The sequence below is a fragment of the Parambassis ranga genome, chromosome 14 (assembly GCF_900634625.1).
Source record: "Parambassis ranga chromosome 14, fParRan2.1, whole genome shotgun sequence".
Taxonomy (NCBI): domain Eukaryota; kingdom Metazoa; phylum Chordata; class Actinopteri; family Ambassidae; genus Parambassis; species Parambassis ranga.
In genome coordinates this window covers 12,183,771-12,305,666 of record NC_041034.1, presented here as the reverse complement: position 1 = coordinate 12,305,666, position 121,896 = coordinate 12,183,771, and the positions used below count along the sequence as shown (strand labels likewise).

General features: G+C 40.1%; 8 protein-coding genes and 1 long non-coding RNA gene across 12 annotated transcripts; 6 read left to right on the top strand and 3 right to left on the bottom strand.

The window, feature by feature from the left end:
* Positions 1-780: 780 nt before the first annotated feature.
* Positions 781-15,887, top strand: LOC114446320 (GDNF family receptor alpha-4-like). The gene is made up of 8 exons (XM_028421848.1): positions 781-1,324; positions 8,563-8,829; positions 8,903-8,995; positions 9,084-9,453; positions 10,022-10,131; positions 11,315-11,449; positions 12,967-13,103; positions 15,627-15,887. Exons 1-8 carry the CDS (start codon positions 1,270-1,272, stop codon positions 15,825-15,827), a joined length of 1,368 nt encoding a protein of 455 aa, XP_028277649.1. The 5' UTR covers positions 781-1,269; the 3' UTR covers positions 15,828-15,887.
* Positions 15,888-31,693: 15,806 nt separating this feature from the next.
* Positions 31,694-34,934, top strand: LOC114446694 (uncharacterized). The gene is made up of 3 exons (XR_003671773.1): positions 31,694-31,747; positions 32,415-32,471; positions 34,735-34,934. It is a non-coding gene; the product is annotated as an uncharacterized LOC114446694 (long non-coding RNA).
* A 9,645-nt stretch (positions 34,935-44,579) lies between these two features.
* On the top strand, positions 44,580-48,808 carry cdc23 (CDC23 (cell division cycle 23, yeast, homolog)). The gene is made up of 16 exons (XM_028421122.1): positions 44,580-44,702; positions 45,176-45,248; positions 45,614-45,751; positions 45,859-45,901; positions 45,987-46,092; positions 46,190-46,322; positions 46,453-46,630; positions 46,722-46,819; positions 46,914-46,995; positions 47,084-47,237; positions 47,343-47,462; positions 47,541-47,616; positions 47,710-47,771; positions 47,880-47,958; positions 48,185-48,304; positions 48,392-48,808. Exons 1-16 carry the CDS (start codon positions 44,590-44,592, stop codon positions 48,542-48,544), a joined length of 1,728 nt encoding a protein of 575 aa, XP_028276923.1. The 5' UTR covers positions 44,580-44,589; the 3' UTR covers positions 48,545-48,808.
* A 410-nt stretch (positions 48,809-49,218) lies between these two features.
* kif20a (kinesin family member 20A) lies at positions 49,219-54,953 on the bottom strand. Of its 4 annotated transcripts, none has more exons than XM_028421121.1 (18): positions 54,889-54,953; positions 53,940-54,113; positions 53,589-53,819; positions 53,358-53,496; positions 53,039-53,214; positions 52,825-52,924; positions 52,535-52,747; positions 52,320-52,431; positions 52,170-52,244; positions 51,931-52,074; positions 51,616-51,784; positions 51,340-51,513; positions 50,977-51,116; positions 50,729-50,831; positions 50,387-50,579; positions 50,218-50,306; positions 49,999-50,136; positions 49,219-49,581 (listed from the first exon to the last, which is right to left on the bottom strand). In XM_028421121.1, exons 2-18 carry the CDS (start codon positions 54,105-54,107, stop codon positions 49,225-49,227), a joined length of 2,721 nt encoding a protein of 906 aa, XP_028276922.1. In that variant the 5' UTR covers positions 54,108-54,113; positions 54,889-54,953; the 3' UTR covers positions 49,219-49,224. The 4 variants fall into 4 exon arrangements, with proteins under 4 accessions (XP_028276922.1, XP_028276921.1, XP_028276920.1 ...); XM_028421120.1 differs by having other exon boundaries at positions 54,729-54,937; XM_028421119.1 differs by having other exon boundaries at positions 49,999-50,306.
* Positions 54,954-55,673: 720 nt separating this feature from the next.
* Positions 55,674-59,007, bottom strand: LOC114446541 (cationic amino acid transporter 2). The gene is made up of 11 exons (XM_028422187.1): positions 58,638-59,007; positions 58,299-58,454; positions 57,716-57,872; positions 57,494-57,627; positions 57,191-57,413; positions 56,934-57,070; positions 56,712-56,814; positions 56,375-56,508; positions 56,125-56,291; positions 55,907-56,015; positions 55,674-55,816 (listed from the first exon to the last, which is right to left on the bottom strand). Exons 1-11 carry the CDS (start codon positions 59,005-59,007, stop codon positions 55,674-55,676), a joined length of 1,833 nt encoding a protein of 610 aa, XP_028277988.1.
* A 2,603-nt stretch (positions 59,008-61,610) lies between these two features.
* Positions 61,611-64,907, top strand: casr (calcium-sensing receptor). The gene is made up of 6 exons (XM_028421844.1): positions 61,611-61,801; positions 61,880-62,186; positions 62,275-63,114; positions 63,195-63,425; positions 63,565-63,688; positions 63,772-64,907. The coding sequence occupies exons 1-6, from the start codon at positions 61,617-61,619 to the stop codon at positions 64,905-64,907; spliced, it is 2,823 nt and encodes a 940-aa protein (XP_028277645.1). The 5' UTR covers positions 61,611-61,616.
* Positions 64,908-67,009: 2,102 nt separating this feature from the next.
* Positions 67,010-72,187, top strand: b4galt4 (UDP-Gal:betaGlcNAc beta 1,4- galactosyltransferase, polypeptide 4). The gene is made up of 7 exons (XM_028421113.1): positions 67,010-67,124; positions 68,053-68,507; positions 68,654-68,886; positions 69,345-69,532; positions 69,738-69,860; positions 69,958-70,062; positions 70,143-72,187. The coding sequence occupies exons 2-7, from the start codon at positions 68,246-68,248 to the stop codon at positions 70,276-70,278; spliced, it is 1,047 nt and encodes a 348-aa protein (XP_028276914.1). The 5' UTR covers positions 67,010-67,124; positions 68,053-68,245; the 3' UTR covers positions 70,279-72,187.
* Positions 72,188-74,790: 2,603 nt separating this feature from the next.
* On the top strand, positions 74,791-84,360 carry LOC114445848 (rho GTPase-activating protein 31-like). Its single transcript, XM_028421112.1, has 12 exons — positions 74,791-75,372; positions 77,901-78,003; positions 78,118-78,262; positions 79,420-79,502; positions 79,594-79,701; positions 79,796-79,938; positions 80,035-80,242; positions 80,329-80,450; positions 80,797-80,853; positions 81,015-81,653; positions 81,761-81,909; positions 82,135-84,360. Exons 1-12 carry the CDS (start codon positions 75,273-75,275, stop codon positions 84,118-84,120), a joined length of 3,843 nt encoding a protein of 1,280 aa, XP_028276913.1. The 5' UTR covers positions 74,791-75,272; the 3' UTR covers positions 84,121-84,360.
* A 6,134-nt stretch (positions 84,361-90,494) lies between these two features.
* gsx1 (GS homeobox 1) lies at positions 90,495-91,426 on the bottom strand. Its single transcript, XM_028422034.1, has 2 exons — positions 90,971-91,426; positions 90,495-90,847 (listed from the first exon to the last, which is right to left on the bottom strand). Exons 1-2 carry the CDS (start codon positions 91,347-91,349, stop codon positions 90,495-90,497), a joined length of 732 nt encoding a protein of 243 aa, XP_028277835.1. The 5' UTR covers positions 91,350-91,426.
* Between the last annotated feature and the right edge of the window lie 30,470 nt (positions 91,427-121,896).

Below are 121,896 nucleotides of genomic sequence, written 5' to 3'. Positions count from 1 at the left end.
AGCTGTTGGTTTGTAGTGCGCAGTATTTTATTTAACACTTTGTAGTAAACACCTTGTAATAAAAAATCAGTGCTGATTTTTTGTTTGTTACTTAAGTTTTCACTTAAGTCTCGAAACGTTTTGTGCACTGACAAAAATTGACAATAATTGTGGGAAGTGTTGCAGAGAGAACGGGACACCACACGGGTGACAGAATATTTTAGTATCTCTCACTGTCTGTCTTCCTCTCTGGACTCTCTCAACTTCTTTTTACCCACAGGTCAGCTACAGAACTGGAACAAGTGGAGATTTCACAGCCCCAGTCCTGCTGTAAGCTGATATGAAGGGAAAAGGCTGTGAGGCTGCAGACTGGTCTCACTGCACAGGAGGGGGGCACGTTTAATTTACCTTTTAAAGCTTACCTCAGCAGACATATTAGGGCACCTGTGGGGGAAAATAACAATGGAATTGTTGCAGAAATGGAAACAGAGGGAGAACTGAACTTATTCCATTCAAACACTGGATGTAATGAATGCAGCCTGATGTTTCTAAACCTATTACTGTGTGCTCACTTTCAAGGTCAAAGCCATTCATGTGCATTCAGTAGGGATTTGCTTTGAACACAGACAAACATTTAAATACCACAAAGTTAAAAGGAGTTTGGTTAATGAAGTACACACCGATTAATGTGTGTACATCCTACAAATAGTACATAACACGTCGTGGATTTGAATATAAGGCAGGTCTACACCTTCTGGAGTCCATCAAGTTGGTGACAACCCAGCTGTTCTCCCACAGGAGACATGTTAACATCCCAATGGGCACGTTCAGTCTGTGCAGGGGCCAATCACAGCGCGCCTTTAGCAGAGAGTTGCGCCATGCAGTCTCAACAGTCAGAACTCCGGCAGAGCAACTGTGGAGCTGCGCAAAGACGCACAAGTGCAAATGCGACACAGCTCGCGCGTGGAGACTATCTCAGGCTGATGGGAGCTGACTGGTGATCGCTGAAACTTTTATATCTGCTCGGATTTTTCAAATAAGTCTGCAAGAGTGCGTCCGAGATTCATATATCTAGGTAAAATTCATGGGACAACAAAAACCGCGAGAATTTGAGACGCCCCGGTCCAGTTTGACCAACTTTGTGTAGTCGAGCCTCCTGTCTGCCTCAGTCCGTGCGGGCGCAGCAGCAGCAGCAGCAGGAGAGGGAAGAGAAGGCGGCTGGATGTGGGAGCAGACGGGTCACTGAGCTGCAGCGAGCCGGGTGTGAGTTTCCCAGAGCCCAACTCTCCAATGTCACCAGACAGGATGATGATCATTGGACTTCTGCTCCATGCCTTCTCTCAGGGTAAGCAGCGCAGCTTTCATTTCGATCAGCGTCTGAGGGCTTCTCTCTCATTAAATATAACTTGGACAGGAACAGATAATTATATTCTAGATTATTCTGAATATAGCAGCATCAAACAAATATTACTGCTGGTGTTATGCAGATTTTAACTTTTTTTTTTTGCTCTATAAGCTAAAAATATGTTAGGACAAATACTCCTCTAGATTTGAGTTTAACATTTGAGACAGCCCCTTAAAAATGAAATGAAATGAAATCAGTTTTCTAACTATTAAACCAGGCTTATTGTGCAGATGACATCATGTGTTCTTATTTCTGCCTGGACCCCTTCCAAAGAGAGCTGATGTGTTCTCCCAAGTATTGATTGGACCGTCCCAGATCATAAAGAGATATATCATACCCAAACTGTTAAACTAAGAGGTGTTAGACATAAAAAGCACATGGGATATTGATAAATGAGGCATTTAGTCTGAAAGCTTTATATTGGAACAGTGTGTGATGTCAGTGCTTTAGAAGTCTGAGCTAGTGATAAAATAGAGGAAAGTCTCTTCTGTGGTTGGGTAAAGATTCCTCTCTCTCTCTCTCTCTCTCACACACACACACACACACACACACACACACACACACACACACACACACACACACACACACGCTTCCACCAGATGATTTATAGTCATTGCAGTCGATTGTGTGACTGTGGCTGGATAATCTTTCTCCCAGTGGAGCATGAAGTTGTTGGTTTGTGGTTATTGATACTGAATTGTATCACTTTAGATTACTTTGACGCATTGTTAACACGGATGAATTAAAATTAAAGTTCCTCCTGCATGCTCATTACAGCTGAAATAAAGGCAAAATCCATAATATAAAAGATGATGATGTCAGCACAGTACATGAGCTACAGGCTCTTCTACATCCAGAGAAACTCAGATAATGTCAAGTACGGCTGCCCATTAGAGATGAGCAGCATAAAATGACAAATTCTTTCTTGTGAATGTCAGACTGTTCTGGCACCCAGTATATCATGTGATGCGTCAGAAACCCACCTGCCAGCCGCTTATAGGTGGTATCACACCAGGAAAAGATTTTCATGTGCTAATTAATTGGGATCTGAATCATTGCACATGCAAATGTGACAGGCCGTCATGCGGTTCTGTCATTATACCTGATTGCAGAGAAAAATAACTGGATTTAAATGTTAACTGACATCATGAATGAAATGAGAAGAATCTGGGCAACAGTTATTATCTGAATTTGTCTGAATATCCTGTATAGCTGCTTTTTTCTACATTTGTAAGTAAAGTGACTATAGGTACTGTATAAATAGACTAACCCCTGTGAACTGTATTCAATTTCATGCATTGTTATTTTTACCTTGAAGTATATCTGGACTTGTACACCTTAACAATGGCAGGGGAACATTTATAGATGGACAGCCGGCCTCCTGAGACGCCTGTCAGGTAGAATAAAACAATCAAAATAAAAAATATTGAGCTGCATGTTTAGATCAGAGATTTTCTCTTCTTTAGAGGTAGCAAACTTCTGCCCTGTGCTTTATTGGTCCATTATTTCCATTGTGCAGTGTTAGCAGAATGTCTGCAGCACATTTAATAGTGAATATCTCTGTGAAGACAACAGTGTCATCATCAAGCTGTTGTTGTGTTTGTGAAATAAATTGCTGTAATGCTGATGAAAACAATAACCCTGACTGAATCTGCTGCCACGGCAACGCAGCTAGCTAACAATAGTTTGTATGTAATGTCGGGCTGTATGGGAATATCAGACTGCTTTAAAATTGCTGATGGCATCATTCCTAAAAAAAACTTTTAGCTGTTATTTCTGTTTGTTGTTTGCATGGATTGTTTCATTCCTCTTTCCCGAAATGAATGTCATAAAGAAATGACCACTGTGAATGTGATCCTGCAGCTGCCAACACATCCATATTAAGTTTTAGCCATTGTTGCTGACGTTTAACCTGACTTTGACCCTTTGCTGCCAGGCCCCCGTGGATTACTACTAAAGTCCCAGTACAGGCTGCAACTGTTCATTGAGTGCTGCTATTTTGGTGACGCATTTAGTGGATGTGATTGAGTTGTAACACAGGTGTCATGAATTTATTAGAGCTCCCTGGTCCTCAGTGGATCAGTATTCACGTTCTGTTTGACTTCTCTTCACACACACAGGTTCATCTGGCTCTTTCTTCTTTCCTGTTTTTCTCTTTACGCTGTATTATTGTCTTTGTGTACTCTGTGCTGTTATTTGGTTTTGTTTAGGATGACAGCACAAGGAAATTAAATTGGCTACATGCCCATTGAACATTACCCAAAAACCATAATGACTGATCACATCAAGGATATCAGCATTGAAGTGTATTTCTGAACCACACCTGATTACTCACTATCAGGCCTATTGCATTTTAAAAAAATACTTTTTTCTTGAATGTTAATTTCTATCATTTGTGTGTCACTGTCATATTCAATTTGCTTGTGTGTGCTCTGCATCCTGATTGTCACTTGCACACACTGGATGGCACAAACAGAAACTCACAGCCCGATGGAAACTGTCAGCGTGTTTGTGCGGGTGGCCAAGAAATTATTTGGCACATTGAAATTTAGGACTGCATTAGGCAGCAGAAGGCAGAATCCGGAAACATTCACATGAATCCAGACACACTGGCTGAATATGACAAGCTGATACGGCACCTGATGCATTTTTACTCGGAGTACGGTGGACCGATGTTTGCTGCGTGATGTGGCTGCACAATCCAACGGCACAGCTCATTAAATGAGATGTTATCCGTGTACTAGATGCACCGAGTGGCCGCTGATTCACAGCGTGAAATGATGGGTCTTGTACACGCTGGCAGAGCTGTCACCTTTGGATTCATGAGGTTTTACCACAGAACACCTCACAGCAGACTCTGCTCCACAGCCACTGTATCTGTTCTCACACCTTGACTTGCTTTTTCCTGCCGGCTGCATAGTAGCAGTTAACCCCAAGACTGGAGCCGCCTCCGAGGGGTGTGTGCATAAAAACCGATTAAAGCGTGTGTGACTGTGCAGCACTTTTTTAACTCCCCAGTCACACAATGATTCAAGCTGGATAGCTTCCGCAAACTAGGGTTTAATCCATGGTGTGCACACTGAGCAGGTTTGGTCAGTTTTGTTTCACAAGTTAAGTTTTGCTGAGAAGACGGAGCGAGAGTCATGATCTCTTACTGCTGTCCTCAGGCTGGTCCATGAGGGATCACACAATAGAGATGTCATATAAGCATGTAGGTGGGGGTTTCATTTGATTTGACAGCTAAGGTGTTATAGATTGTGTTAATAAATGTTGTGATAGCTGTAAACTGAAAAGTAATCTGACTCATATAGTTTAGTTTTATTTTGTTAGAGAAACAACTTTTCCCATTTCTATAAAAAGAATTGCTCGAATGAGGGCGCCCAGGGCAACTCATAGCATGGCGAATATGTGCAAACTGTTAAGCATATGTTTAATGTTAATAGAAAGTTTAGTTAAGCTGAGAGGTTGAATTTGCAAAAAAATTAGAGCTCAGCAGAAATGACTGTGTCAATAAGGAGCCACACAAGCCTTAATCAGCACTGATTAACCATCTGTGTCCTTCCCGAGGAAACACCTCCATCCACAGGCTGCAGAATGGGAAGTCTGTTCAAATTACACATTATGATCCAGTCAAAATCTGGACTATACAGAATAGGTACAATCAATACTAATGGATCAGTGCTCTTAGTTAATCCAGATTACTGATTTAATAAGCATTTTGTGAGATGAGGAGTCACTTGGAGATGCCTCTGAAACTTAACCCATAGCTTTAGTATAAAGAGCAGTTTTGAAGCTCATTGTGGTTAAAAATGAGCAGAGGTGGAGTGCAGATGGTGTTTTTTCTGTTGTTTGACCACAAACAGGGTTGTGAATGGTGTGGTGGTGGCAGATTTTGGCAGATTGTGCATCATCCGGTCTGTTTTGGCCTATTTGTTCTGTACTGTGGTTCAGCCCCAGCCTCATTTAGACCACTTACTTACGTTGGGTCATAAGTGATGATTGCAGTGTCACTATTTCTTGGAAATGGCGTCATGTCATAGCTTTTACACACAGACTATCGTACTCAGCGGTTCATTCTGCTGCTGGTTTGACGGCAGGTGTAGTAGTAACACTTAGTGTCGGTCATGAGTCTTTCTTACGTCTCTCTGCCTTGCTGCCATTTCCTCCTTGGGCCTGTAACATTCTTCCAAGAAGTCCCTTCTGTCACAATCCCTGAGCACATTTCACATCAGAGTCACACTCACAAGTCAAATTAGTGCCCAACGATCTGGAGGCTCCTCAACACCATCCCACGGATTTGAAAGGACAGATGAAAGATTTACCAAAGCAGTTTGTTCCCTGTGACTGTGGCTGTATGTGAGCTTTGCCGTTTTGGCCTTCATTAGCTCTGCCTTTGTGTGCATTATGGGTCACATATAGTAAGTCATCTCCCATCTCACTTTTTCTCTTTCTCCTGTGGAAACATAACCTCTTGTGCACAGAGCTTCTTTATCATGAAACAAAGTTATTAGGATGATTCTGACCTGTCTGCTGGACAAAGATGTAACGGAGCTCCGCTGTACTTAATGTTTGAGGTTTTCTGTGTGCTGTATGTGTGCGTTTGTGTATGAGCGCACACAGGGCTCTCAGAAACTAAAATTGCCGATGGGTCGTCTTTATCATTGTTAAACCTGCAGCAGCAAACATGGAGAAGGAATAATGAAGGAACTGCTCAAACAGGCGATTACGGTACATGAAGCCTGTTTAACTTGCTTGGATTTAATACTGTAATTATCAGAGTATCACAATACATATGTAGGCAGACAGATAGATAGACAGGTAATCATTACCTTTACACACCTTAGGGAGCTATAACTGAATATGACTCATTACTACTTTTTTCCCCCTTACCTCCCCCCATATGGAGTCCCTGCAGGAGCTTTGGAAGTTTCCCTGCAGCGGCGATGAAGCGTAGCTTCTGTTTATGATATGTCTCTTGCCAAAGCGAGATGTGGACCTCATGTGGCGCCTGAGATTGCAAAACATGCAGCAGCAGAATTGGATTGCAGCCGTGCTTTGTGCCGCCAGTCAGCAGGAGCTTAATCAAAGTGTGTGCGACGGGTCTAACACAAGGCTGTGCGTGTTTGTATATTGTGCGATGTATACGTTGTACTGAAGCATGAGTACATGTGAGGATTAAAAACAGAACAACAGGCACACAGGAAGTTCAAAGATTTATTCCTATATGTTTGCCTGTCTGCCAGCATGCTCTTTTTGTGCAGTTATAAAGTGACAGGATAAAACAAATTAATGAGATAATGTGTGCACATATTGCATAGGCAAGCTGGGTTCTTTGTAAGTCTGAATTCATTGTGTGTAAAGTGTAATTTGTGGGGACAATTATGTGTCACATTTGAGAAAATTAATTTCCTGAAATGCTCAATCAGAATACATTTTTTTAGAGTGCTTTCATTTGTTTCCCCCTCAGGCTGCTGCTGGCCTTCCTGCATTGTGTTTTTTACAGAGCAACAATCAGCATTATGCAGTGATTTTTTTTTCTTTTCAGCCATTCCAGACAGAACAATGCCAATCAGAACACGCTTAATACTTAATCACTATGGGCCAATATGACTTTTTTCTCCACTGAATAATATGTGTGCTGTTAAGAAAATGCGGTTGTGGAGATTTGACACATGTATTTGCACAACCATTTTTATGACATGAATGATTTTATTGGTGAGTGATGGAAGGAAATTTAATATGTATAGCTGTATGGAAGCACCTGGCAGATAAAAAAATGACTCAATCCCAGACTGAGAACTTTAGGGGGGGAACTCAGATACTGACTTTTCAGTCGAGTCACTGTCTGATTGTGATATCCAGATTGAATCTCTGTGTGAAAGCAATATTGGAAGCAGAAGCATTGGCTGTTTTGCTGAATAAATTGCTTTTGTCTCTGCTATTACATGTGGAAGGAAAAAAATGGCTGCTTCCAATTCCAAACAAGACATATCTGCAGATACAACAAAGCGCCTTTAAAAAAATATATTTTTTATATTGTTACTAATGATTTTCAATAGCAGATCATTTATTTTTTGGAATGAAGGCTTCATGTTTGCTTTGTTTTTTTAGTCAAAATGTTGTTATTGTCACACAGGAACAGGATTATTCCAGAAATGCTGTGTTGGTGTTGGTTCAAGTATTTGCAGACGCATCCAAAATATGAGAGCTGGCTGTTGAACAGCATCCTGTTTGATGCAGCAAATCCATTGGTTGTTTTTCAGACAGAGTGTCTTGCCTTGATTATGAATGCAGTGGCATTAGACAGCTAACTCTTACATCTCCGTTAGAACTGACTGTTTTTAAGTTTTATAAAAAAAAATATATGGTAGCTGAAAGGAACATCTGAGAAAACACTTTATTTTAAAAGCAGAAGACCAATCATATAAGGAGAGATGTCAGCAGTAGTAATGTTGCACTTAATAGGATAAATCATTGTGTAAAGCAGTAATTAATGAGATGACTTGTGGAAAACGTGTGTTCATTTTGTGTGTGTGAGGAACTTAAGTTACAGAAATGCTTCCCTGTTGCTCGCTTGTTGCACCAGCAATACAAATAAAACAGAATATCAGGAGAATGAAAAACAGAGAGAGGGTACAGTGAGAATGATAAGCTACGGTCTGACAGACAGGTTTGAAACCTGACAGAAAGCCACTGCAGAGCCAAAAAGTTTCTCTAAAAATGCATGTGTCAAGCAGCTCGCCTATCCAGGAGCTTTGTGGCGTGTGATAAGACAGACGAAACTGAACTCACTGTACCTGACTCCATTGTACCACACCATGAGGAAACTGACAGCTGGAGGATTTCCACACTGCACAAAATAATTCAAATACTGTAAGACTGCGTGCTTTTTATATGCAAGGAGTAAACTAGGATTAATTATAGTCACAATGTAGCCCTTTGGTGCTGTTAAATTATTCTCTGTAGAGCAGGGAGGGCTCGCCCACGCTGAGTCTCCATTACACTTATTGGTTATTATAGCAACCTGTAGCCCAGTGGACAGTCTATGGAGTGCACTCACTGTGCCTTAATGACTTAATTAAAGCCTGTTTAGCTAAAGAATTAATGCCTGTGGTGGGATCATAAACCCAAGAATGTTGGCAACAAATGGGTTTGTCCACTGTCGTCCTCTCCTGCAGGGAGTCTGCCAGTGTCTGCATCCTTAGACTGTCTGGTGGCAGAGCAGGGCTGCATCCAGGAGCAGTCCTGCATAGTCGTCTATCGACTTCTGGAGTACTGCGCTGCAGAGGAGGCCGTGGCCCCCCTGGGCCCAGATGCCCGCATGGAGTGCCTGGAGGCCCAGAACTCCTTGCAGCGCTATCGCCCCCTTCAGGTCTGCAAGTGTCAGCGGGGCTCTCGCCGGGAAGAACACTGCCTCAGGGTCTACTGGACTGTCAGATTTGCAGGTGACTATAATGATTTCTGGTATCTATCGGTCTGTATAAGACAGGTGGTCTTCAATGTGCTTGTTATTTTCAGCTTATGATGAGTATGAAGTGTCCCCATATGAGGAACTGCAGCTGAATCTGGTGAGAAACATTGAGATGTCCCGTATGGCCTCCATCATGGCAGGTAGAGAGTTAGCTTCCAAATAAAATGTAGATCAGAATTTTCCTCTCCTGGTTTACATTTTTCCATTTTCCTTCCTGAATTCCCACAGCTTCCTCTCTTTCTGTGGACGGGCAAAACCAGTGTCTGAAGGCAGCTCAGGACTGCGGCCTGTATGAAAAATGTGGCTCCCTGCGGTCAGAATATGTCGTGGCCTGCACCAAGCGAGCAACAGCCTCTGACAACAGCTGTAACCGCCAGAAATGCCACAAAGCCCTGCGGCGCTTCCTGGAGCGTGTGCCAGAGGAGTACAGCTTTGCTTTGCTCTTCTGTCCCTGCTCTGACACTCTGTGCGGGGAACGCCGGAGGAAAACCATCGTCCCATCGTGTTCCTATGAGGAGAGCACGAGGGGGGAGGAGAGGGTGGGCAAACCCAACTGCCTCAGCCTGCAGAACTACTGCTCCAGAGACGAGCTGTGTAGGTAAGATGTTTGAGTGGGTTCACCATAAAATGATTAAGATTAAGATTAAGATTTACTTTATTAATCCCTGTGGGGAAATTTAAATGACACAAACATGCATTTTCAATGTCCATTGTTTCACACACATGGCCAGCATGTGTCTGTACTACACACGTCATCTTCAGTTTTATATCATGGATTAAATAGATGGGTTTTTGATTAATGGTAAAATGCTGTGTGCATGTTTACTAGATTAACTAGATTCTTCATGAATGTGTTGAAATCAGCTGTTGCTCAGCACTCACGTATATTCACTGAACAGTATTTGTTGTTGTTTAGAAAGTTTCATGAGTTTACGTTGTCATGAGTGTGCAGCTGTGTCTTTCTGTGCCTTGTGTTGTGTGTTTTGTGTTCTGGCGCTGTGTTGATGCTTTTTTGTTGTTTTGATTTAGCATGGTCTCGAGTCCCAAAACGAAATTGTCAAAACACTTTAAAATGCACACTCTGCTTCTCTGTGCTGACCCAGGAACAACTGTTTCTGCATGTGGACATTTATGTGTGTGTGCGTGTGTGTTTGTGTGTGTGTCAGATCCCGGTTTGCTGATTTCCAACACAACTGCCAGCCGTCCACACTCTCTGCCTCTGGCTGTATGCGGGAGAGCAGAGCCATATGCCTGAAGGCCTACGCTGGACTCATAGGTGAGTCAGGACAACAACTGAAAGGTCGAAGAGTATGAAGTGTGAATACACTGTAAACTGTACAACGTCATTACTGCTAGATTTTCCTTTGAATGAGGTATGACATTTTCTCATGTGCAGCAACTTTAAAAACTGTTTAAATTAAAATGCAATCTGTCACAGCATAGTTCAGAAAAACAGATGATATTTGGAGACAAAAATAATCCCTCTCTATGAAAATGTCATTTTTTTCAAATAGGGCAAAGAGATTTAATTTGTGGATTTACTGTGGTCACAAAGATGTTCATTAATTTGAAGAAAGAAAATAGACATGGTTCCCCACAGTCAAACACGGTGGTGGCAGCATAATGCTGTAAGGATGCTCCAGTGAGTCTGTAACTTGGGAATCCTAAAAAAGACTATCTTAACATCATGGTAGAAAAAATAAAGCAAGTTGGTGTTGGCCATCGATTTCTCTTCCAACATGACAACAACCTCAAACAATACTGACTGGTCTGCACAAAGCCCCAACTTAAATCTCATTGAAAATCTGTGCAGTGCACTAAAGGCACCAGGGTACATGCTAGGAGACCATTAAATCTGGAGGAGCTTGATGGATTCAGCAAAGAAGAATGGGCTAGGATTCATCAGGAGACGTGCCTCAAACTTGTTAAAAACTGCACCCAGAGACTCCAGGCTGATCAAATAAAAAGGATACACAGCTGAATATAAGCACCAGAGGGTTCATCATTTTGGGCTTGTTATTTGGGGAAATTATTTTGTTTCTGTGTACAAGGTAAAATAATGTAAGCTTCCCAAATCAGTATAATATATATTTAGAGATGCTAACATTTCTTTAAATAATTTAAGTCTCCAAATGTATACTTTTCATGTAGTAATAACAGTAGTAATAAGTCTGCAGGGTTTACTCGCCTGTCAAAAGCTGCTGCTGTGGGAGTCCAGTCAATATCCCTTTAAAATTTGATTCAAAAATTACATTATCAGCAGCTCAACAAAAGGTGGCAACACTGTTTCCCGCACTCAAAAAGTCATTTTGAGTTTGAGCTGTAAAAGCAGCTACACTGGATCTGGAGGGCACCTAATATTGTTTGTCCACCAAGTTGTGTGCTGAAAATAAAAATCTTTAGTTCACAGAAAACATTGTGTTTTTAAATGTTGCAATATTACTTTTTTCTATAACCAGGAACCATCATGACTCCCAACTATGTGAGCAACAGCAGCACAGAGGTGTCCCAGTGGTGCACATGTGAAGGCAGCGGGAACGAGTGGCAGGGCTGCCAGCGCATCATGCATATATTCAACAACAACATATGTCTACGTGAGTACAACAGTCGTTATCAGTGACCAAATCACACAGTATGAAGTTATCCTGTCCTGAGGAACACACTCACAGTATGTTTTGACCACATTTCCTGTTCCAAATTTTCATTTTTAGCAAGCGGGAACGCCGTTGTTCCTCAGATTTCAGTGTCAGAGCCCACTGCAGTAGTTTGAGTGACAGAATGTTTCCAAGCTTCAGACACACCGCTCATCTTTATGCTAGGAAAGTCTCATCAGACAACTCTCCCTGTGTCAGCATAATGACAGAGGGGATGTTTACCTTTTAGTCTGTCAAATGTGAGCATTCTATAAATGAATGTTGATCTAACTGAGCATCACACAATGCGCATCAATACAGAATTCAAGTGAGGAAGGTCATAATTGATGACTAAAAGGGTGAACCATTATGTTTCCTTATAAATAAATAAATGAGGGTGGCAGACATTATTCCAATGCCATTGGCATTCATTGATCTGTTTCATTGTAAAGCTGACTCTTGTTGTCTCAACCAAAACATCAACAAAACCTCAGATGACCCTCAGTAATTAATTTATTACCCAGACAAGGTAAACTTCCAAGCTTGCTTGCTCTTAAAAGGGTGAACCAAGCAGTGGTAAGATAAATAGTAAATAGTCTGTACTTATATATATCTACCTGATGAAGTGCTTTGAGCACCCGAGTGGTGCTCAAAGCACTTCACACTACTTCACATTTACCCTTTTTGCACACAGACACACACACACACATTCATACACACATTCACACACCAGTGGTGCAACCACTGGGAGCAACTTAGCGTTAAGTGTCTTGCCCAAGGACACATTGGCCTGCAACCAGGGCAGGGGATTGAACCACCAACCTTCCAGTTGGTGGACAACCACTCTACTGCCTGAGCACTGTTATTGTCTATATCAGTGATCATAGCATTATTATGCTTTAATGAGACTGGCTCAATAGCATCACCTGCTGTCACAGAGTGCTACCTCTGTTCACTAGCTGCAACATTGACAGTAGCATTTAAAACTAAAAGTGCACGGCAAGATTTATCACCTGATCAGCTGGGGTGATACACCTTAGGATAGATTGAGATCCATTCATTGAAAGAACATCCACATCCATTGCTATCTAATTATTTTGTATGCAGAGCTAATGACTGCTGTTAAATGACCTAATGCTGCCGTCAGTTGCACAACTTTTTGTATTCCCTGATGCTCCCAGGGTAGAACAAAGTGTGTTTTTGTAATGTATTTGTAAACAAATGTGGAAGCCAACAGGAAATCTCTACAGTATTTGGTCAAAAGCAAAGTATTGTATAATTAATATTTTGACCTAATGGTTGTATTAGATGAAATCAGTTCGGACTTTAAAGTAGTTTTCTCACCAACACAAATATTGATTTGTTGTCCAATCATGCAGAGCTGATAGCTCTCACTGTGCTCAGAGAAGTCCCTGATAATATTTTGGTGATGCTTCGAAGAAGAATAATGATGTGAACCCCTGCTGGGTTTGTTTCAGGCAATGCCATCAACTCCATGGGAATCTCCGCACCTCCTCCTGTGGAAAACACTCCGGTGCCAGCTTCCCAGCCCTCCCCACGCATCCACCAGGAGAGGGTGCACGTCAGCGTTAACACCATCCCTGAATTCAACAGTGTAAGTACTTCTACACCATATGTTAGTGTTGGTGCCAGTTCAGCTGAAGAATGGTTGACTGTATATCAGGTGATAACACTAAGCATCAGTAGGGACTGTAGCAGTGAGCTGGGCCCAGGAGCTCCTTGTGTAACCTCAGATTATTTCTCTCCCCCTCCCCTCTCCCTTCCCGTACCTCTCATTGTGGCTGAGGATTAGCCGTAGGTGTTTGCTGCATAAGACTCAAGCCTTACTGTTAATATTCATGTATGCACACCCATCTGCTCCATATTCTCCATTCTCTCACCGTATTAATCCTCCTTATTCTGCATTTCCTCCTCGAACCCTCACTGCGCAGAAACCCTGACACTGCTGGATAGAACATCTAGATACACAGTTCATTTCAATGTGATGCACTTTCTAACTGAAATAACTAAAGCAGAGTCAGTGAACATTTACTGCAGTAATCCTTATGAAGGTATGACATTTTAATGGTTTTTGATACAACTGAAAATTAAAATGGATAATGGAAAAATAGATCACAATGCTACAACATAAAGGAGGAACAGCATGTCCTCTCCTTTGGTTTTGAAGCCTGTACAGCAGATTTATTAACTAAAACTTAAGCCAAGCTGTGAGATAATAGTGCATTGCATTCTTGTTTTGTCATAAGCAAACTGCACCCCTTTCTCTGTTTTCTATGGTCCTACAGAAGAGTTCAATATGGACAACAGCTTCATGCACTTCAGAGTTGTCAGTGTTGGATTTTACTGCATCAGACATAAAGCCCTAAACATACCAAAGAGCTGCAGTATCTTCAGTGACAAGAAGAACAAGGAGCCCTGTAACAGATGTTAGTGTGTGTCCTCAGAGCCTTGAACTCAGCTGGAGTCAGTCGAGGATGGACGCTTTTCCTCAGTAATTTTCAGCTGTTACAGTATAGGAAGCAAAAGGTGCAATTAATGGTGCTTCAGTTTCATTAAGTATGCCAGTGAATGGCCATCATAAATTCCAACTGATGATGATGATGATCACAAGTACCTGCCTGTAAAAAACGGGTTCTTTAAATGTGGCTTTCATTCATATTTATAATGAATATACTGCTGTTTTTGGAGTGACTCCTCTACATCTCTTGAGTTTTTAGAATCCTCATTTTAACATTTAAATGTAATTTTTGGAGTGTTACTAATCTCTCAGGGACTGCTGTCATGGACTTCATCATTCATGTTCGGTATAGGCAGGCTTAATAAGCCAAGAGTCCTGAGTCTTAAAGTGTTGAAAAAGCAGGAACCAGAAACAGATGGAAATTAAATAACAGTTCCAAGAAAAGGCAAAAAAAAAATCCAAGAAAGTAAAAAGCATTGATAGGCAACTTTCAGTTTACCAGGTTTAAGTGACTCATTTCTTTCTGGTCTGTATGGACAAACAAATCTGATTGTCAATCCCATTTTTTAAGCCGATTTAAGTCACTTCAGGATGTAGTCCTAAATCAGATCTGTGGCCCTTCAAGGTGAATGAGAGCCGAATCCATGCAGCTGACAGCCAAGTTCAGCTGTTTGCTGTAATCTGGAGTACTTCATCCTAAAATGCACTGCAGTCGCCACATTTGACAGGTCTTGAGTGGTCTCACATCATCATAACATCTCAAACTATAAAGGACACAATGGTAAAGGTGATAAAGACAAAGAGACAAGGAGAGCACACAGCCTAAATAGAGAAGATCTGATGGCTCTCGGGGGAAATCACAGCAGGCAATTAAAGAAGGCAGGAGAAGAACTAAGACAGGAAGTAGAATGGACACAGACACATGGAAGTATGTTTCAAAATAAAGTGACAAAAATCCAAAAGTCCTGCCAGGGGACACTAAATCTGTGACTTAATCAGCTCAAATAAAGGATCCTAAAATGTATTTGGAAATGTAGGGTCAATTCAGTATGACTGGGGCATAAGGTTGAATAGGACAGCTATAGAGGCTTTGTTTTCTTACCTGATAAACCTATTTATTAGTGTGAGGTGGGTGGTGCATGTATTATACAGGAAGCTGACCCTGCACCTTGTGAGTTTTAGATGGTAATAAATAAAAAGACCCTAACATTTGATTGAACTTACTTTAATACTCGATCAAAATTAGTAAAAACTTAATCCATCCATTTAGCAACAGTTTAGTGAGTTTAATATGTTTTCCTCTATCACTGTCAATGGCATTGATTTTTCAGAAAGTCATTTCTTAAAATGAAGTAGAGTTCTCTAATTGATTCAGTTCAATTGATCTGATGCTCTGTAAGAAAAGACTGTGTCTAATTGAAGTGACTAAATGTTGGATTGTGGTGTCACTGAGGGTCCGAACCATCATATCAGCTGGACACTTTCATACTTGATGAGCTTTTCCTAACAGCTTGTATATCCCTACAGAACTGCATGTATAACATCAGGACATTTCCATGTATAGTTGTAAATCCAGTGTTAATGTGGACTCCCTGATCCCTCCTCCACGCTTCACCACTCCTTTTAATTGGAACAATCACTCTTTCCCTGCTTTTACAGATGGAGGACAGTGAGGAAGAGGAGCAAGGAGAGGAAGAGGAGGCAAGAGAGAAATTCAACGTCATTCCTCCGTATTCTGAGAAAGACTCTAAAGTTGAATCTGGTGCTAGAGGGAGTCAGCGTGGAGCAGCGAGCCAAGCAGTACCCTTGTTGCCATTACTGCTGCTGCCTGCACACATGCTGGACTGCTGGTGCTACTGAAGCCTCCATCTCCTTCTTTGCTTATATTTACTGTACATTTGCTTCCACTGCACTCAACCAGAGGACAGCTGCAAAGAAGAACTGTAAATGCTTACGTTTCTTTGGTTCATTTTTTTATTTTGTAATTCTGTTTTTTTCCCTCTTGAGCCTCCTCATCCAGGAGCTGAAAGATACCAGTCGTCCTGCAGTATCCACCAAGTCTTTGTCTGCTGCCATAGGAAGGGAAGAGCGTGAGCAGATACATGAGTGCATGGGTGCAATGAGAAGTGCTGTCTGGGCAAATACTCTATCTAGAGCCTGCTTCACACTCAAAGTACATCCTCTTTTTTAACAAGAAGCACATGGCCCAAGGCTACAGAGCACTATACGTGCTCCAAAAAACCATAACCAGTCTACTCCACTGCAGCCGGGCATGAGCACGGCTTTTGATTTCTATTTCATGACTCATGTCACATCAGTCTCTTTGCTGCCCCTTCGGCTCCACTCCCTCCCTCATACTGTGGTTGAGTAAGATAATCCACTTTACAACAAGCCAATGAGAAGCTGCATCACACTTAAACCTGTTTGTACCATTAGAAAACACTTTAAAAAAATGCCTCATCTACAAAAATGATCAGGTGCGTGCTGAATGTTGTGTCACATTAAGCATTAGTCCTTCTGGCTTTGTGCACCAAAAACTCCGCTCTCCTTCTTTTGTTAACGTGCCACTTAGTATTATTCTTAACACAGTGAGCAGCTGAGAATGTAACCACGGGCAAAAGTAATGAGATCAAATTTTAGTGTAGAAATGACGAGGAGAGAAAAGCAACATAAGCAATTACAGCACAATTCAAATTGCTCAGCATTCAGGGGAAGTCTGGAGTAAGGCTCAGGGGAGGAAAAGCCAATTTACTGCTGTCATACCCTCTCACATTTTCTATCCTTGGGAGATGTGTTTTTAGTGCTCTTTCCCCATCATGTACTTTAGATGTTGTGAGAGCGAGATGCGGTGATAGCGACGGACACAGGAAGCTGTAGAGCCTGCTGGCTGCTCTGATCATTGAGCAGCACATTGAGCCATTCTCTCTGCCTGAAATATCTTTTGCTGATGTTAATGATTTTTTTCTTTTATGGTTCATTTTCCTGTGAAATTATGCAGCTGCAGGGATGTAGGTGAAGAGAAGTATAGTAAAGTTTTTTTTAAAGAGGGATAAACTTTTTGATGCCATTGATGATGAGTTTGCAAGAATATAACTCTGCAAGAAAAACTCTGCTTTATGTTGTCTCTAACCACACTACTATTCACTATACATACATCTAGTTTTTTTAAATCATTGTACATAATGAAATAGTTGCAGTTATATGTTTGTAGATACAAGCCGGACCCCTGAATCTATTAAAGACTTCCCTTCAGTGCCCTGAAAAGTTGTGTAATCCTGGAAAACACCTGGCGGAGCAGCTCACAGGTTAATTAGCAACAAGTGAGCAACATGGCTGGGTATAAAACATATAAAAGTGGCAGAGGCTGATACTTCTAGAGAGATGAACAGATTTCATCATGACTACATATGATCATATTCAGGGATGTAAGCATCAGCAGCAGAGTGTCTGTAGTAAAAGTGGCTCCAGAGGACACTCCTGAAAACTTTGTCTCTACAAAGAAAGTCAAAACTATCATACAAGATCCAGTAATGCAGCCACCTGTTACTGTGCCACAGCTCATTTAGGGTGGACTGAGATGATTAGAGGAGACCTGTCCTGTGGTCTGACCATCAACATTTGTCAGTGCTCATTTGTTAAACCAGATGGTATGGGGGTGCATAGTAGTAGTAGGGTGGCTGGTGTAGGTATGCTATGGGTAACTGGCACACCTGGAAAGGCACCAAACCACAGTCAGAGTAAAAGAGTGCAGATACTAGACTGTACCTGCCTGTGGTCCTGGCCTGTTACCCAGTAAAAACATTACGGAATATAATCAAATATTGTGCTTCTAAAGCACTAGGACTCCGCATAAATAGTGTTTCCAAAATAAAATGTGTAGCACAGCAGTATAAAACATGAAGTTCCAGATTTTTCAAAAAGTTCTATTTTCTCATTATGTTTTAATTTATGTCCTATTTTTTTTTAAATGAAGTTGTTGCTTGAAGGGTTTAAAGAGGGGTTTTTATACCCCCTCCTCTGGGCTGCATTACATTGACACGAGGACTGAACAAAGGCAGAAACACACTAGTTTTTGAGCTCTGTTTTTCAGAGTACAAGCCTATTTACGTTTTTGAAGGTAGAGCTGAACTTGTTGGATGTTGCAATGTTGGATCTGCAGTTACCCACTTCATAGCAAAATGACATCATGCAGGTTTTTGACCAAATTCTTGAGTGAAGCTGCAAAAATGGGTAAGGAAAAGGTTAGTTAGCATAGCTTTTGAAGTGCGACTGCACACATACTTGGACGGAATAATGTATAAAATATCTTATGTGGGACAGACATGACAATAAATGAATATGCTAATGAAATTTCCAGCTGCAGTGACTTCAAATGCATCCAGCGTCAGTAACAGCATCCGTTGCACTCTGGCCTTAATGACTTAATGTAAGTTTACATATCTTATCACATTTCAATAAGTCTGTTTATATTTGTAAACTATGTAAAGTAGAGCATACATAGCTTGTTTTTTTTCAAAGGAAAGGCTCACTCTCCATCCATAAATCAGAATCTTTAAGAAAATATGTGAATATTTCCCTAATCAGACAGTTTGTAGGTTGTACCATTGTACAGAACTGTTTCACATGCTAACCTTCTTGTATAAACATATCAAACATGCCAATGTGTAACTGTGTAATTTTGTGACATAGCGAAAAGTGTGCTGATTTGTTAAAAGAATAAAAGTCATATTGGAAGTTTCTGTGACTGAAAGAAAAAAATTCTTTTGAATGACGTGTCCAGGGTGCACCCCGCCTCTCACCCATAGATAGCTGGGATAGGCTCCAGTGACCCTGCACTGCAGGACGAAGCAGGACTGCTGTGTATAAATATGAACATGAACATTTTCTTCTTGTTTATTTCTTTTCACAGGTTACTGTTGTTGGCAGTTTTAATGTTTAATTTGAGTGCAAATCAGTGGGTTAATTAGACAAAGATTTAAGAAATACAGTGTCATGTGACTTAAATCTTTGGACCTTAAATGTTTGGACCAATACACCCCCCCCCCCCCCCAACCCCCTCGCTCATACATTGACGTTGGAGAAACTTGCTCAACTTCTGATTGACAGAGGTGATTACAGGGTCTTGCAGCTTCTACATTTAAAATGACACCACTGTGGCACAAACAAGTTCCAGTGAAATGATTTTGTTTTAGAAAAAATAAAAAAAATAAGGCTGCAGCAGAACCCTGCATCAGCCTGCACTTTAATTACAAAGGAGTACAGCATGAGGGCTCTGGGCTTTTGTTTTTTATGTCCAAACTCAGCCAACTGTCTACAAAGTTAAGTTATGCTTTATTACAGTAATCACCCCAAGGAAAAAAATATTGTCTGCATTTTTCCCATGTATCCTAATTATTTATGAGCTGTGTGCAACCACCAAGCTCTCCAGTTTGGAGTGATTTTTGCCCATTTAGTACAAATCATAAAAATCAATGTTAAACACATCTAAACATTTTATAAACAACTGTCAGCCCTGAGCTTTATTGCAGGACAGGCAGGAAAAGAAGAGCTGCAGTCCTCTTACATTTTTAAGACATCTCTTTTAAAAATAAATAATGGTAAAAGGGGGGAAAGCAGCAGAGCCTGTTTTTATTTTTATTTATTTATTTTTTTTATCCTGCCTTGATACTATTTTGAGTGTTGGATTTAACTGTAGCAGCACTCTCAGGAGAGGAAAAAAGAAGCCAACCTGGAACTGCATTTTCTCTCATGGCCACTTGAGGCCAATCCTTAAAAAAACAAATCCTGCAGTCCCGCATGTCAAAACTCCTACAGCAGAAATAAACACGGCGACAGCCTGCACACAAACAACCACTATATTCTCCCTTTTCATGAGAACTGTACAAACGATGAATTCATCATAATTTGCCATAATTGAAGGCACACTCTCTTTAAGTGACTGGTTGGTGCATCAGAGGGCCACTACATGCCTGGCACGAGCTGCATGTCCACTTCAGCACACTCATAGTGTACACCTGTCAGATATTTTCCAGTCACGGTTAAAAGAAGCCTTTTTGACCCATCCATCTACCCCATCTTCTTCTATATGTTGACTTTCTGACATGTCACATCATAATTTATCAGTGATAGTAGAACTATTAGTTTTTTGTCCTGGCCTGTGTGCACCTGATAAAGCCAGACAGATGTAATAGTGTGTGGCATGGATTTGCACATTGTGAGCAAAAAGTGATTTGTAGCATATGGTCACTTATGGGCAACTTCTAGCTCCCCATTTGTGATGTAAAGAAATAGCAGCAACTTGGGGATATAACTCAGAGTACAGCTCTATTTGGGTTCAAACTCAGGACCCTCTTACTGTAATCAGGACTGAGCCACTGTGCCGCCTCAGGAGACACTTGAGCTGCCTAATATTCCAGCACTGTGCTCATAACATATAAAAAAGATAAGCAGTTATGGTAATGTGGGTATTAATTAAGTAAAGCGGTGCATTCACTTGCAGGTAATCCTGTGTCAACATACAGTACTTGTCTTCATATTTTACACAGAATGTATTAATATGAACTCAGGCATGAACCTCAGAATCTTAAAGCACTAAGGAAAAGTAGGCTTTCTTATTAATATGATAATTTGTGCAGCATGAAACTCCACAGTCTAATCAGATCACCCACTTAGTTTTTCTCCTGTTTTTAATATCATGTGCTGTTCTTGTTTTTTAAGACAGTTTGGCCACAGACTCTGATACACACATGTACACAAACAAGAATGATTTGAATTTTATTCATGAGGCTGATGAGTAATAAAGTATAAAACACTGGATACAGCGATATATTACTCCCATCTGTACGTTCACAGCTGCATGAAGGGCTGAGTCACCTGTGAGCAGCAACGATGGAAGAAATGCTGATCACTTTTCACTGACTTTCACTGCGCAGTATCATTTTAAGGTATAAGGCTGTTCACATTCATCTGCAGATACAGAAAGTCACTCTGATCTCAATCTAAAACAAATGAAGGCCAGTCCTACTTCAAAAGTCAATTTACACAAGTGTGATACACCAAGCCGACACACACACTGAGAAAGGTCCCTCAATGAGGCAGGAGATATCATGTACCCAGCAGATAAGATGAAAAAAATATTTGCATAATAATGGAATCTGGATTTTTCAATAAGAGAGAGGAGGTGTAGATATCATTTGAAGAATTTCTAAACTTTTTACTTTTTTATTTTTTACAGAAAAATCTTACATTGGTCCACACTGCCAACACTTTCACAGCAGATGTAACTTGAGAGGCCTTTCTTTTCTGGAATGTTGTTGTTGCAAAACTTGTAATCTGGCAATCTTACCAAGCAGCAAATACATGCAGGACAAAAGTAGAGTGCAAATAATGATAAAGAATCTGATCCCATATTTAAATTTAAGACTCGTATACTGCTTTATACATCATGTGGTATTTCTTTATATGCTTTGCAGGAAGAAACTGAAACAATCTGCACTTTGTCTCTGTAGTAGGAGTGTAAATTATGGAAGAACAGAAATAATGTACCTCAGGCTCTAAATCACAAGAACAAACATTCCACAGGCAGCTCAGGAGCTGATTTTGGCCTCTTTTAGCTTTGTCCTCATGGAAAAGAGACTCACATCACAACTTCCCAGAAAGGATCTGTGTGAAGCTGATATGAAGCATCATTATCTGCCATCACCTCCTTTGGGTTGTTAGTCATGGAGCATTGCTGTGAACACCTCTGCGCTGTGTATGCATGGCAGGTGTGTGTCATTTGTTACATCATCATTAACAGTGGGAGCTAATATTTACATGGAGGTGCCTGTTTAATGTTACAGAGAGCAATGGCCTGCAGCAGTCTTTAAAATGACAGACCTAATTGTGCATAGACATGAATGCTGCACGTCTTTGGTTCAAACGTCTGCAGGCTGTTATCATCATAAAGCACAGATTCCACGGATTAGCACACCTTGGATGAGAAAGGGTAAACACATCAGTAAAAAACACTGCAGAGCTGATTTTATTGTTACAAAGAACCTTATTTTAGTATTTCTTTTCATGCAGGATCTTTTTTATCTGTGATAAAACAAACTGTGCTTTCAAAGTTGTGGGTGTTCTTTTGTGTGGAAGTTGGATATTTTCTGCTATGATGTGCTGCAAATGGACTCGGAGAGATAGCAGAGTGATGTTTGCTAAAGGGGAATGGAGTTACTCTACACTGAGGTGCATTTTGTGATTGTGGTCTGAGGCAGCAGCTGATGTTATTATTTGTTTTTTTTTTCTCATATCACCAGGTCATTTAAAGGAACAGTTCAACATTTTGGGGAAATGTGCTTGTGTTGCTGCTGTGAATTTGAATTTCTTCTGAGCTGCTCTGTTCCCTTAAGTTAAACCTTATGGTTTGGAATGGTATCTTGTGGGCATAGAATTAATGTTTTCAATGCAGCAGTCTCATTTACCTCCACAGCTCTCTGTCAGCACTGGAGAATAGTCTGGCATTATGCATCTGAACATGAGGCGATGAGCGCTGTCATTAAAATGGTTCATTTCCTGCAAAAGAAAAAACTTGCTTAAATGGCAAACATGATTTGCCATTGAGATGATGCCTGCTGATATTTAAAACCACAGTCTCATTAAAAATCCGCCTATTTGCCAGCTTCATTTTAAAATGAATACATGAGCTGACTTGTGAGCCAGAAGATCTCACATGAAACTTTATCCCCCACCAAACACAGAGCCAGTTCACCTGCTAAACCAGACTTCCACATGCAGGAAACAAAGTGGCTTCTATTACTCATCTATTGCACCTTGTATGTGTGAATCAGGAAAATTAACTCTCACATAATACAGTGTTCTTTTTTTGCCACCTACACTGTGAGATTACCTTCACAGGAACTTTAGATGCTGCATGGTGTTGGACTGCAGTCACCACACCTGCACCCACAGTGTACCTGTGGAGCAGATTTCCATCTGGTAAATAAAGAACTCTGACGCACATTCAGCTGCCTAATGGAGACTTGATTGTAATATGCTCTGACATTTTGCAAAGAAAATAGGCCTTGTACAGTTTGTGGTGATTGCATGTGAGAATGAATCCAGCAAGACGAGGTTTGTGAGGTGAAAAAACTCATCACTGTAACCTACTGACATAATACACACAGCAGCACAATACCTTTCTGCAGTCTGATAGAATTAAGCTATGTGTGTGTGTGTGTGTGTGTGTGTGCCCATTAGGGTGTTTGATGTTGTGTTGTGATCACGGTGATCATTTATTCCTCTAAAATGCAGCATGAGGGAGTATTCATCTGACTGCGTCACTATGTCTTCATGGGGGAGGGGAAGCTAATGGTTTTCCATGTAAAATTTGTTGTTTTGAATGTGTGTGTTTAAGGACAAACCATGATCTTAGCCAAATCCCTCCTCAGCTTTACCTCCCAACATGAATTTGTGGCTGTATTGGTCCTATGATCAGGTGCAATATGATCATATATTTCATTAACATTAACGTGTGCAGCAGCCGAGGCACCTGGGTTTTTGAGCCATGAACCTAAAATCTCTCGGTGAAGGTGCACCTTAATGATGTGGCTTAATCAGTATTGTATGAACTTGTTTGGCAGTGGTTTCTTCTGCCGGTTTTTTCTCTGCCATAGATGAACAAGAAAAATATCTACTTGTGACATTCCAACCAATCTAACATTTCAGCTCCATATTATTTTTCATTAGGTCGTCATCTTTGCCAATAAAATGTGTTCATCCCAGCCGTTCTGTTCATTATCCACACAGCTCCGAGGTCTGACTGAGCCGTTACAGAGGCCTTTATCTCATTACAGCACTGAATAAACCCTCAGAGGCTGCAGTGGAACAGCACTGGTGTGACAGCCATGTAATGTCCGAATTATTCATTAATGGCTTCGTGATTTTGGGCTGATGAGTTCAGTTAAATGTTGTTGAGCATTGACACATCATGCCTCCGTTTGTGGTATGTGTGTTAGCTTTTCCTTTTCAACCATGCATGGCTGTGGGTTTGTGGTATTGGTAACAATGTTGGGACACAAATACAGTGTGTTTAAATGTTCGCATTGTTGGGACCCTCGTCCTAAACTCTGCTGTCAATGGTTAACATTTCAAAGCTTGAGGTCAGAGATAAAATCTGCTTTATGCCTGGAACTAGCAGTGTAGGAACTAAAGTAAGTCCATACAGTGTCCTCACAAGCTGAGTAAATCAACATGTTTACAGTGCTGTAGAACTCAAATGTCATCGAGCTTGCTTTCCACCTGGCCTGACATTTCCCACTTCCCCTAATTTACAAAGTGGATGAATAACATTTCCAAAAGCTCAGGTTGTTGATGCCTTACTTTTTATAGTTAGTGTGAAAACTATTACTTTACATTATAAGCACATTTTGACATCCTAAAGCTCATTCACAGAAATGCTTTTGACGTTAAGTAGACGTACAGGTGGAGAAAAGCAGCACCACTCTTATGTTGGTGCGGTAAATATGAAGCTGGGGTTAGCAGCAGATTAGTTTACCCAGCATTCATGGCATCTACAGTCAGGGATTATACAAAGGAATAACAAACTCAAGTGTTAAATGACAAGGAAGGACACTTTCTAGGCTGCATTTCAAGGATACTACATCATCAGGATCAGGGTCAGGTCTCTTATTCTGTAGATTTTCAGAAGCTCAGTTTAACCTGGAGGTTAATGCCAGGAGGCATCCTTCATTTCAGGAAACAGCTGGGCAGTCTGGTCTCTTTGGTTTGTGGCCAGGTAATTTGCTGATGTGAAGGAGACTAATGTGAAGAGAGACTGCCCTCTGAACCCCTGTGACATGGTCTCCAAATACAGCCTTTTGAATGATGTGGCACCTGCTGCACACTAGTATCAGGTGCCATCACGTTTAAAGCTCACATTTAATTTGATATCATCCAAATGATCAAAATGTAAAAACAGCATTACTCTCAGAGAAGCCAGTGAGTTGACTGTAGCCAAATAAATGATCCCTGTTAATTTGAATAATTCATTTTTATTATTTTATTTATTCATTTTATTCTAAAAGTGACATTTGGATTTGACTTGCTCTGAAGGTCTGCCTCTTTATTTCTTTACTGAGATGGAATCTAGTTTTCTCTCAGTGAACACATTTTTTTGAATGCTGACAAACAATCTCTCCTTCGATGCACCTCAGACTGCTGAAGCCCTAAATGCTTTGTAAAACTGACAGATTACACTTTCTTCCAAACAGACTGTTGTAACAATAATCACGGTGACTATGCATATAAACTATTGCCCTGCGGTGATGCACATTCACTGCTAAGTACCCGCTCTGACAATGTAGCAGCTTCGGGCCTGTCAGGCTACAATACACTGATGCTAAAGTCCAAAACATTTTGTAAAATGAGTTTTCCTGAGAAATGCAGATTTTGTTATGCAGACACAAATTTATGTGAACATTGTGTTCATCTGCCATGGAGGGATTATGTGTCGGCACCAGTAAATTGGGACTTTGTGACAATCTGAGCCAAGAGCCAATCTGATTTTATTGACTATGTAGACTATAGCTGCAATGACACAGGTCTTGATTGTGTGCAGTGTTTTCAGTGATGTCAGCATGAAGTTGGCTGCTGCTGTGTGTGGAAATTTTGCCAAAGGATCCAGGCTGTTTTGCTACCTGTACATCAAAACAGAGTGACTCCGGAGAAGTATCAAACCTCTCTTGGTGACCTGAGGACGGGTTGTTTCAGTTCCATCCTGTCCTCATAGTGTCTGATTTTCTGCTGAAGAGCCTTGCTGTAGTTGTTCCATAACCATTTCTTTTCCCTGGTGGCCCTGTTGCCCATGCTGCACCTGCCCTACAATATCCCATCACGCCTGAGCCCCGACTGTGCCTGCTGGCTGCGTCTCCTCGGTTTCATTTGCATCCCGCTGCTCTGTTTGTTAAATCTTTAGGCTCTAGAAGCCGTCAGTTTCAGTTTACCTTCACACACTTAAACTTTTCAGTTAGTTTGGACAGGTTTATTTCCCCCAATCGATGCTGAGCCACGCCGGGAAGGCTTTAACTTGTAAATGTACTCTTTAGTAGATGAGGCTGCATTTTATAATCTCTCTAAACTCTTGCTGTGCTTCGGCAGCAATGAAACCCAAAAGCCTGATAGTAACTATCTAAATCCATTTAGACCAGCTCAGTGATAGAGACAGAACATGCAGGAAAACATTTGATTATATTTATTGACTTACAATTACTTTTCTTTGTACTGAATGTGTTCAGCTTTATCATAAGAAACCAAACTAACCACAAATACTGGAACACTTATCAGCAGAATGAATTATAAGTAGAATCCAGTGTTTGCTTCACATTATGGTTTCATGCTGTGTCATTGAGATAACGTATTGTTGTTAGCCGATCCTTAGATGGAGGGGTGGATGGTGGGGGTGGGGGCGCTCTGTGCTTCATTCTTATTAGATCGTTAGCTATAGGACTCTGCAGGAGAATAATGATGACACAACCTGTGACTGTGAGCAGAACATGTAGGATTCTGATCATATTCAACACAACAAATACATTTGTCTTTCTTCTGCTATTCTTCTACTTTAGAGCAGCTCTGTGTCTTTTTAGAAACACAGAGAGTAGTTTCTGTTGTCTCTGTGAGTCTGATGGCATGAGACCAGAGCAGGTCTGGATCGACAAGAGACAACGCAATCCACACTGACTTAATGGCAGCGCCCAGAAATCAGTGAAAAAAAAAAGCAGGATGGACTGGAGGGCAGGAGGAGCTGTGAGAAACCCGCCTGACCATCAGCAGGAGAAATATTAAACAAGGTTGGCCTCCAGTGAGTCCCCGGTCCTTCAGATTGAGGTGGACACTTTGTCCATCAGCTTTGCACATCAATGAAGTACACAGTCAGTCCGAGGAAGACAGAGATCCCTAACAACATCAGTTTGTATTTAAAGTGACTTCAGCAGAGCTTGTAGTCCTTGAAATTGTTTGCTTTTCCAAAAATTGCTAAACCACTAAAATGTCAGAGGCTGGAACCCAATAATTGAATAGATTCCTATTCTGATGAAACCTTAAACAGGTCCACATTCTGTTAAAATTTGATGTGAAAGAAGACTGGAGCCAAACAAAAAGTATGAAACAAAATTACAAAAGTTATATTTTGCTGTTGGCTGTAACACAGGAAATTAATGTTAAATTAGTGTGAACTGCTCCACTTTCTAACTAAGCAGCTGCTGGTTCAGCTAATTGTTTATAGAACTAATATGATGACTTGTTTCGCTGACTGCTGCTGAGGAAGAAAACAGAAGGGAAGGGAAGGTGTTGTGTTGTTCTTCTCCATGACACACACACTCATCTAATTGACAAGGTGCCAAAAAAGATGTTTTTTAATACTTAAAATAAGTAAAATTAAATTTTAAGATCTTTCCTCTTTTAATCTGTTCATATTTTCCATAATAGGTAATTTTGAACCTCAGTATTTATAAAATGTCGCCTACAGCCCTGATCATCTCATGTAAACCTGTAAACAAATGTACATTTTGTCCTCACAAGTCTTACAAGGACACACACTCCAACCTGAATGACCTGTTCACCAGATGAGGCCCTTTGTTCTCCTTTGTTGTTTACCTTGTGTGGAGAACATAAAACAGTGTATCGAATATAAGAGGCTTTTCTCTCAACCCTTCAGCTGCTTCAATACAAAGGCTTTACCACAAATACATGACCTTAAATGTAAGTACCGACTCGTTGCATTACCAACATGAAAACATCTGCATGAAGGAGCTAAGATCATAGAAAAGACCAAGGTATGCTCTGTAATATAGACAGAGAGCGAGAGAGAGAGAGGCAGAAAGTGGGAGATGCACCGTGGCCAAAACACAGCTGCTGGCTGAATAAGTAAAAGCACACAGAGGAGGAACAGAATGATGAGAGCAGGCGAGACGGAGAGGCAATTCCCACAGACTCAATCAGACTGAAAACACAGGCGTAAGGTGTGAGTTTTTTTCCTCCACAATCACAGACGGATCAAGTGCAGACTACAAGGGACATTTTGAGTCAAGAATATTACAGATCATGTTTGCAAAAAGAAGGAAGGGGCACAACTGAGTGAGTGTCAGCTTCTGGAAGGGGGGTGTTGGTGGAGGGTGGAGGGAATGTTTCTGTGAGAAAGCACATAGTGAGAGACACAAGGCAGCAGATGGAGGGAAGAGGCCCAGAGAGGCTGGCAGTGAGGGGGTGAAGCCCTGTGCCCGCTGAATAACCACCCAAACTTTATCAGGAGAAGCAATGACGTCTTTTCAGAATTATCTATTATATTTGAGTGTGATGCTGCAAAAAAACCCTGACAATTATGATTTAATAGTTATCAGTAAAAAAATGAGTGAAGGTTTTTCTGAAGAATCCACATTTCATAAGAATGTGAAGGCATGATGTGTCTGTTGTGAGAGGGTGGAAACAGACAGAGGAGGAGGAGGAGGCAGGAGGAAAATGAAGATGAAGTGTCTGATGTATGTCTTGAGAACAAGAGTGGCCTTAATGATAAAACATTGCCAGTGAATAAGTCTGCCAGTGGACAGGGCAGGCCTGTCAGCGTAAGCATAAAAGGTGATGAGTGAGAGCTTTGCACTGTTAAACCTTCATGCTCCAGGATGCACAGCGTTGAAGGCCTGTGAATATAAAACACAGCTGTAATTAAGCGCTGGCATAAAAGTAGCAGTGCCCACTCTGTTTAGAGACACATGAAGAAGAAGAAGAAGAAGAAGAAGAAGAAGAAGAAGAAGAAGAAGATGATGAAGAAGGATAAGAAGAAGATGTGCTGCTGAATATGAAACCACAATTTTAGTTAAGTGTTTGCAGCGTGCAGGTTGTGACCGGAATTAAAACAATGTCGACAATACCGGACAGGGAAGTCCATTGTTTTTAATCTGTTCATTATTTCACCACATTGTTTTGATGGAAAATACTTTGCAGAGAAAAAAATGATAATCTAGTACCTTAACTGAAGGTAGCAAAAACTGCATTTATGCTGTAATTTTAGGGGAAATGATTCAACACAATCTCTCCACATGCTTTTCTAATCATTTTTGGTGTGCATTGAATTGTGTTTTGCATTCAAACACTAAAGATGATGGCGAGTAAGTGATGAGTAACCATGCACCTTTTAATTTGCCTTAAAATTAGCAGCATCGCAAAGCTGCTAATGTCCTCTGATCTTGTTCGTGCATATTTCACCTTGAGATTACACCTTGAGAACTCACCGTCAAGTTTAAAGTGCTATTACAACATTATATTACACACACACAGAGACAGAATGTTAGTGTTATGACATTATAAATGCCAGGCAGAGTCTCGGATGATGTCAGTGCAGACGTCTGCAGACTGATGACAGCCCTTTTTTTCCTTCCTGACACACACTCATAGCATGACAGCATACAACAGTTTAAATAGCAATAGTAAATTAGATTAATTGCATTTTTTTGTTTTCAGAAGATTTTGATTTTCTCACTTTACATCAGTGAAAGTCATCTCAGGTCAGCTGATTCCTCATTGGCTTTTAGCCCTTTGAGTACAGCCGGGCCAGTGGTCAGACATTAAAAGCCTACAGTCTGGTAGGGTGAGGTTTACACAAAGGCACTTCCTCTCTATTGAAACATACACAATGGCAGAGGCCCTTTTGAGGCTTTTGCTTTGCGGGTAAATTATGCAACTTAATGGATTCATCTCTGGTTCTCTCTGGTGAAATAAAGTGGACGGAGGGAACGCAGCAAAATGGGATGAAAAAAGGGATGAAAGGATATAAAAAAAGGGAGGGAAGGAGAGAACAGGGGAACAGAGATGGGATATCTGAGAGGTGAAGATACAGCCATGGGCTTTAAGGCTATAAACCATCCTTTCTTGAAGAGATGTGGGGCTTTTTGTCTCTTTGCTCATACTCTCTTTCATTCCCACCTCCTTTACCCACCTTGATCACATAGACACAAACAGGGACACTACCTTAAATGCTAAAATGCACTATATCAACAACATCCACCTATTTATAGGGTTCAGCCTCAAGTATAAGGACAAAGGAAAATAATCTTTTACATTAGTGACAAGGGAAATGTTGACAGATGACTCTTTAATATTAGGGAATGTACATTTTAATTATCAATGCCTTCAAGCTCATTAATGAGTGACAATGTAAAGTTAAAATAATAATAGGATTTTTGGTATTAAAATGTAATATGTGACAATGATGGTGTTTGATTCTTAATGCAACATCTGACATCAGTCAGTCTGTCACATGTATGTATGTGACTGTGATGGAACATGTTAGGTGGTGGTCTGTTTCTAATGTTTTCAGCCCAAGGTTTTTTAGATGTTTCAGCACACAGCAGTTTTTGATTCGTGACTTCAATTATGTGGAACCTAACAGCATATTTCTGTTGATGAAGGTGTAGTCATATTTTTAGAATTTTTATTAAAGTAAAAACGTGGAGTTAAATCCTTGACTTTATTAATAATAATGATAATAAAATAAGGAAGCACCAGGTGCTTGGAAAGCTGCAGTGCTGCAGTGCAGAAACACTGTGTGATAATTAGCAGAATAATTCAGAATGATTTTATTTTTAAGTCTGTTGTTGGCAAGCAGAAGAATAAATATAACATTGATTTTACTTGTAGTCAATGTCTGAGCATCAGTTGTCTAAAGAAAATGTTTACAGACATTCATTTTTGTGTTGCAGGAAGTCAAATAATACAGGTTAAGTGTTTATTCCACCTTGCATCAACTTTGATGTGCTCTCCTTGCTTCATATATAAAGTACATCTTTTGGATGGAAGCTGGCAGCACCCCGCCAGCTTCACTGTCAGGACGATGAAATAAATCTTAGAAGAAACTATAGAAAATACAAACAGCTTGTGAATGTGTTCAATAAAGAAGTTGTGGGTTAAAGATTATAGATGTGAACAGAAAGTAAACATTTGACAACAAAGTCAGCTCACAGTGACATGAATAAAAAACAGGTGGGTAAAAGAAGTGTCATTAAGTGCACATTAAGAAAACAAGCTGCAAAATGCTGTGATGGATGAGTGATCAATCTGTCTCCTGTTTATTAAATGAAACTGACATTAAATCAAGGCACCGAGCATGGCGTGTGAGAGCAGATAGAAGGAGGAAAGTGTACAGATTAAGAGTGGTATTAATTCTGACCCATAATCTCTCTGCTTCTGTAATTGAGGTCGCACACCAGGGGAGGCTGAGTTTGGAGAGTGACTGGCTTTCTGCTTTACTAAGCTCTATGAAGGGAGCAAACAGACACAGAAATGAACTAAGGGGATACAATCCTCCACAGACCTAATGACTGCAGAGTTTGTGTTTGGACACAAAGTGAAAGGAGGACATCAGAGACGCACTGAGCATGACCTCAGCAAAGTCATGCAGTCTACTCAAATCCATGAAAGTTAAACACAGATGGGAGGTTCGGCCACAGTGAGCCTTAACTTTAGACCAGTTTATATGATTATCAGAAAACTTTTCATTCATATTCAGATGATTTTTCCTCAACAGCACTGAGAATAATCGTCTAGGGCATCTGTTAGATTAACAAACTAGAAAATATTAGTATCAAATGATTTGGTTATATTTATAAAGATTACGTGTTGTCTGTACCATATGCTACTGCGCATGCTCCGCCCTCACCGGAAAAGGAGGTTTTCCGGTTAGCGGGAGCGAGCCCTCTGATGCAGTGAACTGTCCGTGAACTCTGATCTCCTCCTCGGCCCTCTTTGATGTTAAAGTGAGTAAATCAAATATATACCTGCAGACATGTAGTTATTTATGTATAGTGGGTGATAGATCTCTAATATCGCGCAGTAAAAGGCATATTATGATCTATTTCTTAGTTCATTTACTCCGTTATGACATGTGTTGTTGTGCGAGGTTAGCTAACCCTTGCTATTGCTACATGTACTCCATAGACCGTATCGAAATTAGTTTGCAGAGTACGCTTTGGTGCACGTTAAAGCTTGTGTAATGTAACTGCATCACACAAACAAACCATAATGTGGAGTTTTTAGTGACGGTGGTGTAGCTACTGGAGGTGTGTGGGCGTTGTGCCAGTAAATAGTCATAGCCCAGGTAAATCATCGTTGCTTATTTTCCGGAACTGTAGCGCAACACTTAACACATGAAACGATCCTTGCGACCATTTTTGCATGGGTTAAGCCTAGTATTTTAACTTTTCACTTTTAGTTTTTTGAATATTTACTGTCTACATGTTTTCTCTCAGAGCTGTGGGATGTCTGATGTAGTGTGTGATTGTGATGGATGCATGCCTTTTATTAGGCGGAGGTATTTTACAGTAAACAAATAAAGATGCAAACCTATACGGATACTGTACCTCACATTTCGTGTATGTGTGATAATTACAAAACTCTGTTAAAACAAATTGTTTTCTTCACCAGAATCCCAGTTGAAGTTGACCCCACACTCAACAGGATTGAACCTCCTCAAATTTCACGGTAAGTTCAAGGTGTTCAAACCAAATACTCTTATTCTATGTAATTCTTCTAAATGGAAATTAGGTGGTGTGAAGAAATTACATTGTGATCATCAGACCAGATTTATGCAACAAAACTAGGATTAGAATTCATGAATTTATAAAGGGTTTGTCTTAACACCTCAAAATACATCATGTGTAACAGGGAACAGCTGAAAGGTCTCACTGTAACCCTTTCACAGAAATATCCAACTTGGCGTGCTTTTATCTGGCTCAACCCATCAATTTGCAATCTGCTTTTAGTTTTTTAGCCTCCAAAACTCCCTCCTATATTCACTCTGTTCTTCTGCATCTGTCTGAGATCAATATTGCAATAACTGGAGAGGGGGAAGTCTCATCATAATCAATAAGACCAATGTATAGCTAGGGAGAGTTAGACAGAGAGAAATCATTCTGCCCAACAGCAGAGCTGAATGTTTCTGACACCTCATTCATTACACTATTGAATAATCCATCGGCTTGTCACCGCCAGAGAAGAACAGATTAAGCTCTGGTGCGCGCACATCTGCAGACACTCACAGCAGGAAGAAGACCTACAGAGGACTTCATATTTCCTTTGATAACTCCAAAGATTCACATAAGAACATATTAATGTGTCCACAGGAGCACATGGCTGTCAGAGCAAAGTCTCCAGCCCCAGAGGGCAAGTCAAGTCACAAGTTTAAACTGGAAGCCTTTGGGTTCTGGAAGCTTCAAAAGTTTAAAATGTTATCATATTACAGTATATTAAACAACTCTGCAGATATGCATACTTCGTCTTTCACATTTCTTCTTACAGCTTGAGGTGAAGACGGCATGCAGGGATATCTAAGTTACAAAGTACAAGAGAACCATTTCATGAGATTATTCATTCACAGCAACGTCAGGCATGAGACATGAAAAGAGTCCTGCACCACAGTGGCTCATCACATGCCACCAAAACACTAAAACCTCATCCTGGTGGATCAGATCAGATCAAATTTATCCTCACTTTGGTCAGAGTTATTTACAGCAGTCACACACACACACACAGCTGACACACACCTCCAATGATATCATTACACCCCGAGCACAGATTCTGAGGTGGGAGGAGAAACACTCAAACGTAAGATGCAAAGTCATCAACTCAGATTCACACAATGAATGTCTGAGACAGAATGAAACACTTCTTAAGAATTTCTCTTGCAGGGCCTGTCGGTTGACTTTGGTGCGTTTTAAACTCAGGGCTAATAAGGATGTGCTGTTGGGAATTTGTGTGCATGACAGCTAAGCAGAAGGAAAGACTCTGATTATCCATGGGGCCTTTGTGAGGGGAATCTTTGCACATAGAACAGTCCTAAACCTGAAGGGGTGGAAAAAGGTTCAGGAAATACAAGCTGGTGTTTGAGTGACATTTTAAGATGACATGAGCAAACATTTGAGGGGTCAAAACTTGATAAAACAGTACGCCGATAAACAAGAAGCAAGAACAGTTCAGCTGACTATAAATCATTTTTATCAGCAGTGCAGTCGTGTCACACACTCCGCAGACCTTTGTGGCATTTCAGTCAATCACAACATGTGAAATCGATTAAGGATGTCACACTGTAGCGCAAAGAACAAGTGATTGTTATCTTCAGGGTAACAGGATCGGTGTATTCTTTAATCTGTAAACAAGCTTTGGCAGTAGAGAGGAGAACGTCGTGACACATGACTGAAAACATGGAGACTCCAAAGAAACCATGTCTTGATGTTATTTTCAGTCTATTTCACACTAAGAGGAACTCATTAGGATGGTTTGATTCATTTTGATTAGGAGGTGTAAAACATTATACTGTGACCTCTTTGCTAAACCTAAACGTCAGTTTCAAACAGAAGAATAACCCCAATCCAGTGAGGACATTATATTGATGAATAATTAATGGAAGTTTCCTGTCTCTTAAAGCTAAGTTATCATTTTAGAGCACCGTTATGAAATATGCATGTGTCTAAAAATATGTTTTTAGTCAGCATCATAGTTATGTTTTTGTCAGTTTCTTTGTTTTTGTATCCTCCTAGTTTGCCTAACAGCTGACAGTGGTGTAGCTGTTAGTTAATGCTAAAGGCCCTTCAATGTGTGAAATGACAGAACTAGCTCACTGACTGAACACAGTACAGAGTTTACCACAGAAACGAGCACCTTTCCTAATTTATTCACTGTCGATGTTAGCATGAGTCCTTGTGTTTAAATCATTTGGTCTTTTTAATAGTTTAGAACTCTCTAACAGGACCGGCCCCCTGGGAGACTGGCCTGCACCTTCCTCCAATCGTAGCAGAGAACACGATGGTCTTCGTCATTTCACACTCACTGCTCAGGGAGTGTGCAGCCCAGTGAGAAGAGCGTTGATGCAGCCTCTCCAGCTGTTTTAAGACTGCGTTTCACACTTAAGGTCAGCGGGTGACTGCAGTGAAAGACCCTGAAACATGATACACCATCAAGTACCTCCATAAAATAACTGTTACTCACAAAAAAACCAGATTTCATTGTCAGTTGACAATGTTAGCTATGTAGCAGCATTAGCATGCAGTGAAGTTTATTGTTTTGTGTGTGTGTTTGATAAAGATATTTTAGTTACACACTTACTGTTGTACTTGATTAAGTGTCCAGCATCTAAACTTAATAAATACATAACATAGACTATTTGCCCTCTTCTCCAGCAGCACATTATTGTGGCAGAAAACAAGTCTGATGTAAACATCCATTTATTAGTATTACAGAAACTTGAGATCAGAAGCTAGTGTTCACCCTATTATTCAGAGAGGGAATGAAAAAAATGAGAGAAAAAATTGGGAAGGAGAAATTTCAAAGGTCAGGTTCGTGTTTAAATCAATACTTTGCACCTTGTTAATTTCATTATTTTTCTTCTTCTTCACACCTGTGTCGATTATAGAAGAAAAAAAGTAATTTATTTTTTTTTTGTTATGGATCCATGCTCGCTTCACTTAAAAGCTCCTGACAGAGCAAGTGACAGGATGACAGCCTGGGGGAAGAAGTGGAGAGATTCTTCTGGACAGCTTCATATTACTTGTTATTCAGCTAATGCATAATGATTCTGAAGCTGTTTACTCCCTGAACTTTAATTGGTGCAGCTCATGTCGCTGTGCAATGATTTACAATATGGATCAGGAATGCAAATAAAGTAAAATGAGGACACGTTTCAAAAGCCACTGTGTTCCCCTGACTCCCCGTCACAGCTATGAATGCTGAAACTTCATTACTACTAAAAGCATAGCATGCAGTTTTGAGCTTCATGCCACTGCTTCTTTCACATGGCAGCAATGCGTAACTGGCTCTTTTGACATAGAAATATAATATTTTCAAGCAGCGTTCAATCAAAAATTCTTTCAAGCTGACGCCCTGCTGGCCCTAGGTCTATAACCTTAAAATTGGCACCAGAAAAACACACGGTCTTAAAAAGTCAGAGGAAAATTACAGAGAGCAGCTGTGATTTGTCCCCACAAAATTGTGAATAAATCTGCAAATAATGCATGAGTAGCCAGCCCAGCACACGCAGACAGATGGCAGCATCTCAAGGCAAAGCAAAATGAGAGGAAGAAATACGAGAACATGCACTCCAAAGAAAGATGATGCAATAAAGCTCTGACACTACAGAGAGATGGAAGTTGAAGAGAAAGATAGATGGATGGAGGGGAGTGAAATAAACTAAAAATCAGTGGGGAAAAAATGCTGGTTGGCAAGCAGCCGTTTATAACAGCGCGTTTACAGAAGATAGAGACACTGAGCAATAGAAGGGGAGAAGTAGAGGCGTAGAAATGGTGGGCGGGTGGCCATCAGTGCACAAGCCCGAAGCGATGAGAAACATTACACCAGGATAATGAAGATGGTTCTGCTCGGTCACACTCCACATTAGCCCAGAGTCAGGCCGACCCCAAAGTGTCAACAAGTTAATACAGTGGGTATCAGCGACTCTTTCTCACTGCTGCTCTCCACTGCAAACGCCAATAATTTACAGGGATTTTGTGGATAAATAAACATAGATACCTCTACATGGAGATTAATACCGTGGTCAGTCTGAGGGTGTAAGCATTAATAAGTATCGCCACAAGCATGTGTGTAGGCAAAACACAAAGATGGAGACCCGATGTCAGCTATTTAATAAGCCGTTTTAATTCAGATTTCTGATGATATACCCTTATTCTGGCTTGTATACTTTAGATGCCATGTAGCCAAGCACAACAGAGTTAAGAACTTAATGCTGAATGGCATATTTGTGAATCCTGTTAAGTGGTAGCATGTTCAAATTGTGTCATATGATGATGAAAAATTAAATCCTTCAGTGTCTGCAGAGTGTATCCTTAGTTTGTACAGAGAGCTCAATCTTTGTTTATTTTTATTCTACAGCAGTAAAGATTCCAAAGCAAGCATCTCGAGTTTTTATTTGAGGCAAATTAAATTGAGAGGGAGCTCTTGGAGACAATTTGCAGCCCTACATCTCAAGCAATTAGGTGAAGATAGGATTGACAGCAGCAAAGAGCAAGATGCTGAGATGTGACAGGCAGCCAGACGCTCTCCGGTGAGCTACACCCACTGCTCCAAATACTTTGGCTTGTAGATAACTTTCCAGATCAGCTATGATTATGTTGCTTATTAATTCAATCAGTCAGCTCCGGCTGGCTGCTCTTTTATTAGTGCAGTCTTACTCATTCACTTTACAAAGGCAGATGCGAGTGATGCAAGCAAAAGCAAAGGAACGAGAGGCAGAGGGAAGAGACAGAGGAGACCTTTGGCAAACTCTGCAGTAATTGCCTGAAGCCATTAAATAAAAAAAAAGCAGTTTTAAGAATGAAAAATTGATCCATAGATCTATTTAATCAAGAGCTGACTCAAGAGTTGTCCTTTAGAGTACCTCTGCATGCAGGCAGGACTGAAATGAAAAATGGGACGCTCCTTTTTAGATTTTGCACTTTTGACATTCAAAGCAGCGTCACATTAATTGACCATATCAGAGGCTTCTGCCTCTCGATTCTCCGCTTCTCTTCTCAGCTTTCAGCATCATGGAAAGCACGAGAAGTTGCTGAGTTGTCTTTTTTCACCATTAATTTGCATTTTTCAGGCATTAGAATACGAACCTGTGTAAAACCACACTGGAATGTATCCTACAGCTTAAATGATGTCATAATTACCTCACATGATCAAACCCCTATGAAGCTATAATGCTCAAGGCTTTTACAAATATCAATGTAGGGATGTATGTTTCTCTGTGTTATCATACATTTGCATTACATAATGGCATCATACATAACACTATATTATATTACAGCCCTGGCCTGTGTGACTGCAGCTCAAACACAAACCAATGACTATTAACTACATCATTTGGAAATATGGTGGTTTGGGTGCAGGGATGGGGCATGGAGACCCAAACTTACTCAAATTTTCAACATCAGTGTCATTGACCTAATCTATGATTGGTCAATTAACTCATTTGAATGGCAGGTTCTGTAAAAACAATGTTAAAATCAGATCCTTTCTCTTTATATTAACGCCTGGAAGTCATTAATGTTCAATAATTAAATTAGAATTTAAAACAAAACAGACCTCAAAAAACATATTACCTACCTCATAAAAGATGTCACTCAAAATTGGATTTTAATGTGATGTGCAGGGAAAAATCAAAAGCTTTCAGAAAATCAAAAACGAATGTGTCTCTTTTTGAAATCAGCAGCCGAGTCATTGTTCACATCAGTTTTTTAATTATTCTGCTAAGTTTTTAATTAAATTCTTTCAAGACCACCAGTTTGTTTAAGAGCATGAAACAAAGTTAACACAGAGACACAGAGTTCTTTTGGTTTCTAAATGAATGCGTCTTCCTCAGCTTTTAAAAGCTCAAAGTGTTTCACCATGTTCCAGCATGAGAAGCGTCGAAAGCAGTCTGAATCAGAGGATAAAATGGTGGCATAATGGGGCCTCAGTGATGTTTCTACTCTCTTTTAGCCTTGATGTGGTCTCCAGCATGCTGCTTCTTCTGGACCTTGATCTCAAAATAGACTTCACTTCTGTCAGTGATTGCAGTAACGTCCTCTTGTCACAGGGCCCATCAAAAGAACCCCAAGCTGGTGAACAGAACCCAGTTACTGCACTTTGAACAGTCCCTGAGAGGACGTGGTCAGCTCAGCCCTTGTCTGCCGAAGCAGCCGCTGTAAGCATGAATGTTTGACCTGAGTGTTTTGTCCACAGGGATGTGTCATCTGTTGCTTGTCATTGGGGAGCTCAAAGGCAGATCGGTGCGGGTAACATTACCAAACATGATCACAGCACTGAGCGTGGGAACCTTCAGTGGAGGACATGAGGTGAGCAAACATGGCTCACAACAATGAAAATGCACAAAGAAGGAAGAATGGATTCTGCATGAGCTGCTGGTCAGGTCAACAAAAAATGTAAAATGTTATGTGGACAGAGCAGCAGCAGTGCATAGCAATGGAGCAAATAACCTCACCTTTGAAATTAATGCTTTTTTTGGTTCACCTGTCAGCCTGACAAAAGGTTGGGCTTGGAGGGGGTCATTTCAGACCAGTATTTCATTATAAGTCTAAGTGGCGAACATGCAACACAATGAAACAAAGTTTAAGAGCTCAATCAAAATAGGATTATCACTTGTATCAATCAAAGAGATTTTCCAGCAGTGCACTTGTAGAAATGCAGTGAAACACTACTCAAATTGGCAGTTCTCACTTAAGAAGACACATTTATCCTGACCTCACAGGGAAGCAGTAGCCAGATGTCAAATGGCAGCTTCCATGAAGATGCACACTGTAAATGGTAAACCATCAACTACATATAGTTAACATTAGTCTCTCTCACCTAAAGCATTGCTGTAAACTAGTTCTACATCAAAATTAACCTTCAATATGTAAATGTGCTTCACCTGTTCTTAGTTCAGTTTAAACTGGATTTGAACTATGTTTGGCTGCATAGTACAGCAGCAGGTCGACACGGTTAAAGGGGTCAAAGAAGCAGAGCCAGCTGCTGAGGCTGGACATGTCTAACAGCAGTGTTCTGTCACAGATGTGCCTCTGCCTTTTATCACTACATAACTTGTAGACATGCTGATTGGCATCATCGGGTTCTGATCTAACTAAACAAATCTACCTTTTCATTTTTAATTTGCAGTTTTTAATCAGATTTCAATAAATAAAGGTGCATAACAGTAAGATACTTTGTTGATCCTGTTTATTAATTACCTGCGAGATCTGAAGCATTTGTTGGAGGGAACACAGAACGTGCAGCCCTCTCATAAATTAGTTATATTTCTTCAAGGTTTCATGGAGGAAACAGAATTGATATCAGAACTCATGTATAAAGTAATGAATCATAAAATATTAAATAATGTATTTACATAGCCTCCGGTGCAGCAACCCATCATCCCCATCCACATTCTCTGCTGCCATTTCTGACCTGAATTACATCTGCAGATAATTATATTTGAGTGGTTTATTATGTGTGTAGATTCATCTGTGCAGCATAACTCCTTACTGTTGGCCAGGGACAACTGAATATATACCTAGAGAAACACAAGGAATTATTCTTGTTTTTATGACAGTTAGAATATGATGTAGCGTTTGCTTCAAATCTATGGTGCAAATATAAAATGTGTTATGATCATCTGGCTGAATCAGTGCTACCAGCCAAAAGCCACGTTGCTCCAAGACTCCAATGGTATGAGCGGTATCGCATTACAGGATGCAATAACAGTGGTGTAAAAGCACATTGCTGACAGAGGTTTTCCATATGAATTAGTCAGTTACATGTTCCCAGTGTCCCGTGGAGTTGTAGAGTGGGGGCTGTGTGTAACATAAGAGTTATTGTGTCTGTTCCCGCTCCTCTCAGCACCTGTCCCAAAAGGCAAATTAATCCCGAGACCAAAACATATCCCTCTCTCTCTCCTTCTGTGCACAGACATGACACATCTGTCTCAGCCATTACCCACAGCCTGACACATTTCTGGTACACATCACACCCCACCTTGACACGGAGGATTGTAGTCACTGCAGAATTTGGCCTTGCTGACGAAGAGGAAAACTTGTATGTGATGCTTCTTCCCCCACCCACACACCCACACACTCATCCTTCTCCTATCTCTTCATATGACCTCAATCAAAGCACTTTCTTCATGGTGAAGAATGAAAAAATGTCTTTTCACTTTGAGGATGAAATAGGAGAGACTAAAGACCATGAAGTGGCATGATGTGAGTGTTTCATGAAGGTATAAACCAGAGCGTGACTTTGTCCCTGTGAAAGCAATGTGATGCAGTGCCCAGTGCTCAGGTGGTGGCTGCCCTGATGAGACATGGCCGTTGGCTGTTCTCAGACCGACTAAACAACATCATCAGTGGCCAATCAGAGGGTCCGGCGAAAGGCCCTGAAGATCAAAACCACAGGGACTGGGTATGTCTGTCCGTCCGCTTTCACGCTTACTTACACAAACGTAACAGATGTACAGGAATGGTTGGCTTTAAGGGGAAAATATTCCTGTTTTCCTGTTCTTTTTGCACTGAAATACATTTTCTTTTGCTGCCTGGACATTTTTGGACTGATATATTTTTATTTGTTACTATCACATAGTCATAACATTGGAGGCCAATGCTGCTTTGATATACAGCTGGAGCGAGAAAACAGTCCATCATACCTCCTGTTACCCTTTGAAGGTACACAACAGAGTATCTTTGTGGATTTTTACATCTGTAGAGTTTATTCTGGAGCGCAGATTTTCACAATAAAATATTTCCTGTCATAAAAAATGAAGAAAGAAAACAATAAGTTTCAGGATGCTTTGTGAGCAGCTTAATTTGAATATTTAACTCACCACCAATGAAGAATGTGTTCGCTTTTACTGCCAGTAGTCAAAGTCTGTGTGATTATCACCAGCTTCACATGAGTTATTAAACTACTTTGGTTTAAAAAGTGATTTAGTGATTTAAATGGACAACTTGTAAGATTGCCTCAAACTGAAAAACCAGTTGAGAAAGAAGGATTTGTGAATATGTGTCTTGTATGAAAATACTGCTTTTCTGGATCAGCTATGCTAGCTGCAGGGTTTGGTCCTGATGTCGGTGGACAGCTGGGGATCCGAGACTAAAAAAAACAAAATCCTTACCACCTGGTTTTCACAACAGCTTCCTTCGACTGACCAACAGACTGCGCAGCGGGGGTTTAGAGACTGATGCTATGTTTTCACAGAGATGTGGCTCAGTGAGTCCCTGATGCTGATATTCAAGCCACACAAATGTACACCTGAACAAAGAGACTTGTGCTGCACAGGTTTGTAGTTATTTTTTTTAAATTGTAAACCTGCTATTTTATACATCATGTCCAGCAGAAAACACAAGCACAAGCCCATCACATCACATCACATCATGACAAAAGTGACTTTAGGATTGCAGCAGCAACTCCTCCAAGAGGAAAATACTTCATCTTTATGACAAACATTTCACAAATGGTTCATTTGAATAAACAGAATTTCATGCATATTTGAAGATTAATAACATGTGGACTTTTACAAAGAGTCACAAGGTGAAGGAGTAGCTAGCACACACAAATATTTTCCCTTTCAATTACACAGTCTCAAAATTCTGTCTCAGCAGCTCCATCTTGCACTTCACTGCCCCATACCTGCAGGTGGGGTGTTTAAGTGAAGAGAAGCAAGTGTGTGTGTGTGTGTAGGCTGAACTGTGTAGCCTGTTTCTGCACCTTTTTTCAACCTGCTCAGTGAGCCATGGGCTCAGCCTTGTAAACTGCTGTGCTACTTGATTACTTTGTCAGTCTCTTTAAGTGGCTTTTGCTCTGTGGAGAAAATAGGGAGACTTGTCTGACAGAGGATGTCCAACAGAGAGGAGAAAGTGCGCGGAGATGAGTGGAGACACTGCATCCAGATGAAGGGAAATTATACTTGGCTGTCTTGTGAGTGAATAACTGAGTAGAGTAGGCTATCGTGTTTTTTCCCCCTGTTTTGATGTACTGGACATGTTCTATCAAACAACCACACCCTTTAGTATCGTGCAGCACTCTCAGAGCAGTTCTCTCTTTACTGCATTAAAACTCTTCTGTGTCATCCTCTCAACCCCTTTAAATCCTCGCTTGCCCTCAATGGGTCCTTGGAGACCACAGACAATTTATTTCTCATACCAAATCCCAGTTCTCCTCTTTGAATAAAATTCAAGCAATTAAGAAAGACGTTTTGAACACACAACTTTCAAGGATAGAGAGTGAAGGATGTGGACAGTCAACTGTATTTTCTGGTTTGTGAAAACCAACTAGATGATTTTGCTCAGAACTTTTGAAAGAAACAAATTAATATAATAAAAATATTTTTGCAGTAATGCAAAAGTTTTGCACTGTTGAAGCCAGTTGGACAGCACCACCCTATGGTAGAACCAGGAGCCCCTCATCCAGCTCATCAGCTTCAGAGGTCAGGCACCCAGGCATTGAAACAGAAGTCACAAACACGGCATGCATTATCCACTTTGCTCTATTCATGGAATATGGAAGCCATCTGTGCTCATGCAAAAGAGCAATTTTTTCTTCTACCTACGTCTTGGCCAAACAACAGTGGAAGAATGACTCCTTCTCTGTGATCAAGTTTCATTTAGCAGTTGTTATGTGCCAACAGTGTGCACAACTGTTGGTCTGCAGTTTCAAGGACACATCCTGGTCCAGATCAGTGATTGTACTCAAAAGTTGGTCAGTTTGAAAAGAGACCGCCTGTGTTTCTGTTTTTATATATATATATATATATATATATATATATATATATATATATATATATATATATATATATATATCATTGATATATATATCATTGATATATATATATATATATATATATATATATATACAATATGTTATACTAATCTTATGTATTTAAAAAGCTGTAGCAGTTTTTCTGTGCAGTGTGGTGAAAATCCCAAAGAAAGTGTTGCTGTAGACTTTGACAGACACGGACATGATGAGCTCTGTCAGCTCTGCACCAGTGAAGCTCAGAGGCCAGTGACAGGAGCTGGGCAGGCAATCAAATCAGATTCATTATGAGTACAAGAAAGAGCCATAATGTCCCTGCTCCTTCCAAACTCACTGCTGACTTAGATATTCATGTAACAAGCAACTACAGTTACACTCTTATTTTAATATCCCTATGATAGACCCCAACATCACCTCAGACCACCTAAGCAAAATAATCTCAGGCTGACAACTTTGATCTCTTGTAGTAGAACAAAGTCAGATCCTGCTGCAGGTTTGAGGTGTAACTGCTCAATGAGATGAGAGGTTTGACATCAGGTTAGTGTGGATGGGAGTTGGTGTATTTATAGTACCTGCTTTATGTCAATTCACATGGTATATTTTCAGAAGCTTTACATGTTTTTGCAGCTGCCACACCACCACAATAATTGATGTAAACATTACATTGCTTTGCTCTAACAGTCAGTCAGTTCACATCAGTTATTTTGAACCTGATCCTTGAGTGAAGGATAACCCTGCCCTGCAGCAGGGTTAAACCCCAGCTGATGGTGGGGATATCCTAATGCATTTGAAGTTTTGAGTAAGGAATAACTTCAAGCTCTGGGTTAACAGAGCTGTAAGCCCTGGGCTAACAGGGATCTCAGCCAAAAGCTAAATATAGAGGGAAAAGTCTTGGTGATGCTGTGATGGCTTTATCCAGTATATGTTTGCAGGTTTCTCTTTAGTTTGGCAAATTTAATAACATTTTGATATCTATAATCATAGAATATTTCAAGATATTTTATTTTATTTTATGATATTTTTCATATGCTTGTACTGTCAATTGTTTGCACAGCGTTTCTAATATGCACCAAATTTACCGTTACCAAAGGTAACGTCACAATTTAAAAAATAAAAAAACAACTGTCCATACGTCTTTGCCTAAATAACCTCAGTATTTTGAAATTGGGTAGTCTAACCAGGTATAACAGGCACATTTTCCGTCCAGTTGGTGGCGGTAATGAAACTCTAAGCTGATTTGTCAAGCGCCAATAAAGCCCAAAGGAAGAAGAAAAAGAAGACGAAGAAGAAGAAGATTTCCACCAATAGCGTATGTGCTTTATGAAATATGAAAATGGCGGCTCTCTGCAGTGAGTTTGGCGACCTGGTAGAAATCAAGAAACAGCTAATATCGGTGATTTCGCTTTGTAAAGAGAGAGGTCTCCTGCACAGTGCAAAGTGGTGAGACTGACAGTAATAAATATGCCATTAACTTCCTGCTTTTGCTCTGATAGCTCTGTGATTTGCCGTATCGCGAACTTACGTGTGTGTGTTAGCTGCGTTAGCACTGTTACTAATAGGGTGCATTTTTTGCACAACAGATAACGTTAGCTATGTGTATGCTACATGCGTTTAAAATATAACACGAAAAGATGATATTTTAAGGTCGGGGTTGTTTGTTCTGTCAGTTTAGTTAACGATGTTAACGGTAGTTGCCATATTGACAACGTGCGTTATGTTTTTTGGACATTGTGCTCATATTGCAGTCCTTTTTTGCTGTCACTACTGTCGATGAGTCTGAATAAAGTTGGAAACTAATGCTGAACTGCAGGAAGAAATCTGAGCCCTAAAACTCAACAATAACACCAGTGTTCACAAGAATAACACCAGTGTTACACAAGAATAACACCAAGTGCCTTATGTTTACATTTTAGGGCTTCTGAATTGGCTTTTGCCTTAGACCCTCTTCCAAAGGATGAAGTACCCCCATCGCCCCCTTTTACAGAGGTTTGTCCGCCGTTTGTTTGAGTTTAATTAGTTTTCGTTGCAGTTTTTATTTAACTGTATTGGTAAATTATTTGTTAGCTTGTTCTATGTCTTTGTGGAAGCTTTAAGACGTATTAAGGAGTTAAATATGGACAAGTATTTAATCTGTTTTAATGGCTGCAGCATCATCACAGCATCAGAGTGTTGTATGTGAGATTTCCATGGTATTTAACGGAATGAAGGAAGAACTGATGTTCTGTCTTTGTTTTGGACCTGATGTCGGCACATTGCCCCCTTCTGACAGTTTAAAGCAGTTGTATATTTTTAATAAGAAATCAGTTATTTAATGATGATGATTTTTGATATATTTTGTGTCCACACTACAGGAAGATGCAAAAGACCTAGATGCACTTACACTGGCCAAGTCATACTTTGACCTGAAAGAGTATGACCGTGCTGCTTACTTTCTGAAAGACTGCTGCAGTCAGAAGGCTTATTTCCTATATATGTATTCTCGCTATCTGGTAAGATGCTGTCAGGCCAGAACCCAATCATTGATCCTTTGTTCGTGACAAGACTGCCTTTGCTGTTGTAAATTTGACACAATATTTGTTTTCTCGTTCATGTTCAGTCGGGTGAGAAAAAGAAGGATGACGAGACTGTGGACAGCCTGGGTGAGGATTATTGAGTTTGTAATGGCAAACACAGGAGTTTTCCTGGTCATTGCTGCTCAACTCTTATTTGTCTGTATGGTTTTAGGTCCTCTGGAGAAGGGTCAGGTACGCAATGAAGCATTGCGAGAGCTAAGAGTAGAGCTCACGAAGAAGCACACTGCAGGAGAGCTGGATGGCTTCACCCTCTATCTGTAATAGCTTGTAACAGTGTACACTATTTCCTAAAATTACATAAAGGAACAGGGATTGCTCATGAATTTGATCATATTTGTGTGTTTGGAAATGCAGGTATGGGGTAGTTCTACGAAAGCTTGATCTGCTGAAGGAAGCAGTGGATGTATTTGTTGAGGCAATTCATGCACTTCCTCTTCACTGGGGAGCATGGCTGGAGCTCAGCAATCTTGTCACCAATATTGAAATGGTAATGGTGTCAACTTCAGGTCCACAGAAACAGTTTATTGCCAAAAATAATCGCAGCATTTACACTTGGCATTAAGACTGCTATTTGCATTTTAGTTTCACTGAAGTGATGCTATCTGTCTACTCTGCAGCTGAAGTCACTGTCTCTGCCAGACTCCTGGATTAAAGACTTCTTCATGGCCCACATGTACACAGAGCTGCAGATGATCAAAGAAGCATTGCAGAAATACCAGAGCCTAATAGAGGCTGGCTTTTCTAAGAGCACCTACATCATCTCACAGATCGCTGTGGCCTACCACAACATTAGAGGTTTGTTTTATGCATTTTCAAAAAGAATTTAAAATGTGAAAAATATCTTATGTGATCAGAGTGAGCAGTGCATTGTCTCCTTTTATTTCAGATATCGACCAAGCTTTGGCTCTGTTCAATGAATTGAGGGAGCGGGATCCGTATCGCATTGACAACATGGACACATTCTCTAACCTGCTATATGTCAAAGTAAGTTCATCTTTTATAACGTGACTCCCAGGTTAGAGATAATATAAGTGCAACAAATAGATTCAAATACTAAAAAGTTTGGTTGCGTCCGCAGAGCATGAAGCCAGAGCTGAGCTACTTGGCCCACAACCTGGTGGAGATTGACAAGTACAGAGTGGAGACGTGCTGCGTCATTGGTATGAAGATAAAATGCTACCATTTACAGAATTTCCTGCTCGACTTTTTTCTGTAGATGTGTTCATACATCATGTCTCTCATCAACAGGAAACTATTACAGCTTACGCTCTCAGCATGAGAAAGCTGCTCTTTACTTCCAGCGTGCCCTCAAACTGAACCCTCGATGTCTTGGTGCCTGGACCCTTATGGGCCATGAGTACATGGAGATGAAGAACACATCAGCTGCCATCCAAGCCTACAGGTCAGACTTGGTCTCACTGTCTTAACAGCACATGTTTTGTTGTCAGAATTTCCACAAGTGTAGCTGCATGATGCCGTGAGCATTGCTCCTTATCTTTCCTCTTAGGCATGCCATTGAAGTGAACAAGCGGGACTACCGTGCCTGGTATGGTCTGGGTCAGACATACGAGATCCTCAAGATGCCATTTTACTGTTTGTATTATTACCGAAAGGCCCATCAGCTCAGGTATGGATTTAGACTAAATAAAAGACATTTCATGCAGGTGTTTCGAAACAGTGGTCATTATTTAATATTTTTTTGTAGACCTAATGACTCACGCATGTTGGTTGCACTGGGAGAAAGCTATGAAAAACTGTCACAACAAGTCGAAGCCAAGAAGGTAAACATGGTGGTGCTTTCAGCGACTAATGCTTTGTGTAATGAATTCAGTGACATTCCTGGATTGATTTTGTGACATCCTATTGTTCTGTAGTGTTACTGGAGAGCATACTCTGTCGGCGATGTGGAAAAAATGGCACTACTCAAACTGGCAAAGTAAGAATCTATCAAAGCTGCATGTTTTCCTTTGCTCTGTAAAACTGATGGTCTGATCTGTAGCTTGTTCTGTCACAGTCTAACAATTAAATATTCTTCTTTTAACAGGCTTCATGAACAGCTGAATGAGTCTGATGATGCCGCCCAATGTTACATGCTTTACATTCAAGATATTTTCTCCTGTGGGGTAAGAATTTTAAACATGACGCTTCTTAGGTTAGGGCTTTATAGTAAATGTCTTCAGAGACCTGTCTGAATAGGTGTGCTAGAGCCTGACTGGAAACCTGACATTAGCCAGGTTTTGTTTTTAAACTCCATTAAAGGGGACCACTTTATTTCCAGAAGCTACAATGATTTACCTTAAATCCATGTTTTGCATCTGATTGAAAGAACTCAATATGCTCTTTTGTCAGGAACAACTGGAGCATGCTGAGGTGAGCACAGCGCTGCGATACCTGGGTCAGTACTACTTCACAAACAAGTTCTATGATGAGGCGTCGCTTTGTGCTCAGCGCTGTTGTGACTACAATGATGTAAGTGTTTTTGTATAATCAGAGCCCCTTGTTCTGCTGCAGTACTGTCCGTTTTGGCACTAATCGATATTTGCGGTCACTCTATAGGCACGTGAAGAAGGAAAAGCTCTACTGAGACAGATCTCACAAGTCAGAGATCCAGTTGAGACGCCCTCAGCAGATCTGTTTGCACCGCTCTCAATTAACACCACTCCAGTCAGGAGGGTGTCTCCTCTGAACCTCATCTCCTTTACACCCTGACAGAGCAGTTCCATGTAGTACAGGTGTTGTTGGAGTGTAGAACTGTCACACACTCTGACTGGCCTTAAAGTGGACATGAAATGGCCTGTGGGATTTGGCAGCCAGATGATAGTGGTGGATTGATCTCCAAGGTAATAAAAAGTGTTCATGAAATTTGTAATATTGTTCAGGATATTTCTATTGGCATCATAATATTTTAAGAGAAGTTTCAATACATTTTGATTTTTATTGTATAATGCAAGTATGAACAAGATCCTGAATACAGCCACACAGTGCAAAAAAATAACACCTTAAACTATGTACACACCCTCCATGTATAAAACAAATCACATGAATGTCAAGCTATGCCTCATCTCTGCACATGTAAATATGTTGATGCATAACAAAGTACTGTTTTCATTGATTTTAACAGTTGGAAACATTAGTTGCAGCAAGGGCATGTGAAATAATACACTACACACACGTGCACTCTTTTGTAGCCTTATGGCCCTTTAGCCCCAAGCAGCTTTACTGATACCTTTAAAGCATAAAATAGTTTTACTGGCATGAACAGAACTGTTTTTACTATAACAGTAAGTTGACTGCACTACAAATATATTACACACACAAAATAATATAAAACATTATAAAGTTGCCAGCAATATAACTGCCTTTTGTATATAATATCAGGAAAAGGTAAGTCAGTACTTCCCTCTGAGACCACGAGGTGTAGGGACAGGGCTGGGAGGTGGAGAGTGCTGACGAGATCGCAAGATACGCGAGTAAGGAGTTAGGTTTGCCTCTTCTGCAGCACGCATGTTTCTACGTGTTGAGGTGCGTGTTGGGAACAGAGACTGGAAGAAGGGTTGTTTTTTAGGTGGCTGGTTTTCAGTGTCTCTTGGTGTGGTGCCTCCACAGCCCCTCTTCTTACAGGAACCTGGTGTGGTTGGGGCAGTGTAGCCTGAAGGGGGCAACTGGGGATGGACAGCCCTCGTCTCAGCCAGGGCCTCTGCTTTTACCAACACCAGGCTACTCTGGAGCTCCATTAGGATCTGGTCCTGAGAAGAAGTCAGTCAACAGGGTTAGACAGGACAGCAGAAGGTGAAGTGAAAGACGAGGCAGGGGGATTAGTGACAGACAGTCAGGCAAAGTGCAACTGCTGAACATGCACAGTAATCACCTGGTGCAGATGTTAAAAATCTAGGTTTAGTTAAAAAGCTGGTTGTGCATCAAAAATATGTTAAAAGGCGGTTAGAGGGAGAGAAAGAAAAGTTGTAAATATAAACTGCAGGAATACTATGGCTTCACTAATGTGAACATTATAATCAGCAGTAGAGCTCCTGTCAAAACTAACTTGGCTGAAAGGCTGGATTGAAGAGTAGTTACTAGATTGTGTTTAACTAGCAATGTGTGTGATTTAATGTCAACACCAAAGGGTAAGCCCCCTTTATATAAAGGGTCATAAATTCAGTTACCTGTTTGGCAAGTGTCTCGTTTGCAGCTGTTAATTTGTAGCGCAGTCTTTCTCCTCCTGTGTTGTGACAGCAGGCTCTTTCACCAGACTGCAGGTCTTCACCCAGCCTCTGTAAATTCAACCGCAGCTGACGTAGGCCCTGTTGGAGGCAGACAGACAGAACTTTATTTTTTCTGAGGGTCATGCACAAAGTGTCTATATAATAATGCAGATTACTGACCCGCTGACCCTCCTCCAGCTTGCGTTGAGCAGCACGGGTGAGGGCACCTGTCGAACTCGAGACCTGTTGCTGCTTCAGCATTGTCAGTTCTGCACACGCAAACAGAACAGGACAGTCAACTACCATTACCTCCATACTAACACTTACAACAATGCTAGTCAAACTGTACCTTGGGTTTTGGTCAGCAGCTCAGCACGGCACTGCTCAAGCTCAGCACGCAGCCTGCTTGACTCATTAGTGAGGCGCTGAGAACATCGAGTGGTTTTAGGCTCTTCCTTAGGCGCTGTCATGGCGGCTGATTCACTTTCCTTCTTACTTTCTTCAAGGGCAGCAGACAAAGCTTCGATCTCCCGATCACGCTCCTAAAGAAAAAGATGTAAAAAATTATATTGTAAAGCAACATCACAATTAAGACTATGTTGTGGGTTGTAAACGCAGCATGGACACGTCAAACAAAGTTTGTAGTGAAACCACATCATTAGGCTGGTAAAGTATAAAAATGAACTCTCACCTCCAGCTCCTCCTTGTAGAACTGCTTCAGATGTTTCTGCAGGTTAGCTATCTTGTCATCACACCTCTCTTCCAGCAGAGCCCTCTCAGCCTCTAAAGAGTCTCTGTAGGGTGAAAAGACAATGAGATATAATCATTCAGTTTCAGGATTTTCACATTTCTTTCTTTGTTTCCTGTGACAGTTGATACCAATCCAAAAATGTCTGAAAAATCAAAACTACCATTTGGATTAAAACCAAGCACACCCACCTGAAACCTTCTTGCATTTCAGAGATGACCTCCATCATTTCAGACACAACCTGCTCTCTCACATTTGCCTCAAGAACCTCGTTCTCTTCCCTTTGGCGCTTCAGCTCTCTCTTCAGGACATTGATGATCTGCACTGTTACCTGTTAGAACAAGGGACAAACAACAGTTTTTAGACATACAATTCTTGCAAAACATGTACAATTTAATAGTCAGGTATTGTTGGACAAATTAATCAGTTTATTGTAATAGGGCCTAAAATGCATCTGGATTTCATCAAGTTACCCCGTTTTACAGATGTATTATGTAAGATCTAAGGTGGGTGTGGTGATAAGAACAGTAAAACTTTATCCCTCACATAGTTACCTTAGGATTTAACATGGTGATATCTCCATCTTCAACATCACTGTCATCCTCACCCTCCTCCTCTTCCTCCTCCTCCTCAATAAGTTCTGAGTGTTCAATACCATGTTCTGTTCGTTCACGCAGTAGAGACAGAATGTAGGCCACTCTTGACTTTCTGGATGGGCCATGGACAAGCTGAAATGATATAAAAAAAAAAAATCAAGTTTAGATCTTATTTGTGTACAACTATGTCTCTCCAACATCAAGTTAGATGTGTAAAAGCTTTTTCTTTCTTACTTGAGTGGCAATAGCCGAAAATTTGAGGGCCTGGAGAGTCTCATCATAGATAGAGGCACATGGGTTGATGTTGACCACCATGCTGGATGTTCCACGCCCACAGAAGAAACCCTGCAGGACTCGGGTCAGTTTGCTGTCTCTGAAGGGAACCACCTGTGGGGGCCGCAACCTGCGATGTAGAAAAATTAGTAAAGTACACATCTCCCTCAAACAAATGTACTTTTTTTTTATAAAGTAACTACTATGTATGTCATATGCCAATAATAAACTAGACTTTAATAAGAAATACACCACCACAGCAAAATGTTAACATACTTGTTGTTCTGATTGTGTCTCAGTGCAGCGATACAGCGCCCCAGTGTTAAGAGGGAGGTATTGATATTGCTGGCCTCCTTCATCCTCTCACCGTTACGCTGCTGCTTACAGCGTTCAGACCCAGCCAGATCACACACTGTCAGTCTAGAAAGGAAACAGTGAATACAATTTGTCACTTCTGTTGCAAAGTAAAACATAACAAAATTATCCACACTTAAATAAAGTGCATGTGAACTTACTCGCTGATGTGCATGGCCTGGCTGGACTTTGCCTCTGGGTGGATGTGCAGGACACGGATGGAAAAGATGCTGTGGCTAAGGGATGAAGTAAGTGTGAGATATATAAACCTAACCAAGGTTTTGGAAGGCAAATGTTGAACGCGCTCTTACCTGCGGCTTGAGTTCTGGTTGAGGTGAGTGCTGGCAAAGCTCTGGTTACGATGTCCAGCTCTCAGAATCTTCCATGCTTCCTCAGCGCTGCGGACCTGGATCCAGGTAAGCCCTAAAATAATAGGAAGCGAAAAGAGTTTTATGTGCTGTGAGAGATCCAAACAGATTTTCTATACAAATGTAGCATTAACTTTATCCTGGTGAGTCAGCATTACCTTTCACGTAGGCGTTGCCCTGCTTGTCGTCACTAAGCCGCAGAGTGACTCTCTTTCGGGGCTGCAGGGACGGCGAAGCATCCAATAGGTCATACAGAAACTCATTGTAGATTTCATAGAAGGACACCCAGATGGAAAACTGCACCCCCTGCTCCAGATCATCGCCTCCACTGTGTGAAAGGCTATCAGGCTCCAGACAAACACTGTCAGCATCTGCAGAAAAGTAAACATCAATGTATGACCCTAATGATACATATTTGAATCACTGTGAATAGATTGCCTCTTCTTACCTTCGAGCTGAGTGGCAATATCACTTAAAGAGGAAAGTCCTCCAACGCCACTATCCCAGACTGAAGTGGCTCCAGCTCGACGAGAAGTCAGGTTCTCATCCTGTAACACGAGACTCATTAGTCCAGATTCTCTAATTGTTGAACAGTTTGTTCATTCAAGTAAAAAAAAATAACTCTGTAAGACCTTCAGAATAGAAGTTTTTCTTTTGTTTACCTCCTTGAGCAGAGAGTTTCTGCGGATTTCCTCCTCCTTGACCTCACTGGGCTCGAGCTGTCTCACATCCTGATACATGACAGGCTTCAGGTCCACAGCACCATAGAGACGACCTTGCAGTTTTCTGAACAGAGAGACCAAAGCCCGGGGCAATAGACCTGCCTCTTGACCGCTGCCTGCAGGTTTGATATAGTTCAGATTAAAGCCGTTTAACTGACAACATAAGTAGATTGCACACTTCACAACTGCAAACCTCAATATCAAAATCACAGCTTGACCTGTGTATTCAAATATTGTCAACAACAGATAAAAATCATACCCTGAATGGTGTAAGTCTTTCCAGAATTGGTGACACCATAAGTGTAGAGCAGTCTGTTCTCTCCTTGAAGCACATCTTTTACCATTGTCTTCATTGTGCTCTCATAAAACTGCTGCTGTGCAGTCTCAGGACCAAAAATCTATGAGTGATGTCAGTTCTTCATCAGTTTTTGTTACAGCAGAACAGCAGCAAAAATATACAGTACAGTAAGTACATGCCAAACTCTCCCACCTTTGTGAAACTGAACTTGTGAATGCTCTGGGCGATGCCCCTCTCTGCTGCCCTCATGTTGTGCGACTCCTTCGGAGCTTGGAGCAGCAGGGTCTCTTCGTCCTGAACAGCCACACAACCCTGCTCTTCTCCTCCATCGCTCTCTGTATCGGTAAGTGGACGGATGCGCAGAAAAACTTTCACCCTCTCTGTGTTCTCTTCTTCAGAGCTTCCAGGTTTCACTTTGAGTTTCTAAAACACACAAGTTGTCTTTGATATTTTGGTGCTGATGTGGAAGAATGTAAATCAGCAATTATTAAACAACCCAGCTAAAAGGTGCATCAGAAAACAATGCACACTGTCTACTCTCACCGGTTCTGAAACGGAAGGCTGAGTGTTTAGACCAGGTGAAATAACAGAAAGCTCAGGCAGACGGGGTCTGGCCAGGCCTCCGTGCTCTGCTGCCGTGGACTCAAACACAGCCACTTCTTCATCCTCATCAGAGCGGAATCCACACGGAGAGGAAAAAGACATCGCCATGCCAACCTGTTAGAAAAAACAATGCAGTAATTCTGACATAAGCCTAGAAAAACGAATGAAGAAAACACTGAGTAGATTGGCTAAACTAAGGGTGTAAGACAAGGTGAGATACACCCAGAAACAGAGAGGAGACACGTTAGCCCTTCAAAGGCAAAGAGTATGCGCTTGAGTACTAGTCAAACAGGAACATAGTTCCTCTACCTGACCTGACAAGTATTAGTGCAGCACAACTACATCATTTAAATGAATAAATTCACAATAATAATGCAACATTAGTGTTCAGGAAAAACTTTGAATGACACTTTTTGTCCCTCAGCCGTATGAAGCATGTGGTTGGGGCACTGTCTGACTTTACAAAGACAAGATTCTCTTTTCTATATCAGCAAAATTGTAAATATATTTTTAACACAGGGTAGGGATACGGGCACTTGAAATACACGGATACAATTATTCGACGAAAAGTGTCTTTAATTTTTGACATTTTTTAGCCTTCAGTTGTGAACACCCTTGAGTCAATTCAACAACACAAAATTACTAGATAAAGTCTTCACTAACTAAAGAAAGTTAGTACATTCTCGTAGAGACGTATAATAGCTTTATCGGTAGTAAACCATGACCTACCTTTAACCAAAGGTTAATTCAACTTGCCCTGAATCTCTGGAGAACGATAAGCTTCCAGTATTCCGGTGTTCTCGGTAAATTGCTAAAAATCTATCTTTAGACTTTGGCTAAACTAAACTAGCGCCACTGTATTAAAACAGTATCAAAACAACATCTGTACCCGACTCTGTGCGTGTTGCTCTGAAATCCAGCTGGAGTTTCTTTTTTTACCCGACCTCGTTTGGTTTAAACAATGCGCTTCCTCATCAGAGCGGGCTGCTGATTGGCTAAAGAACACAACTGTCTCTCATCTGATTGGACAGCACCGTCACAACCGGTGTGCTATAAAACTCTTCCTGTTGAAACAAAAACGGCTTTCGTGAGTTCCCATCCCGTGTTCTAAATGTTTTTATTTTTGTTGGATGGAAGTAAGGAGACAGACAGACAGACAGACAGACAGACAGGGAGACAGACAGACAGACAGACAGACAGACAGACAGACAGACAGACAGGGAGACAGACAAATAAAGTAAATAAAGTACATTAAAGTAACAGTAAAGTCGTGTTTATTTTACATACTTATTAAGCAGGATCACAATGCACGATCATACAGTTATACAAATATATTCTTTAAAAAAGTGTTTAATAACAGGGTTGAACAGCATTGTTAAAAAATATGAAAAATCTCTGCCACTAGAAATATTATGTATATGAAAATATGAAATAGCTATAATGTTTACATATAATCTGAACAATTATTGTAAAAAATAAAATGATGAATTTTACTTTTTTTTACAGTATTTCCCTCAAAATCATACCATGATCTAAAAAGCAAAAAAGTATACACTTGTGTGAGCTTCATAGACCAACACTAAATTACATTAATGCACATTAGCTTCACATTCATTAAAATGAAAGCATTTTCCTCTAAAGGTTTGTTATTTAAGAACATTTATATCACTTTATTTACCCATTAAGATCTTGTCCAGATTCACTGTTTTGCTCAATTGTGGTGATGATGCTGTGAATACTTATTCGGTTGTGTGAATTCTGAAGTCTTTGTTTCTGCACACTGTGCTGAACGCCATAACAGAAGTAGATGATTAAACCTGTTTAGTAAAAAAAATCACAGTGGCAACATTCACATCATTAGATATATGCTGCATTTTAGTATGAATAAAATTGTGTATTTTTCATACCTACTGCCATCCACACCGCATAGCGGACCCAGGTGTCTGATCCAAGTTGGACCATAAGATAGACATTAACAAGGGTGCTGAAAGTCGGAAGGAGTGGCACAAATGGAACCTGTAGATAGAAAAGAGAATAAGCAATGTGATAGACAGTGTCAGTGCTGTGTGATATATTAATGTTACAACTGCCTTTTGCTGTTGGGAATACATTTTATATGGTATACCATGAAAGCAGCCTTGGTCGCACTCTGTGGTTGTCTGCAGATGATCAGGACAATGAGGACCAGTATCAGTGTAATGACAGAGACACAAAGTAAACTCCACCACTGAAGGGCCTGCAGGGAGTCTACAGTCCCAGATATGAAGAGGCTCAGGATGATAGCTAAAAAGACTGGAGAGAATCAATAGTGTCAATGACCAATATGAATAAAAACACCCTACTGTATCATTTATAAGGATGATAAGATCACTCACCAATAGCAACAGTTAAAACAGACACATTTTTTGATGTTCGTGTGGTGGCTTGGGAAGGAGGACATAATACTCCACCAATAGTAAAAGATTCAGCTTTGCTTACACTTGAATCATTGCCAGGGTCAGCTTGGTACCTGTGAGAGTGAGGACATATTAATAAATGCATCCATGAATTCTATTCCGTCATATGGATATAACTGTGATTTAAACAGGAGGTCCAGTTTTTTGTATGCTTCAAAGAATAGCAAAGACTTAAGCACATTACACTCAGTTACTTTGCAGCTTTAAGGCTGATTATACTTCATGTAGCCTACATATATATGTACAGTATTTATACCTTAATATGAGAATACATATTGCCACAAGTGTGTATGCAAAGAGGGTCCCAATTGACATCATATCAACCAGCGCCTTCAGGTCAAACAATAATGCCATGATAGCTGCAATGACATGGTGTACATCAGTTTAGCCATATCCATTTCAAACAATCAAGCTCAAACAATCAAATACAGTAAAACCAAAAAATAGAAAACAGAATAACAAGTCAGGTCAGTTTTACCTGCTACGATCCCTGAAGCCAGTGTAGCTATGACAGGACTTTGTCTTTCACTCATTTTACTGAGGGGTCTGAAGAGAAGTCCATCTCTGGCCATGGCAAAGAGCACACGAGGCATCGGGAACATTGAGCCCAGTAGGCTGCAGAAAACAGCTCAGATAACTAACCAATTACCATTTTGTCTTTCGCTTTTTGACCAGAGCTTGGTAGTGATTAGGTCCAAAATGTACTGGGTTTGTTCATGGTGCTGTAATTCATACCTTGTTGACAGTGCACAGAGGGATCCCACAGCCACTGCATACTTAGCAGGGCCCCAACCGATGTATGTAAAGGCCACAGGCAGTGGGCTGTTAATGCTGAGCAAATAGTATGGCATCATCAGAGTCAGGGCAGCAGACACACCAAAATAAGCCAGGAAGCAGATAAGGAGGGAGGCCACAATCCCCAGTGGGATTGACTTCTGAGGGTTCTGAACCTCCTCTCCTAAAAAATAAGAAAGTCAGTTTCTTTATTCCTCATCTACAAAATCCTTTTGCACAAAAATTATCTTGATTTTTGTTTACCTGTTGTGGCAATGCAGTCAAATCCAACAAATGCATAAAAGCAAGTGGCTGCTCCAGCTAACGTTCCTTCAAAGCCAAAAGGAAAAAATCCCCCACTGCCATATCTGCCGGTGTCATTCATGAATGTAGTGTTTCTAAAAAAAAACATGAACATACTGTGGTTAAGCAGGTTAAAAGTTTTAAAAAATATATAATACAAATGGGAAAGATAGGACACCATACTCATATGCATTTTGTAGAGTATCTTCACTGATGTACCAGTTGTTTTTGTTCCCCTTTATGAAGCCAGCGAGGATGACAAACAACAACACCAGGATGTTAACAGCTGTGAAAACCTTATTTACAATGGCTGACTCTTTAACACCAAATGCAAGAATTCCTGAAAGAAAGCGCAGAAAATACACAGCTGAGACTACAAACATGGTGGAAACTTCTGTTTTTCCAAATATACAGATAGTGACATTCATTGCAGCTATTTGTGTAAATGTTTTGCACTCACGTGCAATAACACAACCTTACACAGAGTGAAATAAATTAGGCAGAAGACATAGTGCAAGACGTGTGCTGAAGACCATTGATAAAGAGAGAGAAGCCAAACTATCATTATTATAGAAGAACCTTCTTGTAATTCTTCCTCTTGTCCAGCAGGTGCTACAGAACTCTACACACAAAGGCTGCCACACACGACGCAGTCTCATTCGGTTCCTCCAGTGTCAATACTTACACATAACCAGCTCATCTTTATAAAAGCTAAACATCACTGTTGTTTTTTCACAACCACACATTGGTTGATTATAAAACCTGCCTGCCAAGAGCATTATGAGGCCAGCTGCAAAGAAGTCTGGGTAGGGAGCTAATCCTGGTAAATCCATTGCCGCCATTTTGCCCAGAGTGTTGGCAATGACATTTCCAATGAGATCATCAAAGGTCCCACTCCAAGCTCTGGCTACACTTGACGTCCCTTTAGAACAAAAGAATATATAAAATGTTCTAATTATTATTCATGTATTATTATAATATTATTAAATGAAGGGTCACTAAAGCACAGAATGACACACACAATGACAAATATATCTCAACCTGTCTCATTATAAGGCAGGCAGTTTACATGTGTCACATATAACAGTTTCCAGAGCGGTGTTACCTATGACATAAGACAGCAACAGGTTCCAGCCAGTGATAAAAGCCCATATCTCCCCCACCGTCACATAGCTGTAGAGATAGGCAGAGCCAGTTTTGGGAACACGGGCTCCAAATTCAGCATAACACAGTCCTGCAAAGATGGATGCCACAGCTGCTATCAGGAAGCAGATTATGATACTTGGCCCTGCAACGGCTCTGGCTACTTCTCCTGAAAGCACATAAACACCGGCCCCCAAAGTGCTGCCGACCCCAAGAGCCACCAGGTCGAGGGTGGTCAGGCATCGCCGAAAGTTGGACACCTCACCCTCAGGCTCCAGAGGTTTCCTACGTGACAGGCTCTGCAAGAACAGCTGTAACTTTGCACCAGACATCTGTCAATCACAAGAAAGATGAAAAAGAATTTATAAACTATATAAAAACAAAGATTGTAAATCAAATCTCACAATATAAATCAACTAATACATGAGTTTAATGTCCTTCTAGTCTTTGGCATTTGTTCATTATTTAACCAAATTATATTTCAAATATGAATGAAAAAAGCCACAAATACCATAGAAATTAAAGATCAAATGTCACCAACAGTAACACAAAGGCACGCCAACTTGTCATTTATAAACTGGACCATTCATATTTATAGTACCTGCAGAGCACAGCAAAGTATTTATTTTTAAATCTTTGTCAGACTCCTCTTGTAACAGACCATTTACTGTCATGGCACCTTCTGACCCCTTATTTCTAAATGATACCTTTAAGAATAAGCACGCATAACATGCAGTAGACTATATTATTTTGAAAAAGACACGCTTACCTTTTCAGCTGAATTCTGCAGCGTGTCTGACTGCGTTTTGATCTGTCCCTGTGCATACCATGTGTGTGGATAAATCCATTCCTCCTCACAGCCGGACATTTTTTACACATTATGTTACATTTCAAACTTATGTGCCATTTCTGGAGAAAAAAAAAGAAGACGGGATCAGACTGAATTGTGGGAGGACACAACTGGCAAGTAGAAAACATGTGGTAAATTATTTAATTCAGCTGTTTGTTTGTGTAGATTACATGACTGAGGTGTTGACACTACAATGTTCTCTTAGAAATACAGCAAATAAAAACAATTATATGGTCTTTTTCTGTGATAGAATCATTAAGATTTGTTGTTTGTAACACATTTAATCATTTCTCTCAATGATATTTGTAATAATTCCTCTAAACCTTGCATTAATTTGGCCCACTGGTCTTATTCTGCACATGAGCACAGTGTTTGTCCTGGAGAACATTTAATGGATTTCTCAGGTGTGCATTTATTTGTTTTTCCTATTAAGTTGGACAGTGTTCTTCCAGCTATAAATCAATAAGTAATTTCAGAGCTGATTTTTCTTAACCTTTCCAGATCTTTCTTTGCGCCTGATGTCTCATGGCATGGTGATGGGTTGGGTCACAGATAAGTCAACATGTCATAAACTGAAATTGTTTTCACTGGAGACATCTGCTCAGCAACAAATTGAAGACTCGTTCATCAGAGCATGATGAGCCAACTAATTGTTTGAGGAACATAACAATGCAATCCACTGCTTCTAGGTATCCTGCTGGTATCACAGCTAAACGTGCAGACACAGGTACCAAGGATGTTTTCTTCATATTTGTGTGTTCATATTGTGCTGAGAGACACCTTAAATAAATTGACTAAAAGTCAATCAGCACCTTGGAAATGTGGTAATATAATAAAAGGACAATCTGACAGACACAAACAGCCAGACACACAACTTAAAATAAAAATTAAAGAAGACTGTAATGTAACCTTTACAACATGCCTTTTGTTTACCTCATATTTTGCTGCTGGATAGTTTACATGATGGCAAACAGGTTATGCTATAATATTAAATTACTTATCAAAGTTACCCTCAGAACTCTTCTTTTAGCTCTTAAGCTTGTGATTACATTTGTTCAGGAGGAGCAAGCTGTGAGTAGACTTCATTAGCTGAAGGAAATGATCTATCCCCCTTGTTGTTAATGATTCACCTGCGGGTAGAGGGTCAGAAGCTGGAAGCATTGCTGAATTCATTCAGTGCCCAGGATAGTTTGGAAAAAGTCCTTAAAGTCTGTTTTCATCTTCGTCAGGACTTAAGGTTTCAGGGGATCACAGTAACACTCAGGTGGTAAGTTTTACCTTTTGTTTTATTCCATGTTTGATCATTAATTGTTTTTAACTCAAAAGTACAAGGTATGAAATTACTTTCCGATAGGATCGTTTAAAACTGGTTAAATGTTTTACTTTGCTTATTCTTCATTGGAAAAAAATCTTTAATCTATTTTCATCACTTATCAGTAAAAAAAATCCCAGGAATTAATGTGTGTTTAAAAAAATGTCAAAAAATGTGATGAAGATGTTCACGCTGTATATTAAACAGTGACTTTAGGAGCAATTTTAATGTAATCAGAAGCCTGTCTAACCTTCCATAGAGTAGCAAACAGTGGCTGTAGTTACTTCATTATCACAGCTCTGCTCCAGCATTTTTCCAGCAGTATTAGCCAGATGCAGCCGGGCTGCTATGGCGACTGGGTTCACTGGCCAGAGACGGGCGTTTGCAGGAAGGAGGATCATTAGAGTGTGACTTCAGTGTTTATTTCGGTTCAAATGGATGTTTAAAGCAGCACTCATTACTGAGGTGTGAAATGTTAAAATCCATCACAAACAAAGAAGTCAACTAATTAAAAATTCCAAGCTGTTAAAAGACTGGTAAAAAATAAATAAAAACTGCCTTTAAATTCTTTTATTTTGTTGAATAAAACTATAAGTGATTATTTTTGTAATAACTCATTTCTCTACTTAAAATAATAGTGTTTTGTTCCCAACAGGTATTCCTTCTCATCAGCGCAAACATGAATAACAAAAAGCAGCGCAGTGGGCAGATCAAAGGGAGACGACAATATTGAAAGATTTTGTTCACTTCATATATAAAACAACACAATTAAAAGAAAGATGCAGCTGCTTGTGTATTATATGATACTGCTGGGGTCCAGTTATGTGATTTCAACTTACGGGCCTCACCAGAGAGCACAGATGACCGGTGATATTTTACTGGGAGGGCTGTTCCCCATTCATTTTGGTGTTGCATCCAAAGATCAAGACCTCGCAGCCAGGCCGGAGTCCACACAGTGTGTCAGGTATAATATTCATGGCTCAAAGTGAGTTGGTACAAAGTGTTTTTGTGTCCAACACATCTAAACCTTTTTTTCCCACAGGTTTAATTTCCGTGGTTTCCGATGGCTGCAGGCCATGATTTTTGCAGTTGATGAGATTAATAATAGCAGCACACTCTTGCCTAACATCACTCTGGGGTACAGGATCTTTGACACATGCAACACTGTGTCGAAAGCCTTGGAAGCTACCTTGAGTTTTGTGGCTCAAAATAAGATCGACTCCCTGAATTTAGATGAATTTTGTAACTGCACTGATCACATCCCGTCAACTATTGCTGTAGTAGGAGCTGCTGGCTCTGCAGTGTCCACAGCGGTTGCAAACCTGCTGGGTCTGTTTTACATTCCTCAGGTGAGTAGCTGACTGAGTTTAACTGGGGTCCTCGTACAATATGAATTTATATCGCAATAACAACTGACCAAAATGTTTCCTGTTTCAGATCAGCTATGCCTCTTCTAGTCGTTTACTGAGCAACAAGAATCAGTACAAATCCTTCATGAGGACCATTCCTACAGATGAGTACCAGGCCACTGCCATGGCAGACATCATCGAGTACTTCCAGTGGAACTGGGTCATTGCTGTTGCTTCAGATGATGACTATGGACGGCCAGGGATTGAGAAGTTTGAGAAGGAGATGGAAGAGCGAGACATCTGCATTCATCTAAATGAGCTGATATCTCAGTACTTTGAAGACCATGAAATTAAAGCTCTGGCTGACAGGATTGAGAACTCCACAGCCAAAGTGATTGTTGTGTTTGCCAGTGGCCCAGATATAGAACCTCTGATCAAAGAGATGGTCAGAAGAAACATCACAGATCGAACGTGGTTAGCCAGTGAAGCATGGGCAAGCTCCTCCCTTATTGCTAAACCAGAATATCTGGATGTTGTGGCAGGGACTATTGGCTTTGCTCTGAGGGCAGGGCATATACCCAGCTTTAGGGAGTTCTTACAACAAGTCCACCCTAAGAAAGACAGTCATAATGAATTTGTCAGAGAGTTTTGGGAAGAAACCTTTAACTGTTATCTGGAGGACAGCCCGAGACTCCAAGAAAGTGAGAATGGCAGCACTAGTTTTAGGCCTTTGTGCACTGGTGAGGAAGACATCACCAGTGTGGAGACCCCATACCTGGACTACACACATCATCGCATCGCCTATAATGTTTATGTGGCAGTTTATTCCATTGCACAGGCCCTGCAGGACATTCTCACCTGCACACCTGGAAATGGACTATTTGCTAACAATTCATGTGCAGATATAAAGAAAATGGAAGCATGGCAGGTAAAATGGAACCAATTAAAGCAAATGAATGCATTACTACTGATACGTGAATCATTCAAATATGTGGGTCTGTGTCACAGGTCCTGAAGCAGCTCAGACATTTGAACTACACCAACAGTATGGGGGAAAAGATGCACTTTGATGAGAATGCAGACCTGGAAGCAAACTACACTCTCATAAACTGGCACAGGTCTGCTGAAGATGGCTCTGTGGTGTTTGAGGAGGTTGGATACTACAATATACATGTCAAGAAAGGAGCCAAGCTGTTCATAGACAGGACAAAGATTCTCTGGAACGGGTACAGTTCAGAGGTCAGTCCAATTGCTTTGATTATAATAACAGCATAATCCAAACAGTAAATCTAAGGGGCTTTGTTGTTTTAATAAACTTGAAACACAGTTCTGTTCTCATATTGTATTTTTGTCCTTCTCATGCATGTGTACCTTACAGGTCCCCTTCTCTAATTGCAGCGAGGACTGTGAACCTGGCACAAGAAAGGGGATCATAGACAGTATGCCCACATGCTGCTTTGAATGTACTGAGTGTTCAGATGGAGAGTACAGTAATCATAAAGGTATTGGAAATGCCAAACATTCACAGCGTCTGCTCAGGTTTCCCTTTTTTAATGCTAACACAGATTATTTTGTATTGATACAGATGCCAGCGTTTGCACCAAGTGCCCGAATAACTCCTGGTCTAATGGAAACCACACTTTCTGCTTCCTGAAGGAAATCGAGTTCCTCTCCTGGACAGAACCCTTTGGGATCGCTCTAGCTATATGTGCAGTGCTGGGTGTTGTCTTGACAGCTTTTGTGATGGGTGTCTTCATCAGATTTCGTAACACTCCAATAGTAAAGGCCACAAACCGTGAACTTTCCTATGTCCTCCTGTTCTCACTCATCTGCTGCTTCTCCAGCTCTCTAATTTTTATCGGAGAGCCGCAGGACTGGACATGCCGCTTACGTCAACCCGCTTTCGGTATCAGTTTTGTTCTCTGTATCTCATGCATCCTTGTGAAAACCAATCGAGTGCTCTTGGTGTTTGAGGCAAAGATTCCTACAAGTCTCCATCGTAAATGGTGGGGTTTAAACCTGCAGTTTCTCTTGGTGTTTCTCTGCACATTTGTCCAAGTCATGATATGCGTGGTCTGGCTTTACAATGCTCCTCCCTCTAGCTACAAGAATCATGACATTGATGAGATCATTTTTATTACATGCAACGAGGGCTCTGTGATGGCTCTTGGGTTTCTGATCGGCTACACATGCCTTTTGGCAGCTATATGTTTCTTCTTTGCATTCAAATCAAGGAAACTTCCAGAAAACTTTACAGAAGCCAAGTTCATCACTTTTAGCATGTTGATATTCTTCATCGTTTGGATCTCTTTTATTCCTGCATATTTTAGTACATATGGCAAGTTTGTTTCAGCTGTGGAGGTCATCGCTATACTGGCATCCAGCTTTGGGATGCTGGCCTGTATCTTCTTCAACAAGGTGTACATCATCCTCTTCAAACCGTCCAGGAACACAATTGAGGAAGTTCGATGCAGCACCGCAGCCCATGCTTTCAAAGTGGCTGCTAAAGCTACACTGAAGCACAGCACAGCTTCAAGGAAAAAGTCCAGTAGCATCGGTGGGTCTTCTGCCTCGACTCCATCTTCATCCATCAGCCTCAAGACCAATGGCAATGACAGTGAAACCACTTCAGGAAAGCACAAACCACGTGTGAGCTTTGGCAATGGAACGGTTACGTTGTCCCTGAGCTTTGAGGAGTCCAGGAGGAGTTCTCTGATGTGACAGCATTGTGTGGGAGTGTCAAAATTCAACTTCATCAAACCTATTTAGTTAATTCATCAACATGTCGTACTTAGGACTTTTTTAAAATTAATTTACATGTAAATCTTTATCTCTTTATACCTTTCTCCAACTATAATACCTGCACTGCACCAAAAAACAGTTACTTTCATCATTTTCAGCATGACCCCTATGTTATTAACTCTAATATTTTTTATGAATTAAAAACATTACATCAGATACTTCAGTTTGTCATTTATGAATTCATACATCGAGGGTTTATTGATTCATCTACTAAACATTTCTGGAATGCAGAATAAAATAACAATGACATATGGCAATACTATCATTGCTAAATGTGGTCTAACATTTTAAAAAATCTGTAATAAAAAATGTGTTTATCTTAAAAACAGGAATTCCTATTTTATTGGGATAAACATGAATCAAAATATCATAAAAACAAACCCTACATTCTCTCAGAGACAGATGGTGAAAATCTTTGCTTGCTTATCACAAGTGACTGACAACTGCAAACAGTGAAGGTCCACCTCACATGTTAATGCCATTCTTGCAGCAGACCTACACTACACAGGCATGCCTTTACATTATGTGAGATGTAGAGAGGAAGGAGGAGCAGCTGTTTGATTGTCAACTGTGAAGAAATGGGCCGTGACTATTTCCTGAGAAAAGAAACCCCTGTGGAAATAAAGATAGTAACATAGATGAATACGAAATCCCGACATGAGTATGATCCATGGTCTGGATATTTATAGTTATACAATGCCACCTTGGAAGCACATATCCATTCTCACATTCTTTAAAGGATGAATATTTTTTGAGCTTCAATCCAACAGCTAAGCCCTTAAAATGTGACAAAAGTTACAGTAAAGCAAAGAAACTAACATTTTAATATCTTTATAAAAGACATATTATGTGCAGCAGCTCAGGAAAACCATTTATATACAAAGTAGGTAAAAGGGCATTTCAGGGTGTCAAGGTCTCCCATCCTGCTTAATAAGAACACAGCAGCTGTACGGGTAAATCCTCTGTTAACAGGAGGAAACAGCCTTTTTCCCTCAGAGACACAAATATAGCCCAGCAGTGAGACCAGCATGTCGTCTGTGTCTCATCTCCAGGGTGGGATGAGACATAGGCTATAAGCAAAATGAACAGGAAGCAGTACAAGCTGTGAACATCTGCCATAGCCTTCCTACAATTTAAAAACAGAAAAAGAGGAGGAGGATAGTGCTGACACATTCCTGTAATTATTTAAATAAGATGGGCCACTTGTCATAATTGTTCAACAAAAACAACAAACATGGAAAATAGATTAAGTAAACACTTTAAGGCTGCAGTGTTTTGTTGTAATTCTCCTTGTTCTTGTTACTTACTTGTTATCCTAATCAATATTCAAACTCACCTTGTCTGTATTTACATACCCAGAGGACCAAGGACCATCTGGGCACTCCAAGCACAGAGAATAGGTGGCGGGGCCAGCCGGACGCTGTTGAGTTGTGTTGTTGACACATGATACACATAAACAGGATGATATTATTCTCTGTGCATGCTATCAACAGGATGGTTGTTTTTGTTCAGCGAGGATATCTGTACCACTTTTTGTCACTTTTGACAGCCACATGGTGAAGGAGTAGTGTCGTTAAATGACAAATCTGCTAAGGCCGACATCAGGCTCGCTCCGCCTGAAACTGCGTTCAACTAGAAGAACGGCAACAACGGCGCACAAACACTTCTGCATTGGCCTCATTGATACTTGGATGCGTTACAACTTTATTTTGTAAAACACAGACCGGAAGTTTTTTTGTGTTTCGCGCATGCTCTGAAACCACCCAAACTCTGTTTGGACCACTTCCTGTGTAGTGTTGCCTTCACAATAAAGGCGATGCCGTTGAGAGTAAAAGTGAGTAAACAGAAAATAGGTTATTGTTATACATATACTGTGATTTCACTACGGTGACAATATTTTCCAAAACAATCATAGGCAAGCACTAATGTAAACATTTGTACCCTTCAGCCCAAATCAATCGTTGCATTAAGTACTTTCCTAAACTTGTCTCGGTCTTTTATTATGAAATACTTCCTGTTGATGGTTGTGTAATGATGTTGAGTCTGTTCCTCTGATTACATGAAAAGATGTTAGCGTGTCAGGAAATTAAGATGCACGAATCAAACCTGGTGTAGCATCAGCTTTTTCAAATACTGGTTGGTATTTTTCATAAAATAAGTCTTTGTGCTGCGTCTGTCCTCCGCGCTGTGTAGCTGCTTCTATGCTAATAATTAACTTCCATAGCACTTAGAAGTAACTTTCTACCGCATCTGTAGACTAGCTCGCAGTTCAGCTCTGCATAGGTGTGTAACTTGGCACAGCTGCAGTCACACAGTTCATAGAACAACTTGTTTGCTTTTATTACATATGTATTTATGTATTTAGTCAACGATTTAAAGGTGTTTTCTTTGCTGGACTTATCTGTGACAAACTAGCATACGTTAGCTTCTTACTCTGTCAATACAGAGGAGAGAAAGAAAATGACATTACATAAACATTTTAGAGCTTTAACCTCGTTTCTTGATCTTTTCTGATAGCTGTAACAATACAGACTTCACAGTAATGACTGGTAGCTAGCCATGTTCGATGTTTGTTGGTTAATGACTAGTGTTAGCCACATCCATGGTCAAAGGTGGAAACAGCCAAATGCTGATGCGTTGTTAATACAATTATTTTTATACAAATTGGTAATTATGTGTAAGTAGCTGACTATTGAAGACATGTTGCTGAGAGGATTGTTGTTCAGTGTTTAGGAGCAGGCTAATTTGTTGTAGCTCCTACTTATTGTGCTAAGCTGCTGTTATTGAGATCTGTAGCACCACATACAGGGGCCACTTTCCAAATGTACGTAAAAGGTGGAGCTGAAAAACCAGGTGTACTGTTACGGAAGGTAAAATACCTTCCTGGAAGCCTTTTCAGTGTTGGCCAATAAAACAAGTAGGTGTGACCACAACAGGAAAGGAAAGCAGGAAGAAATCTATATGATGCTCAGCTGTTTTATTGTCTGAGATACCATCTCACCAGGTGTGCCTGTAAAGTAATAGAGACTTGACGGTTAACATTTTTCTCTACATGTATTTGCAGTTGTTGGGGAACCTTTCGAAAAAAATGGGCTTTGAGGATTCACCGGTGGATTTTTTTTACAAATGAGCTCTCCATACTTTATCCTGATATGACAACATGTTTGATTGTCAAAGAAGGATTGGTCAGTGAATCTGCGGCCATCAGTGCTTTGGCACAACTTATACCATTTTTGTAGCAGCTGCTTCACAAAGCCATGGGCCTCTGTTCACATATGTTCAAGATTTTGCGCAGGGGGAAGTATTTTGTTCTCCTTGTTCTGTTGCTCTCAGTGCTGGCATGGATAGCAACCTTCTCAGGTGAAACAGAGAAAGCTGTTTTGGTTTCTCCCGCCACAACACTTACTCTGGTCAAAGAGGACAGTTTGCGGGATAAAGTCAACACTTTGACAACAGCACCTGATCGCTTAAATACTCCACCACAAAAAGTCGATTGCCCTCAGGAGTCACCGTTGCTGCGTAAGTCCAGATTTTGAAGTAGAAATCATTTTCTTATTGTGATTTCTTTAAGTGATTCAACTTTCACCAATGAAATGACAGCCTAGGTTTTTGACTTTGCATGTGTTTTCCTCATACTAGTGTTGTTTAAAATGCTGTTTCTACAGAGGGAGCTATGAAGCTGTCCTTTGAATCGTCTCTAAAACTGAAGGATGTGGAGAATGATAACAAAGGAGTGATTGAAGGAGAGTATGAGCCCTCAGACTGTGCAGCGAGGCAAAGTGTAGCTATCCTCATCCCACATCGCAACCGCGAAAGACACCTCCTCTACCTGCTGCATCACCTGCACCCCTTCCTGCAGAGGCAGCAGCTACACTACACCATTTATGTCATCCAGCAGGTAATTCTTTGTACTGTGCACACATTTTTATGACCTTTACGACTCAGACAAGGATTTGTACTTATGGTTTTCCACTTCTAAAATCTAACGTTGACGCGAAGTATTTTTCTCTCAGAATCCTAAATCTTTTAGCAAGCTGTTTTCAGACGAGTGCAATTACAGTTGAGACATGTAAAGACGAACAAAAAACCAACAGGGATTTTTATATATCAAAGGCAAATGATCACAAAAACAAATAGCATGTTTTTGGACTAAAAGAGGAAATGACTTAGAAGAAAACTGTAGAGCAAGCTAATATTATTTCTGGATCACGGATGTGTGCGTAATGCAGATACGCCTAAAAGAAGGCAGACAAACATATTATATGATACTAGTGTGTGTGAGAGAAGTGATGCATTAATACATTGTCCATAAAAGACTACAGCATGTTGTAATTGTAGTGTTTGCTCTTTTGAAAGGCTGGTGATGCAACTTTTAACCGTGCCAAGTTACTAAATGTTGGATATTTGGAGGCACTGAAGGACTACAGCTGGGAGTGTTTCATCTTCCATGATGTGGATCTTGTTCCTGAAAATGATCACAATTTATACATCTGTGACAACCAGCCCAAACACCTGGTGGTTGGCCGGAATGCAACCGGATACAAGTAAGTACATGACTGTGAATATCTCCTGTGGTTGACTAACAAAGGATTATCTTATCTTATCTTACTTGGAGCATTTTAATGGATGTCTTGGGCCAATAATTAAACTGTTTTCCTCTTTTGTGAGCAAACTATTCTTGACTGTGATGGATCAGAAATCATCTTTAATCAAAGATCTACAAATGTTCCTCATAATGTTCACTCTCAGGCTGCGTTACAAAGGCTACTTCGGAGGAGTCACTGCCATGACCAGAGATCAGTTTCTACAAGTGAATGGATTCTCAAACACGTACTGGGGTTGGGGTGGAGAGGATGACGATCTTCGCATCAGGTGAGACAGAAACAAATGCTGAGTTTAAATATTAATGTTCTGTTACATGTGAAGCAGATGTGGCTCACATGCCTTCATTCTCGGATGCATTCTGTAGGGTTGAGCTGCAAAAAATGAAGATTGTGCGGCCGCCTGCTGACGTAGCCCGCTACACTATGGTGTTTCACAAAAGGGACAGCGGCAATGAAATCAACAAAGACAGGTCAGTAAATATAGGGATGGGGCTTTCAGTATATTAGATTTAGTCTCTTCAGTGATGTGTTTTTATTTTGTCCTTTCCAGGATGAGATTGTTAGGAAGAACACCACAGGTGTGGAGGAAGGATGGACTCAACAGCTGCTCGTATAAAACGTTATCAGTCGAACGGTTGCCTCTTTATGTGAATGTTACTGTGGACATTGGTAAGCCACAAAGTTGAGATTATTAAAAAGAAGCCTTGCTGTGACCAAAAAAATATGTACTTTATGATATAGTTAATAAACTATAAACCACTGAGTGTGGAAAAGCTACTACATATATACAAGGCAACATATTAAGCACACAATGCACATTGTTTTGTTTAGTTTACACATTAAAATTGAACTCTGCTGCATCTACTAACTATTTGGAGTTAGCTGAAATATTTTTTGCACATTTTTTTGCATATCATGTAGCCTTCATTCCTTCATATTGATGCCAGCCTGCAGGAAAAATAAAATGTTATATAATTCTTGCAAGAAAATTTAAATGATTGACTGTGGCCAAATAAGACCTTTAACAGACATCCAGCGATCAGACATGGATAATTATACACATATGCCTTATTGTCTGTGTGCATCATATACACACACACACACGTGTACTGATACTGTGTGTGTTTCATTATGTTGATGCAATGACGACCATGGACGACTGATAGATATTTCCCCTCGACACATAGTAGATTTTTTTGTTAGGGCTTTATCGTCGACATCATTAGAGAGCTAACTTGTAGTACAGATTATAGATTTGAGTTGCTTTGAGAAGAAGGACAGAAGTGACTGAGGGCGGGCACAGGTGTTACTGCTGGACAGCTGGCCATTATTATCATTATTATTAATAGTAGTATAATAGAAATATCTGTACTATGTTATTGGATGTAATAACAGAAATGTTGTTACTATAACTACTCTCACAAAGTCAATAATCTAAACATGCAGTAATGACTTTAAAACAATGCTTTGCATCCACCTAGCTTAGAGCCATGTGTGCAGAACAAGCCAAACTCAAGCAATAATACTCACATATGTTTAATAACGGAAAGGACGTATGACAATGTTGATCAACTACAGAGCAGACATATTACTTTGTTATAGAGGGACGTCATGGATGGCTCAGCGCCACTATGATTAATGTGACTCCTGAGCATTATCTGCTAACGGCATGTCAAGATGTCTGCTGTGAAAAGGGCCCATTAAAAATTTAAAGTATGTTATTTATTCCCGGTCTTAGGACATGCAATGTGAACCTTTACAGAAATTTAACCCTATATTATTGTTCTAAAAAGTAGTTTAGTGAATGACAAGTTCAAAGATTGTAAATGAGTTAGCGTAAGTTATTATTACACTGTTTGTTTTTTTATAAGGCCTTAAATGTTTGTTTAATGGGTGGTGGGTTATTTATTACTCTGGCCTTTTTAAAATAATTATTTTCAGACCAATCACCTTTTTTTTTATCATCGAACATGAAGATTCGATATTATGCATTCTTTGATCATTGCATGCTGCTTAGAAATGCTTGCTGCGTGTGTGTGTGCCTGAGATACACATATCCACTTTATTTTATTTTACTTTAGTGTGTGTTACAGGCTTAATTTATCTGAGGACAACACAAGCAATATTTCACATTATTTTAGGAGCAGGAAGTAAAAAAAACTTCCTGCACCTAGTAATGTATTCCTATAAGGAACTGTTAGACTTGAGTGTTAAAGTAGTAACAGACACTATGCCATTGTAAATAAAATATTTCTTTGTTGTTGGTGGCCTGACTGTGTATTCATAAAGGTTTCATTTCCACTCCTGAAAGAATTTCTATTATTGTTTTTTTATTGTTTCTTACAAGTACAAAACTAACCTAGACATTTTGTGGAAATATTGTAGCATAAAATCTTTCTTGTTATGGTTTTCATGTCATGTACTTTGAATCTCAAAATAATTCAGTCTGAAGTTTGAGGATGTCATGAAATGGTTGATTCTGGATGATTTGTTGTGTTTTGTTTGTTGATCAGAGCAGAATGCCTCTCACTGTCAATGGGATCACTTTATCTGTAGAACACCTGTATAATAAATAGTATTTTTTATTATGAACTACCTTCATTCTTTGGGGTTCTATGTGTTTATTTGTGAAAATGAATACGCTTTCTATAACATCATCAGTATGACTTTTCCATCATGTAAATATTATTGTAAAAGTAGTTCTATAACAAGAATAAAATTAACATTTTTAAATTAGTAATTAAAAAACAACTCATCCAATAACCTGCTGTATTACAATCATTTGTAATGAAGTTTAAAGTGTGGCTGTTACACTATATCAGTTCAACAAGTAGTCTGCCATTAATATGGCCTCAGGCTGCAATGTGTAAATCTGGCCAGCAGGGTGCAGTAAGAATACAACATCCACATCTCAAAGGATGTGTTTAATGCATGTCAGACAGTTTGCAGTTCCAGTCAGGTTGTTATGATGCAAGTCTTATCGTGTCACTTACAGCAGTTATAATTAATACATAAAGTTGTATAATTATAACTCATTGCATCATCTCTACTGTTTCCCATGTGCTGCGGCTCTACCAGAACATTGCATCACTCTGAGGACATGCACTAAAACTAAAGACAAGAATAACCCCTTATTATTCACACACACAATGACATGTCTTCTTATGAACACAGAGCAAAGAAAGAGCGGGATGTCTGAGGCTTTGTATGAACAGAGTGATGTCATCTCCCCTTCCTATGGTGCAGAAAGAAAGCTTTGTCTTTCTGAGGCCAGGCCTGGTCATCTAGCTTACATGTGACATTCACAAAACATTTTTAGCATAAAAATATCAACTCTACAAGCCCGGACACTATGATCTACTCTACAAACCACACCATTCAGACGTGATCAGTGAATGCTTACAATGGGCCTACATTGTTCTAGTAGTGTGGGATGTTCCCGTGTCTGTTTGCAGCTTTAAATGTTCTTTATGTACTGACTTGCTTCATTTGGTTCATTTCACACATATTTTAAAAGATTTAAACTTTGAAGGCAACAATATATTATTAGGTACAAACAAGGGCAGAGGACCAATAAGATGCTTAATCGGCAAGCATAAAAACATCTTAAAATACATGTAAAGAAGCCGCTTGTTGTGAAGGACCCAATTATTACCCAACTACAGTTCTTTCTCAGCCCCGTTGAGAGTTTAAGCATCTGTCAGCTCATTGTTTTGGTTTTCCGGCCTGTTGCTTTACTTTGGTTCCGTCACACGGCTCTTGTTGTTTGAGCTCATGCAGCCCATAATTAAAAAGTATTTGGTGGAGATGAAAAACAGAGGTAAAGTAGCTGATCTTTGTTAGGTTAATAAAAGCACACAACGCCACATCTGTTCCCGTGTGTCTGCTGGAGGTGTGAATCGGTGGTGTTTTACTCACACCTTCAGCTTAACACATGAGCTTAAAAGGTGCAGATTGATGCACATGTCTCATTCAGACGTGTGCTTGTTTTTATAGTAATCTGATGCTAGGCAGATGTGGGCTAACACAACACATTCAGGCCTCAACCATTTCATGCAACCTGTGCAGACTTCAGACTGACATGGAAGGAGTAGAGACAAGATGAGGACAGGGCTCCTCAAGAATGGACCATGCAAGTGTTAATGTGCAAGGAGGTACCAAAGGGTCAGAATAACCTTCAAACCTGTCCATGTGTTATGAGAACAATTGAAGTGACCTAACTTTGAATGACAGAAAGCGCTCACGTTTACAGACTGATGAAGCCAGAGAAGACGTTCTGTGAGCATCTCCTGAGGTTTACTCCATCCGTTTTTCATCAGACATGCAAAGCTAATTTGCCATGCTATTTGAAACGTTTCTGACCTAAGTTACTGAGTAAAATCTCAGTTTGATAAATTCCTCCAGTCTCACACATCACTGCAGTCAGTGGTGGTTTGACAGCAGTCCAGCAGGGGGTAGATCAGCATCTTACAGCTGTAAAATTTCAAACCTCACACTATGGAATTTGGGTTTTTTTGGATCTGTAATTTTCCATGTGAAACTGTTAGAGGACTAACTGTGAGAAAAATATCATCACTACTTCATTTGAAGGCTGCACATCACATGAATGGTGTACTGTAGGAAAATATCACTCCTATGTGTTTACCCCATGCATTATGTATGTGTTGGTATTAAAGTTGTTGTGCAGTTACAAACAGACAAAGATTAAATGCACAGCACTTAGTAACAAGAACCATGTGTTGTCCATCTCGTCACGCCGCGCCCCCCCCCCCCCCCCCCATCCCCCCCTTCTCCCCCCATTTCCCATCTGTGCCCTTCAGGCCCTCACTTCAGTCACCTCCCACTTCCCTCTTCCTTCAGAACCCGTCTGTTTTTGTTTTCCAGCCCGGGCTCTCTGCACAGGAAACTGTATACATTGGGAGCATTCAGGAAGGCAGAGAGCAGCTTTCCCGTCAGCTCCAAGTTTGGGCACATGAAAAAAAAAATGAATAAAAGAGGTCAGTAATTCCTAAACCAGCAGAGAAACAGAAGTCAGCTGTTCTCCTCCTCCTCTAACTTTACTTGCCTCCACTTACAGTCTCAAGATTTAACAAATCACAGCCACACCACTGCCACAAGTTCATCTCTACACACATTCGGAAAATCCTATGAAAGTCAAACATAAAAACTAATGTTCATGAGGAGGGTCTGGCTGTCTTGATGCATGTGTGTCCCAGGCACAAGAGAAGCCAGTGTAAAGGGAGACTGTGTGGAATGAAGGAAAAGAGGAGGAGATAAAAAGGAGCAGAAGGAGACTGGCTGGGGGTAAAAAAACAACAGGAAACCGACCGATTCTAATGCTGTTTCTGCAAATCCTTCACAGATAAAGCAGTGAACCGCCACGTCCTGGCAAACCGACAGGCACGCCATGCTTTTTTCATTGCTCATCTCTTGAAGTAATGACTATCTAAAAGGACTTTTAAGTTTAACAAGTGACGTCACTTCTGCTCTCAGCCTCCAACAGTGTGGTTAGTCAGTCAGAATGTGAGCGGATGCAGACTTTTGGGAGCAGTTTGCTGGGATTTCTGTGAGGCTGCTTTTTTGACCTACAATCTCAACCTTTCTGGAGGTCATATGGATCAGTCGTTGTGCTTTCAGGGGACTTTTTCTTTTAATTGTCTGGACTACTAACTGGAGCCACATGAAGAATAAAGGGACTAAACAGAAGTCCAAAAAGAAAGGAAGTGAAAATGCGTTCGGCTGTGACCTGATAGAACATCTCCAGAGTTCAGGACAAGATGGTAAACGTGTTTTTTTCTTGCTTCCTTTAAATTCTAACACTCTCTCCCAAACAACTATCATCAAGCTACACATTATTTCAATGACTGAATGAGTCAGACACATAATGCAGACTGAACTTTTAATGAGGTATTAGTCATTTCTAACAATGTTAAAGCTGTAAAAACCATCTACATTATGTCATATAAGTAAAACAGAACACACACATCTTTATGTTCCAGCCTTCGTTACATATACATATCAGTGTGTGCATATTTTACATTTAGTGAGGCCATTCATTCACCTATTGGCTGCATTAAATGGTCATTTGTGACTTTGGGTGTGGCTCTTACATATTTTGTGTCAGCTTCCTATGGTGACTATAGTTCCTATGACTAGTTTTGTGTCAGACAAAAGACTGGGCGGTGCTGCTGACCATACATGAGAGAAAATAATGAGCCAAGAAAAAAAGCAGAAAGAAAAGAAAGAAGGGAAACAAGGAGAATGCAACACAAAACATTCAAACTAGTGGTCAGATCAGAGGGTTCTGTTTTCCTCATATGTTTTCTTACAACCATTAACTGTGAGTGTTTGTCGTTAGCGGACAGAATAAGGTGAGCAGAACTCTCCCACGTGCAGAGACGTATTAGAGGCTGTGAGGATCATTTTAAGGAATGACCTGTTGAGAGTGGACTCGTTGGAAGGAGGGTATTCAGTGCAGGAAGTGAGGAAGGAGGTGCGAGCTGTACCCCTGTGTCGTGAAGGCAGCAGACATTTTTATTTTTAGATTATTGGCACACTTTAATGATAAAAACTCCAAAAGCTACTGGGACATTTAGATGACCAGTAAAAAAATATATAATATATAATATAAAATATATCATAACCAGTCTCAATTCAAGACAGTAATACAATCCCACAGATATATACACCCACAATATGTTTCTGAGTAAATTCTTATAAATTGCTCCTGATCCTTCATGGTTTTAAGGTTAAAGGTGAATTTCAGAGACTGTGGAAAATGAAACACAATGAAGTGCAGTGCAGCTAACATGACCACCACACAGAGTATTTTATGTGTAACAGCTTGTAACCACAACTAACAATGAGAACAATGGAGAAACACTGATACAATCACACATCAGTGTAACCTAAGACACAACATGCAGCCATACACAAGTTCCAAACAATGTCATTAGATTTACTTACAAACAATCCTGAAAGAAAAAGATACTAAAAGAGACAGAACAGTTCATGCAGTAATCTGAGCCGATGACACAAACACATCACCTGTGCTCACACACCTGCTTTAAGACCATCTCTGTGTTTATCCAACAGCAGGATGCACACAGCCATGCTGGCACTTATACATCCTGTCCCACATAAAATGCATGTATATGTTTGTTTTAGTTACAGTTGAGTGTTTATATCTCTGGAGAGGAGCACTTCTGAAATGACATAAACTTTATCTTTTCTCTTGACCAGCTTCCAAAAGGGCATTTTAAATATGGCCCTAAATCATTAAATGATCTTAGGTCAATATTATAAAAGAGCAGCTGATCAGGTTTCAGCATTTAATGAAACATTTTTGTAAAACTGTCAAAACAAACAAACACGGATCTGTGGACTTGTTATGGAGACTGATTCCTGTTTAAGAGTAGAAGAGCAGAAAGCTTCCCTCAGCACAGAAATAGAGAAGCACTAAATGACAACTCCAGAGATGTTCATCATCCAGGCTTTGACCACAGGCATGCAATTAAAGATCCAATTAAGTCCCAAAGATGAGAATGTAAATGGCAGATTGTTGGTGCCTGTGGGAATGACTGAGAAATTAACCATCGCCAAAAATATTCATGTATCCATTTTGTGGAGGATGAATACTACATTAAGTTAGATTTTTAAGAATATAACACAAAAATGTCCTCACATTAACTATTAACTATTAATTAGTGCTTAATATCCTGAGAAATAAAGATCTTGTCCTTATTAATATGAGCTAAATCCTCTCCTTCATACAACTCCAAATACATTAAAGTTCAGTTTTGCGTTTGCAGAAAATGTTTCCATTGATTTGTTGTTTTTAGTGTTATTGAAAGGGAAGCTGTGGTCAGCATGAATCAGAACATGTAGCACAGCAGACAGTTGAATCAGAGCGTCAGTCTGATGCAGTTGTTGTGTGCAGAAGGTGATAATCTGAGTAGGTCGGTGGTTAAATTTCAAAAGCCGTTTTCTATTAGAGGAAATGTCGTAAGTAATACCAGTTACAAGGACTGGGTGTGTCAACTTTCCTCTGAAACAAACAAACCATTTTTAACTTCCTGTCAAAGTCCACCTACAATCACCGGCCCAAAGGAGCAGACAGAAAACAGCCACGGTGGAAACAAACCACATACTATGAAGTCAACCTTATGTGCATTGTTACCACTTAATGTTACATTTAAAGCAATTTCCTTCCCCCGCTGTTAAAACTGAGTCCAACATGCAGTGTAATAGAGCTTGAACAGTAGAAAATAACTGTGGCTGTGTCATTAACGACAGTTCTTCACTAAAGTTCCCCAGGTTCTGAAGAAATGTGCGGAGTTCATTGAGAAACATGGGATCGTGGACGGGATCTACAGACTGTCAGGGGTCACCTCGAACATCCAGCGTCTCAGGTACTCCTGCAATCTGGAAAACCTCCAAAAATATTACATAGTAGGTGACTGGGTGAAATAATAGACAGCTTTAAAAACACAGAGCTGACTTCGTTTGTGTGTGTGTGTGTGTAGGCAGGAATTCTGCTCTGAGGCGTGCCCTGACCTTACAAAGGAAGTGTACCTCCAGGACATCCACTGTGTGGGTTCCTTATGTAAGCTGTACTTCCGGGAGCTACCTAATCCTCTGCTCACATACGAGCTGTACAACAAATTCACTGTGAGTATACATTCAAATCACATTTGTGGGTTACACTAGGGGGAGAGGAGGGTAATCATGTATGACTGTGTGTGGTTTGACAGCAGATTTGTTCCAAAATCATGCTGTAAAAATGATAATTAGTTACAGACAAAAAGGCTTAAATCCTTCACATGGTCCCTCAAGTATGTTTGTGTCAGCGTTATAAAAACCTTCTATATATCTCTGAGACTTGGTGTTTTCATCTCATTACAGTCAAAAAATCTCACACTATTACATAATTTCACAAAAACACCATGGATGATTTACTTGAGCTATGAAAGCAAATAACAAATCCGGCAAATAACTTGTTTTTTTATTTAATATGCAATTTATTTTAAAGATGAAAACATCTTTTACTGCCACTTTTTGATCACAAAGAAGTAAAATAATAGTGCTCATGTATAAACATGTCCTAGAAAACATTTAAAACAACCTGCGTGAACAAAACTGGGGTGACTCAGTCTACATTTAGTGGCAGAGAGAAGCTTTATAGCTGCATTTTTCTGGATGAAATACAGACATGAAAGAGAGGAAGAGGGAATGGGAATGCCAGGCTGTGTGACCATTGCTTTCTGTGTGCCCCGTCCTGTGTATCTTGACGGGCCGTTTGCATACCTTGGCATTCGTACATCTCGTGCTGCTCGCTGCTGAAAACTCCAGCTCTGCAGTGTTTTTAGAGGAAAAAAAAGCTGCGGCTCACATGGCGCACTAAAAAAAAATAACACATCACAAAAAGTTTCTTGTCTTCTTGTAAAGAATGAAGCCGGTGTTGTGTGCTTGATGACGCCAACGCTTCGGTGTTACTATGCAGCACATTGTTGTGTGGGATATGGTGGACTCTCAAGTTTGACTTTGACTGCATGTATGTTTACAGCCTCACATAAGATTAACATGCTCAGCTGGTCTGGGTCACATTAGTTTAAGTGCACACACAGGCTACATGTATGCGTGCAGAGCCAAACAGAACTAAATAGATGGGGGAAAAAGCTCAATATTTATGGTTGAGAAGGCATTTGATATCAGATCTTATTCATAAGTCAAACAGTTTTTGATTCTAACAATAACATAATGGGTGCTGGGATCAGAAACAGGAACAGTTTGAAGACTACATATGGATTCCTTTGTTTTCCATGCAGGAGGCTGTCTCGGTCCACGGGGATCATGAGAGACTTTTACACATTCAGAGGGTCATAAAAGAACTGCCGACCCCTCACTTCAAGTGAGCATCGAATTTTTTTCACTCACCCGTTAAGACAAAGTCTGTCTGAGTAGTAAATGTGACAAGAAGTTTCTTTATCTACTGCCTGTAGGACTCTGGAGTATCTAACCAAACACCTGTCCCACCTCGCCACATTATGCACCAAAACAAACATGCACACACGTAACCTGGCCCTGGTCTGGGCTCCAAATCTGTTAAGGTAAGTCAAAGATGTGCCTGAAACACTTCAACGTCTGTTTCTATGGAAACCTCTCAGGCCTTTCTTATACTTATATGGATCACTCATTTTGTAGATCTAAAGACATTGAGGCTGCATCTGGTAACGGAGACATGGCCTTCCAGGAGGTGCGGATACAACAGTCAGTGATCGAGTTCATTTTGAACCACACAGAGCAGATATTCAGCTGTGATTTCACGCAAATAAAACCCAAAGAAGGTATGAAATGTAAAAAATGTAAACACATTCTTTTGTGAGAGATTCGTTGTGATAAAAGATCAACATTGTAAAAACTGATTCATGATGCTCCTGCAGGGCCAAGTCTGATGTGTGGGGAGAAGTACGCCACACTCCCCATCAGTGGGCAGAGCGGCCCGATGAAACTGATGAGCCTGGAAGAAGCTCAGGCCCGCTCACTAAGTCCAAACCATCCCGTGCACAAAGAACGTCAGCGAGAGAACAGCCTGCCTGACACCAGCACTGCCACGCTCTATCACACTGTCATAGACATATCAGACAACAAGTAAGATCTGTCTTCATCTGATGCTGGACATGTATACTTCATGTTTCTCTCACTCTCCTAACAATCTCTCTCTATGTGTGTGTAAGGAGAAAGTTTTCTGGGAAATCAAAAAAGTGGAAGTCCATCTTCAACCTCGGAAGATCTGTGGACTCAAAGGGAAAACTGAGCCGCAATGGCAGTGTGTTCATAAGAGCACAGGGGATAACAGGTACAATAATCAGACATTAATTATATCCATATTAAGACACAGCAACATCATCGTGTATAAGGAGGGACAAAAAGAAATAGTAGAACCAAATGATACAAAACAGGAGACACATGGCTGAGGACGCAACCTGATTGGACAGCTTCTATGGCACCAAACTCACTGAAAGTTAATATGGCACTTCCTTATACTGTAGGTATGCCTACAGAAATTACACTCCCTAACCTGGACAAAGGACCTAAAATAAGAAACTGTGTGTTACTGAGATGTAACTTGATTTACACATCAGTATAAAAAGGTTATGTCCTGTTCATGTCTTGTTCTATAACTGCTATGATTGTTTCCACAGAAAAAGCAGCTCTCCGTCCATCCAGGAGTATGGAATCCCTGTGCTCATTACCGACAGGTGGGGCTACAACCTTCATTTAAACACAGAACAAAACGACTGTTTAGCAAATAAAATGTTGTTATAAAAAGGTGCTTGTATTATTGTGTTCATAATGAGCACTACTAGATGAAAACACTGCATGTGTTCAATTTATGGGTTGTGTCATTTTTATTGCACAGATGATGACAGGACAGGAAGTAATAGTCCAGCTGGAGGCAGTATTTTCATTCCGGATGTAAAATCCAGAACACTGGGATCTGACTCGCTCTATGACCTGAGTGAACGTGATCATAACTGGGAGTTTAAAGGGAAGGCAGCTGGCGGGGCAACAGGTGGCTGGAGCTCCAGCATGAACCATAGGGGTTCACCTGGTGCTTCTGCACCCCCACAGAAAACCCTACCTGAGCAGCTGAAGGTGTTCAAAGGGGATGACATCAGCAGCTATAAGCCAACCTCCCCAAAAAACAGGAGGATGCTGTACTCAGGTTCCTCCCACAGCAGCTCCTCCCGTCCATCCTTTCCAGGGAGCTTCTTCCCACTGGAGTCTTCACCGAGGCATCAGCGCAGAGCAGTCAACATATCTGAGCCTTTTGCTGTGTCTGTACCTCTGCGCGTGTCAGCCGTTATCAGCTCTAACAGCACGCCATGCCGGGGGCACGCCAAGGACAAAGCAGCTACTTTGAAACCCTGCAAAGAGAGCATGGAGCCGAGCAGCAGCAGTGGAAAGAGCAACACGTTTCCTCAACTGGAACCCAAGAAGCAGGAAGGAAGAGAGAAGATAAACACAGATGAGCTGACCTCTGGAGTACCAGCACAAGGTGAGAGCATCCTACTATATCACATTTTACAGTGGCTTATGTTAAACATTATATATTTATATATATGTAACAGGATGTGATGATAAATACATACTAATTTTATCCAGATACAAGCAAGAAAGCGATTCAAGAAGGTGAAAGAGGGAGGAACATTTCTGAACTGGAACCACCATCCCTTGCAGATGCAAGAGAAGGCACAGATGCAGTGCCATCTACTGGGAAAGAACTGCACAGCCAGTCCACAGACACACAACTGGTAAATCACTGCACATTTGGTGTTCTGGAATAATATAATTGTCTGATTACTTTGTAAATAAAGCTGTTATTATGTTGTCTAAAAAGGGTAGCATTGTATTCTGAATCCCAAAAACTCCACTTAAATGAGAGAGGAGCCATTTTGCGCACATATATTTTTGTTTTAGAAATAAAAGGTGGAATCATTTTTGGTCATTTCATTCTTCCTGTTTGTATATGTCCTCAGGATAAGGGAACTTCTACTGGGAAAAAGCTGTGGCCTGACCCCCACCAAGAACTGAAGATAACTGAACCTGAAATTGACCTGCTGGATGAGACTTTCAGACCCGTTTTTGGCTCAGTGAGCACTTTTGAGAACGCCAAGTTAACGATGGATGTTAAGTCAAAGCGAAGCCGCAGCTCTCCATCTCTGTCGTTGCTGTGCAGGGAGCAGTCATCAAATACCTCTCTGAGTGATCGTGTAATCGCCACTGGATCTGACTCTGCAAAGAAGCAACCCTCAGAGTCAGACATCGTGTTTTCTCTTCACAAAAACTTTGATGTAACTTCTGGTGGAAAAACACAAAATGCCCGGGCTGCTGACGTGGTGGAAGAAAAGGAGAAGCAACACACAGCCTTAAAGATGGATAAGCCAGCTGAAAACAAGCTGAACCTTCCATTAAAGAAAAGTTTAGATCAAGTTATTAATCCATTCACAATAGAGGATGTTCCAGTGGTGGCAAGCTTCTCAGGAAAATCTCAGAAACTTTCTCAAGAAGATGAAAAAATGTCAAACAAAAGTCAAAAGCTTCCAGAGGTGGAGGTTACCCCGAGGCTGCCTGTGTGTTTGGAGGAGAGGCGTAGCACCTTGGATGTGCCAATCCTCGATGACGATGAAGGATGTGGTGGGACCACAGAGGAGCTGGACTTGGTGGAGCCCTGGGAGGATCTTAGCTCCACTAAGCAGTGGGTCACCAGCCCCCTCCACTCACCTGATGTGGAGGAGTTGTTTAACCAGCTCTCACCCTTCAGCTCACATGAGGACAGCACAGGAAAGACTTCATCCCCCACAGGTGATAATAACAGACAAACCCTCATTAGGAGCACTGAACGCTTCTCAGGACACATTCCTCAGACTGCCAGCAACAGGCCAGAGAATAAATGGACACATTTCCCATCAGTAACTACACTGATGAATATGAGCAGCACAGCACAACCTCAAACAGTAAAGTGCAGCATGGCAAAGCAGAAGAACACAGTGTCATCTCATAGGTTTAACAGACAAATGTCTTATGAGGCAGCTGCCTCAGAGAAAAGAGAGGAAAACAGCTTTTCGAAACACAGGCCCTATTCTCTTAACTTAGACCTGGGGCATCGATGCATCAGAGACATTTCCAATCAACAAAACAGGAATTCATCAGAGTTTTCCTCCTGTCAGAGAGGATTACAGGCCTCATCAGGAACTGTCAACAACGGACTGCCCTCAGAGCTGGAGCTATTTCTCAGTGATCGGCAGGCCCCTCTGAGGCGAAACTCGGCCCCGGTCAGTGTTTCGTCTGTGCGGACAGCCTTCATGATAAAAACATGCCAGGCCAAAGCTGTGCCTGTCGTCCCCCCAAAGGTGCAGTACAGTCAGATACCTCACTCCAGGCATGAGAATGACAACGCAGTGAAGGAACCAGAAAAGGAACATCCCAAAATAAGCACAGAGAAAAGCAACGCTGCACCTCCTCTGATGATGTCAGACCTGAAGGAGGAGCTGGAAAACAAAGAACCTGCCCCCAAACACCAAAAACACCCAACTGTTGAGAAATCTGCCGAGTCTGCGAAGACTACATCCACTCCAGAGCTGCCAGTCATAACCAGGAGACACGCACCCTCTCTGGAAGTGTTCGTAGACTGTCCCAAACCCACCAGAGGAAACATCTTACAGAGGCCCTCCTTTAGGAACAGGCAGAGACCTCAGAGCCTCATCCTGCTCAGCCCTCCTTTTCCCATCATGGACTATCCACCATCAGGTGACGATGGCAAGCTCCTGTCATCCATCAAGAGCCTGAACGACACATCAGCGGTCAACGTGTTTTCTAAAGACATGGCAGAGGGGATTACCCTTCAAAATAAAATGACTATTCCAAAAAGTGGACAGAGACTGGAAACATCAACCAGCTGCTTCTACCAGCCACAGAGGAGGTCCATGATATTTGACAGCAGGAGCCACAGGCAGATTGAGTGACTGGAGGTGCACTCAATGCAGAGGAGACGCTTGTAAATAGATGCAGTACATAAATAATTTTACTGTGGAGGAAGATAATGTTATCCTATCCATTGGATTGTATTGCTTTACACATTATTTGAAAAGTAATTATGTAAGGAAGAGGAAGCCATGCTGAGATCCCAGACTGCAACTAATGATATTTTTTCCTTATTATTATTTAATCTTATTAAGTAAAATTAAATACACTTTGTGACTTTCCACCAATACTGTAGTTTCAAACCTTCAAATCAAACCTTCAGCATTTTAATTAGTTATGGAGACAGCTGGAGGCCATCTGCTGAGGAAGAATGTATATGTGTGAGATTTACACTCAAAATGTTCCTTTGATTTTGTTTAGTTTCAGTGAAGTAAAAACGTTATTTGACACTTACCTAAAAGTATTGCTAGTGTAATTTCAGGTGCTATATATTGTTTTTTTATTTCTTATTTTTGAGATACTATTCTTCACACATCAACAAGACATATAACCTGTTTAATCTTCCTAGGTGTCTGAATAATTAAAGGTTTGCCAAGGAAATGACAAAATGTTAAACAGCCATGAATTTATTTATTCTTTCATCACCTTCCACATCATATGCAGTAACCTTGATACATTTATATACTGTATGTACGCCTGGCTCTCTGATGAGCTGAAGTCAATGTGATTTTTTTAAACTAATATTTAAAAGAAAAATGTTGTTTTTGATTTAAATACATCAGAAGGTTAATTCACCTACAGAAGGACTTTGATTCATGTGTATCTGGATTTTATGTTTGTTTTTGTAGGAACATTTTCTTTTGGTGATCTGAATTTCTGGAGCTGCTTGTCAGACAGTAAACTGGAAGTTGACTTTGTTGTGCATGCTGACTGTATTCAATGTGTTCAAGATCTTCATGGTGCTTTGAGTCAGAGGAAGCAATATCCAGATTCTTCTCCTTCTATAAGTTGACGTTACTGCCTTTCATGGTGTGTCATAAACAGATGTTATTGTGGTTACAGTGCAGTCTGGATGGACTGGGTCTGGACTGAGTGAATGCAGTGTTAATGAAGAAAGTTGTATTCATTTTGAAACGCCTGTATACTTGTTGATACTGGAAATGACTGACTGAACTGAACCGTGTGTGTATTCATTGGAAAAAAACATATGAATTGAAACATTTGATGTGACGAAGGAACCTAATGTACATAAGATGCTTAATGAGTTTTGTTACAACAAAGAGTTATGAGAATAAAAAGCCAGAAATGAACAGCTCTGCTCATGTTTCTCTTTGATTGACGTGTCTGATTCACCATGAAACATTTTTTTTGTTACATTTTTAGTGACGATTCCACTTTGAACAGGACCAAACAAATCCGGATGATTTATGACCTATAGTTTGCATCTTTATCTTGTGATTGCACCACACATCTCCAACCTTGATACATTTGAACCTGATGTCTTCACCTTGCCCAGAACACCTGCCCAGAACGCCGCCTGCTACAACACACATGATCCACAGCAAACTCACAGCTCACATATTTAACTGACAAGATAAACAACTCCCCTTGTGAGCTCCAGTCTTCCTCTCGCCACAAGAGGGAGGCATACTCAACCAGCAGCCTCTGTGGCAGTCAGGACATTTTTAATGTTTAAAATGTAATCAGTGAATAGTTTGTGTCTCTCTGTTTTACCTTTGTGGCCTGCATGTGCTGTTTTCCAAATTAACTGGTTAGTCAGCACCTGGTTTAAGTGTGTATGTCATACAGAATCTTCTACCCTCACAAAGGAGCATCAGACTGCAGCAGCTGCACGAGGAGGAATGTGACTGTGCAGTTCGGACCTCGCCTCGTATGGTGTGTTTTCACTGCAGCTGAAAAGCCACAAAGCTTGTTTTCGCACTTCCAGCTTGGTGGTAAACTATGAGCTTTGCCACGAGATGACGCTCCTGCTCCACACTGCACCTGCTGGCACTGAAACAAAGACAGGAATGTAACAAACAGTCAGTTTGTTAATGTTAACACACGCTGCAGTGGGAAAGTGACAGGTCCCGTGTCTCTGGGGACTCTGCAAAATCATCTGTCAACCACTGTCCAATATGTTGGGCATGTATTTGCGCAATTACGCGTGGCTTGTGCGTTCTTGGCGAGGCCAAAGAATGTGGACCGTCTGACATCCTTTAAAAAAAATCTATACTTTGAAGTGCAGATTTCACCGAAAACCACAGTAAAGTCTAGGCACTAATGTAGACACGTGAATTACATTTCTTTTTTATAAACATGGTTGAAACACAAAATGCACAAGTAGGTACGTGACACGCAGGTTATGATACACACAAGTTTGTTTAAACTATTACAAATATGAAAAGTACATCAAAAGTACATCAACACCATTAAGCTCCAACAGATTTTTCCCACCAGGATACATTTAGCGTCTAACTTGTTTCCAGCATCTCACCGCACAGGTAGGCTTCTTATTACCACCTTATGCAAGTCTAACATCCTCCATGTGCTCATATATTAACCGCCGACAGGTGACACCGTCAAGCGTTAAGTTCACTGTAGTTTTATCCAAATGTCACATCTAATATCTCCACTAAAATCACATTCAGGGGCATTCACTGTGCAGCAGCGGGCGCTTGCAGAGGTCTCTTCCATGTCTGCGCAGTTCATTATTTCTCGACCTTTGACACTGCTTGTGTATGGGCCGAGAATTAAAAAGGCGTATTCTCAGCACACTGAAAAAGGCATGCAGCTAGAGCACGGTGCGCGCGTTGAATATTCAATTAGCGAGGGGGGGACCGCAGGAAAGGAGTGAAGCTGCGTGCCAGTCCTTCATCTTACATTACTGATTAGCTGTTAAACAGATTATATACAGCTGAATGGGTTCAAATGTTGCAGCAGAAAACAGCCGGAGTTCAAGGCAATGACGAGCGGTTTCCTTCCTCGCCACTTCAGCCGGCTGCACACACTTTTGTCTTCAACAACAGCTCCATAATGAGTTGGTTTTTTAACAATCTTAAACAGCGCGGAGAGCAACTGAACCTGTTTCCAGTCCATCGGTTCCATTAACGTGACGCGCTACTAAAATAAAAAAAGAATGTGTCTGTTAGAGAACCTGAAGCTGATTTTCTATCAAAGTGCACAGTTAGTGCAAAATACAAATTTGTCGTATTTTTAACCATAAAGTTTCATTTCTGTTTAAACTCGTCACATTTAATGTATTTATTGACCAAAGACGTAGAAATTTAATAGCACACACGCCAGGGAGCATTATATTGTGAGGATAAAAGTGCATGTATCATAACATCTTTGTTAAAAAAAAATATCCTGCTGATATAATATCTCCTTTCTTCCAACAATAACTCAGTTCTCTACTTACAGGCGAGGTTAGAAGTCTCGAGCAGCTCGCGTTTGTCCTCTGAGAACACGTGTAAACAAACACCTTATAAATGCATTAAAGTGTTTAAAAGTTTATAAACAGTTGTGTTAATGTTGCTATGTTAACTCGTCAAGGTTTACTACACACTTTTACTAAAGCTGAATAAGTTTAAAGTAGTTGAATGTGCAGTGCCACAGCAAGCCACGCGGGTCCAAAAGAGCTCTCATTGAGAAGCCACGTGTCCGTTTCCAAAGCCTCTCCAACTTAACCACCTCCTTTGTACGACTAACCCACATCGGCAGCGTCCCTCCACATAAAGGGATTTGCAATTTCAAGATATTTCAGCTTAAATGTTTTTGACAGTTCCCTCGCTTTTACCTCGGCTTGGTTATTTTAACTGTGCCAAATGGGTCACCTTGGGTTGCTGTCTGCGCGCAAAGGGCTTTTGCGCGCATTCAGTCTGAATTTTTTCCAACTTTCCTTGACGGGGAAACCAGCTGCTGGTCGTGAAAAGACGGCTTATTAATTGTCCTTTGTCATGCAGAATTGCTTGATTTCTAAAGAAACGTACAAAGGCTCTTTTTCAGGATTCAAGTATTTTGTTTCGTGCGTATTTTCAAACCATCGAATCAGCTGCAGCGCCGCGCCGTCTACCAGACTCTCAGGTACTGACTGCCTGCTCCCTTTGTCCCCTTTTAATGCTGTTGTAAATCGTGCAGACTGATTTGTTACAAGCTGTTCTTTTAATCTGATAGATAAGAGACATGTCAAAGAAAAGCCGTAAATAAAAAATTAGCCAGAATAAAGACAAGGGCGAGTCTGCTAGATGGGCGCCTGTTGACTCAAGCGGCTCTCCAGCGTCAGGGGAGCCCTCTACTCAGCTCCGTCAAGGTTACGTCCACAATTCCCTTTTCTTCTTTTTAAAAAGACACCGTAGTCCTTTTTGCTTCAATGAATTGATCGGCACAAAATTAAGAATAAATAAATTGAGCATTTGGAGCACCGAGCGTATAAGCTCCCCCAGGGCGCATACCCCCGGGCTATTGAATGGATAAAGGGTGCTTTGCAGAGGACGTTGTGAGCAAAATGGGGCTCTATGGTGCAATTAACAAAATAGTCTAATCCCATATCTTAACAAATGCAAATATTGGAGTTTTGTTAAAATAGTTAAGTGAACAATTAAAGGAAAGTTTACAAGTGAAACTTCACATCCAGACAAGGCACACTGATGCAGATAATGTGCTGTACGCAATTTAAGAACAGTTTTACTTACTTTAAAAAGTCTACTGATACATTTACATGGAGGAAAATATAATTTAAACCCTAATCAGCATCATAAATATAAATTTGACACCCAAAGCTTCAGGCCCAGAGCAGCTGTAACGGTGCGTAAAATAGGCGAACAAAACTGGAACTATTCGCTCAAGTCCGGGCTTGGTCTTTCTGGAGATGGTTTATTCATAAGTTTCCTCATTTTTATCTGAAGCAGAAAATACATAAACACTCCTTTCACACTCATTTTAACTATACAATAAATTTTGCTTCAGTCTAAAAGACTGAATGCATGTTCGAGGATGGTGCGTATTACACTTGGAATATATATATTTTGTTTTGTTTTTATTTGTTGTATAAACAATTTAAAATAAAATAATAAATTAAATGATAAATTCTAACTGTGATTTTGTCATTTATAAGGACATATCGGTGGAGTTGAAAAGGAAACTAAAACCCACCTGGAGCTCATAAAACCGACCATAAACTTGACCACAATGCTGCGTAAAGAATAAGCACAATATGGGTCATGGACACCAAACTGTGTTCTTTCCTCATTTATTTTCATGTTAGATCAATATCTTAAGATATGCACACTCCTAATGCACTATTATATACCAGCAGTGATTATTAACTCAGTCACACACGAGACAGATTATTTCAGCTGGGATGAAACTTGAAAAGAGCTCCAGAGGGACAGGGCAGTGATATCTGGGTTGAGTGTCCCCAAGGGAAAGCACATAAGAGGACCCCACAATAAAGCCTTTATCTCCTCCAAGCGATAAAGATTATTGAGCATTTGATTTACTCGCCCAGTTCATATGTCCTGATGAGCTGGTTACATACACAGGGACATTTGGTTTGTATGGGGGACGCAGAAAAATATTTATCTTTTTGGATAAAATGTTACTCACATTTTAAAGATGTGTGTAGGATAGATAAATAGGAAAATATTAATTTAAATATATTTTTGCATTTTCCACAGAAAGACTCTCACGCTTGAAAACCCTAAGGTGCACCACAGCCATGCGGGAGCAGTAAACGTGGGTTTGAATGAATGGGAACGTAAATGTTACCATTTTCAGCAAAGCTACTGTGACACACAGTATTTCAGCTCTATACAACCTTTTTAATGTAATTTAATGTCCAATCTGATAATACCAAGTAGAATCCAGGTGCGCCACTGTGCGCACTCAGTGGTGCGTAAAAGCTTCAATATTAAACCCACAGGACACCGTAGTCTATCGCTCAGAAATATTTTTATTTAAGTATCAACATTTTTAAATAAATAAATATTTTTTCAATTACACTGAAGATATAATTTCAGAGTGATCTGATCGATGTGACAAGCGTTCCATATTTTGAAGCCTCAGTTCCAGCCACACAGAATGAATCTAACCGGTAGTAACCATGTACCGTACAAAATACTGTCTTCCCCCAAAATACTAATCAACAATGTTGCTATTGTTTTTGGGGTTTGCTTTTACAATTATGCCTACCATACTCATCGGATTGGCAACAACAATCAACTGTTTTCAGAAAAAAACTACATACAAAACGTACAACATGTATACAGCTATACATAAAATTCAGGGCAGTCCCCTGATTAAATATTCTCTGTCTATATACAGGTGACTGAACACAGGTGGCACAGTCTCTTTTTTTGGCTGTATTCAAAAACATTAGAAGCAAAAACTTTCAGACGGGGTAAAGAGAGAAAGTTCAGGGGGAGACGGACAGGTCCACATCCTCTTTTTCGGACGAGGATGGAGATATGGGCATGTCATCGTCCTCTTCTTCTGAGCATCTCGCGGTTGACAGGGACGAACATTTGCAGTTATGTGACCCAGTCCTTTGGCCGCTGCTCTTGCCCTCCTTTTTGTGCTTTACTCTGCGGTTCTGGAACCAGATTTTCACCTGTTTCTCAGACAAGTTCAGGTACGTGGCGATCTCGATGCGCCTCAGTCTGGAGAGGTACATGTTGGAGGTGAACTCGCGCTCCAGCTCCAAAAGTTGTGTGCTGGTGAAGGCGGTGCGCATGCGCTTGCTGCTCTGAAGTTTACTGTTGCTGTTTTCTGTAAAGAAATAAAATGAAATAAAAAAATAAGAGACTGTCAGACACAGTGATAAAACTCCAACACGTGAGATTTGGTTTTGTTTCACTCATTCAGTCAAATGTTAAAAGAGTTTTTACTCACCGATGGAGATGCAGTGGAACTGGCGCGGGTCTGGGACAGAGTACGCAGCTTGGTATAGTCCTGGTCCGTGGCTGAGGTTGACGCTGTTGGATGAAGTGTGTTGTCTTGACAGAGCTGAGTGGCAGTACTGTGAGCTGAAAGGGGGAAAAGATGCTTTAAGGAGCGGCAGTGTGGGTGGAGACGGATGGAGCTGGGACGCTGCCATGCACAGCGGACAGAAGCACAGCAGCCCGGCTTTCCTGGAGTGGCAGGAGCCCGGCAGCCCGTGTGGATGGTGCGGCGTGTGCACAGCGTACGGGAATAACGGCGGATTGTTCTCGTTTCCTTTGTCGTTAGCCTCCCTTAAAATCAAGGAATCCACGAGAAAAGATCTCGGCATGTTTGCAAACTTGTTGCTCAGCGTGGTTGAAGTTTACTAAGCCGGTGCGTCGCTGGTTGCGTCAGTGTGCTCTCCTCGGGACGGTGGACAGCGAAGTGGTGCTGAAGGCGCACAGCCTCTCTTTAAATAGCCGCCGTGGACTCGGTTCGGCCATGTGACGGTTACGCTGTAAGCGGCCAAGAGCTCTCAATAGGGTTTTGTGCCTTTCTCTCGGCATTCCCACTGCACGCTTCCCCATTATTTCACTTGTTAACTAAATGAACTGCATAATGTAGTCTATTCTTGTCAGCCCCACCCACGCCGCAAGAGGCGGCACTGCCCATTCTCCCTTTTATCATCACTCTCATTTTATCATAGTGAAGAGCTTAAATCTGCGAGAGAAAACGTTTCTGTCACATTTGGGAAGGCCGTTGTGTATTCAAGTTTTGTCTTAGACGTTAAACAGTCCGTATAAGTTAGAAGGCGCCTGTAGATCCGAGATAAATGTTGCGTTTCTTTTTCAAAACAAGCCGGAAAAATCACTGGATACATGTCCTTCATTTGTTTATAGGTTTATTACTTCTGCATTTGGCGAGAGCAGAATCGAGTTTTAATTAGAACCAACAAACAATCACTCTTGTATAATTCTGGCATGTCTGCGTGCGTCCTGACAGGTACGTGCACTTGTGTGGCTACTTTACAGAAGCTGTTGAGCGCAAACATAAACGCAACAGCTGAATGTAAAGTTTATGCATATCCATTTTAGGGTTAATGTGTCATTTCTGGGCACAAAAAAAGAGACAAGTCATTGCCTGAAGGCAGTGCTGTTAAAGAGCAGTGATTAATTCCTTTGCTCGGGCCCCTGCCGAGCCGGGGGGGAAAGAATATGTAAAAATAACCAGGTTTTCACTCTGCGGCCCTTATTGAATGTCATTGTGGAGGGTTTTCAATGAGAGAGAAAGAGAGTCGAATTAAAGTGTGTGACAGCGGCGGATAGACGCAACAAAGGCGACTCTGTCATAGAGGAGCCCAATGCGCTGTGCGTGAAGCCCCCGCCTCGCGATCTGATTGAATTAAGTAATAGGAAAACATTTTCTTTCACTTTAAGGCTTTCTGAACGAGACCTTCAAAGGGACCGGAGCCGTAATATGTGAGTAAATAGTGGAATGTCATTTCTCTTTTCTTTTTTTAGGCGTACAAACATTACATAATGATTTAAATGCTGGATATAATCTCACAATATACGGATTAAAATCAACACAAAGTTTTTTTCCTGTTCTTCACACTTATATTTGCACATTTTTTTGCAATTCCGGTGTGATGCTATCTGCGTTTTCCTCATAATAGAGGCTTAATGTGCTCAATCTTCCTTTAAAAACAGACCTGTAATTAGGTCCTAACATTAAAGAAGGCGCAAATTAGGAGCAGTTAAAACCTCTAAGGAGATCTAGAGATCGGGACAAAAACCTGTTATTACTGTCCTTTCATTCCCTGCCAGGATTTAACCAGCAGTGTGTCAATCTGTATGAGTTGTAAAAACAAATCAGTGGCTTTTGATGCTAATCATAATAAATTAGTGACATGTTTTCACCACGATAAATCCAGCTTCATCATTATTAAATAGTCTTTTTTCCCTCCCAATCCAGGCCTAAACGCTTCTGTTTTATAAAGAATTCAAACCCAGCAGCAGGTAGCCTGCACGCCGGTGGCAGCCTGATGTATTGCTCGACATAAAGATGTTATCAAAGGCCCTAATTTTCAAATTATGTACAGCAGTCATCCTGTGGATAGGAATAGAGGTTTCATGGGTCGTCACGCAGGGAGACTCATCCTAATTTGCAATCCCAACTGGAGACTGACAAATAGTTTTGACCTCCCTCTGGAGGCGCAGGCCAGAAGTGCAAAGAATCTCATTCTCCATAATCACTTGTTACTGAGATAAATAATCGAGGAAAATAGCCCACTCACATTATATCTCATTTTTTTTGCACTACTTGTAAAAAAAATATACATTCACAGCCACTTTATGATTCATGCATCGTCACATCTGTGTTTTTTTCTTTCTAGTTTAGCATAGCTTCATGTGTTCAGCATACAGCTGTGAGTTGGTAAAGCTTCTTAACATTAATGTTTGATACGGTAGGGGGGGAGCAATGCCCCTGGAATAGTAAATTATTTATAAGATATTAAGTTGGAACAATTGCCATCACTCAGATTCATCCCTGATGATAACACTGACCAGTGCCTGCTGTGCCGTTTGGAGAAGCACATTTTCAGGGGCTTTTATGCAATTATACCCAAAGATCTCGTGCCTGATGACATAAAGAGAGCAGTCTGTTTATGGAGATGTAGTCAATATCTCCTTTTCTTTTTGGTATGAATAATTCATAGTTTAAGACACTATCCCCCCTCACTTAATATGTACACACACTTAAACACCCACACATCTCTAATACAAATGATGGTTTTAGCTGACAGTGTAACAGGATTTAAGGTCCCAGTGGGGTTTGGCCCAGCCGTGGATGGGCGCTGTGACTGTCGACGTGACACAGAGGGCCCGGCTGCCCCTCCTAATCTCCCCCTGAGGCAACATCACAGACTGCAGATCCCGCTGCACCTCTATGGTCACACAAAGGCCTGATTATCATTCATATGCTCACCAGAAACACCAGTCCAATAGATAACAGATGACACATAAGTACCAGCTGAATGGTGCAATATGTTTAGGCTGCTGGAGTCTATAGGGACTAATGAATCCTTAAGAGAGAGGGAGAAGCACAAAGACATGCTGACAGTTGAGGTACCACAATGTGACAGATATAACACTCTACAGGTGAATGCAGACTGGAGTGAAACAGAGCAACTGTGAACTATGAACTATTAGTTTTTATCAAGCTGGTAATATTAAAAGTGCAGCCATCGCAGAGATTAATTTGATTGGAGGAGATATTTAAGTGACCATTTAAGGATGATAATTAAATACGAGTACAACTTCACACAGCCTGGCCTCACAATTCAACTGATGAAATGACATTCACATTTTTTCTAAAGTTTTAAGAAACATGCCGAATTCAAACTGTGCTGATATCAAATATGATTGTGTTGTGTTTTTAGTGTGTCAAAAAGAGTGCTTTAATCTCAAGTGATATCTGCTTGAATCTTAAATTGATACTGTTTTCTCAAACATTCCTAATTTAACCCCCACAAATATAAATCAGAACATTAAATTTGATTAATTTAGATTTACTGCAAAAAAAGAGTTTGAAATCAATATATGATTTGTTGGACACATGCTCTGTATGCACATCCAAGAAGTTCAGCTTTATTTGATGCTCTAGGAATGGAGACAGAACTGAATACAAGACTGTAAAGAACGTAGCTGAAGTTCTGTAAAGTACCTACAGACAGCTCTGATTGTAAAAGATGCTATAAAAAAATAAAACTGTTATTGAATAGAATTGCAATCAAATGCACTGCTGATAGTGTAAAGGATATATATTTTAAACAGATGATTATGTATAATCCATAATTGTACAGCGAATGGTAATATGTAATGTGTACTTTTTAATTTTTATGTTGCTGTTGTGGTAGTTTTTGCTTTGTTTCTCTGTGTTATTTGTCTTAGTGTATATTATAAATATGCTTTGTCATATTATCTCTGTTAAAGCAGATCTTCTCTTTACTACAGGGGGGTGATTGATCAATTTGGAGCAATGTGATGCTATTTTGACAGTGATGGCATGTTGCCAGCTACAATAAAGATGATATCCGTATGCTCTCCATGTATGTAAATGTGTGAAGACAATTACCATACATATACCATCTAAGCATTAATGATGAGAGCACTACAAAGGTCCTTCCACTGAGAAGCATGAAGGGCTAACCCCAGCCCACTGAAACATCTCCATGTTGTGTAAGTATGACAAACCACAGGTCATACATCATGCTGACACAACTCTGCGCTGCTGTAAGGTGGATCTGAAGTCTTTGTGCAAACACCACTATAGCAGCTTGTTAGAGAAAGATCATGGGTGTTAATGTGAGAATATATATTAGATGTCACTTCAATCAATTGTAATGATCATATCAATTATTTGTTTCTAATGAGGACAAAGTTAAATCCATACAATAATATGTAAAACCCGCAGCATGGGCCTAAATCAGCACATTAAACAAAGTGGTAAAAAATAATTGATGTGTCTGACATAAGAAGTTTAGTTTCTTCAGATGTTTTTCTGATTAGCACTAAACTGCCTCCCCTGATGGTGAGTCTGGTTGCTGAGTTTTTGCCTGGCTGTGCTGAGCCTCTCTGATGTGGTTGAGTCCAGGTCAAGTGCTGTTGCTAGGTGCGTCCTCACAGCTATGCATGCTGCTACACAGCTGGCCACACAGACTGCCTCAGCACTGACAGTCACCGTGTGGTTGACAGCAACTCACTGCAGTTAATGAGTAACTATTATTAATGGAAAAAAACATGTATGTTGTGGACGGAGGATCGCTCAAGGTTGTCTGAAATGAGAGGAAGGACAACCTTTCAAACTAATGACTGAGAGAACTGCCGACCTTTTTGACTTGAGTTGATATGTTATAATATAATATATTTACTAATAGAGCTCTTTTTCATCATCGGACATCAGAGCACCTATGCACAGGGAACAAGCCCATACCCTAAATACACAGGCACAGAAAAAAAGCAAAGTATGAAGTAAATTGCCAACTCTCGGTAGAACTATGACAGTAATTTTAATTACTTTGCATAAGCATCTATTTAGCATGTATTTTAAAATAATAATTACACTAATGACAATTTCATGCTTAATATTTTTATGATTACAGTGACCCTCAACTAATGACTCCACTCCCAAAACCAGCCTGCCTTGTAGTTGTTGTTATTCACAGTAAAAATAAATGCTTTTACACAAATGTAACGTGTAGCAGTGATGTGTGCACTGTCCAAAAGAAGCGACACTTGACTTCACTTGAACACACACACTTGAAGTTTGCAGAGTATGCATCTTTGCCACATAGACCAGTATTTAAGATGAGTAATTCAGAGAAAAAAAATGGACCAGCGAATTTACCTTTACTTTGCCACTTCACTGGTTTACTTAGTTTATTTAAAAGCCAGTCAATTTGTAAATAAACTATTTGAGTTATGGGCCTTTTATTGTTTATCCATGCTCTCTGATAAATATTTATTATCTGATCCCTGGCCTCCTGTCATACTGCTGTAGCTGCATGCAGAGTAAGCTGAGTATCCCTGGATTATTGGTTGTCTTTTTTAAAATCTGATTTTTAGTTGATTGTGGCAATATGAACATTCCACTTTGGACATCTAGTGTAATCCGAATTTTATTTTAAACTCCAATTTGCAACAATACAACTGCAGAAAAACATATGCTGTGTGTATGTGTTGCCCTGGCTTGTTTGACAAGAACAAATGAGAAATGGATGCTCTAATGAGCCTATTTACATCTAAATGTGATGATGTTATGGGAACTAAACTGGTCAAGTATATCATCCCTTGAACTGTTTTGACTTGTCTTGTATTCAAAAGCATTTGTTAATGACTGGATTGTCCACTGTGTTGTTTGATTGTCAGAGATTCATCAATCCTCTCACTTTACTCATGAGTGAAAATTAATCAGAAACTGAGCTGCACTGAGAAATATTATTGGAAAACCTAAAGATGCCTAAATATCTTTGGATGATTTCAAATTTCCTTTTGATGCAAATCCATTGGTTCTGCTATAGATATGTCTCGAACTTTCCCTTTGACCCTATTCATACAGATGCCTTGAAATGCTCTTCAAAAGGGTTTGTAACCCTGCGGAGGTCAGAAGGCTATTATCACGTATGGCTGACTCACATTTTTCCAAATCAGCAGACTTTTGGCCTAGAAATAACAGGTCAAACCAATGAATTTAATGAACTCTCCCAGACACAATGAATGCCTCTTGCCATTTGAACCCCAATAAAGGGATATGGGCAGGTCAGCAAGCCCTTTCAAGGGGTTTGTACACAAATGTGACAGAATGCAGTTGCTTCAGTGTCTGAGCTGACAAGTTGTTCAAAGTGCTGGGGATGTCAGCGATAGTGCCTTCATCCACACTGCCCCCTTTGTTCTCTATTTGGTGTCTGTTGCTCTTTCACAAACAGTCTCACAAGTACAAAGGCCGAAGAATGCAAAGCGTCTTTTCGCGATGTTGTGTTTGCCTCATTTCTCCTTGGCCGAACATTTTGCTGTAGGCCGAGACTTTATTGTGGAGAGATGGTGACTTGCTGCTCCTCCCTCCCTTTCGCTGCGTCTACTTTTGTGATCCTCCCTTCACTGCCTCCTATCAGTCACATTTTCTCTGAGATTACATTTTTAAGGCTCTAATGTCTCCAGTGAGAACTCAAAAACAAAACAAGGGGACAAACAATTTCAACACAAATGGCAGATTTAAACTTTTGCAGCATCGCTGATTGTTTCCAAGTTGTTCCAAACAACTCAGCAATGGCACTGCTGAGTTGTTTTTCTTGGCAGTTGAGAAAAAAACATCTTAAGCATATGGTTTTTGTGTGTTCACTTAATTGAATCAATTGAAGGCCCATGGGAAATCATCAAGGGGGGTAAGTGTTAGGGAGGAGGGAGGTCAGAGAGTTAGAGCAGGAGGGGAAGGCGAGGAGGGGGATAAACACCCCCTGAAAAAAGCTACTCATGTAACCATTACTTACTCATTTTCAGCTCAGCAGTTCATGATTACCTCATCTCAGTGTGCTCCTCTAAAGAACAGGATGAGGATGAGCTTCAGGAAAAACAACCTGGACTCTCAAAGGAAGCAGAGACTGAAAGCTCCGTGATTCCTTAAAGTTTATGGGTTTTTTCATTAATGACCTCCTGCAGTTTGGCTCATTTCCTCTCTATTCATCTCACATTAGCCTCCTTTCAGGAGTCACTATTGTTTTGGAATTGTTTTCATTTTTTAGGGATACAAAAGGTTAAAATGTCCAAACAAACTGACTTTTAAGAAGTTGATTTGTAAGATCACAATTGCCTTGCCTTTTGTACACAAGAATAATTTCTAAATTAACTTTTAAATGTTGACGAAAGATAATTTTTCAAGTTTTAAACTGTACCTACACATTTGGAGTTGAGTTGAATGTGTTTCCAGGGTGAGAGCGACACTTCCAAAGTAATGAATCAGAAATTAAAGACATTTGCATGCGTAAAAGCAGACCCCCTGTATGAATTTCATAACTCAATATCCTCTTTTCTTCTCAAATTTCTATTGCAGGCATTGTGATTTGGAGTCAGCTTTTGTTTGAATTTTTTCCCCCTCACTTTTCACTTGTTGCATTTTACTCCCCCCCCCCCCTCATTCCAATGACCTCTGCAGTGGCTTTTTACTCAGTCTCACACTCCGCTTTTGACTAAATGGGGAATATATGGCTCAGTCTCAAGTTTCTCTCAAGAGTTATGACGTCAGCAGTGTGAAAAAAATAGGTTTAGGCTAATTCAGTCTCTATGTATGACCATATATGTGAGAGTTGGTGTGATGACGGGTCACTGCCCATCTCACGGGGTCCCCCACTTTTCTGCAGATGCGCTCTATTGAGGAGGCGACACGCGGCGGGATGCTGCTGGGAGGTAGTTACTATTTCCCCATTACCATAGAAACTAACACACTGGCTTTCAGCTGTTCTAGGCCAGGGGTCCACTGACACCGACTTTCACACTACTCTAAGTCTTGACAAAAACCCAAATGGATCTCATCACTACGAATAATACCCATTTGTACCCAGTTCACTGACAAAATGAGCTGCCAACAGAATGCTATGACACTGAGAAATAAAGAGGCCTCCTTTCTGAATGAACATGGGAAAACAGGCTCTGAGTGAAGTCAAAACTACAGCATATTATTCAAGCAAGAAGTATCTAGATTAGTGAAAAGATCCCCAGGATTATATGCTAATCACAGATTGACAGATTGATACCACTCTCATGCTAAAACTACAGAAAGCACATAAAACAATGAAAAGAGAAGAAAATTAAATAAAGCCAAAGTTTTCTTAGGGGTGTTTTTGATTCTTATTGTGGCTGCTCCAGCACTCTCCTGTCATCTGTGTGGAGCCTGAGGACACTGAGGATGAGTGGAGCTAAAGCAGGCAGGCCACCTGCCACTGTCATTTCTTAATTATGCATATAAGCCTTAAAATAATGTAGACTGGGAGTTTTTTTTTTTTTTTTTTAAAAAACAATAACCCCACACAGTCATGAAAATCTTTAAGGATTGACTTTGGAAACCAGCCTCATGTGGCTATTCAAGGGACTACACTTCTGGATTTGCTTCATTTTGTAGCCTTGGAGGTTGCCGCTTGGCCTTGAACCAATCCACCGGCAAAGAAAGCCGCTTAGCAACCTCTAAACCTCAATATTATAAAGTACTTTGGCTTGCTGTTACTTAAGAGAACCACTGAAAGGCAAAAAATAAATCTGGATTGATACATGAGAGGGAAACCTTGTAAATTTCACACACATTCACTACAAACGCAAACACAAGCAAATAGAGAAACAAGCTGCAAGCAGTTTAAAGAGCAGAAATTTCAAATGTTTTTGACTTGAAGTCTGCTTCTTACCTGTGGTGTTGAAAGTTGAGTGAGTTGTATATGTTGTGTGTCTTTTTCTTATACTCACCTATCTTGCGCTTCAGTGTGCTGCTGTTTATCCACTTTCATCAATAAACCACATCTGGAAGATAAAAGATTTATTGTAATGATTTGACAAACGCCATATCAAGTCAGTTGACAGGTACACCTGCAGAGGAACAACAGTTGTAGTTTATCGCATCAATAATAAGTTCAAAGGTTCCTGATTTATTTATTTTTGTATCTTTTAAAGCTTGTGTATGTGAGGATTTATCTCCAATTTCAGTGTTTGCAGTTCATTGTCCTTTCTGGGCCACTGTAGATTTATAAACTGCAAGTTCATCTTTTGTTGTCAGCATCCTGTTTGCATGCCACTCCTGAAAATTCATTCTGCAGTCTGAGGCTTTATAGCCTGAAAGTACACCCTTGTGTGCGTTCTTAATGTATGATGTATATATTACATGGTGTTGGGCATTGTGCAAGGTACAAGGTCAGAGTTCACAATTGATCCTCTCACCCCTGGCAGGTGCAGCTCACAGGAGTAAGAGGAGGCGGCCCCTCATCTCTCCCACCTCTTCACGCTGCTCAGCGAGAGAAAGGGAGGAGTGTAAATGAGTGCACTCCAGAAAGCCATCACCTGCTCCCTCCACCCCAAAATCCCCACTAACTCTGCCAGACAGAGATATCCTACAACCCCAGCTAGAATTTTTCCAACTCTGGGTAATGAGACAGAGAGACAGAGAGTGAAAGGGAGGGAAAGGGTGGGAGAAAGCAGAGCAGTTAAAAATTTCCACTATTACCATGCCCTGATTTTGTTTTTTCATCTGTTGTTTAGAGTATGAACACATTCATTGGCAGCAAAATGTACATTTGTCATGCCTATAGAGGGAACTGAATTGAACTGGAAGGGGCATTGAGTATGAGCGCACAGAAAGCACAAGGGTGAGGTTGTGTATTGATGGGTGCCCCTCCCAGCTTCTCCCAGATTCCCCCTCTATTGTGACTTTGAGTGAATGTATCCTCTTGCTAAGGGCACTGGAATGTGTCTTCTCAACTCATGTGATGGATGGGGCCTTGTTTTGCACTCCTCCGCCCCTCCCTCTGAATCCCTCTTTCTCTGCCTCAGCCTTTGACTCTTTCATCACATCCTTTTATTTGGCACCAATAAAAGTCAGTGATTCTTCATCAGCTGTTGTGCAGATCTGAGGGCCGCTGTTATTTTTCATCAGGAGTGTGTCACACATCACTATTCAGCCCCTCCGTCACACAAATTCAGACACTGGCACAGAGGCAGAAGCAGGTGGAGATACACCATCAATGAATTAGTCAAATGAGACCCTGGGCATATCCTTTAAATTTAATTTAAATACTGGGTTAATGTTGTTTAGTGGGTTGCCATTGCCAGTAACACACAAGGGTGATATGCTGTTGTAAAAAACGTTACCATAGTAGTAGTAATAAAAGTAGTATAGAACTATATGCTGTGAAAAAGAAGAAGAAAAGATGTGAATTACTGAAGTGAAGAGAGATGATACAATGAAAACTACATGCAGATCACAATGCTTTGCACACAGAGGCCCACCGAGAAATGTCATTTGTACAAATAAACAAACCAGCACTGCATAATACTGAGATGATTATGTTCTATTTGGTGCTTTGTCAGAGAGCACTGTTACATTAATAATTAAGTTATTCTTCTCATGTTGTCACTGTCAGAATATTATTCCAGAAGGAGTAAAAATGATACTTATTTTCATTATTATCAGTATTATGAATTTAAAAGCTGAACAGATTAATATGTATCAAGTCTGAATCTGTAAAATTACAATCATGGTTGGATATTAGGTGAAAGGCTTCATAAAGCTTTGATGAAGTGATTGACAGTTTGTCCAGAACTGGCAACCCCATGTTTACAATAACAAAGAGATTTCTCCATGCATGGTACATGAGTCATGAAACAAACTGTCAACAAATGTATATAAAGACCTTTAGAAGAATGTGCTCTGGAGAGATTAATCAAGATTTAGATGCAGCAGGTAAATTTAAAAAAAAAAAGTGCAAACCTCCTTTAAATGTGAAGCATGGTGGAAGTGGTATGATTTGAAGAGGGGGTTTTGCTGCTTGCAGTCATTGACTATCAAACTATCAAACATCTTACAACTTTTAAACCTCAACTATGAAACATTAGGTTGTTAAAATATGCCAGACAAGTGAACAGTTTCAAACTTCATGTGAGTTGTGTGGTTTAGATGTTTAAAAGGAGCGATGGATAAAATGGCACGTCCTTAATCACTAATAATGGCCTTAATCACATTATCACAATATGAAGGTGATAATTGCCACTCAGGGATGTGAAATATGGCTGTGCTGCCCTGGTGAAGACAGACATAAGACTCTATAAGGATGCTCAGATCTCTGACTGCATTAAAACAATGTGTTGCAACTTGTTTGGGGGCAATAAATACACCACTCATGACAACCTTTTTTAAATTTCTCCCCAGGCCATCTGATCACATATAAAAAAGGCTATACAATGTCATCAGAATGGAAGAAATGCATCCAACGTGCTTACTGTATGTAGCTGTTTTCGAATCCATAATTTGTTTCCTGATTGCAGCATCCTAAGATACGTTGCCTCACACTCAGACATGATTTCCCATCAGTGGCCTTGTAGAAAGTAAAAGTGCCTCTATTTAAAAAAGTATTATTCAACAGTGTTGCATAAGAAGCTCCAAACAAAAGTCAGGCCTCACAAATGAATCATCAGCTCAGTCATCATGTCAAACAATGATCCTCTGGCACTCACAGCACTTTATGACATTTTACACAATATAAAAAGGCTCATACGCAACTAAATACAGCCAGAAGTATCACTTAGATGCACATTAACAGTTTTTAGTTTTTTACTTTTCAACATTTCAGCTTCAGCACACAGAAGAGCAGCAACAAGAGAGTGAAACTCTTTGCAGTCATTTTAAAAGAATCAGGTTTGATAAAACAAATTTCACTGTAGGTGTTCATGTTCACATTTTAAATATGAAACAATCCTCTGCCTCTGAAGACAGTTTATGATTGGTTCCCTGGTGGTAAAGTCTATACATCAAATACTGCTGTTTACTGACAGCGAACAAGGCTGATGTGACCTGAATCACTACTGTCATCATGAATGGATCCTGCTTTTCCTAAATTCATAGAGTCCAGTGTTTGCTAGCAAAGTTTCCAAATGAATGTATCAGTTTATTCTATTAAATACCATGGTTTATATACAATAGTGCTAAAACACACAGATGTAACATTCAGACGTCCACCTGAGATTAGAAGAAAGGGATAAATTTGACTAATCTGTGCTAGGTGAACCTGAACTATCAAATCAAAGAGATGAGATAAAATTTGACCTTGTTTTATAATTTGGTGTTGCCAACATCTGCACAAAACTCCAGCACAGACTGCCTTATACTGTCATTTAACACACACACAACTGGATCCTCTGTCAATACAGATGACAGATGTAGGGTTTTTTTTAGAAGCATGCTCCCCTATTGATTGGATTACTTTCTATATGAAATGAATGATTTAAATTATTGCTTTTATTTTTTCACAGACATTAGTCATGACTATATTTCTCTATACTATGACTACTATAATCTGACACTCGTCAGAATGCAGCTGTTAGTTTGCAAAATTTACTGTATGTTCAGAGAGAAACTGATATTGAAACACATCTTATATTTTTACTATCTATTTTCTGAAAAATGTAAAATAATATACATATTCCCTGCTTATTTATTTTTACTAGCGCCCCCTGCAGGCTATAAAATTTAGAGAACAGTCACTAATGAGGGAGACTTCCCAACTACAAACACTCAACACAAGTCATGAATTCAGTTAAAGACTTTCATATTATTTACACTGCATTTATTATGTGTTTATTAAAGATACTATTTAAAGAAACATTTTTAATCTTGTTCAGAAAAACACACATATGTAAGTCGATACAGGACTGCAGATTGGGGGAAAAAATCTTATTGTGCATTAATTACCTTTAAAAGTATGCTATATAATAATAATTATTATTATTATAAATTCTCAGAGTTTTAAGATTAATCTCAAAGTTTCTTATGATCTGATTTTTTAGCTGTGGTGACCATCCATTTCTACACATATCACCAGCAGCCTGGTGGATTTATTTTCCTCAAATAACAAAAAAGTTGTGTCCTGTCAGACTGTATCAAAAGATCAATAACAGTTCAGCATTTTACCCCATTGTACTAAATTAAAATGAATTTATTTTGTGCTCTCCTTTCCACTTTGTCTCCACATGAGGAAGGAGACAGGTGAAAGGGGTTTTGACTTCAGCCATACAGTCCAAACTGCGTTCTGTTTTGTGTTGTTTTGTCGCTGGGATTTTGTAAGATCAGAAGCTGATATACAGCTGGAAAAACATCCCGTTGTCAGCGATTTACGAATACTGTCGAACATCATATATGATTTTTCTATTTCAGATATCTCTTACATTTGATTTTGGAGTAATTATTATGATTTTGCTTTCATTAACTAAATTTATTTTTGTAGTAAACTATTTCATTAAATATACTGGCTGTGTGTGTCTCTGCATTGCATAAAATGTGGTTATGTGTCTGTGGGTTATTACATTTTTACTATAAATATTCACACATTTATAATTGTAATATTTCCAACATCATCTATATATTTTTAAAATATTATTTAATGCTTCAATATTACTTTTAATTATAATTTCATTTATAATAAAAATACACATCTTATCTTTGAATTCCTCAATAATGAAACAAACGATAGGATTTAAAAGCAGTTGGCTATAGTTCTACATGTGTATTACAATATTACACACCTGTGTGGTGTAAAATTAGGCAGAGAATATCAATTATTGCTTAAATAAACAATACTCCGATGACAAAAAGTGAAAACACAGAAGCTGTTCTTGATTTTATAATTTAAAGCCGTTTTGTTTCATGATACCTTTATCCAACAAATGATATTATATTGTGTGACAGCAGGCATATCTTACAGATGTTAACTGATGTGTTTATGCTTCTCTCTCCCTGTGTATATGAGGCAAAAGTCTAAATGTGCATGTTTTTAATCAGTCCTGGTGTAACCTCTTGAAGCACAGAAAAAATGTCAGAGGCATTAAAAAACATAAAAGGGAAAAAGGGCAGTAATGAATTTAGAGGAAAATGGACATTAATGGCATTAGCATTACTCATGTTCCATATAACAAATTATTGGAAATTTGACAAGCACACCAAATTATCTCCTCATGCCTGACGGGAGTGTGGTGAAGTCCTCTCTACCTGCTGAGGAAAGACAATTTCTGCTCATTTTACTATTTTTAACAATAGAACCAACCCATTAAGACAAATTAATGTCATTATCAAGTCTCTATGAAAATGACAAATACCACCGTTTCGAGCAGCTTTAGAGGCTATTGACAATAATGAAATTCGCTGTACAGGTACTGAAAAGAAACACTCCAAGTAATTATTTTCTAGTAGCTTGTTTGTCTGCCATCCGTTCATTTGCTTTCAGCTCAATTATCTGACTCTGTGAGCATGTGGAGGCGCATAGTGCTCTGCGGCCCACAGAGCGAGGGCCCTAATTGGGCAATTACCGTTCTGTTTCGGGGCTTTTAGCTCCAGTGGAGAGTGGAGGGAGACCACGATGTGTAAAACCATGAGGACCTTACATGCACAAAACCACACATATACACAGTTTAAACAAAAACAAAACCCTGCGTCCTCTGCACACACACACACACACACAGACCTATACGCTGCAGCTTTAGTGCAGCTCGCGCAACAAACACTAAAACATGAAAAGTGACACGAGCTACAGGCCAAAACACAGTCCTTTCAGGGACACATAATGCAGGTGCAACACTGGATTATGTGTGCTGTAACTTTTAAACATGTGGTTATTATGTCACTGCATGCTCAGCTATCTCATGTGCATATGCATCCCTCCAGGCTTCCCCTCTAAAAACAAAAAAACATCTAATTCACCATAAGTAACCACCATCTATAAATAGCAGAGAGAGGGTTGCAGTTGTTGTATCCTAGGTCAACAGTAGGTACCACTTAGAAGTGTTGTGCATCATCAGAGAGCTGGAAACTGGGAGATTCATTTCATCGCTTAACAAGCAGGCTGAAGCAATGCTTTTGCTATTTACAGTGATTTCAGTTGGAGGTAAAAAGTCAAGAAAGTTTATGATGCATTCTTTTGTCAGTGCATTAGTCCGACCCAACAGGAAGTAAAGTACAGAGGAGGAACATTTCAAAGGGTACGAGGACTCACTAAATGGTCTGACGAGTGTAAAAATGATGCAAATGTATAAACACATGTAAGCCCTGGGTGTCATATTGGTCTACACTAGAATCAGCAAAACAATAAAATGAGGGAAGATGTTCCCTGCAGTGGTTAGACTTCCTACATTCTGTTTCACAACAGTCTTTGGGTTTTTACCCACATGATTGCCTTCTTTATGAAAAGCAACAAGAGCCAGAAAGATAAAGACAGAAAAAAGCCACACTAGAACATCCTCATGCCAAAGAATTCCATGATGAAGTCTTATAAAATCCTCAGATTTGCACACAGGAGACTGGGCTTTACTTTTTGGATTATTACTTTTGTCTTCAGTATTGGGGTTTGGTCACGACTACATAGTTCAGTATAGCTGGGGTTGAAAAAGACACTTTTACAATATTAAACACATTACAAGGCAGTTTTCACTCATCTGTGACAAGACTCTAATTCTTTTCCATTATGAGAGAAAAGGAGTGTAATTAAATACACAACACAAAACAAAAATTAGCACTCTTTGTTGACTTTGTATGAAAGAAGGTGCCAACTTTGTCTGCTAAAAAAAGAGGAAAAGAGTGCTGATGTGTGAATAGTATTACCATAGGGCAAAGAAGCTTAACCTAATTTTTTAGAAACAAAACTTAATCATGGAACCTTAAAGGAGACAAAGTGGATTCAAATGTGAGACACCAGCAGTTAAGAACAGAGTCCTGTTCTTAACTGCTGGTGTCAGAGTCCAGTCCTGACACTCTGTATCTCCTCAGTCATCATATTCATGTTTGTGACTTTCGCTTTTGCATCTGTAGTAATTTACAAAACCAGGAGCACATTCTAGACTTTAAACCTGTGAAATAAAAGTTGGCAAGCCAACCTCTCCCCCTTCCCCAGCTCACCCTCCTCCTCACTAATTTTCATACTATCCCTGAGCTGTGTGCTCTCCCCCTCACTTTAACATTCTGTCACGCGCTCCCTGGATCATGTAGCTTGTGTTAATTAAACCCTCTTTCAGATCATTTTCTTGCTCAAGTGGCCTCAGTGCAGCACCCATTAGGCAGAAAGCTCTGTTATCTGAATTTCCAAATGTAGCTCAACATTTATTAAAGTGAAATTCATCCAGTAATTGCCCGCCTCGGTATGCCCCATGTCTCCCTCTTACCTCAGGGGCCACCTGCTCAGAGACACCTCCCAACTATTTATCAGCATGACGCAGGGTAATTAGACCTCTGTGACCCAGTCCACTAAGAGCTTGGTAATTGCGTTAATAAAAAAATTAACAGCAGCAGCATGAGGATCATTATGTAAAAATACCTAGTAATGAAGCATTAGCCTTGATTTTATTTGGATTAAAAACAGCTATAGGTATTTAAAGGTTACAGTGTCTGCTAAAACAATATCACGGTATAAAGTTACCTTTTTTTTCTTTTCATCAAGAGGTTTTAGTAAAATTATTTAACGCCCAAACATCTTTAATTTTTGTATGTGAGCCTTGTAAAGTCTTGCCTGAATCTCTCCTTAGATGTAGTTTTTCTTAACTGTCTTTCAATAATATTTTAAATGAGGCACCATCAGATAACACACACAAATAATTTTAAACTGTTAACATGTGAACCCAAATGGGTTAAATGAAATACTTAAAAAGTGATAGTGATCCACTGATGTTAACCCAAATAGTGTCATAAACTGAAAAAAGGCCAAGGAAACTGCAAGCAGGAGTGCAACAACTGCAGCTGCAGACAGGAATGACATACAGATCGAGGTCAATGTGAAACCCAGAGAGGCAGGTTAGGACAGTGGTGAACCACATCTTATTCAGAAAAAAATATGCACAATATTCAGTTAAAGAATATTTTTGAGCCCATATGATACATTTTTCTTGTGTCATTTGGTGGTCCACCAGAAGAGACTGTGACTATCCATACCTAAAATTCCCAGAAAGGGATGAATCCTTTCAGGAATCCCACAACACAGCTTCCATTTTGACCTTAACATGCTATACAATCTCCACACACGTGAATGTCTTGTAAATGTCATTGCATCTTTTACGTGCTTTAGTGCCAAACTAAAACGTAGGAGTAGCTAGTCACTGTGAAAGGCATCAAACTTTAGCATACCTACATGTTGTTTCACAGAAAAGTCTATCATAGACTAATGGAACTACAAGTTCAGTGCTGCAACTGCTTGTTATGTATATATGGATGATTTAGACTTAACAAGATGTGTTTTGTAAAGTAAAAATCAATGCATTCTTACACAATCCTTTAGTTTGATTGTCATCACCTTACATCAGCACTTATATTGAATCTAAGTTCTAAGTGTGCACAAATGACTTTCTTTCATCAGCACCTCACATTTAGAAACACACTGTATGCTCCAGTTGTGCTAAGATAATCATCTATATAGTGACATCCTATGGGCAGATGGTGAAACTGCAGTTACTCAGTAAGAAAACTGATCTGCTGCCAGTGACTCCTCGCTTAATGGTTTAATATGCAAAGACTGGTGTCTGAGATGTTTCTGTTTACAGTGCACTTTATCTGCAGACACACATAGATATACACTATTCATTCATCATCAGCTGAAAAAAATGGACCTTCACTAACTTTCTCAGAGTAAAGAAACAGTTACTGATTTACTGAAGTGCACTGTGGTGGAAGTTTCCTCTTAGACATGCTTGTTATATTAGGCCCCATATTGCCAACACAAAGCTGCATGTTCTCCTGATTAAATCCTGTTGTCTGCTTCATGAGCTCTCTGCAAGGCACAACTGAGACGTCACAACTTTCCATTCAATATTCTTTAAAAAAAAATGTGAAAAGTGAAGCAGCATAGCTGTGGCTACATATATATTGTTGATTTAATCCACAAAAAATGGAGACAAATGCTTCATTAACATTTGAAGGTGTTTGTATATAATGATCCCCATGCTTCATTTAACCTCAGTGTTAAGGATCTCCACAGGCTGCCTGTGAAGGTGGAAATCCTCCCACGCCAGTCAAAACAACATAGCCATGCACAACATTTAGTCACTTGAAATTAGTCTAACAATCCAAATGATTTTTTTATTTTTGTATCTATGAATGTTTTACAGATGCATTTTTCTGTTCTCTTTTTTTCTTCTTTTTCTTAGTCATTCCAATATGTATCTTGATAGCGTCAAATATCCTAAAATCCAACTAAACACCAGCAGCTGAAGTTACAGACAAGATTAATGTGAGATCAATAACAATTAGTTTCTCATTTTGTCAGCTGTAAATGTATCCCTATTCATGTGTAGCTTTGTTAGGGAGCAACACTGTTCCCTGTTTAGTTTCTTTGGTTAAAAGATTGAATAGAGTGCTGGGCCGTGGCCTCACTCATTACAGACTGGCCCTGTTAGTATTTACAGCATCATGGTGGGTTGACCTCACAGTATTCATAGCTTCACACCTCACCCCCATTCACTGTTAGAGAATAAACAGGGCTGCACTGGCCCCCCAAAGGGGAACCTTTTCCGCTGAAAAGATACAGAATGTTTTGTGGCTTAACTTTTTTGTTGGTTTGTTGCAAGAATGCCGGATGCTGCACGAGGAAGCAGAATCCAAACACTAATGAGGAACATCGGCTTTCCCCATGCTGAATGCTCTTTCGGGCATCTTTTTATTTCTGATCGGTCAACCGTGTACAATCATCCACCTGCTACCTCTAAATGATGGATGCTTTTTTGTTTAGATTCTTCCTAAAAAGAATTTAAATGGGTGTTCAAACATTTGCGCTTTGTGCACAACAAGACATAGAAAGTGCTGCTAGGTCACTGGAGTGATCGCTGTGCTCATCAGCCAACAAAGTGTTTTAATAAAAAATACTTTGAGTACTCTGAGCAAAAGTATGTGATGATTTAAGTGTGATCTTCAAACCTCTACCATATCTGCAAGCTTCACATTGCATTTCTAAGACACTCTATGGGGCAAAAATCTGGATCGAAACGGAGACGGCACCTGTCAGTTTAACATTTGGTTTAAGACACTCCTCTGCTTGATGCTAAGATTAAAACCACAGACAAAAGCAAAGATTACATTCTTTTTGTGCTGAGCAGCATTAAACATATTACTCTTTTGCTGTTCATTTGACTGTGAAATCTTTGGAATCATTCATTCTAAAGAGGAGTAAGTAAAGCTTATCAATTAGCCTAACTCATGGAAAGTTTACCAAGAGAACTTTCATATGCAGGACAAACATTGCATCCTAGACGTTAAGATGAATGTAATACTTAAAAAAAGTTACAATTTTAAAATGTGCCATATTTGGAACATCTAAGAAAAGCTGTCAACAATAGCCTCTTCATTCAAGCCTCTAAAGAGGCTTTTCCTTTAAAAGCCAGAACAAGAGAAACAATTCTATCAGAAGGCCTATAAAGGATCATTTCTGAAAGGACGAAGAGTTTCAAGAAATAATGGAAAAGCAAATGTTGAGAAATGAGAGCTTAGAAGACTAGAAAATTTATTAGAATGTGTAAGGATAGTATTAAATGAAACTCCCAAGGGAGAGGGTGAAAACAAAGACCAGCAGAGAGGGGTACCGGCTGAGGTCAAATTGTGTCAACCTGAGTTATGTTCAGATGAGCGCACTGAAGCTGACCTGTGTACCAAGTGTAAGCTTGCACCGGCCTGTTTAAAAAGCCCACTTTCATTTCAGTTCCTTGATGTCATTATATCTCCAGTGGGCCATGTGCCTTCAGCTGACAGCCTCCTGGTTTGACAACATTATTTTTTCAAAGCCATCCATCAGTGAAAGTGTCACAAAAAATCTGCAGCATTTGTGAAATGGAACGTTAGGCTGCTTGTAACAATGACAAGAATTTCAGCATTCAGACAATTTGGTGAAGGAGCACATGCATGGATGACTGTTTGCTGCTATGTTGTTGTCATTTTTAATAATAAAATTTGCTGATAAGATCTAAAAATTGAACATGCAGTTAGATGTTTTACAAATGTGTATTATTTTCTTGTAATACAAAAGGGCAATCGGGAGAGAATGTACAGACTGAACTAATAGTCCATGGTCAAAAAAGAGGGAGATGGGTTATTCAGTTCTCATTAAATGTACATACAGTTCAACTCTCTGATTTTGCAAAAAGTTTGCTGTTAAATTTATTAACGTTGCAAGTTGCTCTTCTGTAGCCCATATGACCCATTTGCACACATTCTGCCGCCTCATGGTTTCAGTGCCTCTGTAACCCAGTAAATGCCACATAAGATAATGGAGACCACGTGAAGAGCCTGTGTTGAGAAAGAGTGGTTTTTCTTTCTATGGGAAGTACCAATTTTCAACCGCTACAACATTTCTTTTGGAGCCATGCACTGAAATCTACTGGTGTACAGCTGTTTAGTATATGTGATGTAAGCCTGTTTATGTCAATGACAGTGAATTATAGTATGATAGATAGTTATTACTAGCCAAGAAGTGATTAAGACATGACACTTTCTGCTTGTTAATGATGTTCAACTCATTTAGTTAGATATCCACCTTGTGGTAAGTAGGTGGTACTGCACTCTTAAAAGTTAATGATGTTGCAGAAATTCTAATGTCATTTAAATATATATTAAGTTATTCTGCTTTCTGGTTTTATGTCATGGTTGAATCACAAATGATTTGGTTCAAGGAGACCAATATAGCAGCTCCAGCTATCAGGCAAAATAAAATGGCATGATATTCTCAGTAGTATAAATAATTAAACTGCTAATGCCTTCTTAAGGTGATCCTGTCCACTGCAGTTTATTATGCCTTGTTCCCTAACTTGGAACTTACCTATAACCTTTTAGTATGGATAATGCAATGTGGGTAGAAATACTGCATACAAACCCACTTCAAGGTAACCAAGTATCCTTTTGATATTGTCTTTAGCTGCTTAGAAGCTGCATTATAGAGTAGCACAGGATTTTGCACTAAAACTTATCTTTGTGACGTGTTTAATGAAATAGGCCTCAAATAAAGCTGGCCACTCATTTTCTCCTCATATCTCTATTAGAGATCAAGTGCACACTCCTTTCTGAGGCCTCGCGTGCCTCCTGTGAGATGTGCAGTGACGGTGGTGGACTTCTTTTTTTTTAGGCTGCACTTCATGGCCTCTTTTACTTTGCAGAGATATTGTCTTTTCTTCCTACCACCCTACACACACGATGAGATTCCTCGGCGCTCACAGTCACACAGGCTTTTAGACACTCATTAGCCCCTACTAATACAATAAGTGTCAGCTTCCATTACATGGTCCTGGGTTGGATATCAGGATTGGAAACCCACCAAACCTCCACACAAGGGGTGCCACCCCCTCATGCCTGGTATTGTCTTTCGACCACAATGTTGAATTGTTTTCTATTTTCTCTTTGAGTAATGTCTAAACTATATAGCTTCTGCTGTATCAAGACCGTACTCTGATATAAAAACCACATTACAGACTATCTTGGCGCAGAAAAAACTAAAGTGACAGAGACTCTTTCATCGTGTGGATCTTCATGTTAACTTAGGGGTTTGTTTCAGAGCAGGCAGCTGGTTAAAATACCCACCGTAGCCCACCCTATACAGCCTGTTGTCTCGCATACGAACAGCGCATGCAGAGTTGTAAAAAAATCTTAATTAAGACTCTTAATTCTCCATGCCGTCGCCTGACCATGACTGTGGGCTCACGTGAAGCGCCACTAAACACAGCATGCCAGTGGATGTTGTTGAATAGAAACAGCAGTTTTTCCACAGAGAAGAAAAATTAAAGTATTAAGCTTTTATTTCATTTATTAAATACAATTATTCATGTATTTATTTATACAATATTAAGAATGTATTTTTAAATTTTACGGAAAATCAATAAGCATGAATAGATAGATTTAATGTAATAATGACTGTGTATCTTTCACTTCTAGTGATTTTGCCAACAGGAATCTAATTTGTTAGTTTACTATTATGTTAATGAATTTCTCGCATTATACCATGAAGCTACAGTACGCTTTGTCATCACACAGATAAAATGTGAAGTGACAAGTGCTCAGTACTGTAAAGGTGATTTCAGCTCAAGTTTTAAGGTTCTGAGGCTTCTCCCTCTGAGCGGTGGCAAAGGCCATGTGGTCCTCTGTGTGCAGCAGATGCCCCGAAGAAGACTTGCAACAGATGAGTTGAAAATGAGCGTGACATGTGTTAAACAGGCGAAGCCCCACTACACTGACATTTGACAAGATGATGGGCGTAGGCAATCATTATTGTCTCTACTTAAGCAAGCAGTAAATATTCAGGGCTGAAGTCTTTCAAAGCAAAAGCCATAATACAAATCAGCTTGACCAGATTTTCATTACTGATTGAGGTGTTTGAATAGACTGTGATGAGGCTCAAACACAGCTGTTTAAGTGTTGCACCTTACTGCTTTCGCATGGAGGAAAAGCCTCCAGGTCAAAAAAAACAGATTCTATACAAAAAGTATTCTAATGTTAAAATGTTACCAAGATAATAACTCAATTAAACGTAATTTAAACTGTGTCACCATCTTTTAATTTTTTTCCTTTAGACACTCATCTCCACACCCAAACAGACCTTCGACCTCAGTCCTTCCTGCCTGTCAAATGTACCAGTGATGGCAAGTTAGGCATGGGGAGGAACATGCCAAGGAGATGTCCCCATCCACCCCCCTGTACCTCTACCCACCCTCCAGAACCATTTGGACCACAGGGAATGGGTTAATCACATTAGAGGCCCAGAGAAGAGATGGGAAGTAGACAGTACCGTGACAGCCGGGGTAGCACTGGCACGACTAATCCCGTTAGGCCAAGGAAAAAGGGGGACGCCATCGCGCCTACAAGGCTGAGAAAGAAAAAAACATTTTCCCAGGAATGAGTTCACCTGTATGGTAACACAGAGAAGTTGGCCTGTTGATGCCTATTAGAAGAAACAATGACAAACATGAGATCCTCTTTCATGCCACGGTGAAGCAGCCCCTTTCAACCCGGTGCTATCAGTCTCCCAAATAGTGAGAAGATGGGGAGGGGTGCTGTAAGAAGGATAGAGCTTATTTCATCTGCTATTGTAAGTGCACCCGAGTTCAACCTTAATGTAAACCTTTGCAGGCAGGATATGAATAGGATGCTCTCTATAAAAATATATCCTGCTGGGTAATCCGGCAGATGGCCACAGCAGAGGACACTAAAAGCGAGGCTGGCCACTGCAGGGGTAACAGGGAATGTCCGATCAGCAGCCACTCTGCAGACTGGAAGATGTGGAATCAAGATTCTTAACTCTCCTTAGCAACGCTGGGAAACAGAGCCGTCAGTTTAGATCCATCAAGTTTCTACTTAATCTCGCCCACCATTTTTTCTCTCCTTTTTCTCTTTTTTGTATCTTCCTCTTTTGTTGTAAGGATTAAGCCAAGTGGTAAAACAGTGATTTAATGATCTTTCCATGGCTATGTGCAGCACTTAAACCATGAGACAAACAAGCTGAAGCATTCTAAGAGTCACCCCCTCTAAAAGCGGCTGTTCAGGAACTGTGAGGCTTTTGATACGCCGTTAAGCTCTGGCTGATTGTTCTTCCCACTGCCGTGTGATGTGCTGCACTCTGCTATGGGAAAATTTAAGGTTTTGTGTTTTGTAAAGGCCCATTGTAAACAGGATGAGACAAAAACAGTTGGATAAATTGATGATAGCTTTATAATGATAGAGTATGGTGAATTTTAATGATTTGTGAAAGAAGCAGCACTGTTAAATTTAACCATCTCCATGTGAATTATTTGAAAATCCCATTATTCATAAAAAAGCTTTAGGTTGTTAGTTGCCTTAATAGGTGGAAAAACAACAACCAAAGTAAGCAAATACATGTGGGTTGGCCTGAGTTGTTAACCACACTTACATTTTAAATCCAGAGTGAACCAGCTGACGAGTTTGTATGTCAATAAATGACAAATTTAGATTTCTTTTTTATTCTAAAATAGTCTAAGTGTATATACAGATTTCACTTGAATGAAGGTTTTTAGTTCTTTCTGAAAAATCCATTCTTAACTCCTCCTCTATGCCTCTGCTCAGGAGATGAGTAGGTCAGCTCATTTGTTGCTCCTTAAGTTCCTCAGCAGGATCTACACAATGAAAAAATGTATTTATTTTTAATACACCTTTCTCCGTGCAAACCTCATATCACCTTCCCCTGAACACTAATAACCAGTCTCCAAAAGATACACATAGCCAGAGAGAACAGCCATTCCTGCCAACACATATAAATTAGGAATTTCTACGACCATAAATCCTCCTGAAGAAGGATTAAAACTGAACATCAGCCGTGCTACCTACAATCACCAACAGATGGCACCAAGTAAAAGGTTAAAATGGAGCTTGTGGGTGTCTGAGTTCAATAAATAACTGCATTACGGTACTTAAAATATGCTGTAAAAACAAAAACTTTTCAGTTACCTTTTGAAGTATCAATGTCACTACTATGGGTCAAGCCTGAAAAATCTGTAAACTTGCACCACCTGAGATAGAGCTTGACAGTCTTCATTATTTTCCATAAGACAAGGATACTATACAAAAAAAAACACACACACACACCTACACTGACATTTTTGTGGTGCTCACTTTTAGTAGGTAATAACTGGAAAGGCATTGGCAGTAATCGATATAGAGTAGGACTAGAAGCCATAATAGCAGGACAAAAATCAGAGGAGAGGCAGTCTTTGTGTAATGGATGATAGAGGTGTTAGTGTTTGGTCCAGTATGCAGTAAGTGGATAAGCTGGTAGTTGGCTACATCGTGTGAGACCAGCAGGGTCAATGATGGTGACAATGGGGAGGGTAAGCACTCTATTGGGGTTAATACTTCTGAGCTGGCTAAGAGATTATCTTACTACCTAAATTATGGAAGACCTCTTAGTAAAATAATAATAAAGACATAAGATGAAGAAAAAACTTTTAAACTACATATTAAAATGCCTGAAATGTGAAATTTGGCTGTTCAATATGAAATATTATTCAAAAATATTCCAGCTGGCAGTGGTCTAAATTAGATGTTTTTTTTCGTTTTAAATATTAAATACATCCACTTAAAAGTCATTCTCATACAGTTCCTACATTCATATGTATTGTGGACATTCTTACCAGAATCTGATGTAGCCAATCTTTCAAACTGCACCCCACTATCTGTGAGAGGCACCTTCTGCTTCAGCCAATCACAGAAGCAGCACCGCATCTGTTGAGTTACTGAGCAACATTTTACTCAAGAGTAAAAACAAGGGATAGTTATTCAATGAAGGCTAAACACCTCATAACTGGGTAACCATATTATTGAGATTAAAATTTTATAAAACTTACAAGACCTTCTTAAATGTGGTTTAAAATTATATTCTATATCTGCCGATGATGAGCTGGAACTCTTCAATGATCAAGATTCCTACATTTTCATTGATGACAAATCACAAATGTGCAGGCAAAGCAACATGACCATGCAATATGCAATTAAGCATCTTTATTAATACAGACTATTTCATTTAGTCTGAGTCCTCATCGAAGAGATACATATTGAAGTCGTCTACTGCATCGGTGGCCTCTTCACTGGCCTTTACTTTAGGTTTGACAAGCATGTGTCTGGGCATGAGCTTTCTTCCAGTCTTAAAAAAAAAGGTTTTGTATAATGACAGAGTAATGTTTTAAAGTAGAGTAAAATATTTGGTCTATTTACTGATATATTATTGTTTAGTGACTCACAGTTCTCTTTGGTGGCTCTATAGCTCTTCCTGTTTCTATTTTTCTCATTTCCATGCGTCTCTCCGCCTCTTTTTGCAGCCGTTCTTGATCTAGCCTGGAATGGCAAATTTAATATAAGAAGGGGTTGAGTTGTAATATGCTCTCTAAGGAAAAATAATGAGTTTATACCTCGAGTTCACTATACTATAAACTGCAACTAGACCAAAGAAATAACCTAGCTAGTTAATAACCTGCTAGCTGAGTCAGAATCAATACGTTGGCTTTATGCACAGTTCAACCGTTATGTAGAAAGTTAAGGTTAAGTTGAGGTAGTTAAATCAAGCAGACTTAAAATCTTCCCATACCAAAACCCAAAAAGGACACTGAAAATCAAATACAGCATGTACAATATTCAGTAATAAACAACACACTTGGAGCCTTATGTTGTGTAAGACAAACCTGCTCCTCCTTTCGCGCGCTTTGTTAAACCTTAGTTTCTTCAACAGTTCTTCAGGGACACTCTCAAGTCGCTGTAAAAGCAAATGCATACGTCTCTCTGTGGTAGACAGTTTCTCCAAGGTGCTTAGGTTTGCAATCTGCCTGTCCACACAGTAGAAATAGACTTCATCCATCTTCTTCATCAGATCTTGCATCATTACATCCTACAAGTAAGACAAAGAAATTAAATGTCAAAACAATTTTCTGATGCCACTTTACAAAAAAAGGGTAGTACAACATACCCAGCCTCCTTACCTGGTCCAGTGAGTGCAATGATTCATGGAGCTCAATCAGGTCTTTGAGCATGACAGCTCTCTTCTTCTCTCTCTCAATTCTGTCCTTCATTTCATTCTCCTTTAACATCAGCTTCTCCTTCTCATTTAGCCTTCACACAGAAAAAAGATTTTTTTTTCCATTTTTTTCCCCAAGAGCCTTTTAGGTCTTTTTGCTATTGATACTCTTCATTTAATACTGTAATTTTAGATAAGTATGATTCTCACAGGTTCTTCCGTATCTCATTGGTGGTCTCAATGGTCTGCTCCATCACTTTATCCATATTTCTAGAATTCTGAGTCAGAGACAGGTTCCGAGTCCCATCAGACAGATCCACTAGCCTCTGGCAATCAGTGAGGTACTGCTTCAGATTGTCCTGCAAAGATAGAGTAAGTGAATCTACATTTGGAACACCACAAACATTCAGGATGATGATATCAAATTTAAGAAATCTTACATCATATTCCATTCTGTCACTGTTTAGGTTACAGTCTGTGGTCCTGAAATTTAAAAAAAAGAAAATAACAATTCATTTTCCCTTTTATCAGGATTTTTTTTGGTAGACACAACAGTTATACAGCTTTTTTGCTCATTTGGCAATTAACCTAAAATTAAAATTATTATGGGTGTTGGATATGCTGCTTTTACTTTTAAGAATGTTAAGCCTTTTTCATAACTTTAGACTTGGATTACTGATTGTGTTGGTCTGCCCTTACAGTGTGTCACTCTGGGTTGAAGACGGCATGGCTTCTTTGGTTGAAGGCGGCACTCTATCTGGACTGAACTCCAGACCTGTGTGAACATTATTATTATCTGTCATTAAAAGACTACACGAACTTCTGCCTGACAACTACTAAGGGGAGTTTTTCAGGGTTCGTTTTTTTTTTTTTTTTGAATGATTTCCAATTCTCAGTAGCATTTTTAGCAAGTATTTCTAAAACAACATTGATGTAACAAAAGGTTGATCAGAGAATAAAGAGTCATGGCTCTGACCTCCAACTATTTCCTGTTGATTCACTTACCCATGTCCTTTACTGCCTCCTGAAGCTCAGTGACCTGCTCATCCTGAGTGTCTAAACACGACATCGTGAAGATAATGATCTTGTACTTCTTGTATTCATTCAGTATTTCCTCAGAATTGTGGATGTCTCTAAGAAGAAGAATGAGGCTGGTTCAGAAAAGAGCACCACTCTATCCTAAAGACATGTATAATTATAAAGCTACCCTTCATAGGTCCATTTTTTTCCAGCTGTCCTCTTGATCTCCGCTACCAAACTGACAACAGAGACAAAGTTAAAGTTATGACAGCACCTGATAAAATACTCTTTGTCATAAGACACAACATGGTACCAACCACTGCAGAGCTTTGGGCTGAAAACACTTCGCAATGTTAAGGTACTTTTTGACGGTGTAATTCACTTGGTCATTGGTTAATTGAAGTTTTGCTAAATTTTCCCTCTTTATAGCAATTTCTTTCAAAGTCTTCTTGATCTCTGACTTGGTCTGAGGAAAAAAAAAGAAAAGGGTAAGGAAGCGCTGAAGACAATTAAGGCACAGTGAGTTACAGTACAGAGAAAAAAGGATATAAAAAATCCCATCTCAGTTCAACACATTTATTACATGAGTTTAAACCTTAATGACAAATAAATAATGAGCCTCACTGTTTTGAATATACTACCATATTTTTATTTTCAAAGAACTGTACTAGAAAATGTTTTCTCTCTTAGACTAGGCTGCCCTGAAGATCAAAATCACTCACGATCCAGTTGTTTTACTTGGGATATTTTCTCTAGTTCTTTTTTAATGTTTCTAAACTATTTTAATGGCAGCTTCATGAGTGGCTATAGGATTTTGATTATCAAACATTGATCACATTCTTTTATTACACAATCCAAACTCTAGATTGGTTGATCAGAACCTGTACTGTTAGTAAAACCTTATACGATTCTTACACTGCCTGTAATTAAGCTGCGAGAAAACCAAAAAAAACAATTTAGGCCATTAGTCAGTTACCCTTTGAACTTCTCTCTCCATTTGAAAGGCCATGTGCTCCCGCATATGTCCAATAATATCTAAAGGCAGAGGACAGATTGTCAACAGGCAGTTTTTTAAAGCCAAACTTATCCATTTAACTCTTCGTCCCCACCTACCTTCTCTCATTGGGCCTTCCTTGCCTTGAGGATGTTCACTGATGACTGTTTTATCCTCTGTCTCCTCCACTATTTCTGCCATATTGGACAGGCTGTCTGACATGTTGAGTGTTGACTCCTGTGTTAATTCTATATACATAACAAATAATTGTTAGTTTAATTATTGTAATAATAATAGTTTCTGTCTAGAGTACACTAGCAATTGATTATGTGAATTACAACACTGACTCTTCACTCTTTTCACTCTCTTTGTTGTACAGCTTTCCACGGTACACCAAAGTGGTGCTAGTGGTGCAAACCGTGGCTGTTGGAAATATACAGAGTAAAGTGTACACTCCATACCTCTATTTACTGTCCTCTTTAAATCCGTTACCAAGATTGCATTGAGATTGCTGGATTAAACAATGTCAGTGTAGGAACCATATAATGTATTAGTGTATAGTGAGTCGGTTGTTAGTCTGGTTGTCACGGTGATGGGAAATATTTGCGTCACATGGGTGTAGGTGATGACACTGGGATCACATGCTTTGATGTCACCACTACAGTGATCACGTGGTACATGTAAGCCTCAATAGTTCCAAACAAACTGCGTGCTGCTGTTTACTTCTATGAGAAAAATAGCGAGTGCCTTATTTCATTATAATTTCAAAATAAACCCCACAAAAGTATATGTCCAGCCGTTATTTGTGTCAGTTATGCATTTGAGTAGTGGTGTTGACCACTATTTTAGCAGATACAGTAGCCTGTGTTAGACAACCTCTACCTCCCTCATCAGGCTGTTCAGTTAACATTAATGAAAGCTATGAACTAAACAAAGGAAAAAACATACTTAACCCACAAATAAATGCTCGTGCCTCTGTGGCGAGACTTGATTATGTGGAGAGGGTTATGAACTGTAATTTAAGATTTAAAAAGTCTGCTCACTCCTATCATAAGGTGTTGGACAATTTACTATGTTGAGGTTTTAGTATCACAGGACTGTAGAACTTTTGTGTCTGCTTTACAAACACACACACACACACACACATATATATATATATATATATATATACATATATATATATATATATATATATATATATATATATATATATATATATGTGTGTGTGTGTGTGTTTATCCAGTTGACTTCTGTGCCACACATCAGAACCATGCAGATGTTAAGATGAAGCCTTACTCATGTGTCAGATCTATCAAAGAACCGCCTGCTCTCTGTTTTAATCTACTGCTCTGCTGGGATCTATAAAACAGGCACTCGCTCACCGGCGGTTAGGAGGAGAGAAGGAAGCTGGGTAGCCACAGTTTTTGTTGTCAGCAGTATCATTATATATAACTCAGTGTAATGTAACATACCATAGCGCACACCTTTACACGTTCATCACCAGTTCATTATTTTGGTTTAAGTATTCGTCTCAGCAATGCAGTGTTATATTTCATGATCATCTATATAAAATCTCATCAAGAGGAAGCCGGATTCAGTGTCTTATTTATCACACATTACAGCGCGTTAGACAAATAGGTAGGCCCCATCTCTCTTCTCATCTGGCGACTTTGGAGGTTTGAGGAAGTCACCACAGTCAGTGTAAAACAAGCAATTCTCCTGTAATAACTGTGAGTTTTAGTTTCATGCTGTGCTACTTATAAAGATGTAAGCCCACATATCTGGGTTACACTCCTCCCTCCCACAATCCAGATTATGCCATCTGTGAGAAAAGAACAGTATGTATGTGTGTGGAGCTTTCAATCTGAGTGTCTCATTTCACTATAAATCCAGGTCGTCCCCACTTAGATGTTAACAGACAAGCTGGGTCTGATATGCTGCTGTTTATGTCAAGTGGGTGGTGTGGAGTAATAACAGATGAAGCAAGTTAAATGATGCAGTACATTAACAAAGATTTAAAGCATGCATGAAAATGTCCTATAGTTGAATAGGACTATTAAATGTGTTTAATGATCTTGGATAGGTAAAACAAATTGGTCTATCTGCAGAAATGAC

Coding starts and splice junctions, on each gene's coding strand:
- LOC114446320 (XM_028421848.1), top strand. CDS start 1,270: ATGTCACCAGACAGGATGATGATCATTGGACTTCTGCTCCATGCCTTC. Junction 8,830..8,902: donor CTGGACTGTCAGATTTGCAG/GTGACTATAATG, acceptor TGTTATTTTCAG/CTTATGATGAGTATGAAGTG. Junction 13,104..15,626: donor CCATCCCTGAATTCAACAGT/GTAAGTACTTCT, acceptor CTGCTTTTACAG/ATGGAGGACAGTGAGGAAGA.
- cdc23 (XM_028421122.1), top strand. CDS start 44,590: ATGAAAATGGCGGCTCTCTGCAGTGAGTTTGGCGACCTGGTAGAAATC. Junction 44,703..45,175: donor CTCCTGCACAGTGCAAAGTG/GTGAGACTGACA, acceptor TTTACATTTTAG/GGCTTCTGAATTGGCTTTTG. Junction 45,249..45,613: donor CATCGCCCCCTTTTACAGAG/GTTTGTCCGCCG, acceptor TCCACACTACAG/GAAGATGCAAAAGACCTAGA.
- kif20a (XM_028421119.1), bottom strand. CDS start 54,107: ATGGCGATGTCTTTTTCCTCTCCGTGTGGATTCCGCTCTGATGAGGAT. Junction 51,514..51,615: donor TTTCGGCTATTGCCACTCAA/GTAAGAAAGAAA, acceptor ATATCATTTCAG/CTTGTCCATGGCCCATCCAG. Junction 50,580..50,728: donor TCTACAAGGAGGAGCTGGAG/GTGAGAGTTCAT, acceptor CTTTTTCTTTAG/GAGCGTGATCGGGAGATCGA.
- LOC114446541 (XM_028422187.1), bottom strand. CDS start 59,007: ATGTCTGGTGCAAAGTTACAGCTGTTCTTGCAGAGCCTGTCACGTAGG. Junction 58,455..58,637: donor GTTGCTGTCTTATGTCATAG/GTAACACCGCTC, acceptor TTTGTTCTAAAG/GGACGTCAAGTGTAGCCAGA. Junction 56,815..56,933: donor GGCTTCAGGGATCGTAGCAG/GTAAAACTGACC, acceptor ATGTCATTGCAG/CTATCATGGCATTATTGTTT.
- casr (XM_028421844.1), top strand. CDS start 61,617: ATGCAGCTGCTTGTGTATTATATGATACTGCTGGGGTCCAGTTATGTG. Junction 61,802..61,879: donor GAGTCCACACAGTGTGTCAG/GTATAATATTCA, acceptor TTTTTCCCACAG/GTTTAATTTCCGTGGTTTCC. Junction 63,689..63,771: donor AGAGTACAGTAATCATAAAG/GTATTGGAAATG, acceptor GTATTGATACAG/ATGCCAGCGTTTGCACCAAG.
- b4galt4 (XM_028421113.1), top strand. CDS start 68,246: ATGGGCCTCTGTTCACATATGTTCAAGATTTTGCGCAGGGGGAAGTAT. Junction 68,508..68,653: donor TCAGGAGTCACCGTTGCTGC/GTAAGTCCAGAT, acceptor CTGTTTCTACAG/AGGGAGCTATGAAGCTGTCC. Junction 70,063..70,142: donor AATGAAATCAACAAAGACAG/GTCAGTAAATAT, acceptor TGTCCTTTCCAG/GATGAGATTGTTAGGAAGAA.
- LOC114445848 (XM_028421112.1), top strand. CDS start 75,273: ATGAAGAATAAAGGGACTAAACAGAAGTCCAAAAAGAAAGGAAGTGAA. Junction 79,702..79,795: donor TGGGCTCCAAATCTGTTAAG/GTAAGTCAAAGA, acceptor CTCATTTTGTAG/ATCTAAAGACATTGAGGCTG. Junction 81,654..81,760: donor CTCTGGAGTACCAGCACAAG/GTGAGAGCATCC, acceptor AATTTTATCCAG/ATACAAGCAAGAAAGCGATT.
- gsx1 (XM_028422034.1), bottom strand. CDS start 91,349: ATGCCGAGATCTTTTCTCGTGGATTCCTTGATTTTAAGGGAGGCTAAC. Junction 90,848..90,970: donor GTTCCACTGCATCTCCATCG/GTGAGTAAAAAC, acceptor ATTTCTTTACAG/AAAACAGCAACAGTAAACTT.